The sequence below is a fragment of the Salmo salar genome, chromosome ssa24 (assembly GCF_905237065.1).
Source record: "Salmo salar chromosome ssa24, Ssal_v3.1, whole genome shotgun sequence".
Taxonomy (NCBI): domain Eukaryota; kingdom Metazoa; phylum Chordata; class Actinopteri; order Salmoniformes; family Salmonidae; genus Salmo; species Salmo salar.
Genome location: NC_059465.1, coordinates 21,794,334 through 21,938,512, shown reverse-complemented (window position 1 = coordinate 21,938,512; position 144,179 = coordinate 21,794,334). Strand labels below are relative to the sequence as shown.

General features: G+C 42.6%; 1 protein-coding gene across 11 annotated transcripts; it reads right to left on the bottom strand.

Annotated features, from left to right (window-relative positions):
- Nucleotides 1–33,074: 33,074 nt before the first annotated feature.
- Nucleotides 33,075–123,430, bottom strand: pbx3b (pre-B-cell leukemia homeobox 3b). 11 transcript variants are annotated; one of them, XM_014171865.2, is made up of 11 exons: nucleotides 122,243–123,428; nucleotides 121,445–121,524; nucleotides 56,873–57,114; nucleotides 55,230–55,420; nucleotides 53,741–53,876; nucleotides 52,607–52,636; nucleotides 43,558–43,723; nucleotides 42,879–42,956; nucleotides 42,319–42,431; nucleotides 40,746–40,835; nucleotides 33,075–35,244 (listed from the first exon to the last, which is right to left on the bottom strand). In XM_014171865.2, the coding sequence occupies exons 1-11, from the start codon at nucleotides 122,434–122,436 to the stop codon at nucleotides 35,152–35,154; spliced, it is 1,413 nt and encodes a 470-aa protein (XP_014027340.1). In that variant the 5' UTR covers nucleotides 122,437–123,428; the 3' UTR covers nucleotides 33,075–35,151. The 11 variants fall into 11 exon arrangements, with proteins under 11 accessions (XP_014027340.1, XP_014027341.1, XP_014027342.1 ...); XM_014171866.2 differs by having other exon boundaries at nucleotides 121,445–121,518; nucleotides 122,243–123,404; XM_014171867.2 differs by lacking the exon at nucleotides 52,607–52,636 and having other exon boundaries at nucleotides 122,243–123,430.
- Between the last annotated feature and the right edge of the window lie 20,749 nt (nucleotides 123,431–144,179).

The window sequence follows — 144,179 nt, the reverse complement described above, 5'->3', positions numbered from 1 at the left end:
TGAAGTTTGTTTGGTGCTTTATCCGGGTAGCCGGAAAGTAGAGCATTGCAGTAGTCCAGCCTAGAAGTAACAAAAGCATGGATTAATTTTTCTGCGTCATTTTTGGACAGAAAGTTTCTGATTTTTGCAATGTTACGTAGATGGAAAAAAGCTGTCCTTGAAACAGTCTTGATATGTTCTTCAAAAGAGAGATCAGGGTCCAGAGTAACGCCGAGGTCCTTCACAGTTTTATTTGAGACGACTGTACAACCATCCAGATTAATTGTCAGATTCAACAGAAGATCTCTTTGTTTCTTGGGACCTAGAACAAGCATCTCTGTTTTGTCCGAGTTTAAAAGTAGAAAGTTTGCAGCCATCCACTTCTTTATGTCTGAAACACAGGCTTCTAGCGAGGGCAATTTTGGGGCTTCACCATGTTTCATTGAAATGTACAGCTGTGTGTCGTCCGCATAGCAGTGAAATTTAACATTATGTTTTCGAATGACATCCCCAAGAGGTAAAATATATAGTGAAAACAATAGTGGTCCTAAAACGGAACCTTGAGGAACACCGAAATTTACAAATGATTTGTCAGAGGACAAACCATTCACAGAGACAAACTGATATCTTTCCGACAGATAAGATCTAAACCAGGCCAGAACTTGTCCATGTAGACCAATTTGGGTTTCCAATCTCTCCAAAAGAATGTGGTGATCGATGGTATCAAAAGCGGCACTAAGATCTAGGAGCACGAGGACAGATGCAGAGCCTCGGTCTGACGTCATTAAAAGGTCATTTACCACCTTCACAAGTGCAGTCTCAGTGCTATGATGGGGTCTAAAACCAGACTGAAGCGTTTCGTATACATTGTTTGTCTTCAGGAAGGCAGTGAGTTGCTGTGCAACAGCTTTTTCAAAAATTTTGAGAGGAATGGAAGATTCGATATAGGCCGATAGTTTTTTATAATTTCTGGATCAAGATTCGGCTTTTTCAAGAGAGGCTTTATTACTGCCACTTTTAGTGAGCTTGGTACACATCCGGTGGATAGAGAGCTGTTTATTATGTTCAACATAGGAGGGCCAAGCACAGGAAGCAGCTCTTTCAGTAGTTTCGTTGGAATAGGGTCCAGTATGCAGCTTGAGGGTTTGGAGGCCATGATTATTTTCATCATTGTGTCAAGAGATATAGTACTAAAACACTTTAGTATCTCCCTTGATCCTAGGTCCTGGCAGAGTTGTGTAGACTCAGGACAATGGAGCTTTGGAGGAATACCCAGATTTAAAGAGGAGTCTGTAATTTGCTTTCTAATGATCATGATCTTTTCCTCAAAGAAGTTCATAAATGTATTACTGCTGAAGTGAAAGCCATCCTCCATTTGCAAAGGCTGCTTTTTAGTTAGCTTTGCGACAGTATCAAAAAGAAATTTCGGATTGTTCTTATTTTCCTCAATTAAGTTGGAAAAATAGGATGATCGAGCAGCAGTGAGTGCTCTTCGATACTGCACGGTACTGTCTTTCCAAGCTAGTTGGAAGACTATAAATTAGTCACCATAGTCCCTGTGCCCAAGAACACAAAGGCAACCTGCCTAAATGACTACAGACCCGTAGCACTCACATCCATAGCCATGAAGTGCTTTGAAAGGTTGGTAATGGCTCACATCAACACCATTATCCCAGAAACCCTAGACCCACTCCAATTTGCATACCACACAAACAGATCCACAGATGATGCTATCTCTATTGCACTCCACACTGCTCTTTCCCACCTGGACTAAAGGAACACTTATGTGAGAATGCTATTCATTGACTACAGCTCAGTGTTCAACACCATAGTACCCTCAAAGTTCATCACTAAGCTAAGGATCCTGGGACTAAACACCTCCCTCTGCAACTGGATCCTGGACTTCCTGACGGGCCGCCCCCTGGTGGTGAGGGTAGGTAGCAACACATCTGCCACGCTAATCCTCAACACTGGAGCACCATAGGGGTGCATGCTCATTCCCGTCTTGAACTCCCTGTTCACCCAAGACTGCATGGCCAGGCACGACTCCAACACCATCATTAAGTTTGCAGACGACACAACAGTGGTAGGCCTGATCACCGACAACGACGAGACAGCCTATAGGGAGGAGGTCAGAGACCTGGACGGGTGGTGCCAGAATAACAACCTATCCCTCAATGTAACCAAGACTAAGGAGATGATTGTGGACTACAGGGAAAGGAGGACCGAGCATGCCCCCATTCCAATCGACAGGGCTGTAGTGGAGCAGGTTGAGAGGTTCAAGTTCCTTGGCGTCCATTTCACCAACAAACTAACATGGTCCAAGCACACCAAGACAGTCGTGAAGAGGGCACGACAAAATCTATTCCCCCTCAGGAAACGAAAAAGATTTGGCATGGGTCCTGAGATCCTCAAAAGGTTCTACAGCTGCAACATCGAGAGCATCCTGATCACTGCCTGGTACGGCAATTGCTCGGCCTCTCAGGGCCGAATCTTTACTCTGTATATATCAATGATGTCGCTCTTGCTGCTGGTGATTCTCTGATCCACCTCTACACAGATGACACCAATCTGTATACATCGGGCCCTTCTTTGGACACTGTGTTAAACAGTGTTTGACATGCTTCTAAGTACGGTAAAGGAACATTTTTTATTTTTTTGTCTCGAAATGCGCTCGCGCGTTACCCTTTGGATAGTGACCACAAAACGGAGGTATCTGGACATAACTATGGATTATTTGGAACAAAAACAACATTTGTTGTTGAAGTAGCAGTCCTGGGAGTGCATTCTGACAAAGATCAGCAAAGGTAATACCATTTTTCTAATTGTAATTCTGAGTTTAGTGAGCCCCGAACTTGGCGGGTGTCAAAATAGCTAGCCGTGATGGCTGAGATATGTACTCAGAATATTGCAAAATGTGCTTTCGCCGAAAAGCTATTTTAAAATCTGACATAGCGATTGCATAAAGGAGTTCTGTATCTATAATTCTTAAAATAATTGTTATGTATTTTGTCAATGTTTATGATGAGTAATTTAGTAAATTCACCGGAAGTTTTGGGTGGGAATGCATGTTCTGAACATCACATGCTAATGTAAAAAGCTGTTTTTGGATATAAATATGAACTTGATTGAAGAAAACATGCATGTATTGTATAACATAATGTCCTAGGAGTGTCATCTGATGAAGATCATCAAAGGTTAGTGCTTCATTTAGCTGTGTTTTGGGTTTTTGTGACATATATGCTTGCCTGGAAAATGGCTGTGTGTCACGATCGTCGTAGTAATTGGACCAAGGCGCAGCGGGTCGAGTGCTCATCATAACTTTATTTGTGAACACTTAATAAACAAAACAAGAAATGAACTAACAGTCTTGCAGGCTAAATACAGCAGTGCATAGAACAACCTCCCACAATACCCATAACAAACATACTCCTAAATATAGGACCTTCAATCAGAGGCAACGATAACCAGCTGCCTCCAATTGAAGGCCCCAATCCCAATTACCTAAACATAGATCTAAATACCCTAGAACAGACATAGATCTATACAACATAGAACTAAACCAAAATCCCCGGAATACATAAATCAAACGCCCCTCTACATAAACACACACTCAAAACCATATAAAACAAATACCCCCTGCCACGTCCTGACCAAACTATAATAACAAATAACCCCTTTACTGGTCAGGACGTGACACTGTGTGATTGTTTTTGGCTATGTACTCTCCTAACATAATCTAATGTTTTGCTTTCGCTGTAAAGCCTTTTTGAAATCGGACAATGTGGTTAGATTAACGAGTCTTGTCTTTAAAATGGTGTAAAATAGTCGTATGTTTGAAAAATTGAAATTATTGCATTTTTGAGTTTTTTGTATTTCGCGCCACGTTCTTCCATTGGATATTGGCGAGGCGTTCCGCTAGCGGAACCCCTAGATGTAAGAAGTTAACAAACCTCCAAACTAGCGTCAATGCCATACAACACTCCTTCCGTGGACTCCAACTGCTTTTAAATGCTAGTAAAACTAAATGCATGCTCTTCAACCGACTGCTACCCACACCCACCCGCCCGACTAGCATCACTACTCTGGACGGTTCTGACCGAGAGTATGTGGACATCTACAAATACCTTGGTGTCTGGTTAGACTGTAAACTTTCCTTCCAGACTCACATTAAACATCTCCAATCCAAAATTAAATCTAGAATTGGCTTCCTATTTCGCAACAAAGTCTCCTTCACTCATGCTGCCAAACATACCCTCGTAAAACGGATTATCCTACCGATCCTTGACTTCGGCGATGTAATTTACAAAATAGCCCCCAACACTCTACTCAGCAAACTGGATGCAGTCTATCACAATGCCATCCGTTTTGTCACCAAAGTCCCATATACTACCCACCACTGCGACATTTATGCTCTCGTTGGCTGGCCCTCTCTACATATTCGTCGCCAAACCCACTGGCTCCAGGTCATCTATAAGTCTTTGCTAGGTAAAGCCCCACCTTATGTCAGCTCACTGGTCACCATAGCAACACCCACCCGAGGCACGCACTCCAGCAGGTATACTTCACTGGTCATCCATCCCCAAAGCCAACACTTCCTTTGGCCGCCTTTCCTTCCAGTTCTCTGCTGCCAATGACTGGAACGAATTGCAAAAATCACTGAAGCTGGATTCTTATATCTCCCTCTCTAACTGTAAGCATCAGCTGTCAGAGCAGCTTACCAATCACTGTACCTGTACACAGCTAATCTGTAAATAGCACACCCAACTACCTCGTCCCCATATTGTTATTTATCCTCTTGCTCTTTTGCACCCCAGTATCTCCACTTGCACATCATCATCTGCACATCTATCACTCCAGTGTTAACGCTAAATGTATCATTATTTCACCTCTATGGCCTATTTATTGCCTTACCTCCCTACTCTTCTACATTTGCACACACTGTACATAGATTTTTCTATTGTCTTATTGACTGTACGTTTGTTTATGTGTAATTCTCTGTTGTTTTTGTCGCACTGCTTTCATTTATGTTGGCCAGGTCGCAGTTGTAAATGAGAACTTGTTCTCAACTGGCCTACCTGGTTAAATAAAGGTGAAATAAAATAAAAAGTTTTAACATGGACTAAGAAAATGTTTCCATGCTTTCTGACTGTTTTTGTTTGTGTTGGTTCCAAGGCAGTCAGGCCCCTATCAAACAATCATGCAGAGCAGAGGAAGTAAAAAAAGACCTGGAAAAACAGACTTGGATTCAATGACAAACCTGCTTTAAAAAATAGTATATTTTGATCTCAATTCAGGCATAACAACAATATGTAAGGTAAGTCTCACTTGCTGGCCTAAAATAAACCTAAGCATCTTTTGGACTCCTGTACTCCAGAACTTTGTTTATAGAGAGGCCTTTTTTTCAGCATCAGTTTTGTCGTATGATTTTCATTTGGAGGAAGCTATGCTGCATAACAAACAGCGCCTTAAGGTACCACTCTCTGGTTAAACAACCACAGGCTATTTCCCCCTTGCTGTATTACATTGAACATTCTGTGTAGAATAACAATACACTCGTAAAAATATGTATTTCACAAAAGTTTGATCCCTCCCAACAAATGTTTTTATAAAAGGCTAGATATGACAGATAAAAGGCCATTACATTTATTGTTAACACTATAATACTGCATAGTTATATCCTATACACAGGTACAGATGTTATGTAGCGATGTGTCATTTTATACTGCCACAGTAAAACTGATGCCTCTTAATGATATCACTTATAATTCATACTTGCGGAGTACCGTTACAAATAGGACAATACCTATACTTAAATGGTGCCCCGTGTGAGGACGATTTCCTACAACTATGTCAAGTTAACATGTATGTAAAGTTTACATGTCAATTATTAGATGAGATGTGCTAACAAGAGGTAATATCATATTCACCTATGCATTATAACACATGAGCAAAGGAACAAGTAGATAATGTAATTTATCACACCTGCATTTGAGTCATTGTTTTGGTTGCTAAAACTTCACAATTGCCTTCAAATGAGCAGGAGAATCAACATTCTCTGTAACAGAACAAAGCATGGCTCACAGCTGTAATATAAATGGGGGAAATTATTGTCACAGCCCATGTTTCTCTCTGCTTTAACATAGTTACATGACTGTACTAGGACATTTATGGACTGCTTGATCCAGTGGTGGTACATTAAAACAAAATCTAGCAAACTGGTTTGAACAACCTTCGCGAAGGAGTCTCACTGCATACTATGCAATAAATAACATATTATGAACACTGAAGCGTTGTTATAGTTTATTTTCCTTTTCTGATTTAATCTATTTTCCTCAATTTTTTTCTTGAGTACCTTCTTCCTGCTTGTGAAAATGAGGTTTGTATTGATGAGCTGGGCCCAATATTGATTTCCCATCATTCCTGGTGTGGACATTTTCTTGTCTATTATACTACAGTCGCAGCATATTCCCCTAGCAGCCGTAAAGTGGATATATGGACAACCTGACCTTGGCAATATGGAGATAATGAAATATCCTTAATGACCCTTCCTGAAAGATTTTACAGGCCCGACTATAGACTGCCAACCCATGTACAATAATAGTTAGTGGTGGGGGATTTTAAAGGCCTACCTAAATATATAGCTTGCTAAACGTATTGGTGGAACTGTTAACTCTTCTATTTGGCAAAAGTAATGTAACCATTAAGGACAGATGGGTACATATTAGGCGCTAAAACATGAAACATGACCAGTGAGTGAAGTTTATTTTGAAGGATACTGTTAGATGTGGAATATGCAGGGAGAGTATTGGAAGAGTTACCTCTTGGCTTGCACTGGTTAGCATTGGTAACCACAACCTTTGTTTAGTGGTGCTTTTGTGTAACTTTAATTCAATGAATACCTAAGAAAATGTTTTACTAAGAGGAAAAATATGAACACTGATGTTAATGACCTAACCCACAATCATATAAATATACCCCAGTGGCATACTAGTTTTGGTTTAGACCTAAGCTGAGCATTCAGCATGCAGGTGAATACTGTAGATCATTATTCACTCTACTATCTGACAGGCATTTCAGCGATAGGTAGTGATAGAAGATAATCATCCACAGAGCTGAGCAACAATGAACTCCACTATCTTGAGGAGAGCACTTCAAACATGTTTCACATCAAACACAAAAGCAGCCATCTCCTTTGATGTCATTGTCAAATAATGAGTTTTGCTCCATCACATTTAAACTCTACCTCTCCCACTGGGAGAAGAGGTACATCTGACATGTAGGTAAGAGATGTGCTAGAAACAGATTTTGAACATGAAAAGAGCAGCTGTGTTGTCTGATGCAGCCCTCCATCCAGAGGCAATCATACTAATAATGTACATCACTTCTAACATAGTCACCATAGGATAATATGAGCCTAACTATCATTATACATTATACATTTAATAGCTGTTGATGAAAGTGCTAATGTAATATGTAACACAAGAGTTGTGTTACATATTTGTAAAATTACTGTTATACTTGTATTCATTGAGTTTGAACCCCTTTAAGAGTCGACTTCTGATTGAAATAAGGTCCTAACCACAAGTGGTACGGCTTTTCTGGGCCTAACTTGAGGAGGTGGTTGCAGAGGCAGGTGGCTGAGCATGGCTGGTTTAGATGAAATCTTGCCATAGACACGGCTGGTACGTAATGACTATAATCACAGCAGATAAGCAACTGGTGCAAAGGAAAGAGGGAGGGTATGAGGGGTGAGGGAGATAAAAAGAGAAAGAGTAATTGAATCTTTTGGACTCATATGTATGACATCTGTGGGGTTTCTGGGAGATGAATTTCATTGAATGACATTTAGATTACAGAGGCGCCCCTGCTCACACCACTGTCAATACCCCTCTCTCCACAATAGAGGTTCTGATACTCAGCAACACCATTCTCAGAATAAAGCCTGTAAGTGTCACGGCTGTCTAGGACCAGTGGAGATGTGGAATCAGGAGCAGGAGACAGAGGGCCGGAGAAACTGTGTTTTAATAATATTCGTAACACGCAATAGCCGTAGGGCACCAGGCGTGTGGCGAAGTCTGCCAGGGGAAAAACACCTTCCCAAAATAAGCGCACTGGAAACAAAAAGCGCACGGGGCGCAGCCCGGCAATAATAATCGACAATAACAATTTACAATCACAACTGTCCTGAGTGGACAATAAACAATCCCGCACGAGAACCCCAACTGAAAATACACACTAAATAACCCCCCACTAATGACAAACACAAAACAGGTGCGAGATAGACAGATAGACAGACAAAACCAAAAGACACAGAAACAACGATCGGTGGCAGCTAATAGGCCGGCGACGACGACCGCCGAGCGCCGCCCGACCGAGGAGGGGCGCCACCTTCGTTAGATACTGTGACAGTACCCCTCCCCTGACGCGCGGCTCCTGACAACCGCGCGCCGACGCCGGCCTCGGGGACGGCCCGGAGGGCGAGGCGCCGGCCGATCCGGACGGGGACGGTGGAATTCTTGTAGCATAGGTGGATCTAGAATGTCCGCCGCCGGAACCCAGCACCTCTCCTCCGGACCGTACCCCTCCCAGTCCACGAGGTACTGCAGGCCCCCGACCCGACGTCGGGAGTCCAGGATGGCTCGGACTGTGTACGCCGGGGCCCCCCCGATGTCCAGGGGGGGCGGGGGGACCTCCAGCACCTCATCGTCCTGCAGTGGACCAGCTACCACCGGCCTGAGGAGAGACACATGAAACGAGGGGTTAATACAGTAATATGAAGGGAGTTGTAACCTGTAACACACCTCGTTTATCCTCCTCAGGACTTTGAACGGCCCCACAAACCGCGGACCCAGCTTCCGGCAGGGCAGGCGGAGAGGCAGGTTCCGGGTCGAGAGCCAGACTCTGTCCCCCGGATTATACACGGGGGGCGTCACTGCGGTGGCGGTCAGCGCTCTCCTTGTGACGTTCACCAGCCCTCCTTAGGCACTCCTGGACACCATTCCAGGTCTCCTGAGAGCGCTTCACCCATGCCTCCACCGCAGGAGCCTCCGTCTGGCTCTGTTGCCATGGCACCAGGACCGGCTGATACCCCAATACCACCTGGAAGGGTGATAGGTTGGTAGAGGAGTGGCGCTGAGAGTTCTGGGCCATCTCGGCCCATGGCACGAACTGCGCCCACTCCCCTGGCCGGTCCCGGCAATACGACCGCAGGAACCTGCCCACATCCTGGTTAATGCGCTCCACCTGCCCATTACTCTCGGGGTGGAACCCCGAGGTCAAGCTGACCGAGACCCCCAGCCTCTCCATAAACGATCTCCACACCCTGGACGTGAACTGGGGACCCCGATCAGATACGATGTCCTCGGGCACCCCATAGTGCCGGAAGACATGGGTGAACAGGGCCTCCGCGGTTTGCAGGGCCGTAGGAAGACCGGGCAAAGGGAGCAGACGGCAGGACTTAGAGAACCTGTCCACAACAACCAGGATCGCCGTATTCCCCTGGGACGGCGGGAGATCCGTGAGGAAATCCACCGAGAGGTGAGACCAAGGCCGCTGTGGAACGGGGAGGGGCTGTAATTTCCCTCGAGGCAGGTGCCTAGGAGCCTTGCACTGAGCGCATACCGAACAGGAAGAGACATAACGCCGAACATCCTCAGCCAAGGTGGGCCACCAGTACCTTCCCTTCAGGCCCCGCACTGTCCGTTCCACCCCAGGATGACCCGAGGAGGGTAGAGCGTGGGACCATCGGATCAGGGGATCGCGAACACCAAGCGGAACGTATTTCAGGCCCACGGGACATTGAGGAGGAGTGGGTTCTGACTGACCCGCCCGCTCGATGTCCGCATCCACCTCCCATACCACCGGTGCCACCAGACAGGAGGCGGGGAGTATGGGAGTGGGATCGATGGTCCGCTCCTCGGTGTCGTAGAGACGCGACAGTGCGTCAGCCTTCCGGTTCCGGGAATCTGGAATGTACGAGAGGGTAAAGTGAAACCTCGTAAAAAACATGGCCCACCTTGCCTGACGGGGATTAAGCCTCCTCGCTGCCCGAATATACTCCAGGTTACGGTGGTCGGTCCAGATGAGAAAAGGGTGACGTGCCCCCTCAAGCCAATGTCTCCACACCGTCAAAGCCCTGACCACGGCTAACAGCTCCCGGTCCCCCACATCATAGTTGCGCTCCGCCGGGCTCAGCTTCTTAGAAAAGAAGGCACATGGGCGGAGCTTCGGAGGAACGCCCAAGCGCTGCGATAGCACAGCTCCTACCCCAGCCTCGGACGCGTCCACCTCCACTATGAATGGCAAGGAGGGGTCCGGATGCGCCAGGACAGGTGCATTGGTAAACAGAACCTTCAGACGATGGAAGGCTCTGTCCGCCTCTGCTGACCATCGTAGCCGCACCGGCCCCCCCTTCATCAGTGAGGTAATGGGAGCCGCCACCTGGCCAAAACCCCGGATAAACCTCCGATAATAATTAGCGAACCCCAAGAACCGCTGCACCTCCTTCACAGTGGTTGGGGTTGGCCAATTACGCACAGCCGTCACGCGGTCACACTCCACCTCTACCCCCGAGGTGGAAATGCAATATCCTAGAAATGAGATGGCTCGTTTGAAGAACTCGCATTTCTCAGCCTTGACGTATAGGTTATGCTCCAGCAGCCGCCCAAGCACTTTACGCACGAGGGACACATGCTCGGCGCGTGTGGCGGAGCAAATCAGGATGTCATCAATGTACACCACCACACCCTGCCCGAGCATGTCCCGAAGGACCTCGTCCACAAAGGATTGGAAGACAGCGGGAGCGTTCTTTAACCCATACGGCATGACGAGGTACTCATAATGGCCCGATATGGTACTAAATGCGGTTTTCCACTCGTCTCCATCTCGGATACGCACCAGGTTATATGCGCTCCTGAGATCTAATTTCGTGAAGAAGCGCGCCCCGTGAAATGACTCCACTGCCGTAGCAATGAGAGGTAGCGGGTAACTGAAACCCACTGTGATAGCATTTAGACCTCTATAGTCAATGCACGGGCGCAGACCTCCCTCCTTCTTCTTCACAAAAAAAAACTCGAGGAGACGGGGGACTTAGATGGCCGAATGTATCCCTGTCTCAAGGACTCAGTGACGTATGTATCCATAGCCACTGTCTCCTCCTGAGACAGAGGATACACGTGACTCCTAGGAAGAACCGCGTCGGCCTGGAGGTTTATCGCACAATCCCCTCGTCGATGGGGGGGGTAATAGAGTCGCCTTCGTCTTACTGAAGGCGATAGCCAAATCGGCATACTCTGAGGGAATGTGCACGGTAGAGACTTGGTCTGGACTCTCCACCGTAGTCGCACCGATGGAAACTCCTATGCACCTACCTGAGCACTCCCTCGACCACCCCGTAAGAGCCCTCTGTCTCCACGAAATCTGCGGGTTGTGCGTGGCTAGCCAGGGGATTCCCAGTACCACCGGAAACGCTGGGGAGTCAATGAGGAACAGGCTGATACGCTCCTCATGACCCCCCCACGTCTGCATAACCAGTGGCACTGTGACCTCCCCTACTTGGCCTGACCCTAGCGGTCGACTATCTAGGGCGTGCACAGGGAAGGGGTGGTCCAGCTGAACCAGGGGAATCCCTAGCCTCTTCGCTAACCCACGGTCCATAAAACTCCCAGCTGCACCTGAATCGACTAGTGCCTTATACTGGAAGTGAGGGGAAAATCAGGAAAACAAACAGAGGTGTACATGTGGTCGACAGGGGGCTCTGGGTGTGGCTGGTGCGGACTCACCTGGGGGTTCGAAGTAGTGCTCTGCCTGCCCTCCGAACTCCCGGGGGGACCACTCCAGCACCGGTCCACAGTGTGTCCTCTGCGTCCACATCGGGTGCAGGAGAGACCCCCCCCTCCGGTCCTCCTCGACGCAGTCCCCCCTATCTCCATGGGCTGTGGAGCGGGGGGACTGGGAGGCGGAACGAACAGGCCCCGACTGGAACGTCCCCGGGAAGCCAGCAGGTTGTCCAGTCTAATGGACAAATCCACCAGTTGGTCTAGGGTGGAGGCGTTGTCCCTACAGGCCAGCTCCCGGCGGACGTCCTCGCGAAGGCTACACCTATAGTGGTCTATCAAGGCCCGCTCGTTCCACCCCGAACCAGCGGCGAGAGTCCGGAATTCTAGGGCGAAATCCTGAGCGCTCCTCGTCTCCTGTCTCAAGTGGAATAGCCGCTCACCCGCCGCCCTGCCCTCCGGGGGATGATCGAAAACCGCCCGGAAGCGGCGGGTGAACTCAGGGTAGTCGCCCCGAGCCGAGTCTGGGCCATCCCAGACCGCATTGGCCCATTCCAGGGCTCGACCCGTGAGACAGGAGACGAGGACACTCACCCTCTCTTCGTCGGAAGGGGGGCGGACGGTCGCCAGGTATAGTTCCAATTGGAGCAAGAACCCCTTGCACCCAGCGGCCGTCCCATCGAACTCCCGGGGAGGAGTAATCCGGATACCACCGGCGACCGCTTCAGGGGGTGTGTGTAGGGGCGCAGGGTGAGGGACCGGAGCTGGTCCAGCTGGGGAAGCACCTCTCTCCCAGTTCTCCAACCGGGCCAACACCTGGTCCATGGCCGAGCCTAGGCGGTGGAGGAGGCTGGCGTGTTGAGAGACCTGCTCAGCCATGGACGGCGCTTCTGCTCCTGCTGACTCCATATTAGGTGCGGGATTCTGTCACGGCTGTCTAGGACCAGTGGAGATGTGGAATCAGGAGCAGGAGACAGAGGGCCGGAGCAACTGTGTTTTAATAATATTCGTAACACGCAATAGCCGTAGGGCACCAGGCGCGTGGCGAAGTCTGCCAGGGGAAAAACACCTTCCCAAAATAAGCGCACTGGAAACAAAAAGCGCACGGGGCGCAGCCCGGCAATAATAATCGACAATAACAATTTACAATCACAACTGTCCTGAGTGGACAATAAACAATCCCGCACGAGAACCCCAACTGAAAATACACACTAAATAACCCCCCACTAATGACAAACACAAAACAGGTGCGAGATAGACAGATAGACAGACAAAACCAAAAGACACAGAAACAACGATCGGTGGCAGCTAATAGGCCGGCGACGACGACCGCCGAGCGCCGCCCGACCGAGGAGTGGCGCCACCTTCGTTAGATACTGTGACAGTAAGCATTATATATGGACATGATCAGGATTTAGGATGAATGAGAAGAACGTACATTACAGTGGAATCTATGTTTTTTTATCTATTTCAAATCCATTGCACTCACATTGAAGGTTGTTTAGCAAAGCATGGTGTATTTGATCGTTAAAAACATTAAACGCTAATGTAGTATGCAATTCTGTATTACATCAGCTGTACAGTGGGTTTATGGGCAATTTGAAGCACAGTGTAGAGGCCAACACGTGCATTTGGTAGAGAATGCCATCTTCATAATCATAATAATGATCATAATCATCATCATGATTGTCTTCGTCATCTTCACCATCATCATAATCATCATTTAACTATTCTCCTCAATGTAAGACACAACAACTTAGTCCTTCGCGCCTTCCCTGTTTCCTGGTGTTGACATAAAACAGGATATTCACTAATATTAGAGAGATCACATGTTGCACTGCTGACATATTTCAAATGTATCTCAGATTAATGATATATCATGGTAAGGGATCTACAAAAACCATTAGTAAGCCTGACACTTTGACGTCAGATTTTTAAAAATCCCCAAGTAATCTTTTTGATTTATGAAAATGTGTCCAGGTTCATCGAGAGTGATTTCAGATTTATCACATCCTGGTTAGAATTATTAATGATTTTCAATTTGTAAATCTGATGCTGCCATGTTCTGAAGTGCTCCACAGAATCACCAAAGGCTGATATCAGGGTCTCGAGCTTGTTCCTGGAACCATGATTACTTTATCAAAATATCGCTACCTACAGTATGAGTTACATTTCACTTATTTTCCTCTCTTGCACTCTCCACCCGTTCATTTCTTTCTCGTCACTTATAAGTGTTAAACACATTTTTCAAAAAGTGCCTCAAAACACCACAGCCACAATTTATTTCATTGCTCGGATAATATTTTCAGGTAAATTAAACATGCCTTTTATATTACCGCTGACTACATTAAGTTATTTGACCTTCATTGCCTCAATAAGATTTTACACCACTAATTTGCAGTGGGAGAGAAGCCACAAAGCTTGCATAAAAGTGAGAATGACAGATCAAATATTAGACAATTATGAGTTACCTTTCTGTTTATGCCTCAAATGTATTGTTATTACCATGTACGATTAAGATAAACAAACAAGCCAAGTTAAGTTCCTGACACATGCACTTTTCCACACATACCAAACTTTGAAGTGTAACATGCGGACACCTGTACAATGCAATCTTTGTAACAATGCTGATGAGCAGCAAAGCTAGATCATCACTTTTGAGATGGTGGACAATGTCTTAGTGTTGAAGTTTACTAGATTTTGAAGGCTATGACATGTCAACACATTCACACATCCCTTTCACTCTCGCATTCTCATGGCAGCAACTCAGAGCTGTACTCACTTGTTATGAAGGCTCTGTGGCATTCTGTTCACAATATGCCCATGACAGACATGAATAAGAATGGCACTTTGCGAGTTGGCAGTATTACAACACAAACATGTATTGTTGTGACACCTCTGCTGAAATGTGCTGTTTCAAAAGAGTCATTTGTAGCTAACGGAGGCCAAGATTGCTCTTACCTGTCACAATGTCCATTTTAAGGCCCTTTTGGTTTGCTTTATTACGCAATAATTTTTGCTGCATGTTATCTGTATAGTCACCAGAGGAGGCTGGTAGGAGGAGCTATAAGAGCATAGGCTCAAACATGTGGTTTCCATATGCTTGATGTGTTTGATACCGTTCCATTTATTCCCTTCCAGCCATTACAGTAAGCTCCCATAGCTCATCCGATCAATTTAAGATGAAGTCGTCAACGCCGTTATAGTCAAGGCTGTTACTTTATTTGGCACTTAATAGATGGGAATTGTTTTTATTATTAAGTTGAACATAATTTTTTTAACAAGTTACACTACTCAAAAGGCACCTAATTGTTGAAACGACCCTACTATAACCTTGATGTAAATAGTGAATAATACATAAACGGTGCCCCATGTGAAGAGAATCCACTACACTTTGCTGTCTGACTTTTTCTTGTTCCTCTGTTGCCGGAATTTGCCAGTTGGTAAGTCAGTGTGATACAGTGTTTATTGCTTTTAGTAAAGAGCCTAGGGGAGTTTGTGTGTCCTAGTGGTTGGTGATTAACAAACATGGAGGGGTGGAGGGAAACAACTGCGGGCAGGGGCGGACTGGGACCATAAATCGTCCCTGGCATTTCTAACACACAACCCATTTTTTGTCGAGGCCCTCATTTTGTTAATTGAAGCCCTATTTTTTTGCCAGATAATGATCAATTCGCAAATAAAATAATTTAGACAGGCCCCTGGTAGCCTAGTGGTTAGAGTGTTGGGCCAGTAACTGGAAGGTTGCTGGATCAAATCCCCAACCTGACAAGGTAAAAAGCTGTCATTCTACCCCTGAGCAAGGCAGTTAACCCACTGTTCCTGGGCACTGAAGACATGGATGTCAATTAAGGCAGCCCTGCACACCTCTCTGATTCAGAGAAGAAGACACATTTCAGTTGACACATTTCAGTTGAAAGCATTCAGTTATACAACTATGTATCTCCCTTCACTAAGCTAAAATTGACCAGCACATCTGGCATTTGCCCAAAAGCCAGATGGCCAGTCTGACTGTGGGAGTTTACACAGGCAGCCCAATTCTGATCTTTTTTTCACTAATTGGTCTTTTTACCAATCTTTTTTGGAGCTGATTGGTCAAAATACCAACTAGTGAAAAAAATATCATAATTGGGCTGCCTGTCTAAATGCAGCCTTAATGATGGCCTATCTCCCTCTCTAAATGACAACCCCATCTAAGACACGACATTTACTTCTCTATAAGATACTATTGCTGGACACACTCAGAGATGCCCTTGCCTCTGGCATGAAGTGCAAACTTGTCACACCCTGATCTGTTTCACCTGTCTTGTGCTTGTCTCCACACCCCACCAGGTGTCTCCCATTTCCCCCATTATCCCCTGTGTACTTATACCTGCGTTTTCTGTTGGTCTTGTCAAGTCTTAACAGCATGTTCTCCTGTTTTCCAGTATTTCTGTTTTCTGTTTTCTAGTGCTCCAGGTTCTGACCATTCTGCCTGCCCTGACCCTGAGCCTGCCTGCCGTTCTGTCCCTGTTTGACGCTGTCTTGGATTACTGACCTCTGCCTGCCCTGACCCTGAGCCTGCCTGCCGTTCTGTCCCTCATTGACGCTGTCTTGGATTACCGACCTCTGCCTGCTTTGGACCTGTCATTTGCCTGCCCCGTTTTGTAATAAACACCTGAGATTCGAACTGTCTGACTCCTGTGTTTGCATCTGGGTCTTATGCTAGTATGAACTGGCCATAGCTGACCCGGCAGACTTGGACCAGCTCTACAACGCTGTCTCCTCCCAAGGTGCCACCATTGGAAGACACAAGGAGTTACTTCAAAATCTTATGGAAGGATTTCAGACCTTGGTAGAATGCCATGACTGCACTTTCAATACATTGCTGGAGCAATTCCGCAGATTGTCTATTAGGCAGCCAGCCACAACAGTAACCTCCCAGCCTCTCATTAACCCCGCTGTCAGCAATGTGTCTACCCAGCCCACCCCAGCTTCCCGAGAACCCCGCTTACCTCCTCCGGGGCACTACGCTGGAGATTCAGGAACCTGTCAGGCTTTTCTCTCCCAGTGCTCCCTCTTCTTTTCCCTTGGACTGCTCGAAGATCGCGTACCTTAAAATGCTGGAATCCGGGTGAGTTCTCGCCTGGGCTACGGCGATGTGGAAGCAACAATCCACTGTGTGCTTCATTCTGGAGGAGTTCATGGTGGAGGTAAAAAAAGCTACTCTTACTACGTCAACACTCCCATAGTGTGGCAGACTATGCGGTTGATTTCCGGACGTTGGCCGCCGAGAGTGCCTGGAACCCAGAATCCCTGTTTGACACGTTCCTTAATGGATTATTGGAGGATGTTAAAGAGAGCTCGCAGCCCGGGAGCACCCCATGGATCTCAACTCTCTCATTGCCTTGACCATACGAATCGATGGGCAGCTACGGGAACGTAGGAAGGAGAGGAGGTCTGTTCCCAGTCACACTTGCTCGGCCAAGGATCCCACCTCGCCTCCGAGGAATCCCGGAAGTCCCCAGCGTCTACATTGCCAGAGAGAATCCGAAGTTACCCGAGTTCCCCCGCGAATCACTGAAGTCTGCCGACTCGCCTACTCCGGAGCCTATGCAACTTGGCAGAGCTAGATTGTCTCCTGCCGAACGTTTACGCAGACTGAACACCTAGAGCTGTCTTTATTGCGGTTCTACCAGTCATTTCATTTCTCCGGTCCATTAAAAGACCAGGCTAATCAGTAGGTACAAATACACTGGTGGGTATATTGCAAATTTCCAATCTCCCAGTATTTGTACCCTTCTCCATGCCATCCTGCTATGGGGTAACCAGTCAAGATCTCTCCGGGTACTCATTGACTCTGGGGCCGTCGAGAGTTTTATGGACACTACCCTGGTGTCAGAGCTGGGAATCCCTACTCAACCCCTCTCCATTCCCATAGACTTCAGAGCACTTGATGGGCGCTCTATTGGCAGAGTAATCCACAATATGGTTCCTATCAACCTGCGAGTGTCAGGTAACCACAGTGAGTCCATGCAAATTCTGGTCATCGAATCTCCTCAGGTACCCGTGGTTTTGGGTTTTTCACGGCTCCAGAGGCACAATCCCCTTATCGACTGGACTGTTAGTTCTATCAAGGGTTGGAGCCCGTTCTGCCACGCTCATTGCCTGAAGTCGGTGCAGCCCGCCCCGGGACATCTTCCTACGGGTTTGGGAAAAGCCTCGTACCTCTCCGCCGTTCTCGCAGAGTACCAGGACCTCTGGGAGGTTTTCAACAAGGCCCATGACACAACATTCCCCCCTGGCCCTACGACTGTCACGCCCTGACCTTAGAGAGAGCCGCTTTAGAGAGCCGCTTTATTTCTCTATTTGGTTAGGTCAGGGTGTGTTGTGGGGTGGGCATTCTATGTTATCTATTTCTTTGTTTTGGCCGAGTAGGGTTCCCAATCAGAGGCAGCTGTCTATCGTTGTCTCTGATTGGGAATCATACTTAGGCAGCCTTTTCCCACCTGTGTTTGTGGGTAGTTGTTTTCTCTTTTGTTATTCTGTACCTGACAGAATGCTTTGGTTTTTCCCTTACGTTATTTTGTTTGAGTGTTTTTTGATAATACAAATTATGAACACTTACCACGCTGCGCTTTGGTCCACTCCTTCTGACGAAACCCGTTACAATGACTGCATTATCGACCTACTCCCGGGCACTACGCCACCTCAGGAGCAGCTTTATTCCCTGTCGGGTCTGGAGACCAAGTCTTTGGAAAGGTACATTGAGGACTCCCTGGCTGCAGGGATAATCCGACTAACTGGATTATTGTCCCGGACTCTTCCCATTTCCCGGTCCTGGAATGGGCTCCTTCCTCCAGACTTGCCTGCCATCCTGGCTCCCGTCGGACCCTGGCCTTTGTACGACAATGTTTTTGGTGGACCACCATGGTTCCTGATGTCTCCACGTTAGTCGCTACCTGCACTGTGTGTGTTCAGAATAAGACCCAGCGGCAAGCTCCAGCTGGCCTCCTTCAACCACTCCCTGTTCCTCACCGCACTAGGTCCCATATATCCCTGGACTTCGTCACTGGTTTCCCTCCATCAGATGGCAACACCACTATCCTTATGGTGGTGGATTTCCAAAGCCGGCCATTTCATTCCCCTTCCAAAGTTACCCTCAGCCAAGGAGACGGCCCAGCTCATGGTGCAATAGGTCTTCCGGATCCATGGACTTCCGGTGGACACAGTCTCCGATCGTGGTCCTCAGTTGGCTCGTCGGCCAGCCTGTCCTCCGGTTTTCACCCCCAGTCCAACAGCCAGTCAGAGCGAGCCAATCAGGACCTGGAGACAGCTCTTCGTTGCTTCTTCTCTGCCAACCCCACCAACTGGAGCCAGCAACTCGTGTGGATGGAATACGCCCGCAACACCCTTCCCTTCTCGGCTACTAGTCTCTCGCCTTTCGAGTGTTCCATGGGATATCAGCCCCCGCTCTTCCCTGAGCTAGAGGAAGAGGCCAACATACCCTCCGCCCAGATGTCCGTGCTCCGCTGTCGCCGTACCTGGAAGAGAGCCCGGTCCGCTCTTCTCAAGACCACCTCCAGGTATCGGAGACAGGCGGACCTCCACCGGACCCTTGCTCCCTGCTATCGTCTCGGGCAGAGGGTATGGCTGTCCACTCGGGATCTGCCCCTCCGGGTGGAGAGAGGCCGATCTCCATCTTTCCCCATCTCTAAGATTCTTAGCCCCTCTGCTGTTCATCTTCTGTTGCCCCGCACCCTCCGTATACATCCCACTTTTCATGTGTCTAGGATCAAACCTCTGTATCACAGCCCTTTGTCTCCTGAGAATCGAAATGTCTGCATCTGGGTCTTATCCTGAGTCATGTTAAACTGATCAGAGGACCAATTTGTGTTTATAAATTCAACAGTTCAGTCTTCTGAAAACGTACTAATAATGAATGTGTGATATCATTAATCAATGCAGGATATCACCTTCACTCCATTAACCTGAATAAATAGTGTGTTTATTTCAGCTACAATGCATTAATTGTAAAAAAAAAGGTTTAATATTACCAGATTTTAATTGTGAAGGTCTTACTATAATAATAATATAATATATATGTTATTTGGATAGCTCTAGCGTCACTCTGTCCCTGTACCAGCTCCCTCTGTGGTGGGGATGGAGAAGGACTTGTATTCCCCACCCTCTCATCCCATTTCCATTCATTGTGCTTGCCTGGGGACATAAGGCCACGAACCCTCCAGAGCAGTCGGCTCTTTCTGTTAATGAGGGTCTGGTGCTACGACAAATGCTGTCGTCCATATTGCTCAGCTTCTCTGTGTTAGATTTTAAGGTGATTTAGGCAATCTGAAGAGAGATGGGGTTGAAGAGAGATGGGGTGTCTGATCATTACCTTTATTGCAAAAAGAAAATTCCTCGCTTACACAGCTAATACACTGAAAATACGTGAACATTCCTTTGTGTGTGTGTTTTATGGGTTTGAAGTTGCACACTAAATACAGATAAGCTGAACAATCCCATTTTCAAACAACATCCTGACTCTCTCATTCAGACATGCTGGTTATTTTCTCATAAGAAATCAATAGGAGGATGGAGAGTGAACAGAGATGCGTAGATGTGAAAAGCAGCTGCTCTGAGAGGACACAGAGACAGGCTGATTTCTCTAGGGGGAGAGAGAGGAAAAGCGAAAATGTGTTCCATACCCCTAGCTAGACACCGTTTGGAAATGGAGTTGGAATGCAAAACCCTCCATTGCCCCAGCTCCTCTCTGAGCTGTGAATTCTCATTGGTTAAAAACCTGTCTGTGCTAATTTGGTTTGAGTCTGTATGGTTTGAGTCTGCCTCAGTCTGTATGCCTACCTCCCTCTTTGGTCATGTTTCCCACAGGGACTGCAAAGGTCAAGGGTGACAGACAGTACTACTAGTGGGATTGTATATTTAATTCATAGCTGTAGGTGCTAATTAGAGAACTGTCCTGGAGGCGTTTTGAGGTTGAAAAAGTCAAGCGAAGGATCAGTGTGTGAGTAACCATCCACCCACTTCCAACCAGCCCCTGCTGCCCTGACATACTGTGACAAAGAGAGCTGTAAACGAACAGGCTGCCCCTCGCTATAGACTTGAAAACAGCAGTCTCTGACAACCAAACAAATTAAGGATGGCTTATGATGAAGTATTGTGGTCTGAGAGGGTAGACTGCAAGTGCCAGGACTTCATTTGTGTCAGACTAGCAATGATGGTAATGAATTCCTGTGGTTGGGCCGGACACTGTGCCAGGTTTGGTATTCATGCCATGAAGATACGAGACACAGATTCTGGACAGGCCATGCTGTCATTTCAAGGTGCATCACTCCCTAAATGTATTCTCCTCATATCCATACATGTGGATGAGACCTTCGATTTTAAGTCCAGACCAATTTTTGCACACAACAAACAATAGCATTTGAACCACAACTTAAAACCACAAAGTGCAAATTCATTTGATTCTTCATGTAGTAAAGCGCCTCAGACGTCTAAAAGGCTGTGGGCCTGAGTATTTTATAGATTCTGTAAATATCCTTTTATTGAGAATGTCGATGAGGAGATCTGGTTACCGATCCTGGGCTTAATTGCGCCCAGAGAGTTCTGTCTGAGGACTTTTTAGACCTCCAACTACTTCACATTTTCTTCATTTGTGTGGCGACGACCTTCCTCTAGTCAAGACTGAAATCAGGCTGGTGTCATTTCATGTCGACCGGTCTCCTGAGAGTCATGCATCAGTGATTCTCTAACCTACTGACTGTATTTACTCCATTTTGAATTCACATTGTTCCCCAGTAAAGAAATATACGTTCATATCAAGACAATGAGCCAAATATTTTTGGGTGTTTTGAAAATAAAAATCATATTAATTTTTAAACGATTAGATGCCTTTTAGTCATTTTCTTATTCTGTAACTGAACAGTAGTATCTTCACTCCTGTATTTGACTCATTTCTTCTGTACTTTTGTATAAAATAAATACAAATAAACATGGTTGAGGGAGCTGAGGACAGAAAGAGCTGTTTCTCTTAAGTGTACTTTTGCTAATTGTATTACATCAAGGAAAAAGAGGAACTGCAGCCAGCATAAAAAATGGAAATAATAAAAACAATAATAGCGCTCAACTGAGCCGCCTGCCATTAGCAAGATGAATTAGTTGGGTCCATAGTAGTGACAACAGCTACAGAGGGAAAATGATCCTGGTGCCTTGAAGACCTGAGATCCCAGACACCACCAGGAAGCAGACAAAGGGCCAGGCAGACCGTTGAGACCAAGTGGACAAACACACACATGCACGCACACACAGAAACATAGTTGGCACAGAAAAGAAAAGTGCCTACAGGCAATGAAAAATCTGAGAAATTGAATACAATAGAAAATTATATATTTATTTTTGCAATAATACTTGCAGGAACTTCCAGTATTACTTTTCATACACCATATGAAAAGTGCTCACTTTGGTACTTTGACAAATGAAACAATGAACACAAAGAAAAAAAGCATACTATACCGAATAAAAATATAAATGCAACATGCAACAATTAGTTACTGTTCATATAAGGAAATGCGGCCGTGCATTATCGTGTTGAAACAAATTACATGACAAATTACGGACAAATTACATGACAATGGGCCTCGGGATCTCGTTAACAGTATCTCCGTGCATTCAAATTTCCATCGATAAAATACAATTGAGTTCGTTGTCTGCAGCTTATGCCTGCCCATACCATAATCCCACTGAGACCATGGGGCACTCTGTTCACAACGTGGACATCATCAAACCGCTCACCCATACAACACCATACACGTGGTTCTCGGTTTTGAGGCTGGTTGGACGTACTGCCAAATTGCAGTTGTGAGGCAGGTTGGACGTACTGCCAAATTCTGAGAAATTCTCTGGCAAATGCTCTGGTGGACATTCCCGCAGTCAAATCAAATCAAATCAAAGTTTATTTGTCACATGTGCCAAATACAACAGGTGTAGACCTTACAGTGAAATACATACTAAAAAGGCTCTAACCAATAGTGCGAAAAAAAGGTGTGTGTGTGTGTATGTATGTGTGTGTGTGTGTGTGTGTGTGTGTGTGTGTGTGTGTGTGTGTGTGTGTGTGTGTGTGTGTGTGTGTGTGTGTGTGTGTGTGTGTGTGTGTGTGCGCACACAATGCAAATAGTCCAGGTAACCATTTGGTTACCTGTTCAGGAGTCTTATGGCTTGGGGGTAAAAACTGTTGAGAAGCCTTTTTGTCCTAGACTTGGCAGTCCAGTACCACTTGCCATGAGGTAGTAGAGAGAACAGTCTATGACTAGGGTGGCTGGGGTCTTTGACAATATTTAGGGCCTTCCTCTGACACCGCCTGGTGTAGAGGTCCTGGATGGCAGGCTGCTTTGCCCCAGTGATGTACTGGGCTGTACGCACTACCCTCTGAAGTGTCTTGCGGTCGGAGGCCAAGCAATTGCCGTACCAGGCAGTGATGCAACCAGACAGGATGTTCTCGATGTTGCAGCTATAGAACCTTTTGAGGATCTCAGGACCCATGCCAAATCTTTTTAGTTTCCTGAGGTGGAATAGGCTTTGTCGTGCCCTCTTCACGACTGTCTTGGTGTGTTTGGACCATTCTAGTTTGTTGTTGATGTGTACACCAAGGAACTTGAAGCTCTCAACCTGCTCCACTACAGCCCCGTCGATGAGAATAGCGGCGTGCTCGGTCCTCCTTTTCCTGTAGTCCACAATCATCTCCTTAGTCTTGGTTACGTTGAGGGATAGCTTGTTATTCTGGCACCACCCGTCCAGGTCTCTGACCTCCTCCCTATAGGCTGTCTCGTCGTTGTCGGTGATCAGGCCTACCACTGTTGTGTCGTCTGCAAACTTAATGATGGTGTTGGAGTCGTGCCTGGCCATGCAGTCATGGGTGAACAGGGACGACAGGAGGGGACTGAGCACGCAACCCTGGGGAGCTACAGTGTTGAGGATCAGCATGGCAGATGTGTTGCTACCTACCCTCACCACCTGGGGGCTGCCCGTCAGGAAGTCCAGGATCCAGTTGCAGAGGGAGGTGTTTAGTCCCAGGTTCCTTAGCTTAGTGATGAGCTTTGAGGGTACTATGGTGTTGAACGCTGAGCTGTAGTCAATTAATAGCATTCTCACATAGGTGTTTATTTTGTCCAGGTGGGAAAGGGCAGTGTGGAGTGCAATAGAGATTGCATCATCTGTGGATCTGTTTGGGTGGTATGCAAATTACCAACCTTTCAAAGCATTTCATGGCTACGGACGTGAGTGCTACGGGTCTGTAGTCATTTAGGCAGGTTGCCTTTGTGTTCTTGGGCACACGGACTATGGTGGTCTGCTTGAAACATGTTGGTATTACAGACTCAATCAGGGACATGTTGAAAATGTCAGTGAAGACCCCTGCCAGTTGGTCAGCACATGCCCGGAGCACACGTCCTGGTAATCCATCTGGCCTTGTGTATGTTGACCTGTTTAAAGGTCTTACTCACGTCAGCTACGGAAAGCATGATCACATAGTCTTCTGGAACAGCTGCTGTTCTCATGCATGCCTCAGTGTTGCTTGCCTCGAAGCGAGCTTAGAAGTGATTTAGCTCGTCTGGTAGGCTCGTGTCACTGGGCAGCTCGCGTCTGTGCTTCCCTTTGTAGTCTGTAATAGTTTGCAAGCCCTGCCACATCCGACGAGCGTCGGAGCCGGTGTAGTATGATTCAATTTTAGCACTGTATTGATGCTTTGCCTGTTTGATGGTTCGTCGCAGGGCATAATGGGATTTCTTGTAAACTACCGGGTTAGATTCCCGCACCTTGAAAGCGGAAGCTCTTCCCTTTAGTTCAGTGCGAATGTTGCCTATAATCCATGGCTTCTGTTTGGGGTATGTACATACAGTCACTATGGGGACGACGTCTTCGATGCACTAATTGATAAAGACAGTGACTGATGTGGTGTATTCCTCAATGTCATCGGAAGAATCCCGGAATATGTTCCAGTATGTGATAGCAAAACAGTCCTGTAGTTTAGCATCTGCTTCATCTGACCACATTTTTATAGACCGAGTCACTGTAGCTTCCTGCTTAATTTTAGCTTGTAAGCAGGAATCAGGAGGATAGAGTTGTGGTCGGATTTACCAAATGGAGGGCGAAGGAGAGCTTTGTACGTGTCTCTGTGTGTGGAGTACAGGTGATCTAGAATTGTTTTCTCTCTGGTTGCACATTTAACATGTTGATAGAGATTTGGTAGAACTGATTTAAGTTTCCCTGCATTAAAGTCTCCAGCCACTAGGAGCGCCACCTCTGGGTGAGTGGTTTCCTGTTTGATTATTACCTTATACAGCTGACTGTGTGCGGTCTTAGTGCCAGCATCTGTTTGTGATGGTAAATAAACAGCTGTATAAGTATAACTCTCTAGGCAAGTAGTGTGGCCTGCAATTTATCACAATATACTCTACTTTAGGCGAGCAAAATCTTCATCCTTAGATTTCGTGCACCAGCTGTTGTTTACAAATATGCACAGACCGCCCCCTGTTGTCTTGCTGTTCTATCCTGCCGGTGCACCGTATATCCAGCTAGCTGAATATCCATGTCATCCTTCAGCCACGATTCCGTGAAACATAGGATATTACAGTTTTTGATATCCCGTTGGTAGGATATTCATGATCGTACCTCGTCTAATTTATTGTCCAATGATTGCACGTTGGCGAGTAATATTGACGGTAACGGCAGCTTTCTTACTCGCCTTCTGCGGGTCCTGACGAGGCATCCGGCTCTTCGTCCTCTGTACCTGCGTCGCTTCCTCTTGCGAATAACTGGGATATCGGCCCTGCCGGGTGTTTGGAGGATATCATGTGAGTCTTGCTTGTTGTTGAAAAAATCTTTGTCTAATCCGAGGTGAGTGATCGCTGTCCTGATATCCAGAAGCTCTTTTCTGCCGTAAGACACGATTGCAGAAACATTATGTACAAAATAAGTTACAAATAACGCGTAAACAAACACATAATAGCACAATTGGTTGGGCGCCCGTAAAACTGCTGCAATTTCTTCCACCGCCATTTTAGCATGCCAATTGCACGCTCCCTCAAACCATGAGAAATCTGTGGTATTGTGTTGTGTGACAAAACTGCACATTTTAGAGTGGCTTTTTGTTGTCCCAATCACAAGGTGCATCTGTATAATGATTATGCTGCTCTTGGTATGCCACACCTGTCAGGTGGAGGGCTTATCTTGGCAAAGAAGGAATGCTTACTAACAAGGATGTAAACAAATTTGTGCACAAAATTTGAGAGAAACAATATTTTTTTGCATTTGAAAAAAAATATCTGAATTTCACATTAACACGTTTGTTTGTCATGATAGTATGAATGGTCAGTATCTATGCTCGTCATTTTTAGTGCCAGCGGTGCTGGGATGAGTGATTACATGTGAAGTATGACATCATGCCAGTGGTCACTGGTCTCCTAACAACCTCCTCAGGGTTCACAACACAACCTCCTTCTGTCTGGTCCTGGGTCTCCCCTTATCCACCCCACCCTGGCCAGCACAACGCTTGGCTAGCTTCTACGCTCATTGTCAAAGTTGATACTGTGGATCTGCCTTTGTGATAGCATAACATCTTTCCTGCTACCTCATACTATTGGGAATAATGTATGTATTTAGGCACCTGAGCTTTACCCGGTCAGGTCACAAAAAACTCCTGGACTTCAAGGCTGGGGTCAAATCGAATTGAAGGCATCAATTCAGGAAGTAAACTCAGGAAGTAAATAACAATTCAGAATTTGAAAAAACACCATCAATTGTTTTTGACTCCTGAATAAACTGAGGAGTAGAAGGTATTTATTGATAAAAAAAATACAAAATCACTTCCTAAATTAATTTCTGGAATTCAGGGCTCATCTGTAAAAGAGACCTTGGTCTAGGGTATCAATCCTTGATAAAATAAAGGGTAAATAAAATAAAAATATGTATTCTCACAAGTCCTGTGCCATGGTTATCCTTCCTAGAGAGAGCTACTGTATAGCCTTTATGGTGGTCACTAAAGGTGTTGTTGTCACACAAACATTGCCTCTAGCCATCGCCACTAGCCACAGCCTCATATTTGTATTTCTTCTGCTATGAATCATAGGTGGCCCAAAGCTGTCTTGATAAATAGCTACTCCAGGCAAGTATGGAGTATGCTCTCTGACACTATAGGTCACATAACCTTGTTGTCGGGACTAAGACTAATGCAATGTGAAGTGTCAAGTTATTATACTGAAACTAGACTGAGGAATCTGAGCTAGTCTGGTGATAGAAAATAGGTGAAACAAGGCAAGGTGAATGCAGAAAGGTCACAGAACAAAGAGATAGTGAGGAGCAAATGAGAGCGTACGGTCGGGGAAGTATTACACATTAACGGTGGCCTGTTGGAGTTAAGGGGCAATGGGGGTACTTGCTAGTTGATATGAATAATAATTGGCTGCACAGAACAATTGAACACATGACTTGGTAGCACACAATGTTTGTAAGGAACTTGTTTGTTTATTTCAAGACTAAATAATGCAATAATAATTCAACTCACTGTGTCTCCTGAGCAAATTCCTCAGCACCTGTCAGAGATTGCGGTATGGTGCCTATTGAGAGAGATGCTATATGAAAACATGATATTATAACAAAGCCAAGTAAACTCAAAGTAATTGTCTACAGATGGTGAAAACAAGCTGCAGCTGTTAATACTGTGTGAAACATGAGATATAAAATATGAATGTAGCAGCAAGGGATTGAGAACACACAGCACCAGACCCAAAGCTAATGACTTCCCATTACAGAATATAACCTACTGATCTGACTGTGCTCTAGGTACATAGAGCATTTAAAGAGAACAGTCTATGACCTGCTCGTAATGGTGGTGGCGGGGGGGGGGAGAAAGAGAGAGAGAGAGAGAAAGAGAGAATGTGCCTTTTTCCCTCTTCTATTTTTGGGACTTGATGTCAGTGTACTTTACCAGCACAAAGGCATCCCATGCTTGCTGACATGCCTCTGCTGAGAGGTAAAGAGAACATCTGTCTCCTGTCACAAGCCTTCACAGGTCTGCCATTACCCAACAAGGTAAGATAAGCCACCATCAATTTCGGGAGGAGGCTACTTGAAACCTTGTTGCAATCCTCATATAACAGCATATGTTGTACTAGCTCTAGGAGGAAAAGATGGTTGTAATGTGTTCAGTGGGCTTTGAAATGGAATTGAGAATGAACATCATAGATGCAAGGATAGGTGGGATCAAATGTTAATTAACTGAACTGTTTAAAGCTCAAAGGCCACTCAGGACTCATCTCTTTATAGAAATCAGCACTCCAGATCTACTCAGTATAGCGAGTCCATACCCCATTATGCTCACACTCAATAAATCAAACTAGTCTATAGCTTGTGCGCTATGTATGACAAAACAAGTTCTGACAAAGTAAGAGGAGTGTATTATAATAAAACCATATCCACTGAAGGCAAGCTGCAGTTTTGTGTAATGAGTGTTGACTACATCCAGACTGGCTACATTTGCTCCATAAATATTAACTGCTTTTCAAATAATATTATGACAATTCTTTCAAAAGTCTTTACCTACTAGTAAGGGTGGTGGGTAAGCCTACTGTAGATTATTTGGTGACATATGGCAATTTTAAACAACAGAATAAGCCTACACAATGCTAACATACTCAACCTAGGTAATTTACATATACACAAAACCAAACAAAAAACAGCAATACTTTTTCATCTTCATTGCTATTTTCCTGCAATGGAGATGTCTGTGCACATTGTTAATAAAATGTGTGGTGTAAAAGCAATGCATTTGTCTATACATCACCCACCAAGCAGGGAGAGGCAGGCCCTGTGTTGTAATGGGAGTGTGGTACTTCAATGAAATATTAAAGGATCCTAATGAAAAATAGGAAGATTGCCTTTCTCTGCACACTTTCAAATGTGTTTATTAATTTATGTTTTAAATTATACCAATTTCATTTGGTGAGTAGAGCCAGGCATACAAGAGCAGTTTACATTTGAACGTATACACATTGTCCCCTATTGAAATGTAACATGGGTCTTTGAACAACATACTAGCAGCAATAAATCAAAAAGAGTAGAACATTGCATTTCACATTTACATTTAACAGAATATCAACTCTACCTTGATAAAATAAATGATATCTTTCTTTAATTTAATAGGCACCATCTCAGATCTTGCCGATTTCTAATATAATTCAGGATTTCCATATTTAATGATGCATGATTTTCATTGTACATTTTCATTGGAAAATGTTGTCTTTAATGAACCTTAAAGAAAACTCTAGTAGGCATTTCTGTGACAAATATTATTTCTAAAGGTGTTTTGGTCATTTTGATTATTTTAACACAAAAGCCCAATGAATAATATTTGAACAATAAAGACAGGCTTAAATGTGTGTTATTTATTTATATTACATACCACATAGGGTTCCTACGGTATGTGCAGTACTCGTTCAGAGTTTTGTAACATTACTATTGAGCTATATAATATCAATACAACAGTAGCAAATTATCTATTTTCACGCTTGGGTCATACTGCCTGATGTACAGTGCAGGTGTGGCTACAGTAGCTAGCTTGTCAGGTGCTAGCCTAAATTAAATAATGCCATATGTTTTACATTTGTGGTATTTAATCCATCCATTACTGCTGAAACTGAGATTTCATAATAAATTGATTTCTTGGTGTACAAGAATGAGAGCTAGCTCTCATTCACCAAAGAGGGCTCCCTCTTTGGTTCTCAGTTGAAGCATTGATGACGGCGCGGAACTGTGTACAACAGTCCCGGCGCTCGTGATACGGTTTTGGAAACCTTTGGACTTTACTTTCATATAATCGAGAAAGAATTTTCATGAAACAAAAGGTAGAATTACTACCCCCCCCGGCCACAATTCCATGTTACCGCTTGTTTACGGAAGAGAGAGGCAACCACCTGTTCTAATTAGCAATCTAGCGTCTCCAAACACCTGTGTATAAGAGAAGAAGGACACGAGAAAACTGTTGTAAGTGAGAAATACTGTTGACTACAACTGTGTAAAAACCATGTACAGTAAGTGTAAATTTGCCATTTGTAAAATTATTTTGATGTGAAATTAAAGTAAAGGGCTATGTTTCTAGAACCGTGTCGCAATTGAGTATTTGGCTGTTTTGGCTGCCAGAGCCAGTTTACAGTGAGGGAAAAAAGTATTTGATCCCCAAGTGATTTTGTACGTTTGCCCACTGAAAAAGAAATGATCAGTCTATAATTTTAATGGTAGGTTTATTTGAACAGTGAGAGACAGAATAACAACAAAAAAATCCTGAAAAACGCATGTCAAAAATGTTAGAAATTGATTTGCATTTTAATGAGGGAAATAAGTATTTGACCCCTCTGCAAAACATGACTTAGTACTTGGTGGCAAAACCCTTGTTGGCAATCACAGAGGTCAGACGTTTCTTGTAGTTGGCCACCAGGTTTGCACACATCTCAGGAGGGATTTTGTCCCACTCCTCTTTGCAGATCTTCTCCAAGTCATTAAGGTTTCGAGGCTGACGTTTGGCAACTCGAACCTTCAGGCCACTCCAGGACCTTAATGTGCTTCTTCTTGAGCCACTCCTTTGTTGCCTTGGCCGTGTGTTTTGGGTCATTTTCATGCTGGAATACCCATCCACGACCCATTTTCAATGCCCTGGCTGAGGGAAGGAGGTTCTCACCCAAGACTTGACGGTACATGGCCCCGTCCATCGTCCCTTTGATGCGGTGAAGTTGTCCTGTCCCCTTAGCAGAAAAACACCCCCAAAGCATAATGTTTCCACCTCCATGTTTGACAGTGGGGATGGTGTTCTTGGGGTCATAGGCAGCATTCCTCCTCCCCCAAACACGGTGAGTTGAGTTGATGCCAAAGAGCTCCATTTTGGTCTCATCTGACCACAACACTTTCACCCAGTTGTCCTCTGAATCATTCAGATGTTCATTGGCAAACTTCAGACGGGAATGTATATGTGCTTTCTTGAGCAAGGGAACCTTGCGGGCACTGCAGGATTTCAGTCCTTCACGGCGTAGTGTTGTTTTCTTGGTGACTATGGTCCCAGCTGCCTTGAGATCATTGACAAGATCCTCCCGTGTAGTTCTGGGCTGATTCCTCACCGTTCTCATGATCATTGCAACTCCACGAGGTGAGATCTTGCATGGAGCCCCAGGCCGAGGGAGATCGACAGTTCTTTTGTGTTTCTTCCATTTGCGAATAATCGCACCAACTGTTGTCACCTTCTTACCAAGCTGCTTGGCGATGGTCTTGTAGCCCATTCCAGCCTTGTGTAGGTCTACAATCTTGTCCCTGACATCCTTGGAGAGCTCTTTGGTCTTGGCCATGGTGGAGAGTTTGGAATCTGATTGATTGATTGCTTCTGTGGACAGGTGTCTTTTATACAGGTAACAAACTGAGATTAGGAGCACTAAGAGTGTGCTCCTAATCTCAGCTCGTTACCTGTATAAAATACACCTGGGAGCCTGAAATCTTTCTGATTGAGAGGGGGTCAAATACTTATTTCCCTCATTAAAATGCAAATCAATTTCTAACATTTTTGACATCCGTTTTTCAGGATTTTTTTGTTGTTATTCTGTCTCTCACTGTTCAAATAAACCTACCATTAAAATTATAGACTGATAATTTCTTTGTCAGTGGGCAAACGTACAAAATCAGCAGGGGATCAAATACTTTTTTCCCTCACTGTACCTCTGAACATAACATGTAAATCCTTGGGCGTTAAAGGAGTAGCATACACTCCTTAACAGCACATCTTGGATTAGCTCTTAGCTAGTGTTACTAAAATGGAACACATTGCTTCCGGGGTTCATACTATAAACACAGCCCTTACATAGCTGCATGCTTCCCTTTTCAGTCACAGTGAATGCATGGTTCATTTTCAAGGAGTCTGCTATGAAAATAGGAATACATGAGTGTCAATTGCCATTTTATATTGGTAACCAAGGACCCATTGAGACAGCCTTTCTACCACAGACAGAAAGAATAACTGGAATTATAAGTGCCTGACATTTCAGTTAATTGCAGAAAGCATGCTGGCTAAGCAGTAACCTCAGAACCAGGTTCAATGAAGTTTTCACCTTCCAGCCACAGTTTCAAATGAGAGCAAAGGGCACTTAAACAGTCCTATGAAATAAGAGGTGTACTGTATGATATTGGGTAGCAGTCTTCTGAGACAAGTTCCTGTAGGAAAACCACATTGGGTCAATGGATTTTGTACACTCAATTCTGTCTCTGATCATCAATTTTCTGATTTTCTATTAGACAGGTGATTGTGTCTATTTATTCACTCTAATCTTCACACTAATCTTCATAATTGGCAGGCTCTACAATACCCAACTCATTGCATCTAAATGCATTTCCATGCAGACCTTCATGAAAAGCTTACTTCATTGTCCAATGGTTTACATAATAATAATCCAGGATTTGGGATAATCCCAGATCTCCAAACAGCCTAATTACTTGAGGTAATTAATTTAGTTGCATTTGTCAGAGGGCTCAGGCAACAATTAGCACTATTAATATGATCTTGTCACATGTCACCCTACCACATGTAACGGCTAGCTGTTCGGCGTATTTCTATCAAAGCAAATGCCTGAAATGGGCCCTGAAGTCTTTGACGCAGGCCTGGCCCTGTGGATAAACCATGCTTTCTTTCAGGGAAAGGCTGAATTCACTCAGAAATCCTACCATGGTCTAGTGTGATATTTCAGCATAGTAATTCTTCGTGAGATAATTTTTATAAAGATGAATTCCGTTAAAAATGATTGGTTGGTTGATATTTATTTAGTGCCACAATAGAATGAAATACCTAGATTGGTCATCCTTTATGGTCTAATGAGCCATATACAGACACGTAATTACTTTTCACTGTACTCGTTTATGTAATGCATTCTGGTCATGACAAAGTCAAAGAAACTGAAATGATCTACACTAAGAGTACAAAACATTAAGAAAACCAGATTTTTCCATGACATACACTTACCAGGTGAATCCAGGTGAACACTATGATCCCTTACTGATGTCACTTGTTAAATCCACCTCAATCAGTGTAGATGATGAGACAGAATAAAGAAGGATTTTTAAGCCTTGAGACAACTGACACTGGATTGTGTACAGTATGTGTGCCATTCAGAGGGTGGGGGTGAGGGGGGTGCAACAATATTAGGAAGGTGTTCCTAATGTTTGTTATACTCAGTGTACATGGGGAAGGACTGTAGTAGTAATGTATAAATGTACAAACGAATAATAATAAGAGGAATATCCGTCTTGAAAGCAAAAAGTTTATTCATGTTTGAAATTACACATAACTACCACAAGGAAGACTTTTCAGTCCAGGGTGTAGTCTGGTTAGAAAGAAACACTAAACATTTGTAATACATTAGAATCACTGCCACAAATCATTTGTCATGACTTTATCTGTTTCAGAAACACATACAATACAAAAAAGACAAAGAAAGTTTGAACCCTGTCAAACAGAGCTTGAAATGTACATTTCAGAATACTGAAACCTCTATGCATTACAGTTTTAATAATGTTTTTTTTGTGTGAATTAGTAACAAGATGAGAAACATTCAAAATGTTCTTCAGTATTTACAACAGTTTTACTGTTTGGTGTTAATTTATGACCAACATTCTCCCAACCCTCCCTCAAAATCCACCAACCAACAATTTTGCACCTCTACCTCTTATTTTTTCACTATTCTTAGTATTAATATTATTGTTAACATCTTCAATGTTCTTGTTTTTGTGTTTTTTACAGTTGCAACAAAGCAACTTTGTTTTCTTAAAAGATTAAAATATACATTAGATTACATGAAAAACAAAGAGTTAATTACAAGATATAATCAAAACAACTAAATAAAAATGTTAAATAAAAAGACAAAAACGATGGTCGTGATATTGTTTAGAGGTAGTAAGTGAGCACTCTAAGCTATAGAAATGTTGAAAATCTATTGGTTTCTATGATTTTGAATGAGGTAATAAAGCTGTGTATTGATTTCGTGGGATGTATAAATACTCTTAAGCTATATTATATACAACATATTTTGTGTGACTGGTATCTTGTCACATGCCAAAAGGAAGTGCTATAACTGGTTGGATTTACGGTTAGACACATGACTATTTCAACCCATAGCAAAAACAAAAACATATTTAAATATCACATGACTTTCATGCTTTTCTATGTTTGACAATCACTCCAGTCTTTTATGCTTTTTTGTTGATAACTGTCAAATATGTTGCAAGTTTGTAAAATACAGAGTTATCCCATTAGCATTGTCAATGAACTTCTACTGTCAATTACTTCTAACGCATTTCAAACTGGTGGTTGTAAAGCAAAACTAATATTGAAAGTAACTCTCCCAAGCTGCCATAGAGTTTACAATGGGAGCTTTATTTAGTTTTCTGTACAACATTACAGACAAACATCACTCCTGGCATTCAGTGATAGAACCGCTACGTTGTTAGTCAATATACGGAAAGAGACCAAGAAACAAGGTAATTGATTGATCAACAAACAAAAAAATTGATAGGAAATATATACAGTACCAGTCAAAAGTTTGGACACAACACAACTGATTGGCTCAAACGCATTAAGAAGGAAATAAATTCCACAAATCAAGGTACACCTGTTAATTGAAATGCATTCCATGAAGCTGGTTGAGAGAATGCCAAGAGTGGGTAAAGCTGTCATCAAGGCAAAGGGTGGCTACTCTGAAGAATCTCAAATTTAAAATATATATTTGTTTTTATGCTTTTTTGTTACTACATGATTCCATATGTGTTATTTCATAGTTTTCATGTCTTCACTATTATTCTACAATGTAGAAAATAGTCAAAATGAAGAAAAACCCTGGAATGAGTGGGTGTGTCCAAACATTTGACTTGTACTGTATATATATTGCATTTCAAAACCAAAACGTTTTAGAATACCTATGACAACACATAATGTCATACACTCAGCACTGGGAATAATTTCAGCTTGGGAAAGATCATTTCTTAAATCAATTGTCAATTGAAATGAATGTTGCACAATAAAGATCTGGGTTTTGTTTGATTTGTACAGTACGTGCTTACCCCTTCAAATGACAAACATAACTATAGCAATGGTGAATTATAATCATGAGACTGATGAAGTTTGAGTGATGACTTCACTGAACTACCAAGAAAACATCAGGTGTCCATATTGTAGAAAGTCATTGCGAGGGGAGTTGAGGACTCTGGTAGATGCAGCAGACAATTAGTTCTGAAAAAAAAGTTTTGTTTATCCTCTCTGGTTGGTCAGTCAGTGAAAGTTCAGGCTTTACAGCTTGGGGATCAGATGCATCGATAACAGAGATCAATTTGAGGTATCAGAGTGCACACTTCCAGGTCCTTCTGTTGGGGAGATTACAGCAGATGGAGTAGTTGTATCGTGCCATCCCCCATTAGCCTAGGAAGGAAGCAGAAGAGAAGGGATCACAATTAAACACTTAGTAATATAATATCTCACTACAAATGAAGAAGTCCATGTTAACAACCTAATGCTTTTGTAAGGAGCCTCTATTTGTAATCAAGACCAGTTATTATTCCCCAAAAGACATTTTCATGTGAGGGAGAATAAGATATCTCTGTACAATAAAATATATTTAGTAGAATACAGATAACCAAAACATAAGGTATAATAGTCATTCTCATTGTGTACACAGTATGTGTGTGTACGTATGCTCATTTACTAATTCATTAATAAAAATAGGCTGGGCGATATGGCTTAAAAATCATAGCTACATTTTTACACACTTGGGCGATTCACGATATATATGGGCAATTTTCTAAATAAGCTTTGTTGTACAATTAAAGGTCAATACACTGCATTTTAAACAGTCAGCAGTAAACTAATGAATTCTTGGCTTGTGAAATTATACCTACAATAGGCTAAATATAAGCCTTGCAAAACCAAAAGAGGCAGTAATAATTGTATTATTTCATCAAAATAGTTCAACCTGGGATTTGTTTTTGCAATAATCAGTGATCTGGCTTTCAAGTCTGTTTATGAAAATGCTCTTGTATTACTCGTGTTACATATTTTTTATTATTATTATTTTAAACATAGTTTGGAATTCCTCGTAAGCAAGCACTTCACGGTAAAGTCAACACCAGTTGTATTCGGTGCATGTGACAAATACAATTTCATTTGATTTTGATTTGACTAACTTCTTGCAGCAGGCATGATAGAAAATGAACACAGGTCTCATAAACAATCAGTCAAGCACAAGCCTACATTTCAGTGAGTAGCCAGATAATCTTAATATTTAAAGTTTAGCAAAATTGTATCTATTTGCTAGTTAACAAGGTTGAATTGTTATGAACACACCTTTCTGTCCATCTCCAACTGTTTGAACAGCATGCTAGCCTGTCCACTTTGTTCAGATGTTGAGGTCAAGTGGCCTACCTTATTTCTCAGAATGAGAACGAGTTGCCAATTCTTTATATAATTGTGTTTTATGTTTATTGCATATTTATAAAACACAAACTAGACAGCTAGTATAACTGCTGCTAGCGGGACAAACTGAGCATACATTTTCCACAATCATGTTAATTGATACTCCTGTTTTAGTAACGTCTGCTCTGCGCACAATTTGAGGAGTTGAGACACAAAAAGTGTATCGTTAGAAAGGTTAACTTCTCTATTACAGTAAAATGTCTCAGTGTGTTTCTGTGTCCATATGACTGATTCTGTTGGACCAAACCTCAAATGCAAATGGCGAGTTGAAACCGCTTGTCAGAGAGGAAGAAGTGCTCTCTCATCTTTGTTGTTGTGAGTGGCAGGGGGAGGGGCTTGGTATGTGTGTTTAAACAGAGAAGAAGAGGCGAAGCAAGAGGTTTCACTCTCACTCAAATCTGTCCAAAATAAGCCCAATGTGTTTCTATGTGTTTATTTTGGACCTAAGCTTGTCACCTGCCTTCCCGCCTTTGGCACAACAACTCCCATTGTTAGGGCGGAGACATGAGCATCTCGTCATTAGATATAGATCTCAGATGTAAATGGGAAGGTGCACACAGCACAGAGGAGCAAAAGACACAAGACCAAAAATACATCATGAGAACAAGCGGAAATAAACGTTCATAAAAATAAATGTTTTAAATTATTATTGCCATACAGGTATTTGGAATATTGCGCAAAAAGATACATTAGAATTCATTGACTTAATTTGATATCTCCCATCCATAGTCTCCTTTGATATAGTATAACTGCCAAGCAAATGGGCATTCTCTGCGTTATATTAGCATTAGCAATGAGACTCCTTGAAACAAATTGGCCTCATGTCTCAGCCAATGGGAGCGAACTCTGAAATCAATGTCCCATCAGATTTCAGCAGCTTGTTGCTACATATTCTTCTGTCAGTCAGGAAGAGGGAAGGCTGGGGCTGGGTGAGGTGGAAGTGAGTGGAAGTGACAGGGCAGGCCCTTTCCAAGAGATCCAGTCTGAGCCAGCCTTACTTGGCTTGGCTCGCGGCAGGGACTAGCCTTTGTCTGGATCACCTCTGTCACATCAACAAAACAAAAGGTTAGCATATGCTCATTTACCTATGATGCACTTCATTATCAAAACAATTTGTCTGCATTACCGTAAACTGGGAGCTCTAGTACTCATGTGGCTTATTGGTGGAATTAGTATTTTGATGATTTAGATCGCCTGGAATAGGTCAATACATAGCTATATCTGGTCTGCTTTGTCACAATGTCGGTACTGCATTGAAATAAGAGTGTTGCTGGATGAGAAGGCCTCTCCATCTCTTGAAATTAATTATCTAAAGCATGTTTTTTTGTTGCCTGGATATTTCTCTTTTCGCAGGTGCCCTTATTGGATGTGTTGACTTGTCATTTATGTTGGATTTCAGAGCATATTCTCATGTGGTGATTAAGTGAGCTCTGGCTTAAACAGTGAAGGAAAGTGAGAAACCTTGTGGGAGAGTGTGAAACACTTCAGTTGAGCCTGCTAGAGGTTGACACTTCTTCTAAAGGCCTGCAGGCTAAAGGGTGCTCAACAAAACCAAAATGACAGCAAGCTCTGTCTGAGAACATAATGACGGCCTGTGTTATAGTTTAGCAAGAGAGTGCTTGCTTACATTGTAAACACCACAAGAAAACGGTGTGCTCATTTAATGTTCTTCCAAATACAGTTGAAGTCGGAAGTTTACATACACCTTAGCCAAATACATTTAAACTCTGTTTTTCACAATTCCTGACATTTAATCATAAAATGCCCTGTCCTAGGTCAGTTAGGATCACCACTTCATTTTAAGAATATGAAATGTCAGAAAAATAGCAGAGAGAATGATTCATTTCAGCTTTTATTTCTTTCATCACATTCCCAGTGGGTCAAAAGTTTACATACACTCAATTAGTATTTGGTAGCATTGCCTTGAAATTGTTTAACTTGGGTCAAACGTTTCGGGTAGCCTTCCATAAGCTTCCCACAATAAGTTGGGTGAATTTTGGCCCATTCCTCCTGACAGGGCTGGTGTAACTGAGTCAGGTTTGTAGGCCTCCTTGCTCGCACAAGCTTTTTCAGTTCTGCCCACAAATTTTCTATGGGATTGAAGTCAGGGCTTTGTGATGGCCAATCCAATACCTTGACTTTGTTGTCCTTAAGCCATTTTGCCACAACTTTGGAAGTATGCTTGGGGTCATTGTCCATTTGGAAGACCCATTTGCAACCAAGCTTTAACTTCCTGACTGATGTCTTGAGATGTTGCTTCAATATATCCACATAATTTTCCTGCCTCATGATGCCATCTATTTTGTGAAGTGCACCAGTCCCTCCTGCAGCAAAGCACCCCCACAACATGATGCTGCCACCCCCGTGCTTCACGGTTGGGATGGTGTTCTTCGGCTTGCAAGCCTCCCCCTTTTTCCTCCAAACATAATGATGGTCATTATGGCCAAACAGTTCTATTTTTGTTTCATCAGACCAGAGGACATTTCTCCAAAAAGTATGATCTTTGTCCCCATGTGCAGTTGCAAACCATAGTCTGTTTTTTTTATGGCGGTTTTGAAGCAGTGGCTCCTTCCTTGCTGTCGATATAGGACTCGTTTTACTGTGGCTATAGATACTTTTGTACCTGTTTCCTCCAGCATCTTCACAGGGTCCTTTGCTGTTGTTCTGGGATTGATTTGCACTTTTCACACCAAAGTATGTTCAACTCTAGGAGACAGAACGCGTCTCCTTCCTGAGCGGTATGACGGCTGCGTGGTCCCATGGTGTTTATACTTGCGTACTATTGTTTGTACAGATGAACGTGGTACCATCAGGCGTTTGGAAATTGCTCCCAAGGATGAACCAGACTTGTGGAGGTCTACAATTTTTTTTCTGAGGTATTGACTGATTTCTTTTGATTTTCCCATGATGTCAAGCAAAGAGGCACTGAGTTTGAAGGTAGGCCTTGAAATACATCCACAGGTACACCTCCAATTGACTCTAATTATGTCAATTAGCCTATAAGAAGCTTCTAAAGCCATGACATAATTTTCTGGAATTTTCCAAGCTCTTTAAAGGCACAGTCAACTTAGTGTATGTAAACTTCTGACCCACTGGAATTGTGATACAGTGAATTATAAGTGAAATAATCTGTCTGTAAACAATTATTGGAAAAATTAAAAGTAGATGTCCTAACCAACTTGCCAAAACTATAGTTTGTTAACAAGATATTTGTGGAGTGGTTGAAAAACAAATTTTAATGACTCCAACGTAAGTGTATCTAAACTTCTGACTTCAACTGCATGTATCCAACTTTTATACAATGAATTGGGACTGGAGTGATTTTCAAGTTTGAAGAAAACAATTATAATCGAAACGATTGACCAAGGTTCATAATGTCGAAAGTATTCGGATTATCTCTTTGTATTACTGAAAATGTCTAACTTTTATATGATTATTTTAGACTGTACATATAAGCTCATGATATTCAAATGCCTCTCAATAACAATAGCTGTCATGATGGGAAGCTGAAGATAACTGAGCCTTCACTGTCCCAACCATGGCAACATAAAGACAACAAATGGTAATATTTTCTCTCTGATATTGCTAAGGGAAATATGTCAGTAGCCATTTCTCATCCTCCCTCTGCTTCTCTTTTCTTGCTCTCTCTCATCAAATAAATTAATCTTTACTCTGATGGCTTCAGATTATGCACTGTATTACAAAAAAGCACCATATCAGGCCTCATCAAGGAAGATGGAATTCACGTCTGTAAAAGGCTGCAGGCGATCTCACTTTCATATTTTATCATGATGATAAGGATATGGCAATGTCTCTGAAGCATTTAAAAAAAGCTAAATCAAACATAGATACACAACTAAAAGCCTACTCATTTCATTTTGGTTTCAGTCACATAAGATATTATAAGATGTTTATAAAAGCAAAAACAGGGGGATTTTATTACACCTGCACTATGATCTATGTGTGCTTTATTAAACTATGCTTTTATCCTCCTGCAATGAAAATGTGTCAACATACCTACAATCTCTAATCTCCTATGTCACATGTTCGCTTCATCCTTTAAGAAGCTCAATCATTTGCTATGGCAGTGCGGAATGGAGTTTCTCACTTCCCTGGCTCACTGAGCTCAGATTAGCCATCTATTCTTACTATGTTCCTGACAGCCTAGATTTCCATAAAACCTTTTCTAGTAACATTCAAAACTTTGTTCTGAGAAAAGGAAATGTATAACGGGTCAAGAAAGAAAATAAATGAGTGCAATTAATTTGCCTAAGCTTTCACTTTTATCACACAGTGGGAAGCAAGGCAAGGTGAACTGTATCCGAGCTTACTACTAACATACTGTGACTAATGTTTACAGTAGAATGGATCCAGTTTGGACAAGGTCTGTTCAAGGTATAACCACTGTCTCCAGAATGGTACCTAGAGGAAGAGGAAGCAGAGACACTTACATTCAAGCCGTGTGGACTGTACATAGTGTTCCCCCCTAGAGCTTCACTGTATCCTGCCGTCTGACTGATAACATGGCGCAGGGTATCCACCTGATGGGAGAGAGAGGGTGGGCATGGCTGTCAACTCACTATGGCATGGGGTTTTACATTAACACACATGCTCAATGCCATGTTTCAAAACATACAAAACTTACTCCATGTGGGAAGGGACTATGAGACACAGACAACACGTAAACCAGACTATTCTCTCCATGATGTTATGATTGGTGTGTGCACTTTATGAAACCATGGCAGCTGGAAGATGGGTTGGGGGTGCTGTTGTTGGGAGGGGGGGTACCCTCAGCACCCCTACTTCCTGCGACTATGTCCAAAACCATTAATCTCTAGTTCTAATGGGGGCATCTGACATGTTTATGGATATGTTTCTCTTTGCCAGAAGATACTGACCCTACCGTTACACTTGTTTACACTGAGCTGCATTGGGGTCGGAACACAATCATGGTTACATTAAGACACCATGGAGCCGGCGCAAGATACTGGTCGGAAAACGTACCTCAATGCAGGGATGGGATATTCCACTGTACTAAAAATGTTACCTTTAGCCACACTGCTCCATATAGAAGATTGGAATACAACCAGTTTTCCCGGAAACCTGCCCATTTTGTTCTCATGCTAGCTAGCATTAGCCACATTTTGGAATAGCAGTGTCAGCCAATCCGCTCCTTTGTTGTTCAACGTCACATGCCATTCAATAATGGCTGATGTGGCTAATGCTAGCTAGCATGAGAACAAAAAGGGCAGGTTTCCGGGAAAACTGGTTGTATTCCAATCTTCTATATGGAGCAGTGTGGATAAAGGTAACATTTTTAGTACAGTGGAATATCCCATCCCTGCATTGAGGTACATTTTCCAACCCATATCTCACGACGGCTCCATGGTGTCTTAATGTAACCATGATTGTGTTTCGACCCCAGTGCAGTTCAGTGTAAACAAGTGTAACGGTAGGGTCAGTATCTTCTGGCAATGTTTCCCTATGTCTGTCTCTAAACCTGAAGAAATAACATAATGGATGACAACAACAACAACAAAATGCAACACAACCAAAATGAGACAAAGACAGGAAAGAATACAAGACAGGACTGTAGGAGGAATACAATACCATAAAACCCAACACCAACCCAAGAGCTCAAGTCAAAGCCAAATGCATTCACAAAATGGGAATCTTCAATCGAGTCAGTTACAGAGATTAAATAAATACATTTTCTGGAGTCTTTTAGAAATAATTGTTGATAGCAATGGGGTGGGATATTTTTAAGGTAGGCCAGAATATTCCATCCAAAGCAAATTACAGTCAGTAAACACTGTCAATGTTCTCAAAATAGACAATGGAGCCCACATTGTCACTTTTACAGTAGAGACTGTGACACTGTGGGAATCTGAGCTGGCCCAATGTGGGAAGCATGTCTTAGTTACTGTACTTCAAGACTGCACTGTGGATGGCTCAGCACACAGGCAAAACTGGGACGGCTCTGTGCATTTGCACATAAGACCTGTCCCTGTTTGTGGCTCCTACCTGTGACTGCACATTGGCTCCGACTTGTGCCCCTTGGTAAGAATCCCCATTCAGAGACTGCATGCTCAAGAACATGTCCCCAGAGTTTGGGAGGTTAAAAGAACCTGAAGAACCTGGAAAGGGAAGATGTAAGTAGCTGAATAACTATATAGAGGGCTACGAGGAAAGAGTACATACTAACTAAACACAAGCACACAAGCACACAGAGAGACACAAACACAAACACACTCTACTGTACATACACAACACTCAATACTACACTCGGTTACTAGATTCCCAAAAAGCAAGCAACTACAAAAGGAAGGGAAGCAAGGAAACACATGATAAAGGAGAGGATAGTGATCATGTCATAATTCTGAGGAGGGTATTCAGATTGTCCACAAAAAAGGAGGCAAAACTAATTCAATAAAAATCACATGAAACAAACAGTGATCCAACATGTGGCTGATCGCTTTAAGCTCCCAATTTGTTCCACATCCCTAACTTCCTATCTACTGTTAGTGGGGAAATATCATATACCAATGACAAGGACAATAAGAAGCTTATGAAAAGAGCAGTACCAGTAAACATGTTGGTTAAAAGAGTGTTTTTGCTCTCTGCAGAGTCCAGCTGAAATTCTTCATCTTTCATCTGGAATCCTGGGTGCAAGAAAAAGGGGACCACTTCAAATAGCTATCGCTTACCAGATCACAACCCTTTGTGAGGTCAGCCAAGTCCAAAATCACAGTCATTCTCCTGGACTATACATTCTGTTGGATGTCTTTGTTCTGTCATTTGTGAGTCCCATTATTCATTAACAATTGTGTGCATTGCTGTTGTTATTTCACATTGGTGTAACCTATACAGTCTACTCTAACTGCTCCCAGCTATTATTTTAAATCTCTCTTAGAATAAAATGCACTACCATACAGTGGAGCTACAGTTTGACAAATTAGAGGGGGGGCTGAGGAAAAGTCAAGGGAAAACAAAACCTCAGTGACATCATTTTGAATTGTCTTTTTGTCAGATATACATCTGTTCTCGGTTCACAAACCAAGAATGCACTCTTTATGCATGAGTTTGCCTGTCTTATTTGGCATCAACTGTATCAGACAGGAGACTCTGTGATCCCAAGGCTGGGAGCAGTGCCTGTCACTCCTGCCTGTGTGAATGGTGCGTGAGTGGGGGTTAAGCATGGGGGGCTGGGGACTGAGGGCTGGGGGTGGATGGCAGAGTTAGGGCCTGCACAGGGGTGCCTACCGGAGTTGGGTGTGGTAGGGGAGTTGGTCTGGCTGTTCTGCACTGCGGCGGCCACTGCATGCGCTGCTGTTACTGCAGTCTTAGCAGCGTACAGGTTAGCTTCTTCCTGGAACTTGCCTATGTTCTTCTTGTACCGGATTCTCTTGTTGCCGAACCAGTTGGATACCTGGGGGAGAGAGCAGAGGGAGAGCAGAGGTGTCAGACGTCAAGCAGCCAAGGCACTGTGCACTGAGCAGTGTGATTGTTTCAAGATGTCACGTTTGGGTCCATCAAGTACTCAATTCCCAGCCCCTGCAATAATGTCCACTGGGTATGCAGGCTAATTAAGCAATAATCAGGAATCACTTGTGCGTTATCATAGAAAGGAGCATGACATGCTCTCTGTTTGTCTCTTGACAAAACCAACACACAAGGGGCTGCTTCCCTCCCAAAACACACACTGAACATTTCTCAGATTGTAAATAAGTTCAGACATTTTATGTGTAGACTTATTTGCAACTGCACTGGTGGTAGAACTTGCTTAACAGATACACAGATGAATATTAATGAAGATGATTTCTTAGTCCACCAGTGCAGAGCATCAAACCCATGTCTGGCCACTGCACATTCAGTCAGCCAGGCTGCATAATACAGGACGCAGGCATTGTGGTGCTATGGTGAGGTCAACGAGTAACAACACAACACAACGATCATGAGGAACTTTTGTGTCCATATGAAACACAATCTCAGGGCAAAATGTTTGCTGTGTCTCTATTAATTGAAACTCTATCATCACAGTTTAGCTATCACTTTAACAATAATAAATGCCAACATTAAAAACTGTAAAAAGTGTAGCTTCTATAATTAAAAAGTGCAGTTTCTATATTTCTATTTCTAAATGCTTATATTTGTATTATATCATATCTAATTCTAATCTAATACTACAGTATTACAGCACAGTGACAGAAATAAATCCTTCCAACCTCATGGTAGAAATAAAGAAAGAAAAAAAGGAAAATAAATAAATAAATAAATGTCCCAGGTTGTGAGGGCTGGCTCTGCAATAAGAGTGGAATAATAAAGAGATTAGGGTTGTGTTTTAATAGGCCTATAAATTAGAGTGGCCTGTCGCCGTGCTATGGCTCCCCTCAGCTCCTGCAGCCTGCTGCCGGACCAGCCAAAGAGCAGCTGCCCCTAATGAAGCTTTATTTAATTTCCACCCCTGCGCTTACATTTTAATATCTCCAGCAACCCGCCAATGCTGCAGCATGCGCAAACCAACTGGATTTGCATGACATCAGATCGTTTCTGTCCTGCGTGTCTCTGTGCTTCTAAATCTTTAATATCTAGGCAATTAAAATGAATGACCATTCAGGCGATGCCACTGTTGGCAGGGTTTCCTTGACATCAATTGTTTAATGTGTTTACCTAGAGGTTAAACTAACAAGCAAGGTTTAATTGGAAGCAATGAAAGCCCTAGCCATCATCCTTTTTACTTAACCTGCTTACAGTGGATGTTAAGGGCAGTGAGGATGCAGGCAGTCTCAACCTTTGAGCCAGATCACCAACACCACTGCAGAGCATAAAAACCTCTCTCTGAGTGGTATCATTATTGGGATATTACTGTATATATATATATTTACAGTAACATCCCAATAATGATACCACTCAGAGAGAGGTTTTTATGCACTTTTATGCATTTATATTTAGGTTTTTATGTATGTGTATGTGTGTTATATATATATATATATATATATATATATTACTGTATATATTTAACAGGAAATACAAATACATTACCATGCTTTGAGAAATCACTTTAAGACAAATACAATGGCATTGTTATATTTCACAAAATGCAGAACTATAATGCATTTAATATCAGTAATGATTCTGAGGTACAGTACTTGGGCTAACATTTAAGAGAGCTAAAACAAAGCATAGGTAAAAAGAAGCCTCCAGACAGCTCTCTAAAGCCTCTGGCCTGTTTCATCTAATAGTAATGGCTGAGCTGAGCTGCCTGTCTGTCTGTCTATGTGTGTGTGTGTGCTGCTGGGTAATGGCTGTAGCTACCTTTAATCGATTCTTTATGAAATCACATGGAGGACCGAGACCGTACCTGTCTGCTTCAATGGCATCTATGGGCCTCACAGCGCATCATAAAGAAGTCACTTATCAGCAGCGCTGTTTTAACACAAGGGCCACAACATAATGAAAACTACCTAGCCACACCACAGCCAGACACTTTTATGAATGCCATCTACATGGCATTATAGTGCATAATAAACACAACGATAATGACAATGAGCTTGGATTAGCAATATATGAGAGGCCTTTGAAAAATGGTTATAATGTTAATCACCATGGTGACTATCACTGGTTTTGGTTTTGCTATAGTTCTAGTGGGGCTATAGTTCTAGTGAGGCTATAGTTCTAGTGGGGCTATAGTTCTAGTGGGGCTATAGTTCTAGTGAGGCTGTAGTTCTACTGGGGCTGTAGTTCTACTGGGGTTATAGTTCTACTGGGGCTATAGTTCTAGTGGGGCTATAGTTCTAGTGGGGCTATAGTTCTAGTGGGGCTATAGTTCTAGTGGGGCTGTAGTTCTACTGGGGTTATAGTTCTAGTGGGGCTATAGTTCTAGTGGGGCTGTAGTTCTAGTGGGGCTATAGTTCTACTGGGGTTATAGTTCTACTGGGGTTATAGTTCTAGTGAGGCTATAGTTCTAGTGAGGCTATAGTTCTAGTGGGGTTATAGTTCTACTGGGGCTATAGTTCTAGTGAGGCTATAGTTCTAGTGGGGCTATAGTTCTAGTGGGGCTATAGTTCTAGTGAGGCTATAGTTCTAGTGGGGCTATAGTTCTAGTGGGGCTATAGTTCTAGTGAGGCTATAGTTCTACTGGGGCTGTAGTTCTACTGGGGTTATAGTTCTACTGGGGCTATAGTTCTAGTGGGGCTATAGTTCTAGTGGGGCTATAGTTCTAGTGGGGCTATAGTTCTAGTGGGGCTGTAGTTCTAGTGGGGCTATAGTTCTACTGGGGTTATAGTTCTACTGGGGTTATAGTTCTAGTGAGGCTATAGTTCTAGTGAGGCTATAGTTCTAGTGGGGTTATAGTTCTACTGGGGCTATAGTTCTAGTGAGGCTATAGTTCTAGTGGGGCTATAGTTCTAGTGGGGTTATAGTTCTAGTGGGGTTATAGTTCTAGTGGGGCTATAGTTCTACTGGGGCTATAGTTCTACTGGGGCTGTAGTTCTACTGGGGTTATAGTTCTACTGGGGTTATAGTTCTAGTGGGGCTATAGTTCTAGTGAGGCTATAGTTCTAGTGGGGCTGTAGTTCTAGTGGGGCTATAGTTCTAGTGGGGTTATAGTTCTACTGGGGCTATAGTTCTAGTGAGGCTATAGTTCTAGTGAGGCTATAGTTCTACTGGGGCTATAGTTCTAGTGAGGCTATAGTTCTAGTGAGGCTATAGTTCTAGTGGGGCTATAGTTCTAGTGGGGTTATAGTTCTACTGGGGTTATAGTTCTACTGGGGCTATAGTTCTAGTGGGGCTATAGTTCTAGTGGGGCTATAGTTCTACTGGGGCTGTAGTTCTACTGGGGTTATAGTTCTACTGGGGTTATAGTTCTACTGGGGTTATAGTTCTAGTGGGGCTATAGTTCTAGTGGGGCTGTAGTTCTAGTGAGGCTATAGTTCTAGTGGGGCTATAGTTCTAGTGGGGCTGTAGTTCTAGTGGGGCTATAGTTCTAATGGGGCTATAGTTCTAGTGGGGCTATAGTTCTAGTGGGGCTGTAGTTCTACTGGGGCTATAGTTCTAGTGGGGCTATAGTTCTAGTGGGGCTATAGTTCTACTGGGGCTGTAGTTCTACTGGGGTTATAGTTCTACTGGGGTTATAGTTCTACTGGGGTTATAGTTCTACTGGGGTTGTAGGTCTACTGGGGCTGTAGTTCTACTGGGGTTATAGTTCTACTGGGGCTGTAGTTCTACTGGGGCTGTAGTTCTACTGGGGTTATAGTTCTACTGGGGTTATAGTTCTACTGGGGTTATAGTTCTAGTGGGGTTATAGTTCTACTGGGGCTATAGATCTACTGGGGTTGTAGTTATACTGGGGCTGTAGTTTCTAGTGGGGCTATAGTTCTACTGGGGTTATAGTTCTAGTGAGGCTGTAGTTCTACTGGGGTTATAGTTCTAGTGGGGCTGTAGTTCTACTGGGGTTATAGTTCTAGTGAGGCTGTAGTTCTACTGGGGTTATAGTTCTACTGGGGCTGTAGATCTACTGGGGTTATAGTTCTACTGGGGTTATAGTTCTACTGGGGTTATGGTTCTAGTGGGGCTGTAGTTCTACTGGGGTTATAGTTCTAGTGGGGCTGTAGTTCTACTGGGGTTATAGTTCTAGTGGGGCTGTAGTTCTACTGGGGTTATAGTTCTACTGGGGCTACAGTTATACTGGGGTTATAGTTCTACTGGGGTTATAGTTCTACTGGAAACAGTAGTTCTCAAATATATTTGCTTCTGATTATTGATAGAAATAATGAACTCTCCAGTATTCAACATTGTGTTACATGAATGCTTGAAATAGAAAAGTATTACAATCAATTCAAAAACAGAATTGCTTTCGACAGATCATACGATGGGGAAATTCTATTGAATATATCAGTTTGTGAAGACCTGGTCAGTGTTATTCTACATTGCTCAAAAAAATAAAGGGAACACTAAAATAACACATCCTAGATCTGAATGAATGAAATATTCTTATTAAATACTTTTTTCTTTACATAGTTGAATGTGCTGACAACAAAATCACACAAAAATAATCAATGGAAATCCATTGTCACACTCAAAATTAAAGTGGAAAACCACACTACAGGCTGATCCAACTTTGATGTAATGTCCTTAAAACAAGTCAAAATGAGGCTCAGTAGTGTGTGTGGCCTCCGCGTGCCTGTATGACCTCCCTACAACGCCTGGGCATGCTCCTGATAAGGTGGCGGATGGTCTCCTGAGGGATCTCCTCCCAGACCTGGACTAAAGCATCTGCCAACTCCTGGACAGTCTGTGGTGCAACGTGGCGTTGGTGGATGGAGTGAGACATGATGTCCCAGATGTGCTCAATTGGATTCAGGTCTGGGGAACGGGCGGGCCAGTCCATAGCATCAATGCCTTCCTCTTGCAGGAACTGCTGACACACTCCAGCCACATGAGGTCTAGCATTGTCTTGCATTAGGAGGAACACAGGGCCAACCGCACCAGCATATGGTGTCACAAGGGGTCTGAGGATCTCATCTCGGTACTTAATGGCAGTCAGGCTTCCTCTGGCGAGCACATGGAGGGCTGTGCGGCCCCCCAAAGAAATGCCACCCCACACCATGACTGACCCACCGCCAAACCGGTCATGCTGGAGGATGTTGCAGGCTGCAGAACGTTCTCCACGGCATCTCCAGACTCTGTCACGTCTGCCACATGTGCTCAGTGTGAACCTGCTTTCATCTGTGAAGAGCACAGGGCGCCAGTGGCGAATTTGCCAATCTTGGTGTTCTCTGGCAAATGCCAAACGTCCTGCACAGTGTTGGGCTGTAAGCACAACCCCCACCTGTGGACGTCGGCCCCTCATACCACCCTCATGGAGTCTGTTTCTGACCGTTTGAGCAGACACATGCACATTTGTGGCCTGCTGGAGGTCATTTTGCAGGGCTCTGGCAGTGCTCCCCCTGCTCCTCCTTGCACAAAGGCGGAGGTAGCGGTCCTGCTGCTGGGTTGTTGCCCTCCTACGGCCTCCTCCACGTCTCCTGATGTACTGGCCTGTCTCCTGATAGCGCCTCCATGCTCTGGACACTACGCTGACAGACGCAGCAAACCTTCTTGCCACAGCTCGCATTGATGTGCCATCCTGGATGAGCTGCACTACCTGAGCCACTTGTGTGGGTTGTAGACTCCGTCTCATGCTACCACTAGAGTGAAAGCACCGCCAGCATTCAAAAGTGACCAAAACATCAGCCAGGAAGCATAGGAACTGAGAAGTGGTCTGTGGTCACCACCTGCAGAACCACTCCTTTATTTGGGGTGTCTTGCTAATTGCCTATGATTTCCACCTGTTGTCTATTCCATTTGCACAACAGCATGTGAAATTTATTGTCAATCAGTGTTGCTTCCTAAGTGGACAGTTTGATTTCACAGAAGTGTGATTGACTTGGAGTTACATTGTGTTGTTTAAGTGTTCCCTTTATTTTTTTGAGCAGTATATTATTCAGGACAAGTTGTTATGACTGTGTTTAACCACTGGTGTTGTTAGATTACACAGCCTCAGCAGTGTTAGCATCCTCTACCCTGGGTATTAAGGGGCCACTTCCCCTGGTCACACACATTTTTCTCCTGCCCACTCAACTCTGGCTTTGGTGATTCACAGTTGAGCTAAACATTGTGTAAATGCAGGCACCGTAAGGTAGGGACCACAACCCAATCCACAGAACTAATTCCCTTTTATCTTGTGGCAGACTGTGCATTCAATTGACTTCCCTGTGTAGTGGGAGCCAAGTTGAAAGACTGAATTACCTGACCTCAGCAGCTGCATCAAAAGGAGCGATTGTATAATGGTCATGCAGACTCCTTGCAAGAACACGACACCGAGTTTGTTCTCAGTGACCCACTAGAGAGGGCATGTAAGAGTAGTTAATAATTCACTAACATTTCTACCCCACTCCGGGTCAATACACTGCTCTTGTCATTGAAAGGGAATAGATGATCTTTCCAAGATCTCAATACCACTGGATTTATAAGGTCTTCTTCGGGAGACTCTTTAACGAAACCTCAAACATGGGTCTTAATTATACAGACAAAGGGGTTTCAGTGGCCATCCTGCTGCTAATATTATCAATAATAGAACAGAGAACATGAATACTTAACACCTTAACCCAAGGCATCCCTCGCCTAAATATATAATGACCTGAAATATTGATATGTGTGAAGACTGTGAGCTCTGAAATGGGTAAACACAGATTGTGGTGCTGAATCGGCCCTGTTTTCTGAGCTCTCTCTCTTTTGTCCGTTTAGAGGGCTGCTTGTCCCTGTCTGTGCTCTGGGAGCAGAGTGCCCCCTCACAGCAGCACTGTCTGGAGATTATATCAATTATGGCCCCTGGCACATCCATAAACACGGACAGAAACCACTGCCGTCCAATCCCACACCTTTATTGTCACACATGCATACTGACAGAGTGAAATAATACAGTAAGACTGTATCCTGAATGTAGAGGGCCATCGCTTCATGAAGTGAGGTAATATCTTGAACAACAGAATTACAGATGTAGGATCTTAACTTTAACACTCTTTTGGTGCTGAGGATTTTCCTGCACAGCAGGAAATGCAAACTTGTAGTGTATTCAAGGTTTAAAAATGCTTCTAAAGTTTGTAATATCCACTTTAAAATGTCAGACTCGATTTTCCCTAAGGAAAGATTTATCAACCACTACAAAAAATGTCCATGAATTATAATACAAATAATAATTCACATTTCTTGATGATGCAGGATTATTTTCCTGCTGTAGCAAACTGGCTCAAATTATACTGAACAAAAATACAAACGGAACACGTACTATCAAGATGCATCTGTATAATGATCATGCTGTTTAATCAGCTTCTTGATATGCCACACCTGTCAGGTGGATGGATTATCTTGACAAAGTAGAAATGCTCACTAACAGGGATGTAAACACATTTGAGCACAACATTTTTGAGCAATAACCTTTTTGTGAGTATGGAACATTTCTGGGATCTATTATTTCAGCTCATGAAACATGGGACCAACACTTTACATGTTGCATTTATAGTTTTGTTCAGTATATGCTCATGCAATGAAACACACACTCAGTTCCCTCTAGTCAGAGAACAATATTGGCATTGTGTAATGTCCACCTAAACCTACTTAGTCAATCCATAAATCAAAGCAGTAGATTCCACCTAGACATCTGTGATAACCATCAGACTGATATCTAATGCTTATTGATTCCCATATTTATACTACAGTCACTGTAGTGTATATGAAAGAAAGTTCTATAATGAAGTATACAAAGGTACTGTAATACTGTACATAATGCCTTCCTTAGTGAACAAACCTCACCATTGAGTTTGAGAGTATCTGGAAATACCCAAACACGCCATTACTGCCCATTCTCTGGAGTAACTCTTCTGACTTCACCAGGCTCTCCTATGCTTGGGTAAGACAACAAACTCAGAGAGGACTTGACATAGTCTAACTCACTAAGACTGAGCCAAAGCACTACAAAGTAGTCAATAGGAGTGGCTGCAGTGGACTAGGCTTGTCAAGGAGAACCCTGCTAATGGGGCTTGAGATGAGTTCAAGTGAATTCTTAAAAGGCCTCTTATTTCTGGACTGATTTGTCCTCCTGGGAACTCCTACAGTGCCCTGTTAAGTCAAGCACTCAGAACAGAGAATTGTTCCACTTGTGAGGGTCAATGCCCACTCCTTCAACTAACATGAACCACACTGGCAGAAAGCAGAACATTAGACATACACTGCATGTTCCAAAACCAAGAGGGACATAACTAGCAGATGATCTACAACTAACAAAAAAATGCATACTGTGTAGAAAACAAATGATTTGTGTTATAGAAATAACAAAAAAGTAAAATGATATGACATGAGACATCAAAACCAAAAATATAATGTGGTGGTATGGTTGTTGTCTTTAAATGGTATTTAGCAATCATAAATAATGATCAAAAGTGTGCTGAAAATACAATGAAAATGTTGTATGATACCTAGTCTTGGCGTACGATCTGCTCACCCAATATTGTGTGATATTCAACAGCAAAATAACAGACATTCTATGTATCACAGTGGAACTTGCTTGGTGCCAAACGTACAGTAAAGCTGTAAGCATGGTACGCCTACATTAAAATAGCATCAGACTGATTTTGAATGCCAGGATATCAGTCCATTTGTGTGAGGAAGGGGATCTGTGTGCAGTGGTAGACTGTGAAGGTGCACATACAGAAACCAAGAAAATATACAAAAGAATGAAAACAACAACAGTGGATCAGGAGAAGTCATGACATACCTGTGATACTGTGATGGTGCTTCCCACCCCCTGAAGGCAAAAAAGAATGGGCTTTTACAGTATCTGACTCTGCATGACTACACTCAATATACCCCTCCACACCCCCTCCCCACAGACAAGAGAGAACATTGCAAATCAGTGTTTATTGTATAGGTAATTCTCAAATTGGAACAACCATGGATTAACATCTGAACTAGAATACACAAATCTAAATGAGCCAACTTTTAACAATAGTAGCAGAACAGAGTGAAGGAGGATAACAATGCTGAATTGGTTTGGGTGTGGGGATTGGGTGTGAGAGATTATATTGCCTTCAGGTTAACCCATCTATTAGGCTAAAGGTAAAGTGGGAAAGTCACATAAATTGTTTGTAAAAACAAAATGTTTATTGGGTGAAGCAGTGTCGTCTGCATGTACAAGCCTAAGCCTGAGCACTGTGACTTCACATGTACCTTAAACATCATATGGATTAACTGGATAACCTATACAGGTTGACATCCAGCCACCTGGACTGGTCGAGCAGACAGAGAGAATGACAAAGAAAATGGCAGGAGACCCAGAGTGGACATCTACGGAGGACTAACAGGCCCAGAAAGGACATCTATGGAGGACTAACAGGCCCAGAGAGGACAACTATGGAGGACTAACAGGCCCAGAGAGGACATCTATGGAGGACTAACAGGCCCAGAGTGTACATATGTGAAGGACTAACAGGCCCAGAGTGGACATATATGGAGGACTAACAGGTCCAGAGTGTACATATATGAAGAACTAACAGGCCCAGAGTGGACATATATGGAGGACTAACAGGCCCAGAGTGGAAATGTATGGAGGAATAACAGGCCCAGAGTGGACATATATGGAGGGCTTACCCACTGTAGGCCTCTGATTGCAGCCAATATTAGGACACTGACCTCCCCTCCCCGTGGCCACTGCTGTGATAGGCCGAACCTGCCCTAGCTGAGGTGTCATTAGGCTCAATGTCAAGGTAAGATAAGGACATTGTTCTCTGATAGTGTGGCCTAGCCGTCCTTCCAGAATGGTCTTGAGTTGCAGCCAGGGGCCTCGTATACTGCCTTTTCTCCCCTGAATACCCACCAGCCACTGCGTCTGAGATAAGGAAGCTGCACCCACCTGGGATACTGTAATGCTGCACTTTTTGGCCAACTCCTCTTTGGCTTCTTCACTGGGATATGGGTTGCTGAGGTGCGAGTAGAAATACTCGTTCAAGATTTCCGTCGCCTGCTTGCTGAAGTTTCTCCTTTTCCGCCTGAATAGTGAACAAAATGAGAGAAAGGCCAAGGAAGCTCATTAGCAAAACCAGCATTAACTCATCCATTTGGATCGAACAAATAGCACAATCAATCTCACACATAAATGGTGAAAATAATGAGGAATGGGGGTCTCAGGAGCGGAATATTGTGTCCTCCTTTCACCACCATCCTCATCAACACACACCAAGCCATCCTCCAATCGCTAAACCCACAAACACACACAACACACACAGAAACACAGAAACACATACATAGCTTCATTTGGTCTGTTGGTCTCTGATCTCCAGGCCAAGCATGTAATGTGTAGTGTTTAGCACAGCAGATGGGCAGGCTTGGTGACGGAGTGCTAGGCCCAGTTGCATCTCGGTACATTATAGAAATCAAGACATGCTCAGCTGAGCATTGTTCCTGGAATGCCATGGCCCCAGGGAACTTCAGTGGGAACAAATCCCCTCTAACTAGATCTGGGTCTCCTTTACCGCCCTAGGGCACTACTTATCATATTATTGAGTATTTGCTGCTTATTTTACCTTGTTTAATACACTTCACACAAGCAAATGGGCAGCAACTGTGCATCTGCTTGGTTTCTGCTTCCTCCCACTCTCCTTAGAGCTCCACTCCACAACAGGGAACTCCAGTGGGAACAAACCAACTGTAACTAGATCTGGGTCCCCTTCTTCCCCCCCAGGGAACTACTTATCATGTTATTTAGCATTTGCTGCTTATTTTGCCTTGTTTACTGCACTTCACACAAGCAATGGGCAGCAAATGCGCTTCTACTTGGTTTCTGCTTCCTCCCACTCTCCTTAGAGCTCCACTCCACAAACGGTTTGTGATTACAGTAATCCAGAACACCAGCTGATTACATATGACTTTGTTCCCACTTCATTTAATCTAAAATGCTTTCAGGTGATAGCGGATGATTATCTTGAAAGATGGCTATAACACATAACACGTGCGCTTTATGGCAAGATCATCTATGAATATTTGCAGTGTACTGTTTGGCGCTGTATGTTGTTGATTTGTTTTTCGCAGATATAGAAGTACATTTTCTAGGAAGTATTGTTATTACGATCATATGTCTCCATATAGTTCTGTCTCTGAGTGCCTTCCTACTGTATGCTCCAGGATAGAAACATTGGTTTTGTGGGTCTAGAAACATTGGTTTTGTGGGTCTAGAAACATTGGTTTTGTGGGTCTATGGGTCTAGAAACATTGGTTTTGTGGGTCTAGAAAACATTGATTTTGTGGGTCTAGAAAACAGTGATTTTGTGGGTCATGGTCTAAGAAAGGTTTTGGAACACAGAGACACACAGTAACACACATGCACGTCATATATACACACTGACCTGGCATCAAGGAATCTGGAGCGCAGGATCATGACGGCCTCACAGGTGCTCTGCTTGAGCTGCATCTGGATGGAGCTGAACTTGCGGTGGATGATGCCCACCATGCGTTCTATCTCTTTGGGAGAGATGGGTCGCGTGCGGGACTGCTCCCTCAGCAGGTTCATCACATGGGTGGTGAACTCGTTACACGCCTGCAGAGAAATCACAGAGCCCAACACAGCCCTGTTAGTACCCTCCTGGCTAGTATCCTTTGGTTAGGAACAACTTTCAGTAGCTGAATGTGTTTATGAGCCTTCTCCCTTAGTTAAAAGTATCTTCACTGATCGTGCTTTTGAAAAACACAGCCCAGTATTTATACGACTGCTGAGCACTTCAATTACTTAGTTGGTGAAGTCATCTATAAATGCAAATGCCGATTTGCAATTTGGCTTTGGCCCAGCACAGAGAGAATTTAAACAGCTTTTCGTTAAACCAGTAGTTCATACATGATTAATTAGAATAACTCATTTACGTAGTGCACACTTTAGCTCATTACTCTGAGTAAAATTCGTTAAGTATTTACATTTAGATAATTAAAACCTGGAAACACCCCTAAGAAAGATGTATTCACTCCAGGCAAAGTGTTGTGTGTCCTCTTCTCCCCTCCCTCCTCTCCTCTCCTCCCTCACTCCTCTCCTCTCAGAGTGCCGGGAGTAAATTAGTCTAATTCACCTCACTGCATTGCTGAGGCATCAGTGTTCCACCTTTCATTTTCTCTTCTCTATTGCTGAAGCTCAACATGGCACCTGAATGAGTTGATCATATTCTCATTTTACTGAGATGACTACATTACTTAGACTACACTACTTCCCAGACTTAGTTAACTTAGACTTAGACTACACTACTTCCCAGATTTAGTTGACTTAGACTACATAACTCCCCAGACTTAGTTAACCTAGTTACCTTAGACTTAGATGACACTACTCCCCAGACTTAGTTAGCTTACTTAGACTACACTACTCCCCAGACTTAGTTAACTTAGACTACACTGGGCCTCCCGAGTGGTCGGCCGCGACCGGGAAATCCATGGGTGCACAATTGGCCCAGCATCGTCCGGGTTAAGGGAGGGTTTGGCCAGCAGGGATGTTCTTGTACCATCGTGTTCTAGTTACTCCTGTGGCAGGCCGGGCGCAATGCACGCTGACACAGTCACCAGGTGTACGGTGTTTCCTCCAACACATTAGTGCGGCTGGCTTCCAGGTTAAGCGAGCATTGTGTCAAGAATCAGTGCGGCCTGGCTGGGTTGTGTTTCGGAGGACGCATGGCTCTTGACCTTCGCCTCTCCCGAGTCCGTACGGGAGTTGCAGCGATGGGACAAGACTGTAACTACCAATTGGATACCATGAAAAAGAGGTTAAAAAATGTCTAATAAATTAGAAAAAATGAAAAAAAACTTAGACACTACTTCCCAGACTTAGTTAACTTAGACTTTCGCTACACTACTCCAGAGACTTAGTTAACTTAGACTTAGTTAATGAACCACAAAATATGTACGTTTCCAATATTACAACAAATATTTTGTTCCTGGTTTTGTACTCTAATAATACGTCTATGAAGCTTAAAGGTGTGATGTGAAGGTGGTTAAAGGTGTGACTCACACCAACCTGTTCGTATTTCTCCAGCTCTGTGTGGTAGATCTGTCTGATCTGGGTGAGTTTGGCTCTGTAGTCGGAGTGTTCAATGGAGTTGTCTGAGGCCCCTCCCGAAGCTGCGGCTGCAGCGGCGGCAGCGGCGGATCCACCCCCTTTCTCTGGTCCTGACACACCCTCCGCCAGCAGCATGTTGTCCAGGCGCATGAGCTGGGGGTCGGGAGGGTCCTCCTCCTGGGCACCACGGATGCTGAGGCCTGAGAGACATCAGAGAGAGAGAGAGTGACAGTTAGACATGAGGACGTCCAGACCTCCAGATATGACACAGACACAAAGGAGTTTGATACTGTTCTGTTTTTGATAGGGCAGAACCTCCATGGTAACTGAATAATCATTTGTAATTTGTTTAGTGTTCATTCTATACCAGAGGGTGGGTTTGATGGTCTGACCAAGAACCACACCTAGACACACTCTTAAACTGACTCCTCCATGGCTGACTGGCTGATTTCCATGAGGGTAAAAAACATAGAACAGCCCAGATTATGCAGTGCCAGCCTCACAAGTATTGTCTTGTACAGTATCCTGAGCAGTGAGCAGCTAAAGCCAAAATGATTTTCTATAGGTACCTTTCCCTGGATGTCTGTCATATAGCCAAAGTGCAGTGCGGGTAATCCCCTGTGGGAATGGATTGGGTACCTCCTGTGTACGTGCTGTGTTCCTGTCGCCTAAAGCCCGGGCCTGCCTTATTTTATCTACACACTGCACTGCACACTGTGTGTACAGGGAGGCTTACATGACAGCAACATCCATAAACTGACAAATGCTCAACTGCGAGGTGGCACTTCTATTCTCCGAAAGGATGCTAAACAGAGGAATAAACCTCAAGCATGTGTCTGCCTTTTCTGCATGATGCAAAGCCTGAAATCACCACTGTCTGTTGGTTTTCTGTGATTAAAAACAGAGCCAGGGTTCTTCCACACTCTTAACGTTACCATATTTAGCATTATTCTACTTCATTTACAACTACTCATAGACAATATTTTCCCTTTTTCTCTTCTAATTGTGCACTTGATTACTGTGCAACTCTAAGATACCTCAGGGCTCGCACGCACAAACACACGCGCTCACGCATGCACATACACACACACAAACAAATCATTGAGTGCTGACTTTTGCTATTGTTATCGGGACCCGCTGTTTCTTTTTCTCTTTTCATTCTTTCCGATACATTTCAATCCTAATTAGGCATCAGTCAGCATAGGAGTACACCTGCATGCATAGAGAATGTTGTCATGACGGCTGCAATGAAAAAAAGACTGCAGCCGATCAGAATTACCAGCCAAATAAATCTGCATTATTCAGTCCAATAAATTAATAAAAAGGGCACCCAATCTGCAGTAAACACTGAGTGCCCACTTAGACGTTATGATTACCAGGGCTATCTCTATTCAGTAATCTGCCAGAGATGTAGGGATTTAACAGTTTCTTAAGGCTTCATTAAGATATGGTGAGCCCTTGAATTTTAAATAAGAAGATTAGTAATTCTATTGTGTGAGGCAGTAGCCTAGCAATCAGAGAGGGGCTCTACCAGGCACTGACTGTGTACCCAGCACACCCACTCTCTCTCTCTCGCTCTCTGAGACACACATACATAACCACATGTACACGACATTGAAACAGTGATACTATATGGATATTTAAAGTAACATACTGTCACCTCTCTCATCACATACCGCATTAACAATCCCCATCGACATTGGTGTGTGTCTCAGATGTGGAGATGCTACTGCAAGACTCACATTTGTGTCTATCTGTGGATCTATTGGCTGGATGTTTGTCTTGTAGTTGTAATGGTGTTAAGGTAGAGGATGCATGTGGCCATTTGTGTTGGAGACATTGATGCTGGAAGAGTTGTAGCATCAGGCATGCCAAGCCAAATCACCCATGTGAACAATATGCCATTACTCCACTAACTTTAACCCCATCACCATCATGTCTGTAAAGATGCTGAGCTATTAGTATAGTAGCTCTGGTGGTGGTAATATCTGCAGGTTGATTGAGCAAACTGGTTTGCTCAGTGTAGTACTTTTGCCGACCCTTTGCTGCAGACACAAGCTCAAGTCCGCATTTTCCTTTGTGCTGGAGGTGATAGTAAGTAGTTAGGCATGTTTTTCATGTCAGGTATATTAACTAGAACTCTGAAAGCAGCAGTTCACATTTCCACACCAAACCCATGTTGTCACTTTTACTCCACTCACTCTTTATCCAGGGGAAGCACAGCTGGGGGATTTACAGGGTTTCATTCAAACCAAATAATCACAGGCCATAAAGAGCTACTTGTCTCACCATATATTACAGTAAAGTTCCTTTGAGCAATAATGTGTGCATTCAGAGCACGGGCAAACAGAGCGAGACATTAGGAAGTGACGTGCAATCCTATTAGGAAGCTAACGTGTGGAGTGGCCATGACAATTTTATCATACATGTCCATTTCTATTTGGGAAATCAGCGGGATAAAAATGATTACTCCACTGGTCTGAGATTGTTCCGCCCCTCCAGCAGCCCACTAGCGTGTGTTTGTGCCAGAGCAGCTATCGAGGCCCATCCATAACAAACAGGTTTGGAAACACTTCCCCCCTCCACCTGCCTCAACATACAGCAGGGAGCAGCTCCCAGCCAAAAGACCAAGTGCTGTGATTTTCCATCTTCTACTGGATTTCTCTCTACTTGGATTTTTGTTTTTCTCTCATTGAAATCTGTGTTCATATTGTTTACCTAATTTCTACTCAAGGGTTGAAAGGAAGTCGACAATGTGATTAATACATTCATATCAGTGAGGTGTGGTTTTACTTATTATTTTTACATGTTTCAATGTCATATCTGATCCGATGAAATAACACAACTGACAGATGAAGACAAAGCAGGCCTTTCTCTCCCCTCCACTGTTTAGAATCATTTCCGGTTTAGTGCCATTGTCTCGTTTATCACCCCTGCTTGAAGTTCTGACAGTGATCTGAGCAATGCCTCTGGCCACTCTCCTTTCCTCCCACCTCTTTCCCCCTGTGCCTTCTTTTATTCCGGGGGCTTAGCTGACCTTTGGCCCAGCGTTTGTTTACTCTCATCACTGAAGTGTGAGCAGGAGAGTCATAAAAGCAGAGCCCTGCTGGGGTAATGTGAGCTGCTAAGGAGAGGAGCAGGATCAGGGGCTGGAGCAGGGTTATCCACCAGATCATACTGCAGTACTACACTGTCACAGAGAGAAGACCATAACACCTCAGTACATCACAAAGGAAAAGTGAGATATATTTTTATTTAGTGAGATGATTTTCCATTTTTCCATTACTTTGTTTGAATATTTGTTCCACAGATTTAATTATATACCTAATTATTTTCGCTCTACCGCATTTGGTTATATAGAGGGATAAAAACATGGAAAAATACAAACTGCACAATAGTGTGTTGCAAATTGATTGTGAACCATGTGCCTTGTTGTATTTGAAAGAACACATTGTATCTCTGTTACTTCCACCGCTTTCAAAATATCCTGTTCGATACACCTAACCCTGACCCCCTGCAGTTCCTTTCCTGCTCAATGCTCCAACCAAAAGGCCCAGCGCATATCCACACACTGTGCATCTAATTGCATTGATCCACAAAGGTCTCCTAAAGCTAACTAATCGAAACCAAATTTATTTTCTGTCAATATTTGCAAAGGTCATCTCTCTTAGAGCAGGATACAATCCCAAGCGATACAGAGACAGGCAGGCCGTGGCTCTCCTCTCAGCCTGCTGAACAGATCCCACTGAGGTGGCCCCTCTCTGGGTGAGTATTAGTGAGAATCCCTGAACCTTAACCCACCATGTGATTAGAACACAATGCCAAAGCAACACACAAGAGACAACAGAACACAAAGAACACTGTGTCACTACAGACTTGTTTCCATGTCTCTTTTGACTTAATATCATCTCGTTTTCAAAGCCTCCAGATTAGTGGCTCTCGCTTTAGAAGCAGAGAAATGCATCAAATTACCATTGGAAATCTTTTGTTCTGGCCAATAAAACATAAAGATTCTCTTTCATTGATGTCCTTAAAGTCTTTTTTAAGCTTGGCCTATATCCACATGGCACAGAGAATCTGGGAGAATGCCTTCGGGCTCTCTCAAGCATGTACAGTAATTAACACATTAATACACATTAGCTATTCCCAATGTTAATGGTAGGGTAATTACCATACCTGATACCACACTGAGGGAAAGCTAGCACGCATTAGCCACATTTTGTTTCACTTTCTTTCTTACCATAAAAAAGCTGAAAAGGATCCTGTCTAATTCAGGGGCTAAATCATTATATTTCCCCACAGACAGAAACGGTGAATTTGACAGTTCCCTACACATCTGTCAATGCGCGCTCACGCTTTCTCTTTCAAACTGCATCAATAGGAAAAGATACACACCTTACATTACTATTCCATCTCTATAAAAAGAGACTTCAAAGCATTTGAGTTCTTGTTGTATCCACTGTAAACCGCAGAGGGTTTGACTTTAGAGTTGAGGCAGGCAGAGATACTGTAGGGATGAACAAGTGAGCATGCAGATAGATTAAATACAGAGTAATAGAGGGCAGGGAAAGGACCCTAAACTGGGGAATCCCTGTCTAGCATGATGATGTATTTCCTCCCAGTGCGGTGATTGATAAGGCCCATTGACAGTGAAGTGTTACAGCCCCCTGGTACTGGGTCAAGACTTCTCTCATCATACGCCACCAGCACACTTTAAACGGACAGCACAGGGGGCGGGGAAGAAAACGTGACAAAAAGTGGCTCCGGTCAAAGAAGAAGATCCCTGTCAGTTCAGGTAGCCTTTGTCCTTCGATGATGATGCTCTCCTCTCCCAAAGACTTTGACAAGAGAATGGGGGGGGGGGTCGGGCCTCACCGAATCAGAGAGATGGGAGAGGGGATGGGTTAGGGGGTGGGAAAAGATAACCCAAACAAACATCTTGTAGACATTTTGCTGAACACACCAAAATGAATCACTGTCCCATTGTGGCATTGACATTTGTGGAAAGTGACACACGGCATGACAGACCACAGGGAGAGGATGGGAGACAACTGAGGGAGGGACACTGGGTAAACAAGGCCTACTGTCACTTGCTGTGTGTGTGTGTGTGTGTGTGTGTGTGTGTGTGTGTGTGTGTGTGTGTGTGTGTGTGTGTGTGTGTGTGTGTGTGTGTTTGTCCACTCTGGATGTTGCCCTCTCAGACTTTGAGTGGGCAGGTGGCCAAGTGGCGCAGTGATGGCTGACCAGGCCTGGCTGTGGCGGCCGCACGCAGCGGTCAGGGAGACTGGCCAAATGAGTGGACAGGACCTCCTCTACAGATCATCACACTGACTGACCCTACAGAACACATACAGCATGGGGCTCAAGCACAGGGCTGCACTAGCAGCCCAGAATCAGCACAAATCATTAACTGCCTGTTAAAGCATTTACCATCAATACTCACATAAACCTGGAATACAAATATACCTTAAAAAAAATGGTACCTTGATCTAATTATTTAGTAACAAAGAAAATTAGATTTACAGTAAAGTAGTATTATAGCATTTCAAGATAACTAACAGCATTTGCTGCTTTTTCCTCTCTTATTTCATTTCATATTTGATATACTTTTGGTTTTTAGCTACTAGCCTCAATTTACTGCAAATGTACCCTAATTCTTTATTCAGACCCCAAGCACATAATGCAAATGTGGCACTGAAAGCCAGTTATGAAATACCCAAAGGCAACTAATCTCTCCTCCCTTTGCAGCCTTCTCTGCAGCTCCCTAATTAGAAGATGGAGATTGCAAGAAACCAGGTCACACAGCAGGTCCTGTACACACAGACAACCAGGCACATATAGATACCACTTCATCTAAATATAATGTGTATGAAGCCATGAATACATTACTCTAAAGGCTAAGGGTGAAACAAATAATACTCCTTCTGTCATTAATCCCATGTTTTTACTGTATTCCTCTAAATAAATGGTTTCGGCTTGAGGCATTTGTGTGTGTGTGTGTGTGTGTGTGTGTGTGTGTGTGTGTGTGTGTGTGTGTGTGTGTGTGTGTGTGTGTGTGTGTATGAGTCCACGCATGCGTGCAAGCGTGTGTGTGTGTGTGTGTGTGTGTGTGGTGTGTGTTTGTGTGCATGAGTCCACGCATGCGTGCAAGTGGTGTGTGTGTGTGTGTGTGTGTGTGTGTGTGTGTACTCATGAACTCATGAACCATAAAGCAGCATTGGGAACATACAGCAGACCATGATCCAGTGCCAGACACAATATTCTTTGCAACGGCATTTCTACACGAGAGATGACAGTCCATCATTTAGATTTTGTTTCAGTGAATCCACGGGAGAGACTGCACTGCCTGAAAAAGAGGGGAGCTGTTTCCCTCTGAAGAGTGCATTTTATAGGGAAGAATGTGACTCGAAATTATAGATTAACATTCTCTTCCCAGACGAGCTAACATATATAGCCCCAATTGCAGGTGGAGGCAGAGGCTGTACCGTTGGAAATGGGTGTCTTTGACAGCCATCATACTGCAGAGCGGTGAGACATGTTGAGATGCTCACCAATGAGAACACATATACATTTGTTTTTTACAGTGTTTATAACCTAAGGTAAATAGTGGCTGTGATTTGGAGGGACAGAATGTTCAGCCAAAGTCTCATGTACCTGAAAAGGAGCATCACAGCTGCTGGCGTATTGTTGTGCCTGATGCTGCAGGTTGCTGTGGTCTGTACAGTGACAGTGAGGAGGAGCTAGTCAGATCAACGTACAGTGCCAACAACACCATGTGACAGATGCAGGACAGAGAGGATGGACATTAGAACAGAGACTACCAGGAAGGCTGCCAATCTACTCTTAATTACCTCCCCTTTTACTCAACGCATCACATCATATCCATCGCAAGAACTGTGACAGTACTAAAGTGGTATTGTGGTTTAATATAAACTATTATAATAGTGATTTACAATAAAATAACAATTTGAAATAATCATTTCAACAGCAAAATTGCTATCGGGAAAAACCCTTTGAAGTTTGTGTTGTGATGGTGCTACTCCTTGTTGTCTAATATCCAATGGACAAGGTAAAAAATATGATTTGTTTCTAATTATTCTCAGAGTGTATTTTACACACCATTTAATGAGTTCGTCTGGAGACATGGCCATGGGCTGTGACTTCCTTCCCCAGTTATCCATGATGAACTGTGCAGTCTCCACCACGTCACCCCCATCAAGTGAATCAAGTCCCTATCCCCACTCAATTCCCTACTAAGGGCTTCACCGGAGCAGAGAAGACGCACAACTGAAGCAGCACAATAGCTACCGTGCCATTTTGTCTCGACATACCGGGAGAGAGGGAGGTGGGGGGGACAGAGCGAGGGGCTCGCTCCCATAATTACAGTAATTAACAGTTGCAGATTTAATTGGAAGGGAAGGCATTAACGGGAGGAACATTGCAGCGGCGCGTGCAGAGGGAACCTTTGCGGCACGGGGCTTTTGTCTGGTACACACCTAATGGAGCCCTGGCTTGCTGGCTGGGCTGCGGTAGCGCTGCATCCCACTGCTGACACAACAAGCATTGGGTTCAGACGCCGGGGCTTGTCACGACTCAGACTGGAGGCAGATAATTAGGTGCCAGGTTAATGAGAGCATGGGCTCTTGATGGCATTTGGTTACTGTATGTGGGCAATTAATGATTTTGTTTTTGTGTTTTTTGTTGCGCACTTGTGTGGAAAATATAGCCCATTACTCACCTCGGCCTCTGAGTTGAATGTAGTGATGGAGTGGCAAAGGGCTGTAGCTATGAGCCTTTTTAAAATGGCTAACGTTGAATACCTCCAGACAACCTAGAATTTTATAACAGATGTGTGGAAACATACATTTAATCTCAATTTCCTTGAAGCAACCTGCTGACCTTTTCAGACTGTATTGCCCTATGTCACCGCTTTCTATGTACAAAATCCCTATAGACATCAAGCAGACCATGAGGTTCCAGGTCAAATACAGTATATTGCCATGCACACACAAGAACAAAGAAAACTGGGCACAAAGAAACCCCAAGTGTTAATATATGGTATCGACTTTCATAATGTGTTTGTGAAATCCAATACCCCTTTGAAAAGCACTGCTTTTACATTCCATAGGATTAATTGGCAATAAATCCACAGAGAGAACTTAAGACATCCTCTTTCTCATGCAAACGGCTCCACACCTTCTATTTTGGAGTGTGTTGTTGTCTTGCCTGTGGTGGCTAATTAGTGGTATTCAATAAATGGGCACCTATAAGCTTTGGTTAAGATGGCATCTGTGTGAAAGTTAGGCTCGGCCCTAATGTATGTGCTCTCTGTCACCGGCCGCATGGCAAATGACTCGACAAAACACAAGACAATGTCCAAGGACCAGTCAGACCTTCCCCCGTCAAGGGGCCAAAATATATTTCTCTCTCAACAGTATCCAGAGAATTGGCAATTGGAATGTGTGTTAGTGATGCTAAGGCATCCATGTTTGATATAAAGTGCATTCAGAAAGTATTCAGGCTCCTTGACTTTTACAACCTTATTCTAAAATGGATTTAATTGTTTTTTCCCCTCATCAATCTACACACAATACCCCATTATGACAAACCCAAAACAGGTTTTTAGATTTTTTTGCAAATGTATAATAATTAAAAAAACTGAAATATCACATTTAGATAAGTATTCCAAACCTTTACTCAGTACTTTGTTGAAGCACCTTTGGCAGTGATTACAGCCTTGAGTCTTCTTGGGTATGACACTACAAGCTTGGCACACCTGTATTTGGGAGTTTCTCCCATTGTTCTCTGCAGATCCTCTCAAGCTCTGTCAGGTTGGATGGGGAGCGTCGCTGCACAGCTATTTTCAGATCTCTCCAGAGATGTTCGATCAGGTTCAAGTCCGGGCTCTGGCTAGGCCACTCAAGGACATTCAGAGACTTGTCCCGGAGCCACTCCTGCATTGTCTTGGCTATGTGCTTAGGGTCGTTGTCCTGTTGGAAGGTGAACCTTTGCCCCAGTTTAAGGTCCTGAGCGCTATGGAGCAGGTTTTCATCAAGGATCTCTATGTGCTTTGCTCCATTCATCTTTCCCTCGATCCTGACTAGTCTCCCAGTCCCTGCCGCTAAAAAACATCCCCACAGCATGATGCTGCTACCACCGTGCTTCACTGTAGGGATGGTGCCATATTTCCTACAAATGTGATGCTTGGCATTCAGGCCAAAGAGTTCAGTCTTGGTTTTATCAGACCAGAGAATCTTGTTTCTCATGGTCTGAGAGTCTTTAGGTGCCTTTTGGCAAACTCTAAGCGGGCTGTCGTGCCTTGTACTGAGGAGTGGCTTCTGTCTGGCCACTCTACCATAAAGGCCTGATTGGTGGAGTGCTGTAGAGATGGTTGTCCTTCTGGAAGTTTCTCCCATCTCCACAGAGCAACTCTTGAGCTCTGTCAGAGTGACAATTGGGTTCTTCTTCCATTTAAAAATGATGGAGGCCACTGTGTTCTTTTGGAGGTTCAATGCTGCAGAAATGTTTTGGTAACCTTCTGCAGATCTGTGGCTCGACACAATCCTGTCTCTGAGCTCTACGGACATTTCCTTCAACCTTTGGCTTGGTTTTTGCTCTGGCATGCACTGTCAACTGTGGGACCTTATATAGTAAGGGGTGTGCCTTTCCAAATCATGTCCAATCAATTATATTTACCACAGGTGGACTCCAATCAAGTTGTACAAACATCTCAAGGATGATCAATAGAAACAGGATGCACCTGAGCTCAATTTTGAGTCTCATAGCAGAGTCTGAAAACTTATGTGAATAAGGTATTTCTGTTTTTATTTTTAATACACCCTTCCTGTCTCAGCCTCCAGTATTTATACTGCAATAGTTTATGTGTCGGGGGGCTAGGATCAGTCTGTTATATTTCTCCTGTCTTATCCGGTGTCCTGTGTGAATTTAAGTATGCAACCTCTAACTCTCTCTCTCTTTTCTCTCTTCTCTCGGAGGACCTGAGCCCTAGGACAATGCCTCAGGACTACCTGGCCTGATGACTCATTGCTGTCCCCAGTCCACCTGCTGTCCCCAGTCCACCCCAGTCCACCTGCAGCTGCTCCAGTTTCAACTGTTCTGTCTACCCTGACCTGTTCACCGGACATGCTACCTTGTCCCGGACCTGCTGTTTTCGACTCTCTCTCTCTACCGCACCTGCTGTCTCTAACTCTGAATGATCGGCTATGAAAAGCCAACTGACATTTACTCCTGAGGTGCTGACCTGTTGCACCCTCTACAACCACTGTGATTATTATTACTTGACCCTGCTGGTCATCTATGAACGTTTGAACATCTTGGCCATGTACTGTTATAATCTCCACCCGGCACAGCCAGAAGAGGACTGGCCACCCCTCATAGCCTGTTTCGTCTATAGGTTTCTTCCTAGGTTCCTGCCTTTCTAGGGAGTTCTTCCTAGCCACCGTGCTTCTACATATGCATTGCTTGCTGTTTGATGTTTTAGGCTGGGTTTCTGTATAGCACTTTGTGACATCGGCTGATGTAAAAAGGGCTTTATAAATACATCTGATTGATTGATTGATTATTTGATTGATTGATTGATTGATTGATGAGGAAAATGTTTTATTTCATAAATTTTAGAATGAGGCAGTAACATAACAAAATGTGGAAGAAGTAAAGGGGTCTGAATACTTTCCGAATGCACTGTATATCTGAAACTTGTCCCCTGAGGAGAACTCTGACGCTATCTACATGGATGTATGATCTCTGTGGTAACTTGTAACTGTACAGGGTAACTCTAAACCACTCTATGCAAAGGGATTTTAGTGTCTTTAGGAATTCTGCCTTATCTGGTCTCACTCCCCCACACAAGCCTTTATTTAGATGCTGTGACATCCTGTGGAGATTGACTGATTAGGTTACTGTAACTTAGTTTAGTTTGATTGGTCAATGGTGGTTGGTTTCGGTTTTAAAGAGTCACATATTCAGATGCTATAAATGGAATGAAATGCCTTTGTTCTGCCTCTTGCTCCTGTTATCCACTCCGCTGAAAGGTTGTATGAACATTTTTCTCTTGTAGGCCTGTAATGTTTTTTATGCTTTACTTTGTAACTCTGGGATCTTCATGCCTAGATAGATTGTGAATGCCTTGTGATGCTAGTATTGCCTTGTAACTTAAGCTTTATGGCTTGTATGTGATTCCATCCATTTTACAATGTAATTCAATATCTGCCTTTGATATAGACAATTCTTAGACCTTTCTCGACCTTCCAATTCCTGTAACTCAACTATAGTCTCTACATATTGCTAAATTATCTTTATGGAGTCAAATAATTCATTTAATAGGCATATAGTCTTATTACGGGTCACATGTGAGGTATATACAGTATAATATACACATATCAAATATTACCCCACTACAAAAGGTTTCAATATCCTCACAGCGGGAAATAAAAGGGGTTTATTCAGAAATAAAAAATCATGTAAATAATGTCTGAGGGTTTAGGCTGGGATAGGGATCATCACATCCACTGTGACTCTGGTGTTCATATTCATGATCATTTATTGCCCAACATACTGGACATGTTAGTTCTGCAGATTAGCCAGGGAGACATGATGTTTAGAGCTTTTCCAAATCTTTACTTCTATTACTCAGACGCATGTGCAAATAATATATATTCAACTACAATGTACAATCCTAAAAAAAAGAATGTAAAGAGCTTTAAATGTTTCCTTATTTGTGCATATTTAATGCATGGGCAAAATCATGGATTAAAATAAATATAAAATCATATAAAAAAAACTCTACTAACTACTATAGTAGTATAGAATATGTAGCTATGTAGCATTTATGTATGGGTAATGTGTAGCCTGTAACATACTGTACAGTGCATGGCGGTATGATAAAGTGCTTCTGAGAATATTTGCCGGGCTCCCATATACAGTGAGGGAAAAAAGTATTTGATCCCCTGCTGATTTTGTACGTTTGCCCACTGACAAAGAAATGATCAGTCTATAATTTTAATGGTAGGTTTATTTTAACAATGAGAGACAGAATAACAACAAAAAAATCCAGAAAAACGCATGTCAAAAATGTTATAAATTGATTTGCATTTTAATGAGGGAAATAAGTATTTGACCCCTCTGAAAACATGACTTAGTACTTGGTGGTAAAACCCTTGTTGGCAATCACAGAGGTCAGACGTTTCTTGTAGTTGGCCACCAGGTTTGCACACATCTCAGGAGGGATTTTGTCCCACTCCTCTATGCAGATCTTCTCCAAGTAATTAAGGTTTCGAGGCTGACGTTTGGCAACTTGAACCTTCAGCTCCCTCCACAGATTTTCTATGGGATTAAGGTCTGGAGACTGGCTAGGCCACTCCAGGACCTTAATGTGCTTCTTCTTGAGCCACTCCTTTGTTACCTTGGCCGTGTGTTTTGGGTCATTGTCATGCTGGAATACCTATCCACGACCCATTTTCAATGCCCTGGCTGAGGGAAGGAGGTTCTCACCCAAGATTTGATGGTACATGGCCCTGTCCATCGTCCCTTTGATGCAGTGAAGTTGTCCTGTCCCCTTAGCAGAAAAACACCCCCAAAGCACAATGTTTTCACCTCCGTGTTTGACGGCGGGGATGGTTTTCTTGGGGTCATAGGCAGCATTCCTCCTCCTCCAAACACGGCGAGTTGAGTTGATGCCAAAGAGCTTCATTTTGGTCTCATCTGACCACAACACTTTCACCCAGTTGTCCTCTGAATCATTCAGATGTTCAATGGCAAACTTCAGACGGGCATGTATATGTGCTTTCTTGAGCAGGGGGACCTTGCGGGCGCTGCAGGATTTCAGTCCTTCACGGCGTAGTGTGTTACCAATTGTTTTCTTGGTGACTATGGTTCAGCTGCCTTGAGATCATTGACAAGATCCTCCCGTGTAGTTATGGGCTGATTCCTCACCGTTCTCATGATCATTGCAACTCCACGAGGTGAGCTCTTGCATGGAGCCCCAGGCCGAGGGAGATTGACAGTTCTTTTGTGTTTCTTCCATTTGCAAATAATCGCACCAACTGTTGTCACCTTCTCACCAATCTGCTTGGCGATGGTCTTGTAGCCCATTCCAGCCTTGTGTAGGTCTACAATCTTGTCCCTGACATCCTTGGAGAGCTCTTTGGTCTTGGCCATGGTGGAAAGTTTGGAATCTGATTGATTGATTGCTTCTGTGGACAGGTGTCTTTTATACAGGTAACAAACTGAGATTAGGAGCGCTCCCTTTAAGAGTGTGCTCCTAATCTCAGCTCGTTACCTGTATAAAAGACACCTGGGAGCCAGAAATCTTTCTGATTGAGAGGGGGTCAAATACTTATTTCCCTCATTAACCTGTTGGGGCTAGGGGGCAGTATTTGCACGGCCGGATAAAAAACGTACCCGATTTAATCTGGTTACTACTCCTGCCCAGTAACTAGAATATGCATATAATTATTGACTTTGGATAGAAAACACCCTAAAGTTTCTAAAACTGTTTGAATGGTGTCTGTGAGTATAACAGAACTCATTTGGCAGGCCAAAACCTGAGAAGATTCCTTACAGGAAGTGGCCTGTCTGACCATTTCTTGCCCTCCTTAATCATCTCTAACAAATACAGGGGATCTCTGGCATGACGTGACACTTCCTACGGCTCCCATGGGCTCTCAGAAGGCGGGAAAAAGCTGAACGATGTAATTCCATCCCCAGGCTGAAACACATTAACGCGTTTGGCAAGTGCTCTATCAGAGGGCCATTAGACTGAGGCTCGTGCATGAGGGGATAGCATGCTTTTTCTTTCACTCTCTTTGTAATAAAAAACTATTTCCCGGTCGGAATATTATCGCTTTTTTACGAGAAAAATGGCATAAAAATTGATTTTTAACAGCGGTTGACATGCTTCGAAGTACAGTAATGGAATATTTAGATTTTTTTGTCACGAAATGCCCCATGCTCGTCACCCTTATTTACCCTTTCGGATAGTGTCTTGAACGCACTAACAAAACGCCGCTGTTTGGATATAACAATGGATTATTTGGGACCAAACCAACATTTGTTATTGAAGTAGAAGTCCTGGGAGTGCATTCTGACGAAGACAGCAAAGGTAATAACATTTTTCTTATAGTAAATCTGACTTTGGTGAGTGCTAAACTTGCTGGGTGTCTAAATAGCTAGCCCTGTGATGCCGGGCTATCTACTGAGAATATTGCAAAATGTGCTTTCACCGAATAGCTATTTTAAAATCGGACATAGCGAGTGCATAGAGGAGTTCTGTATCTATAATTCTTAAAATAATTGTTATGTTTTTTGTGAACGTTTATCGTGAGTAATTTAGTAAATTCACCGGCAGTGTTCGGTGGGAATGCTAGTCACATGCTAAGGTAAAAAGCTGGTTTTTGATATAAATATGAACTTGATTGAACAAAACATGCATGTATTGTATAACATAATGTCCTAGGGTTGTCATCTGATGAAGATCATCAAAGGTTAGTGCTGCATTTAGCTGTGGTTTGGGTTTATGTGACATTATATGCTTGCTTGAAAAATGGGTGTGTGATTATTTCTGGCTGGGTACTCTGCTGACATAATCTAATGTTTTGCTTTCGTTGTAAAGCCTTAGGTTTCTAAGAAGAGGCTATTCGCCACAATGTGTGGATGAAGCTCTTCATTTGGCATTGGGAAAAACACGAGATGAATTGTTACAAAAAAGACCAGCTAAAGCAAAAGAACACTCCGTTATGTTCACAACCACATATACTTTGAATTCGCGAAAAGTGGGAGGTGTGGTTAAGAAACATTGGCATATTTTATCATCGGACCCAGCTTTGCCGGCTGAATTTAAGAATCCACCACTCATTGTGTATAGGAGAGGTCGCAATTTACGCGATAAATTGGTTCATGCCAACTGCCAGCCACGAAATAAAATGGTAGCTATAAATGTAGAGGATGCGCACAGTGCAACAATATGATGAAGTGTGAATATTTCTGCCACCCACACACAGGAAAACGGTTTCAAATTTACGATATCATCACGTGCACCACCACCCATGTTATTTACATTATTAAATGTCCATGTGGGCTCTGCTATGTCGGTAAAACCTCCCGCTCTCTCAAACAGAGAATTAGTGAACATAAAAGTTCAATCAGGCGAAACGACAGGGATTATCCAGTCGCAGTACATTTTAATGACCGAAAGCATGACATTTCTACCTTTAGATTTTGTGGTATAGAGAAAGTCAAGATATCAGACAGGGGAGGTGATATTAATAATACTCTGAGCAAAAGAGAATGTTTTTGGATTTTCACACTCCAGACATTATTTCCTAAAGGACTTAATGATGAAATGACTATGTATGTTATGTTGTGAATTTAAAATATGTTCCTATTTAAGATTACTTAGTTTTTTCGTATGATGTACCCAATGATTAATGAAAACTTGCTATGTCCTCGTTGTGATTTTATGGACGTGTTCGGTGCGTCTTGTCTATACACTTTTGTAATATTTGTGAAATGCATATTGTTATGTTTGGTAGCACTTATTTATTTTTCCTTTGCCCCCAACTCCTTTCCATACGTGGAACGGATGTGGGTGGGGCTAGGTCTACATAGAGGTGCTGTTTTCAGAAAATTCACAAAAACTCTGACGAAGGCCGTTAGGCCGATACGTAAGCTTATTAAATATCAGTGATACTATCAAGAACAGTGTGCGGTTTCCTCTTTTTCCTTCATCCTGAATGTTGTAAAGCCTTTTTGAAATCGGACAGTGTGGTTAGATTAACGAGAGTCTTGTCTTTAAAATGGTGTAAGATAGTCATATGTTTGAAAAATTGAAGTTTTTGCATTTTTGAGGTATTTGAGGTTAAAATGCAAATCAATTTATAACATTTTTGACATGCGTTTTTCTGGATTTTTTTGTTGTTATTCTGTCTCTCACTGTTCAAATAAACCTACCATTAAAATTATAGACTGATCATTTCTTTGTCAGTGGGAAAATGTACAAAATCAGCAGGGGACCAAATACTTTTTTCCCTCACTGTATGTGTGAAGTGCGCATACCCGCTCTGGCCTGCGGACATGCCCTTGTATATGTGTGTGTAACTCAGCCAGGAATAATGTAAATGTCTAGAGAGTCTTAAGACTGAGCAGGCCCGTATAAAAGTGCCCTGTTTAAGGCTAGTAAAACAAGTCAATAAATACAGGAAGCCCGAGCTGTCTGCTGCAACTCTGCTGAACGAAAACAGGTGAAATGCTTAATTTCAACATGACACTACTGGATGACAGCAGCATTATGAGCCCTCATACATTCTGACTATCACTCGCCACTAGCTACACATACAGTACCAGTCAAAAGACACACCTACTCATTCAAGGGTTTTTCTTAATTTGTATTATTTTCTACATTATAGAATAATATTCAAGACATCAAAACTATGAAATAACACATATGGAATCATGTGGTAACCAAAAATGTGTTAAACAAATCAAAATATATTTTATATTTGAGATTCTTCAAAGTAGCCACCCTTTGCCTTGATGACAGCTTTGCACACTCTTGGCATTCTCTCAACCAGCTTCATGAGGTAGTCACCTGGAATGCATTTCAATTAACTTCTTAAAAGTTAATTTGTGGATTTATTTTCTTCTTAATGTGTTTGAGCCAATCAGTTGTGTTGTGACAAGGTAGGGATGGTATATAGAAGATAGCCCTATTTGGTTAAAGACCAAGTCCATATTATGGCAAGAACAGCTCAAATAAGCAAAGAGGAACGACAGCCCATCATTACTCTAAGACATGAAGGTCTCGCAATCCAGAAAATGTCAAGAACTTTGAACGTTTCTTCAAATGCAGTCGCAAAAACCATCAAGCGCTATGATGAAACTGGATCTCATGAGGACCGCCACAGGAAAGGTAGACCCAGAGTTAGCTCGGCTGTAGAGGATACGTTCATTAGAGTTAACTGCACCCAAGATTGCAGCCCAAATAAATGCTTCACAAAGTTCAAGTAACAGACACTTCTCAACATCAACTGTTCAGAGGAGACTGTGTGTATTAGGCCTTCATGATCAAATTGCTGCAAAGAAACCACTACTAAAGAAGACCAACAATAAGAAGAGACTTGCTTGGGCCAAGAAACACGAGCAATGGACATTAGACTGGTGGAAAACTGTCCTTTGGTCTGATGAGTCCAAATTTGAGATGTTTGGTTCCAACCACCGTGTCTTTGTGAGAAGCAGAGTAGGTGAATGGATGATTTCTGCATGTGTGGTTCCCACAGTGAAGCATGGAGGAGGAGGTGTGATGCTGTGGGGGTGCTTTGCTGGTGACACTGTCGGTGATTTATTTAGAATTCAAGGCACACTTAATCAGCATGGCTACCACAGCATTCTGCAGTGATACGCCATCCAATCTGGTTTGCGCTTAGTGGGACTATCATTTGTTTTTCAACAGGACAATGACCCAACACAGGGCTATTTGACCAATAAGGAGAGTGATGGAGTGCTGCATCTGATGACCTGGCCTCCACAATCACCTGACCTCAACCAAATTGAGATGGTTTGGGATGAGTTGGACTGCAGAGTGAAGGAAAAGCAAGCAACAAGTGCTCAGCATATGTGGGAACTCCTTCAAGACTGTTGGAAAATAATTCCAGGTGAAGTTTTTTGATTACTGCATGATTCCATATATGTTTTTTCATAGTTGATGTCTTCACTATTATTCTACAATGTAGAAAATAGTAAAAATAAAGAAAAACCCTTGAATGAATAGTTGTGTCAAAACTTTTGACTGGTACTGTATCTGTCAACAGTACACTAGCCTGCATCCTAGGAGTAAACAAAGCATCCACTTCCATAGAGTGGACTGTCAGTCCACAGCTGGTTGTGTTGGGCAGTGATGCTGCCTAGTTACTGACCCAGGACGTGAACTTTCTCTCCATCTCTCTCTCCCTACCCTTTTTCATTTATTCCCTCATAAGGCCCAGCAGCATGAGACAGTACAGGTAGGAAGGTATAGTTCCCTTCCCGTTTGCTCTCCAAATGGGAGGGGGATGACACAGACTCACCTAAATCGAAACACCATTACGAAGGCAAACACTACACTATAAAAACTGTTATTTGATTACAGGTGAGAACAAACCATGGCTTTCTATTTTTTACATTATGCCAACACTGCAGAAAAGCAAATATTCTTAGGTCTAGTCCATTTGGTGTTCTTTCCCTTGTCTCCATAGTTGCAAACCACACAGGATATGTTTACCAATGGGAAGAGTTCCGCTGCAAACAGGCTACAGGACTGTATGTTTCATATTTCTGACTTTATTTATGAATACACACAGGTCGTATATGACATTGAGGCCAACCTCAGTCCTTTAAAAACCCACCTGATATTCAATCGCTGTATGTGTTTACCAATTTCCATTTCTTTTGCAGGTTTTTAGGGGGGATTATGTATGAAGTATCATGGCTGCATGTACTGCACACGTCTGCACAACAATGCAACATCTATCTCTATGGAAATGTATGGAGTGGGAGATGCCATAAGACAAATCTACAGGAACAAATATTAGGTATTTTTTTCCCCTCAGACAATACCACCACCGGTACTATACACCAAATGTGGCAAGCCTACAATCCTGCGGTAAGCGATACAAATCCCCTGGACAAAATGAAATGTATTAAACATGTGGATTTCATAAATCTAGCCTCCCTCGCTTTGGGTCAGAGGTAGAGTCACTATAGAGCCCAGCATGCAGTTTCTCTGAGCTCTGTTACTCAAAGTCAGAAGTGCTCTGTCAGCTATTAAACTGAACACCAGCAAAAGCAGCAAGTGTATGACAATCAGGAGAAGCCTATAAATCATGCATCTCAGTCCAGGAGTTGTTGTCTTACAAACAGGGAACATTGACTTAGTAGGATGTTACAGGGTAACTATTATAGGTTCCAATGGTAGTGACTCTAGAGCAGTAGCTGTAACCTGCCCATTTTGCACTGGGAATGGCAGTAATGATGTTGTTTGCTCTTTTCTAGCTCCCATATTGATGGTTGATGAGAAATCGGAATAAAAACCATCTAATTCAGACCCAAAGACAAATAGTTCACCCGGAAATAGGAAGGAGATATTCCTCAAGGTCCAGCACCCGGCAGCATTGCTCTTCTTGTTCAAGATAGCTAGTATTAGTGTTGTCCCGGGTCCAAGCCGTATGCAGTGTTAAACACCCAACTGGGATCCTTTTAACCTTGAGCAGCATACCAAAGGTAGAGGCAGCCTGGGGCTATGGGGGGACTGAGTTCCACAACTCCCAGTGCCATGCTGCTCCACAGTGGGGGCCCAACATAGCCAGATTGGTAGAGAGGCCTTGTGGTAATAGGGCTGAACAGGGAGGAGGTGGGGGCTAGGTGGGAAGTGGGGGCACCAAACCCATTCATCTGGACCAGTGGTACTACATTCATTTGAATTGTTTCATTATTTATTGTCTGGCCATCTCACTAAGCAGGGATACAGGAGGAAATTGCAAACACATTCACCTTGGTAGAAACAGTGGTGCTATTTGAGCATCTGCTCCCAGTCTGTTCACAAGACATTTAGGGTAATTATTTCTCTAGCTTGATGGATAATCTGTGATCACTAAAGGATCAGAACGAGCTAAGAAAAGACAGACAGTAATTGTCATTGTTCTGTGACTCTCCCTGATAGTTGAATGACTTTTGAGTATCTCGTAAGTCAACTGTAAAACTTGTTTTAAGGAAACAAACACAGAAATCTTCAGATTCAGTCAGATCCTTGGCAACAAGCTCACACTAACAAATGCAAACTATTTCCTACTAAAAGCTCTTATTGGAGACATGGCATCTGCCATGTTGACTACAACTCGGATCGGAATACTTTAAAGACATTTTTGAAACAGACGCTGTCTATAAGGGGGGTTCATAACAAAAAGGGGCATAGTAAAAAATACCACAAATGTCACATCCGTGACTAGACTGCCATGTACATGCCATTACTAGCTAGCATGTTCTTTGCTAAAATTGCAAGCCAATAGCATTTGTGTCAAAGTAGGGAAAAGAAAGGAAACAATAAGGAATGTGTGGAAAAACTGTAGGTTAGGGCAGAAGTGCAGTGGGCTAATAGATGCCCAGTACAGTAGTCCTATGAACTCCATTACTTTGATTTCCTCCCTCCCTACCAGGCTGTCCTTAGAGCACACTGATATTCCTAGCACAGCCAGAGTGTATGACGGTAATTTGGAAGCCGACTGTACATGTGGGCAGAGTGAATATAATAAACTAGTCAGAGTTCAGGTGGGCCTTCGTGCTTCAGCAAACAAAGGAAATGAGGGGTGCTCAACAACAATGACAAAAATCATTAGAAGGGCTTACCAAGAAAAACTTCCAAAAGGACTAATTCAAGGCAGAAAGGAGTTGGAGCACTCAACAAAAAAAAGAAGAGATTGATTTATTTTAGCTCACTTTATTCCTTTGTACAGGATGTGAATAGGTGACTGACGTTTTGACGTCAAGCTGACATCTTCCTCAGAGTGACCTGACCATTGGGTATATGTTGTGTATTGGGTATATGTAATGAAACTGTTAGATATTACTTGTTAGATATTACTGCACTGTCGGAGCTAGAAACACAAGCATTTCGCTACACCCGAAATTAACATCTGCTAAACACGTGTATGTATGTGACCAATAAAATTTGATTTGAACATTGCACTTAGCTCCTATTTATAGCCTAGTGGCCCATTGAGACACAACAACGTAAGAAAATAATCATTATTATATGTTTCAAGGTAAATGGCAAATTGTAGCACAAAATAATACTAATAATAAGATAAATAATGTGTCTCGTTAATCAATAGGCCATGTCAAAATATACATAGATGATAGTTGGTTGTCTGTGAATCCGGAAACACAGCAACCCCAGAAATCTAAGCGACAACATTATAGAAACGAGGACAGTGAAAAATCATTGTTTAGCCCCTTAGGAGCCACAGTGTCTTATGAGTTTCTACCTCAAATTAGTTATTTAGGACGTTTTTCTTAGTAAGCTCTTCTCATAATAAATTTGTATTTGAACCAAGTAGATATTTTTTTCACTCAAGCTCATATTATTAGTTGTGCAAAAACAAATACAGTGCCTTCAGTATCCACACCCCTTGACTTTTTACACAAGTGGGATTAAAATCGATTGAATTGTCATTTTTTGTCAACGGTCTACATAAAATACTCTGTAATGTCAAAATGGATGAAAAATTCTAACATTTGTAAACAAAAAAATAACTAAAATGTAAAACGAATATACCGTAATTGATTAGATAAGTAATCAACCCCCAGTATCGAGTCAATACATTTTAGAATCACCTTAGGCAGCGATCACAGCTGTGAGTCTTTCTGGGTAAGTCTCTAAGAGCTTTACACACCAGGATTGTACAATATTTGCACACTATTATTTTTTTAATTCTTCAAGCTCTGTTTAGTTGGTTGTTGATCATTGCTAGACAGCCATTTTCAAGCCATAGATTTGCAAGCCAATTTAAGTCAAAACTGTGACTAGGCCACTTAGGAACATTCAATGTCGTCTTGGTAAGCAACTCCAGTGCATATTTGGCCTTGTGTTTTAGGTTATTGTCCTGCTGAAAGGTGAATTTGTCTCACACCATCTGTTGGAAAGCAGACTGAAAAAAGTTTTTCTCCAGGATTTTGCCTGTGCTTAGCTATATTTGGTTTATTTTTATCATAAAAAAAAAATCCCTTGCAGATGACAAGAATACCCATAACATGACGCAGCCACCACCATGCTTGAAAATATGAAGCATGGTGGTACTCATTGATGTCTTGTGTTGGATTTGCCCCAAACATAACGCTTTGTATTCAGGACATAACGTTCATTTATTTGCCACATTTTTTGCAGTTTTACTTTAGTGCCTTGTTGCAAACAGGATGCATGTTTTGGAATATTATTATTATGTACAGGCTTTCTTCTTTTCACTCTGTCAATTAGGTTAGTATTATGGAGTAACTACAATGTTGTTGATCCATCCTCAGTTTTCAACTATTACAGCCATTAAACTCTGTAACTGAAAGTCACTAAATTCATTATTGCCTCATGGTGAAATCCCTGAGCAGTTTCCTTCCTCTCCGGCAACTGATTAAGAAAGGACGCCTGTATCTTTTTAGTGACTGGGTGTATTGATACACCATCCAAAGTGTAATTAATAACTTTACCATACTCAAAGGGATATACAACGTCAGATTTTTTTATTTTTACCCATCTACTAATAGGTGCCCTTCTTTGCGAGGCATTGGAAAACCTCCCTGGTCTTTGTGGTTGAATCTGTGTTTGAAATTCTCCTTACAGATAATTGTATGTGTGGGGTACAGAGATGAGGTAGTCATTCAAAAATCATGTTAAACACTTATTGCACACACAGTCCATGCAATTTATTATGTGACTTGTTAAGCGCATTTTTACTCCTGAACTTACTTAGGCTTGCCCTAACTAAGAGGTTTAATACTTATTCACTCAAGACATTTCTGCTTTTCATTTTTTATTAATTTGTAAACATTTCGAAAAACATAATTCCACTGATATTATGGGGTATGATGACAAACAAATCGCAATGTAATCCATTTTAACTTCAGGCTGTAACACAACACAATTTGGAAAAAGTCAAGGGGTGTGAATACTTTCTGAAGGCACTATACAGCCCACACCCGTTGAATCATTCAATTCCTATTTCCAAGTATAATTTTAAAGGAAAATTGTGACAGCTGATGATTACTTCATCACAGAGTAATGACAGATTCAAAAGTTTTCTAATGAAATATTTAGGAGTACTGCAGGCAGTTGTGAATTTTCTAAGGAATAACACAGATTGGAGAAGAAACCTATATGCATATTTTATGCCATAGAGAACTAATCCATATTTTATGCCATAGAGAACTAATCCATATTTTATGCCATAGAGAACTAATCCATATTTTATGCCATAGGGAACGAATCCATATATTTTCCTCCAGGCCACCTACTTTGTAATAAAGGACTGGGAGTCTATAGATGTGCTAATGTCGCTGAGCAGAATTAATATGGGAGAGAAATTGCTTTCACACAATGATGTCAAAAGGAATATGTCACTGTATGATCATGTGGAATAAAGATAAGATTTTTTTCTCCATGAGTGAGTATTTTGTTAATGGGTTCATTATTCCCTTTAAGAATAAAGAAACCAGTCCTTTTTATGAACCTTGAATCAGCTTCTACTGAAAGTGGTTAAAAGCATTTTATTTTTCAACAGGGATATTCAGTTGAAAATGTAACAGCTTTCTTATAAATTTAACAAAGAGTAACTGACAAGTGACAGTTATGGTATGGCAATTTTTGCGAGATGAGTTTTTGTAGAAGTACAAAGCCTGGATGCAAGAGGGTTAAGTCTTTATATAGACAGCAGGGTGGTCCTATGTTACACAGCCAACATCATTGATTCTAGGAAACAATTCCTGATCAATACCCACATACAAGCCTCCTCCTAACAAAGACCTGCATGCAGACTTCATGTGCAGTATCATATCTCAAAAACAGATAGTTCTGGATAAATACAGTAAGACTCATTCCACAAGCATACTGCAATAGCACATACTGTACCCACTGTAACTCTCCACTGTAACTCTCCTGGGTGCTATTATTCAACAGTAGCACAATACTGTTTTCTTCTGACCTATGGTCATCTTTAGTTGTCATTTGTTTGTTTTGTCTTTCACAAGCTTTTCCTTTCAGTAACTGTTACTCAGACTCACTCTCATTTCCATACACACTTCCTCATGCAATAAGCATCATTGTCACAGTTCCTTCCCTTCCAAATGGCTCTGCCTCCACCATCTGCAGGCATTCCCAGAAACACTGCTTTGAATCTGCCATAATGATGCATGACTAACTACAGTTAAAGTGCTGCAGTCTGTTGGCAAAAAGCAGTCAAGCACTTTGCCAGTGTCACTACGGATATGTGAGACAGTTGAAGGTTGACGTTGAATAAAAGGCAGTGACAGGTGCTGTGTGTGTGTGTGATTGTGAGTTTATGTGTACACTGCATTTATGAGTGTGTATGTGTGTGTGTGTGTGTGTGTGTGTGTGTGTGTGTGTGTGTGTGTGTGTGTATGTGTGTGTGGACCATGGCCCAACAGCTTTGAGTGTGTTTTTCAGTGGCACATGAGATGAGGATGGACACACAGTAAAGAAGTGCTGCACTGGGGTATATTAAATCTGGGACATGGTTTAAAATTAGCACCTCTGCCAGGGAGTGTGGCCACAATGCTGCCAGTGCAGCTTGGTCACGCCACTGCCACTGGCTCAGTATAGCAGCTGGGCATCTCCCTCCACACAGGTGGCAGGACCCAGGCACCACTGGCACCGTCTCTTAGGCAACCACAACACCTCTGATGATGCTGGACTAGAGCTACTGCTCACACACTCCGGTGAAGGAAGTGCATTGTGTAAACACATGGTAATATAATTGAAACTCTATCACATTTATAACATAAGACATCTATTGGAGAAGGCAACATTACTCTACTGTTACTCTAATGCCAGTACAGAGTGCCCCATCACTTTCAGTAAGCCTGTGAAGAAAGTGCAGCTTTTCCAGTGCACTCCTCATTAATGCAGTTTATTTGGCTTCTTACGCTGGGCTGTGAGAGATGGTCTCTTTGGTGAGTCTATGGAGCAGCTGAGGCCTGCTCTGTTTGACAAAGCAATCAGAGGGCTGGAGGTTCACTCAGAGCAGGGATTCTCTTTCTCTCTCTCTCCATTGCCCTGCTTCTGCCACAAGATATTCAACTTACAGTCAATGAAAAGCAGACAAAGAAACACCCGTTCCCCTCTCTTTTGCCTGGGGTTTAGTGTCTACAGTAAATGCTGCATAGACTCACTCGCTCCTTTACCAATTGTAATGCCTCTGCTGCTTTCATGTAAATGATCTTGAATGCTATTTTTTAGGAATGCTTTTTAGTAGAAACGCTCATTCTGCCTCTTCATTCTGTCACAGACCCTTTCCCTATCCCTCTTTCTCCTTTCCTCTCTCTTTCCTCTCTGCCGCCACAGACTACATCATTGATGCAAATGCTGTCACCTGTGTCAGGAGTGGAGGTTCTTCTGGTTTACTTCTGTGCAACACTTTATCTAGGAATATTAACTAGAGAACGCAGTCTGGCGCCAGGGATGGAAAATCAGCTTGTCAGGGGTCTCATTCAAGCAGCCATTCAAGAGGCTCCTTCAGGATTGTTTCATCCAGGTGATTGAGAACAAAAAAAGTACTGAAGCAAATTCCAGCTTATGTTTAGGAGCCTCAGCCCACACATTACACTGGCCCACCCTAGCCTCTCCACCTTCAGAATACATCACTGTCTGATTGTCAAATAGTTCTCCAGGTTTCATCCTATTTAAGCTATATCCTTTTCACATCAGGCCCGCCTAACCATTAGGCACAGACAGCCTGCTTTTTGTGTGTGACACAGACCTGGAATTATGAATTGCTGCTTTCATGTGGGAGCAGTTGGGGCTTGATGGGAAGTCTCTCATGATTGGTGAACGACAGGGATGCAGTCAGAGACACAAACCGAGTTCCATCTCACAGAACAATGTTGGAGGAATATTGTATTCAAGCCTGTTTGTAAAGGGGTATGCATTATTTTCATTTATGCAATTACCAGTATTGAGATTCAGTATATTCTTATGTGTATGTAAAAAATGTAGCAGCTTAAAACTGGTTAGGAAAGATAGCTGAGAGCCAGACATTTGCAGTTCTCTAGTCTGCACATTGGGCTGCTCCCTCCGACCTTCAGCAGAGTGCCGTGCTGGTCTGCTCCTGCCTCCCCCTTTCTCTCTTTCTTTCTTTCTTTCTCTCTCTCTCTCTCTCGCCCTCTCTCTTTCTCTCCCTTGTCCTCTGTTTCTGACCCTGGCCTGTGCTACAGATTAAGTGACTTGATCCTGCAAACATCTGAGGAATTCAGTTGCACAAAGGGGTCAGAGCGAGGCCAGGGGATAGCCTTACAGATCCTGGTCCATTAGCAGATCAGCAGAGGTGTCATCTGCACGGCTCTACCGGCAGGGCAGGAAGTAGGCCTCTTACAGGCTACCATTCAACAACACTCATTATCATTACAACCATAACTTCAGCGTGCTCACACACATGATCACACAGATTGAAGAGGAAATGAATTAGATCCACACAATAGTTGTTTCTTCTGTAACACGTGTGTAGCTTTATCTGTTGTATTTAAGAAGCATACCTTTGGAGATAATACTTTAGTAATTGAAATGACATAGTTTTGAAAAGTGAACAATGAAATATTGCAATATTTTTCTTATTAAGAGTTCTTATTTTTCAACTGCACAACTCAAACTCACCAGGCTGCTAACTGGTTCTTTGCAGGTGCTTCTTGATATAAACACATAGAAATACCCTATATTTCTGGGTAATAACGTTCACAAAGAATATCTGGGCCTCCTAGAAAAACATTTCAACCATAATAAGCTTTCTCCATGAGAGGCTCAAACGCTTCAGAGAGATTCTTTGAAGCTCTCACTGTGTTGACTGTTCATTCATAGACGGCTCTTGGAAAGCCTGAGCACCATATCGCTGTAACCTCTCACTGTTACTGAATTCATATTTGATTGGCAATGTGAGTAAACACCACTGTAGATACAAGAATGCCCCTAGCCACACACACACACAAGCCCGCGGGCATGCACGCACGCACACACTCCCTCTTAAAGCAATAGACTCAACAAATTTGGTTATGCCTGTGCATACATGCCAATGTTGCCAAGATACTGTGTACAGACTAATTGTACCAAGCTAATTTTACATATATTGTGGTAAGCAATTTAGGTACGCTATTTAGCTTGCAGTTAAGGCCGCGAGGGCCATCTCTGATTCACAAAGCTTTTCTCAGGACCCCTGCATAGTCTGACCTGCTCAGGAGGAGATTTGGAAGCATTGCTCCTGTGCAGTTACCCTGTAGCTTACGGGCGACACGCTGTGAGTTTACGGCTAACACAGCCTAATTTATTTGATTTATAGAGAGAACCCTGGGCATGTTCTGTAGAACATGCTGACCTTGTCGTTCTGGGGGTAGGCTGGCTATCTCCCTAGGCTGCAGGAGGCTGTTGGTGCTAAGGTACTGCTACCCATCCTCCCTCTGGTCCATCACAACACAACAAAAAGGAGACAGGGTTTTTGTGTAACAGCAGAAAAGATGTCTGTTGTAGGGTTAGGCATAACTAGCCTTGTTGTATAGTAAGATAACATGTTGGTCTTAGCATTATATCAGATGACTAGGACATAATGGGGTATGTGTGGTTTTGAAAGAAGATAAATATTTCCTTATACATATGCTGAGTATAAGAGAACCTAAGCATACATTACATTAGTCTTAAAGGTGCTTTAAAATGATACCAATGAGCCTTAAGGAGAGAGGAGGATGTGTGGCTGTAAGTCAGGAGCAAGGAGAGCATCTCTTAGCGCCCTATACATCCTTATTATTTCAAATAGCATTTTTGAAGGCAGTCACTGACAGACACAGCCAAGTACTATGTGTTAATGTAATATCACAGTTGGATGCCTCCCCATGCCACTTAAACTCCCTATTAGTAAAACAGTCCTTCTATGCACAAAAAACGAGAGCAGTAACATTGTCTAGGTTACTTCAGGGAGTAGACATATAGGGAGTAGATAAGGGAGAAACAATGCACACTCAGTTTCGATTGTAACAAACATTATATGAAAAAACAAATGTACAATGCATGTAATAATACTGAGGTTGGTAAAACAGTTTGTAAAAATAATCACATTTACATATACACTAAAGTTCTAGCTTTATTCTTTACTAACTGAGATATTCATAAACCCAATTTTGGTCATAGGAGGAAGTTAAACAAATGAGCCAATGGAAAAATGGAGTGTAAAAAAGCTATGGTTCATCTAGTGGGACTGGCATATCAATTAGGATTCTGAAAAAGAGTGTAATTGGAAGCAACAGCAGAAAGAAGCGGAAATTCATCAAGGCAAGCACGGTAAAGCACAAATGGGTTCTGAACAAAACGTAGAGAGCCGCTCCTCCACTCCCCTACTCAGTCTTTGCCAATAATAAAATCACCTATTATCTCCAATGCTTACCAAACAATTAAATCAGCAACCAGAAACCGGTCTTGTTTAGTGGTTTCCTTCCCTGAACAGTCATTGGAGAGTTAATGGTTTTGCAGCAAATATTGGTGAATTATTTCAGAACCCTTGGTCCTTCAAGCCATCAACTGAAATTAAACTGGGTCTTAATAGCAAACTTGGCATTCAAGTTTTATAGCTCAGGTGCTCCACCAAGTTGTAAATTCAGTTTTTATAAAAAATAAGATAAAAGGGAGTAAATGAATCTAATGACTGTCTGATCCTGATTGGAGCAGCTCTCAGCATCTCTCCCTCCAAATAGGGCAATGTCATTTTGTAAAAACTGAAAATGTTATGTGGTGTTCCAGGGTGTTTTGTAGGTAGGTGGGTTTTATGGGGCGAGTGTGGTGGTAGACACACACACACACACACACACACACACACACACACACACACATAGACACACACAGCCAATGAACCCTTTACTTGTGCTTGCAGAGCAGGACTGGCTGCCCGGTGACAGAGGCCCACTGCCTAGGAGCATCTGTGTCTCCACACGCCCTGCCCCTGCTGCCAAACAGGCACACTGGTGAAAGCTCAATGTGCCACGGCTCCACTGTCACTAAATGGCACGTTCGCTCAGCCCCAGTCCTCCCTTTTCCAAGGCACAGGCTTCTCCAGCTGCAGCTTAATTTCCTGTGACTTGCCTAATTACTGTAATTAAGGATTAATTGCCATTAATTATTCACACATAAGCTCATCGCAAATCATGGGGTAAATGTCTTATGAAAGCTGCCATACAAGCAATGTATAAACACACTAGGATGCTCCAGGCTTCTGACTCGATCACTCAGCCCTCCAGCAAATATCCACGCCACACTTAAGAAAACAGTGATAACTCTCCCCAAAGTCAACAGCCTATCCAGGTAATGGAGGAATCAATCCAAATGCTTTATTTGTCTCTGTTTCAAATCATTTATTTCCAATGGTGCATCCAAACATCTAAAACATCCAACAGATATATGTTCCAGAAAGTGATACTTAAACACAACTGTAAACGTTGGTGTAACAACGTTTTGGTTAACTAGTGAGTCGTGGTCAGAGATGATGCATGATGGTACTAAACACAGGAAAGCTACGTCTGCAGAAAGCACAGACTAGAGAAACCAAGAGGAGAGAAATAAAGTCAATGTGTGAGAATAAACATGAGCATATGAAAGGGCTAATTTAGCTTCAAACTCTGCTTCTCATCCTCTCCCTCCAGGTCAACAGCATGAGGATGGTTTATTCACTGCTATCAAAAAAAGAGAGATGCATGAAACACTGGGAGAATTTACACCATTCTGTCATGTTCAAGGTTATTCCCTGAAAACTGGCAGAATTTATCTTTGTGCGGCACATGGGGAGAATTAAATCAGTTTCATTTTTTCCCGGAGGTTTCAGGGAGTCCGCTAGGAGAAAGAGATGGGGGTCATGCAGCAACAACCTCTCTCACTCTTTTACTGAGATGGCTTTTAGTCATGAGCTCCTCTTCAGTGGGGTGTCTGTTTGGCTTCGGTCAGAGCTACACAGACATAGACAAAGATTTACACCGGTCGGTGCGGAGCCTGAGATATCCCCATGCACTTTTAAAGCAATAGTTTTAAACGCTCGTGGTTCATAAAATCATAATAATGGCCATAATGTAAATCTGCTGAATATGAAATGTCTTCCAGGGGGTGGCATGCAAACAGTATTTAAAATCAGACACTTTTACTAGCACTTAAATCAGTCGTTCCAGTTTGGCCCAACTAGCTATGTGGCGAGCCTTCTGTGTGTTGAGAGAGAGAAATAAAGATAAACTCTCTAGTCCTTTACAGCAGCTCTGCACAACCTCACAGCAACCCGACAAACTCAGTCATAATATACAAGTCTGACAATTATTTTCAGATTCCTGGAGTGGTGTCTGGCAAAGATGCTGCTTCAGCAGTGACACGGCACTCCAAATCTGCTGTCCCAGGTAGTTTCTACATCAGGAGACCACCTCCTTTTGTTGTTGTTTTTTTCTGGGGGGACTCAGTCAGGGTCTCAACTTACTGTTGTGAGTTAGAATAGTAGAACACACAAGGTGAAATTTTGAAATTTGGTATTGCATCAGCAGTTTTTCTCTTGTTTTGTCAGTCACTGACAGTCACTCAATTAGCCTATGTCAGCTGAAATGTTTCAGATAGGTAAATTAGTCTAGCCAGCTATCTAATCATGGTCAATTTATCGACCGGGGGGCCCCCATTGATTTTGTTTGTCAGTCTCACTCAGATATCGTATTAAAAACTGCAAACATTTCTCCTCAACCTATCACAAAATATGTAGAATTGTAGGAAATTAGCTGTAAAACTGCACATTTTTCTCTCTCCCCATGGCAAAGTTTGTAGAATTCCAGGAAATTAACTCTAAAAATGTTTTGATCACAAGGTGGGGGGGACCACATTTCACTTATGGCCCCTAAAAGGTTAGGGCTATGTGGGTATGGACGTAGGTACGCAGTTCCGCGAGCCACTGCAGCCCCTCATGACATATTTTCTGTGAACCCCACCCCCATCAAAGTAGCCCATTCCTGTTTTACATAAACACTACTGGTACTACTGAATGAGCACTGGGTGGGGTGAGTGTGGGAGGGGTGGCAGAGGGGGCACTAATTGTTAGGCTGGTGCCGTCTGTGCCAGATTAATGCAGGGAACATTTTCATTTGGGTATATAAGTTTGTTTGTCTGATTTAAACATTTATGTTAATGGACCTTCTGGCAGCTCTTTAATGCTTTACACACTCTTGTAAACAACTCCTTAGCAGATCCATCATTTAGCCATCCTTTCCATGCTATCCTGCTAAACCCGGGTATTGTAGAGAAAAGAGAGCAGATAGAACAGCATTTGAGATTGAGAAACGTGGATAACAAGACTTCCTAACAGAGCTGCCTGGAGCAAACACTTGCAGAATTTCATAAGATCAGCATTATTGCAGCCAGTGTTTAATTTATAGAGCGGACCCAGGCCTGTTTCATGCGTTTACTAGATTAATGTACAGAGCCATACTTTTTTACTGCTGTGGTCTTTGATCAAGTTCAATTTATTGGGATTAACCTGCGGTTCAAGCTTGGTCTGTGAACCATTCAAAATCATTATAAGAACCCACTATTTTTTCCTCTCTATGATTAAGTCTGCAAAGCACAGTTATTATATAGAAACATAAACTGTCAGGTTGTCTGTCAAGCCACTATGAAAACCTCCCCATAAGGCTATTACTGTACATTTTGAACAAATAAAATAAATACAAGATAATTGTAATAAAAAGTGAATCTTTGTAGGTTGAATGCGTTACTTTACGTGACTAGGTGCTAATCCTTACACACGTAGACACGATCACCTAAAACAACACCTTAAAAAAAGTGTCTGGGGTAACTTGCTGTTAAAGCAGCAAAGGGATGTGCAGCCAGTGTGTCATCACCACTACACAGTATGTCAATGTGTGAGCTGCAGGAACCCCACAGCCTCTGTTTATAGCTAGCTATCTGTAGACCCCTCTGCCCCCTCACTCCTACCTCCTCACTCCTACCTCCACCCCACGCATGACACCTCCCAGCACGCACATGCATCACCGTCACTGCCTCTACTTAATTGATAGTTCCCTATTTATCGTCACCTTCCTTCTTTGTCAGCTGGCTAGGTTCTCCATGTCGCTTTGCATTTATGGACTCCCAACTGCCGTGATCTGGGTAATTAGAGTTTATGTGTTAATTGATGTAAATACAAAGATGGGAGTTGCAGCAGACGAACATTTCACATTGCCAGCTATAAATTGTGGCTCTGATAAGTGTGGGCTGTCTTTTTGGAGGGACAGCAGAAGTGTTAGCAAAGGAACAGAGTGAGATTTCTGTTGCAGATTTTAGATCTTCTCCTTCCAACTGCAGCAACAAACTTGATGATGTGATTGTCACAAAGTGTTTCTAACAATCCATACGTATGAACACATGGTGAGTGGTGTTTAATATCTACATCCTTCCCTGTAGCTCAGTTGGTAGAGCATGGTGTTTGCAACGCCAGGGTTGTGGGTTCGATTCCCACGGGGGCCAGCAAAAAAAAAAAAAAAATGTATGAAATGTATGCATTCACTACTGTAAGTCGCTCTGGATAAGAGCGTCTGCTAAATGACTAAAATGTAAATGTAAAATGTACATTACCTTCTTAATAAAATCATCATATATTGTAAATGTAATATAAGATTTTTAGTATTTCTGTACAAGAAAATGGACAATGATTAGCAGAGAAGCAAATAAAACAAATGAAAACAAGGGAAATGCAAACACCATAAAATGTTTGAAAGCTATCAATTAAATAAGAAAAAAATAAGAAAATAACATGATCAGACATAATATACAGCTCAATCACTTAACTTGGAGCTGATTACGAACATGCAGGTTGACCTTAATTGTCTTGAGTCTTGTCCTGGAGGCAGAACTGAGTGATTTCCCCTTAAAAATGGGCTATGTTATAAAAAAGAATGAAAACAAAACATTTGTTTTTTGGTCTTAATTTAAGGTTAGGGTTAGGCATTAGGGTTAGTAGTGTGGTTACGGTTAGGGTTACAGTTAGGTTTAAAATCAGATTTTATGACTTCGTGGCAGTGCTATCTAGTGACCACTGCAGAGCTCCCCCAGAACAAGATGAATGACAAAAAACACTAACCTGCTACAAAGGTGGCCCAAGTAATGTGGCCCATGCCTGTGCTTTTCACATGCAAAAACACAGATGAATGTTTCTTTTCACCCCCTTTTCATTCTCAACTTGGTTCATTTTAAACTCTGTGTTGTCAGCAGATGTTCTTCTAACGGAGACAAAGAAAATGAGAAGGGGCTGGATATATTCAGCATAGGAATGAGGCTCCTCTTACTGCCCCCTCTAAGGCACAGCCACAGCACCGCTCCAGCCACTGCACTACCTTTCAACTTGCAAATGACAGTGTCACCAAATGCTATCCTTCCATCAATCAAGTCGGGGGGGTCATGAATATACAAAAGGAAAAGCGGAGACTGGCTGCCTCCCGCCGCTCTACTTGGCCCAATTATACAGGCTCAGCTTTCTCCTCTGCGCCATCACTTTTTCTTGCAGTTTAAAGGGTACAGTCCTAGGCAGCCCTGGGCTTAATCAAGGTAGGTCATGCATACTGGCCCTCTCAAGTGGACTGCAAATGCAAGTTAAATGTGGACACCAAATGTCATATTTCATTTACATCATTAGTGCTAGGGGGCAAAGACAGGAGGGGACAGTTGTGCACCCCTTACCCAGACACATCCCATATACCACAGTCCTCCTCTTACACCAGAACCACACCAAAATCCTACACCTCCCACCGTCCCCTGTCTCTGAAGCCACCCCCTTTCTGCCCCTTTCTCTGGCCCAGCTGTCAGATCATAGTAGAGAATTAGCATTCTAACGGATGCACTGCAATCCAGGGATGAATTAGCGCACTGGGCTAACTAATGACCTCCCTACTGAAAGTGGAACTGATAGTCAATGGTACTGCTGATCAATACCCAATCCTCAGCTCTCCCTTTCTTAATCTTTTTGTTGATTTCCCAGCCTCATAAGACACAGTAGATGCATCTTCAATACAAAGATAAAATCCTTTGTTATCATGGGAGTCATAAGCAAGAAACAAGAGGGAGAGAAATTGAAGATGATCAGGGCTGTGTAATCAAGAAACCTATAGAAACTATTTGTGACTTGTTTCAGGAAACTAGCGTATGTCCCGCGTTTCACAGGAGAGGCATTGGAACGTAAAAATGTTTTTTTTTTTATCAAAATGCGTTTTTTGGAAGAAATGCCTTCTGGAATGTGAATTTTCATGTGCTTTAATAACAAACTTTTATTCCATCCGTAAATACGAATAAAATTGTTAAATTACAAGCCTAGTTGGTTTAGCCACATGAAAAAGTCAAGAACCTTCCCGCAAGCCATGATTGGCAGAGATAATGGATGGGTTGGACATGCCAGGAGATGAGTTTGAATTGGTCTGCCATGTAGCATGCTTCTGTCTGTAATGTGAGCTGCTCAGTATGTGTTGATGGTGTTTTCTACCACGCCATTTTTGAAAGATATCATGAAGAAATGCAAAAGTGTTGCTAAGGCTCTCTACTTTCTGGAGGACCGAGTTTTGAAATCAGTGGAATGCCCAGTGGAAGCAGAGTATGATAGCTAAGGAGATGGAGAAAATTAAAGTGTTTGACTGCAAAGAGAACACATGCTGTTGTATAAAACACCTGTCTCCGGATTATATCTTCAAACTAAGGGCAACCATGGCATCCGTGACAGAGAGGGAGAAGTTTTTATCCATGTAAACGGGTAACAGAGTTTAGCTAGCTACATTTTCAGATATTATATGTTTCTAATTTTGTCAGAATGTTGTTTTCATTGCAAGTTAAAGCGTACTGTTAGCTAACTAACTAACATTAGCTGGCTGGCTCGCTAGATAATGTTACATGTATGATCTGTGTAGTAATATTATTCGTATCTTGGAGCCATTTGCATTGCTGGTTATAACCTAATATTAGCAAGCTAGCTAACATTAAACCTACTTGGTTAGCTTTAGCCACATGTAGATTCATGCAGGGTAGTAACGTTATGAGTAGGGATTATGATTAATTGTTTAGCTAGCTACATGCCTAAACAAAAGACTCCATTATGCAAGTAACCAATTCACTCTACTGTAAGGATTTCACTGTACTTCTTCTGTATCCTGTGCATGTGACAAATAAACTTAGATTTTCTATGATATAGTGCGTGTTTACCAGAGATGGTAACACAAAGAACAACATGACCTGCACCAAAGTCAAATTAGGATATAACGCTAGGCCAACGAGACAGTGTCTAAGTTTTACAATTCTCCAGTAGAACGCCCTGCTTTTATTTCGTCATACTCACAACCGTAAGCTATATTTCTGTAATTAGCTCGCCATTAACTTGTAAATAATGATTGTGTTGTGAGTTTATTTTCCTGTAATAATGAATACAAATTAGATAGCATGGCTAATAGAGTACAAGACATCAATCACCGAATACAGCAAGAATTTATGTACTGCATTGACAAAGTTGTAGTCTGAGATGAGTAATTTATCATCTTATTAAAAGTGATGGCTCTAATTGCTTTGATTAGTGCAGCTCGGAAACAAAGGTTAAGGCCCTTTCTTTGGGCTCAGCCCAGAGTGGCTGATGTGCTACAGTATGTCGGAATTTGACACGTACATTTGTGCTTTACTGATGGAGGGGGAGTAGATGTTCCTCAGCGTCTGACATAGTAGGCAACGCTTTGTTCTGACATGACCATGACCACTCCCTGACCTTAGTCAGTTTGGCATTTCTTTGAGAAGTTTGCACTCCCTTTCTCAGATCACTCAGACAGACAATGCTATCGAGAAAAACATAAAAGCATATTTATACTGTTAAAGGAGGAGGATTACACCAGTATTTCTCCATCTTCACAACAGGCCGTCTTAAAAAAATCGAGATAGTGAGCGTCTGAAATATATTTGACAGGGTCTCTTTTGAATTAGCTTTGATCATCTTTTTGTATGTGTTAATGTGGCAGCAGCACCCTGGTAATTAACACACAGACAGAGTCCCACAGGAGAATGAGAAAGCACACAGTTAACGTGGGCCCACGGCTGAGAAAATAAATTACTTTAAATATGTAAGTGGACATTGGAATTACCCCTGCAAGAGCGGAGTGGGTTTGGGTAAACCAACAGTCTGTCTCCAGTAATTTATAGACAGCTATGATAAATACTATTTGTCCATGACAGTCACATGAAATAATAAACCTTGTCTTGCTATAAACATTACCAAATCCTGACACTATTGATTTATAATGCCTAACAGTGACATCAAACCAAACAACTGACAGAAACAATGCCAGGGCTTTAGGAGCAGTTTGTCAACTATTAATTCTGTCAAATGGGGTTTCGCTCTAAACTGGAAAAGCTTTTCTTGCAGTTGTCAATCCCTGTACTGAGAATGAGTGCAGTACGTCCGCGGGTAAGGGCCCAAGGCACTGCTTCGTTAGCCCTAATTACCCACAGTCCTGCCTTGGCAACCACAGGGCCAGCCTCTGTTAAAAATGCATGTTAATTATGCAAATTATTAATTTGGCTGGTGCTTGAGGATTTGTGTTTATGCCCGGATTACAGGTAATAACTGTATCAAGCTGCATTTTAAACCTGACCTATGACAAGTAATGCAATATTTTCCAATACATTACCTTCTCTTCTCTTCCAAGTCCATTCCCCATTACTACGAGCTGAATAAATGGCATACGCATTTTCCAACATAGTGGAAGGAAACATGGTATGAATACCCTCCTGAAATGCTATAGTAAGTACATTAGTTCTTAGGAATAAGTAGCTCATATTGTGTAATATTACCTATAATTTGTATAGTTTATCAAAAGCCAGATGTTTATTTCATGTGCACATGCATGCACACACAGGCATTCTAGAAGAGGTCCTATTTCATGGCTGTCCAGGATTAGCTGTCAGGCTAATTGCACACACCTGTGTCGGGGACCACACATGCCCTGTCACCACCTGCCATAGGGAGCAGGCTGAGTGCACGCTGTAATCCCCTCACTATCAAAGTCCTGCCACCCAGCCCCAACCCCAGCTCCAATTCTCAACGTCTATAATGGAGTCCTATGAAAGCAGACGTATGTCCCTCTTACTCCATACCCAACCTACAGGCCCACTCCAAAACTCTCAACATCAGTCCTGTGTCCCCTGATTCTGACTTTCCCAACTGCAGCTCAAGCTCTCCTGTGCCAGTATGCCAGTATGAAAACTAGTGCCCCGGCCGTCAATGTTGAGCAAGAATACAATAGGGCAAAGTTATATCCTATGTCATAGTGAGCATGGTTTTGACTACACTCTTAGAAAAAAAGGTGCTATCCAGAACCTAAAAGGGTTCTTCGGCTGTCCCCATAGGAGAGCACTTTGAAGAACACTTTTTGGTTTCCACAGAGATTTCTACATGGAACTCAAAAGGGTCCTACCTGAAACCAAAAAGGGTTCTCCTATGGGGACAGCCGAACAACCCTTTTGGAACCCTTTTTCTATGAGTGTAGCATACCTTAATCCTGGCAATGACTCACTCACACAGATCTTGCTGGAGCTTGCACGACCCTTGGGATGGGGTTTCCTGGTTGAGGTTAAAGCGTGATTTGGTGTGCAGACATTCATGCATGAGTGAGAAAGTGCTACACAATACCCAAGAGCTATGAAAAGAATATCCTCGACCAAAACCTTGACATTAGGGGATCTTCAGTGAGCCAGGACACCATAGCAAGACATTTAACCCAATCATTCAAAAACACATACATAATAACAGCCAGAAGCCATTATCTGATGTTAAATAAGAAAGCATTGTCAAATGTACAGATACTTAATGGCATTACTTCACAGCAATATGGGTTTCACGCATTCCTGACAAATCTATTAACCCGAGTTAGCTAGCTAACACAGAGGCCTATGCAAGGGAGGAAGCAGTACGACTAGCCCAAAGGAGAGTTGCAATGCTGTTGAGATTGCATACTGTAGATGAACACACTGAGAGTCACAGTGTGTGTACTGTTCCTTGGTTCAAGTGCCAGCTGGCCAGCAATAAGCAGCAGTTCCTCTAGTTGCTGCCAGCGCTGAAATGGTTAAGAGAGCATTAAGCCATTTTGCTCAATGGCCCTTGACCAATAAAGAAATACTGGATTGCATGTCCTGATTTATGCCCTGTGAACACATGCCTATGCATGCATACAAACACAAACAAACACTTTGCTCCAAAAGCCTTGTTATAACACACTACAATTGTTAGAAGTTCATAAGAAGGAAAACAAAGGACTGAAATGTTCAAATCAACCTTCCTAAGGACTTGTGTTAGATCACATTTGAATTAGGATTCTAACCATTCGCTCAATGGATTTAAATTATGGTTAGATTAGAGCCTAGTAGAAGCCTACTGTAAATCCTACTCTCCTTTAATGTTTGCCGCAATTCCTCTCAAATAGTCAATATTGATCAACGTGATTTCCCTGGGTACCCCAGGAGCCAGAGCAAGGCAGAGCGAGTGAGATACATTATTTAAGGGACATGGAGCCAAAACGTAGAGTAGTAGAGGGGATGTTTATGCAGACGATTTATACATCCCAACACTCCTGTCAACAAGACGACAGATGACAAGCATAATTGCCTCATACTATATGTGCTGTATGTGTTGTGAATATGCAACAGGCAACAGGGACTGTTGGCTACACTGGCTCTAGCTCAACATCTAATGGATGCGATAGGAAAAGCTATTATATTCTTCCTTCTAAACTGTGGAGAGGAATCTGCCATTATTTGCACTAGATCAAAGCATGTGATCCTGTTTTAGAAATCAATCATTGCAATTCTGTTTGAGTTGCCTGTTTTTCTTGTCTGAAAGAGAGTGGAGGGGCTTTAGCTGGTCAGGTATAGGGCATGCATCACTGCCTGGGAACCAGTGGGTTGTGATTTCATGTTGGTTTTTCATTATTAATTTGAGACACACAAGGTCATTGGGGCCTGATAGTCCTGGGAACTGGTTGTTATCTTAACACAGTTGTCAACCTGCATTGACTGATATGACACTGATTGATAACACAGGGCTGTGCAGCGCTTCTGGATAATCTTTGGTGATCTCTGAAATGTAAATGCCAGACATTTTGGTCTAAAAACAAAAACACAAAAGTAATTTTTTAATAGTGAAAACAAATGTTTATTCAGTCTGCTTGATGGCAAACTGCCAGAACTAAACATACAGTAATTCCCCCTTAAATATAGCTTAAACAGAAATGGAAAGGGAATATTGTCAAAACATCTGTCCACTTGGAAGAGAAAGCACGTCTATTGTTAGAAAAAAAAATCGAATCAGAAAATAAACATTGTAAAAACCTGTGAAATCTTGAACAAAAGGGTTGAATCCTGAGCAGCTGGCATGAAATGAACTATTCTGGAAAGGGAATGCCAGTTTCCGAGCGCCCCGAGCATCGATTTAGAGCCAAGGCAGTAAACAGCTTTTATCAGCAATAATGATGGCATAATCCCAGCTAAAGAGGAAAGTAGCATATGGCATCAGGCTTACAACTGCAATTCCATCTAAGTGTGTGTGTGTGTGTGTGTGTGTGTGTGTGTGTGTGTGTGTGTGTGTGTGTGTGGTGGTGGTGGTGGGGGGGGGTGTGTATCACAACGTCCACTTGAATGATATTCAGCCAATACTATTTTTTTAATTGCACAGGTTATCATCAACACTGTCAAGAGATGAACCTGACTAATGGGAATGTACAGGTACTGAGGATCTTTTTTTGTCCTGATTTGAATCTGGGATAATAAAACCCATAAAGATCATGTCAATATACATCACAAGAGCGTAATACTGCAACATAAGCGCTATAATGCACCATGGCACCATATGGTTAATAGAGTACAACTGGCACAAGTGGGGAAGTATCCATGTTACCCATCCTACCATGTAATACAACTTGTCACAATGTTTCAGTAAAATAAATACTTTGATAGATACAAATTATATAGAAAAGTATAAAACCTCAATATTGCAATGATGGCTGTTGCCTTGTGAGCCCCTGCACTGACAAGCTACAGTACTATATGTTTACGCAGAGCAAAAGCTGTCTCTTAACTTCCACTAAGCAGCCAATTAAGACGTATTATCAATCAGTCCTACTGCATTGCTGGGGCTTGCACAGAAGTAGAAATGCACTGTGCTGCAATATCTATATTTCTTGTTGTCACTTGAATAGTATCTCCCTTCATTAAACCTATCAAGTGTTCCCTTTGATCATGCAACTAAGAAGACAGATCTGTTCTTGGAACAGTGTGCGCCTGCCAAGTTGCTCTCAAGACCGGCTTCAACCTCCTCCATTGATTTTCCTCCAAGCTGCGACCATTCATTGTTTGTGACATTCTCCTGTCGCCTCTTTAACACCCTTCAACCAAATCAATTTCATATTTTTGTCAATGCTTTGCAAGAGGATGAGCCCAATGGAAAGGGACTTCACATGATTTAGCATTTCGATTTTCTGCAACAGTTTTATCTGCAGTTTTTACAAGACTTATAAAGCTGGCACTACGTGTTCATTTAAGGACATATAATAGAGAGGAGGAAAAATGTGCTGTCGTTTGCCACAAGCTACCCATAGTCCTCTAAACCACCTCTCTAAAGAAATGGTTAATGGAAAAAGGTGATTAAAAACATGTCAATTCTATGAGACACATTATTTGTGTATGTGGAACCGAAAAACAACTAATATTTTATTTAATAATTTAAAAAACAAATAGTCCTAGATTTGAACCAAAATGCTAATTAACAAACTAGCTGAAGGTAATAAATACTTGTATTATGACTAGAATGCACTTATGTTGTATGCTTTACATTGTAGGAATTGTTTTTCATCTTCAGTTTTTCTCCCTCATCTCAGCGTATGCCATATCGCTTTGTCCTCTATTCTAGTATTGATACCAGAGTCAAAATGACGACAATAATAACAAAACTGACCTTGACTTTCAGCATGAATTTTAAGAGTACTATTTGATAACAATATTAACTGCAGCCATAATGAGATGAATATTCCCTATTTAGCGTGGACAGCATTAGGACAAATTCCGAGGGGAGAGCTGCCTGCTCCAGATAAATGCTGGTCACTCTTAGTTGTCAAAGCTGATTTATTGCCTCCTAGCTATTCAATTTCACATTTTGTCCTCGTCATATCCCCGACTCATGATCATTCTGCGCTGACCCTTGTAGGGCAGGAAGGGAATATTGATAAAACAATTATCATTTGATTTTCCATTTCAATTACGGATTGGAGAAGGCAAAAAGAAAAAGATTGCAGCATTGATTTTTCCCCTACCTTACAACAGGAAAGAGCCTGGCTTTGATGGGATGCTTTGTTGACATGAGCTTTCTACATCTCCTTTTCTGTTGCAGTTGTAAAGGCTATACTTCATGGCCTGTTCACAAATTAGGTACAAAGGTTTCATAGGGACCAGTGATGGTCTTTTAAAATGCAACAGGGTGGCAATCATAAAGGTACAGAACGGTTACACGTTTACCATTTGAAAATCTCAAACAAAATCTATACCCAATTTCTGTCCTACTCTATAGGCAACGGGTTTGATGGCTACCTTCTCCACCAGCAGATTCTGCCTGCGATGGGATGAGCTGCTCTCCATGTTCACACCACTGCTGACCTGAGGTGAATCTGTGCCTGGTTCTCTGGAGGCCAGGGGCCCTAGAGGTCAGGGCACTTTGTCAGTGACACCATTCCCTCCTCTCCCCCATCCTGATTGTCTGCCAGTGAGTATTTGTCACTCAGAAATGACAACACAGCTGCATCATACTAGTATTCCCCATGGCACTGACACAATCCCTCCTCAACATGGGGCTGTGCTATGGTTGAGAGGCTACACTGTGAACAGACCAGACAAGAGAGCCTAATGTATTCCAATAAGAACTAAACAAATAAAGGCTGCTGCAGGCATTTGAGTGCAAATTATGAATGACTGAATCTTCTGTCATAGATAATGTAAATGTACAGTACCAGACAAACGTTTGGACACTTACTCATTAAAGGGTTTTTCTTTATATTTACTATTTTCTACATTGTAGAATAATAGTGAAGAGATCAAAACAATGAAATAACACATAAGGAATCATGTCGTAACCAAAAAAGTGTTAAACAAATCAAAATATATTTTATATTTTATATTCTTCAAAGTAGACACCCTTTCCTTGATGAGAGCATTGTACACTTTTGGCATTCTCTCAACCAGCTTCATGAGGAAGGCTTTTCCAACAGTCTTGAAGGAGTTCCCACATATGCTGAGCACTTATTGGCTGCTTTTGTTTCCCTCTGCGGTCCGGTGGGTTGAGGTCGGGTGATTGTGGAGGCCAGCTCATCTGATGCAGCATGCCATCACTCTTCTTCTTGGTCAAATAGCCCTTACACAGCCTGGAGGTGTGTTTTGAGTCCTTTTCCTGTTGAAAAACAAATGATAGTCCCACTAAGCGCAAACCAGATGGGATGGAGTATCACTGCAGAATGCTGTGGTAGCCATGCTGGTTAAGTGTGCCTTGAATTCTAAATAAATCCCAGACAGCGTCATCAGCAAAGCACCTCCACACCATCTCACCTCCTCCTCCATGCTTCACGGTGGGAACTGCACATGCGGAGATAATCTGTTCACCTACTTTGCGTCTCACAAAGACACGGCGGTTGGAACCGAAAATCTCAAATTTGGAGTCATCAGACCAAAGGACAGATTTCCACTGGTCTAATGTCCGTTGCTCGTGTTTCTTGGCCCAAGCAAGTCTCTCCTTCTTAGTGGTGACCTTTAAGAGTGATTTCTTTGCACAATTCAACCATGAAAGCCTGATTCACAGTCTCCTCTGAACAGTTGATGTTGAGATGTGTGTTACTCGAACTCCGTAAAGCACTTATTTGGGTTGCAATCTGAGGTGCAATTAATAGGCAATTTCTGAGGATGCTAACTCTAATGAACTTCTCTTCTGCAGCAAAGGTAACTGGGTCTTCCTTTCCTGTGGCAGTACTCATGAGAGCCAGTTTCATCATAGCGCTTGATGGTTATTGTGACTGCACTTGAAGAAACATTAAAAGTTCTTGAAATTTTCCGTATTGACTGACCTTCATCTGTACAAACAATAGTACGCAAGTATAAACACCATGGGACCACGCAGCCATCACACCGCTCAGGAAGGAGACGCGTTCTGTCTCCTAGAGATGAACATACTTTGATGCGAAAAGTGCAAATCCATCCCAGAACAACAGCAAAGGACCTTGTGAAGATGCATGAGGAAACAGGTACAAAAGTATCTATTTCCACAGTAAAACGAGTCCTATATCGACAGCAAGGAAGAAGCCACTGCTCAAAAACCGCCATAAAAAAGCCAGACTACGGTTTGCAACTGCACATGGGGACAAAGATCGTACTTTTTGGAGAAATGTCCTCTGGTCTGATGAAACAAGAATAGAACTGTTTGGCCATAATGACCATCGTTATGTTTGGAGGAAAAAGGGGGAGCTTGCAAGCCGGCGAGTTCATGTTGGGTACCCTCGTTCCAATACGTTATAAAAGAGAATGCATTCGTCCACCTTGAATATTATTCATGTTCTGGTTAAAAAAGGCACTAATGATTTATGCTATACAACGTTTGACATGTTTGAACGAACGTAAATATATTTTTTCCCCTCGTTCATGACGAGAAGTCCGGCTGGCTTAGATCATGTGCTAACAACACGGAGCTTTTTGGACATAAATGATGAGCTTTTTTGAACAAAACTACATTCGTTATGGACCTGGGATTCCTGGAAGTGACATCTGATGAAGAGAATCAAAGGTAATGGATTATTTACATAGTATTTTCGATTTTAGATCTCTCCAACATGGCCGTTTGTCTGTATAGCAAAGCGTATTTTTCTGGGCGCAGTGCTCAGATTATTGCAAAGTGTGATTTCCCAGTAAGGTTATTTTTAAATCTGGCAAGTTGATTGCGTTCAAGAGATGTAAATCTATAATTCTTTAAATGACAATATAATATTTTACCAATGTTTTCTAATTTTTATTATTTAATTTGTGGTGCTGACTTGACTGCCGGTTATTGGAGGGAAACGATTTCCTGAACATCAACGCCATAGTAAACCGCTGTTTTTGGATATAAATATGAACTTGATAGAACTAAAAATGCATTTATTGTCTAACATAATGTCCTAGGAGTGTCATCTGATGGAGATTGTTAAAGGTTAGTGCATCATTTTAGCTGGTTTTATGGTTTTGGTGACGCCTGTCTTTGAATTGACAAAACATTACACACAGCTATTGTCAATGTACTCTCCTAACATAATCTAACTTTATGCTTTCGCCGTAAAACCTTTTTGAAATCGGACAACGTGGTTAGATTAAGGAGATGTTTATCTTTCAAAGGGTGTAAGATAGTTGTATGTTTGAAAAATTTGAATTTTGACATTTATTTGGTTTCAAATTTGCCGCTCTTGAAATGCACCTGCTGTTGATAGGGTGCACCACGGGTGGCACGCTAGCGTCCCACATAGCCCCAAGAAGTTAAAGTCAATGCTACTGAATACTAATTGAGTGTATGTAAACTTCTGACCCACAAGGACTGTGATGAAAGAAATAAAAGCTTAAATAAATCACGCTCTCTACTAATATTCTGACATTTCACATTCTTAAAATAAAGTGGCGATCCTAACTGACCTAAGACAGGGAATTTTTACTCTGATTAAATGTCAGGAATTGTGAAAAACTGAGTTTAAATGTATTTGGCTAAGGTGTATGTAAACTTCCGACTTCAACTGTTAACTTCTGACTTCAACTGTATGTGTTATTTCATTGTTTCCATGTCTTCACTATTATTCTACAATGTAAAAAATGTAATAAATAAAAACCCTGGAATGATTCGGTGCGTCCAAACTTTTGACTGGTACCGTATATAAAATGTCATAAAATTCAACAGAAAAGCATGAAGTACATACAGAAGAAATGGGTGACACAGATATGAAATGCTGACTTTCATGAGCATTGAGCAAGCCATGTCAAATGAATTAATTACCATATAAAGTAAATAGATCACTCCGTAAATTATTTGGAACATTGGTAATGGGTTAAGACCTAATGGGAATCCTGGTAAAATAGCCTTCAGGGAGTCTGGGAAAATATGCCTCAGTGAAGTGGCCGGCTCCAGGCCAAAACTCTGTGTAGAGTGGAAGGGGAGGAGCGGAGCAGACTTCACAGAGATGGCAGGAGAGTGTGAGAGAAAAAAGGGGGACTGGAGAGAGAGAGAGAGAGAGAGAGAGAGAGAGAGAGAGAGAGAGAGAGAGAGAGAGAGAGAGAGAGAGAGAGAGAGAAAGAGAGAGAGAGAGAGAGAGAGAGAAAGAAAGAGAGAGAGAGAGTGTGGAAGAGAGTGAGGGCGAGAGACTGTTCTAAGAATCTTCACCCATGGATGATGTTAAGTTCCAGTGTTGAGCATAATCGTGTAAAAACGCTGAAGACTTGAAAGGTGATGATAATGCTATTGCTGGCCGGTGATCCAGCACGGTCACAGGCAGCAGCAGCAAGGCACCCAGTGCTCTACAACCTCCTATACTGCAGTTCGCTTCAGCGCACACAGTAGCTCCAGGGGAATTCACATGGCTGACCTTAAGGAAGTTTGGCTTTGATCAAAGTTTAGCGTTAGCATGATTGGGCTGCCTCCTGCAGATCCGGCCAGGGGATCAGGGGATGAAGCCTGGGCTAAGATCTGTTCCCAAAGCTCCAGTGCACCCTTCCAAAACAGGATTATGTTTGGCAATTAAGGTAATGAACTGGATAACGTAAGAGCGCATAATGATCCACTTTATCCCGATCCATTGCGGTGCCTCTCCTACTTCTTCCAACACGTTTACCACTCTATCACAACTGATACTAGGAGGGCTTGACATGTCTCTAACTAAGGACTTCCCTATCCTGTACTACACAGTATTCATCAAACTATGATCATCGGAATTGGTATTCTCACTTATGACACACAGAATTATATCACAAGTGCTGAAACACACACATTGTCCAGCGTGAGCATCTATAAAATAACACTTCCTTGTAGACTGTGTTCATCAGCAGGGGTGAAACACAGCAGCCCTTGTTCAGAGAGCGGCCAACAAGGAGAGGCCATGGAGAGAGCAGAGGGGCAGACAGAAGAGACAGACGAGAAAGAAAAGAAGACCTCCAGTAGGGAGAGAGGTAGTGCTTCCAGGGCATACGATGTGTGTGTGTGCATTAGTGTGAAAGATAGAGCCCTGTGTCCATCTGTGTCACTGCGAGTGCCCATGCTCTCGTTCCCCAATTCAACCTCCCACCTCGTCAATGCACAACTTGTCTGATCGCTCCCTTTTCATTTGAACACATTATCTAGCCCCAAATTTCACTTCAATCTCACCTCATCTCTCCATACTACATTAACCCCTGGCAATTGCCTTCCAAATGACCCCATTAGGCTGTAATTGCCTCAGCAGGCCTGCTCCCTCGCTTGTAATTCTGTGCAGCTCACCCACCAGACGTTACCCAGGCATTGTTTCATGTTCTGGCTCCCATCAGTGAGTTCAGCCGCTGACCCCCCTCCATCGGGGCCGGAGCCGCCGCTCTACTCACCGACCGCTAGCTAACAGTGGCACTGTCAGACGACTACTACTACCCCCACCACGCCACAGTGAGCTCACTCACACTGGAGGCGCCATGCAGTCACTTCCTCCTCAATGACCAGACTCACAGCCAATTTCACAACCTTGCAGACAATACAGGAGCCACTAATACAGGGCCAATGAATCTGAACTTCAACTTAGACTACCTCATACTCATTAACTATTTCATTATTATACTCCATTTATGATACCTGGCGATGGAAATATGCTATGGAAGTGTGATGTAATCTCTTTTCAAATCAAATCAAATTGTATTTGTCACATGCTTCGTAAACAACAGGTGTAGACAGCGAAATGCTTACTGATGGCCCCTCCCAACAATGCAGAGACAAAGAACATGGAGAAATAATAGAAAAATATAACAAAAGTAATAATAAATACACAATGAGTAACGATAACTTGGCAATGTACAAGGTGTACCAGTACCGAGTCAATGTGCAGGGTACAACGTTACATCTGTGCCTATATCAGCTATATGGAAGATGGAAATCAAGAAACAAAGCCCAGATATTCATGCGATGCGTTCAGTATTAAACATAGAAGGTGAATGGTGTGGTATTTGTGCATTAACAGCCAATGAGCTAACAATCCATTTTTGCCTTCAGTATTAATCAGGTTTGTGTTGGGAGAGAGTGCAGCCAGCAGTGACACCCGCCATGGCACCTCCCAACATCGCATCACCTTTCATGTTCCCACCAGGGAGCTTGTGTCAGGACTGCTCAACTTTTTTGACGAGGGCCTCCATGGGTAACTAACGTGCAAATGCAGATGGGTGGTGAAAGCGATCCTGACAGTGATGTATTGCAACTGGTTGCAGGTGTCAAAAAGAAGAGAGAGGCTTTGCCAGCCATTGGCTGTATATATGTAGTGTGTGTGTGTGTGTGTGTGTGTGTGTGTGTGTGTGTGTGTGTGTGTGTGTGTGTGTGTGTAGAGGGGGTTATGTTGGAGTAGGACTGATACCCTATTTACCATCCCCTCCCCTCTTAGCCACCATGTCCACACTGCCTCCCATAACTGGTTCATTACCCCATCACAGCCCTCCTCTCCTCCCATCACAAACCCCTCTCTCCTATGCTCTCTCTCTCTGTGGAAAGATACTGCACTGTTACCTGCTGTCTCACTATGCTTGTTAACAGCACTACTCAGCTAACAGCCTATTTCACCTCAATATCCATATATTTGCCTTTTGAATACTGAAAACAGAGAATGACAAATAAATACTTCAGGACTGTTGCAAAAAGCAATATAGCCTCACTGTAGAGGCTATACACCACAGGTGTCAAACTCAATCCACGGGGGGCCGAGTGTCTGCGGGTTTTCGCTCCTCCCTTGTACTTGATTGATGAATTAACATCACTAATTAGTTAGGAACTCCCCACACCTGGTTGTCTAGGGCTTTATTGAAAGGAAAAAACAAAATCCTGCAGACACTAGACCCTCCGTGGAATGAGTTTGACACCCCTGCTATACACTATAACATATTGTGGTGAAGTTCTACATAAGTATATTCAACCAATCCACCCAATACACTACACAGCACACACATTCATACAGTGTAAACACACAAACATTCACAAGTCGTTTATATCCATTTCATTGTTTCTGTTTTCTGTTTTCAAATAGCTCATTTAATTTCATTCGTTTCCTTAGCAAACTGTTCCCTCGGAATATCAAGGTGTTTTTTGTTGCAAAGCTCTAACTGATCCAGGGGGATTTGGTTCCAACAGCCTGTCTCTCCCTGGCCTTTCAACACAAAACTCTGTGCTCCAATCAAAATGAACCACCAGGGACCCCCCTCCCCTCCCCCCCGAGCTATGCCTGCTCCAACTGCTGTGATACCAGCCTCTCTGCCATTGATCGCAGAGTATCGCAAAGAGCATGCATGCTAGTATTAGCAGAGAACAAAGGCCTGTGCTGCCTTGTAAAACTACTGCACACGATAAGTGCATCTAAGTTCTCAAATGTTTATCTCTTCTCCAAAGAATAAAAGAAACAGATGACTATTAAAGAGGTTACCTATGTTTTCACACTAGTCACAACTAATCTTTTTACTGAAAAAATGTGTGAAATTTTTATGGTTTATAATTGACTTGTCATATATGATAATAATGTGTATATACAGTATGTAATACATATACAATGTTTTTGTGTGATGCCATTGTATGCACTGTAATTGCTTTTATTATGCACAATGTAATTTCAGGCACTGAATACATGAAATGAAATACAGTTTTATTGATCTATAAACTGACACAAATCAAGGAAATCTAATAAATTATAATTGGGATAAATCACAATTAACCCATGGCAAACTCAGTTACTGGTCCACCACTGACATAATGCTAATTACTTTTGAAAAACGGTGTAATTCTTCCTGGAAAAGTTTAAAAATAACTCTTCTATAAATACAGTATGTGCTCGTTTATTTAATCAAAGGCTAATTTACTTCTGACAGAGAGTAAATTCCACTATTTTCTGTGAGGCTCTTTAAAATTGCCATCATTTTTAATTAATTCTTAATTAAAATATATTACACCACAGCTTCTACCCATCTCTCTTGATATTCTAACATAATCAATTCAGAACCATTTACATATCATTAATTAAAAGCTTTCCTCTCTCATCCTTAAAATCTAATGAGGGCCTATTCCGCATGAACAACATATAAGGTAGAACATAACAATGCTGTGTAGGATGGATGTCAGATTCAACAATGTGTCCTCCATCTCTGGTTCTCTGGAGAGCTTTTTCTCGTTCTAAAGTTAACTAAAATGTTATAGCGTAAATTTAAAGCACTGGAGACCTATGAGTAAAACATCATAATGTTTATAAATCACTATCAGAATTGTCCAAAAAGTAAACCCATTGTTCCCAATTTTGCAATTCAAAGAAAGGGGAGATGAAACTAATTACATATATTTATAATGCAAAAAGAATTGACAGCTCAATATCAGTAGTCCGGCATTTTACTGTATAATGAATTGTGCAGTAAAAAAACTGCAGTGTATTCATTAGCCAGGCTTTAAAAACGCTGCCACATTTCACATATCTCTCCATCTTGAGCTCTCTCTTCAGGAAGAGTAATAATATGCCGAGGATCAGGCATATCCTGATTTTTATCGTCAGTCTCTCACAGGTGCTCCAGCATTACTTGTCACGACTGCATGTCTGGGTCTTCTGCACGTCAGATAAAAATTGCTGCACTTGGTGTTTCGGCAGCCTGACAGCAATTTATTTGAATGTTTTGTCACAATGGTCGGTGGTGCATTTTGTGATGGGCTGCCTGCACACTAGAATGGCAACAGCTCATACCATTCTGACACACACATGCCCGTGTGCACCACACACACACACACACACGTACACTGTAGTGCTCTCACAAGTCCTGTCAAATGAGCCAAATGGCCAGTGAGGAGGTGACACAGTTTTTAATGACTTATCCACAACCCACACTCCGATATGTCTTATATCCAACCATCAAAACCACAAAAATGACAGATTTGTGCAAAATAAATTGAGTCAAAGACACATTGACATGTTCTACCAATGTAAGGCTATGAGACAATAATCAACACAAGAATGTGTGTGTGTTATATAGCCTCAGTCATTGTTGAATAGTAGTATTGAGCAGCTCTAGCAGGTGAAGATCATCAGTCTCTCTGCACCGCTGGGTTGTACAAACACCTTTACCCTCATAAGTATAGGCCCATGCTCAATTACATGTCTGTAAAGTCATACCCATGAAGAGAATTATAAACAGAACATACTGCAGTCTCACCTTCACACACTCTTAACAACACATGCCCAAAGCAAGGTAGCTGGCACACACATGCCACACACACACAGACATATACAGCCAGCTTGAACATTGCTGTACAGCAATCTGAAACCACAAACTCAAGTCTCTAAGAGCAATAAACAGAGTAGGTTGAATGTAATTGGCATTTCGTTCCACTATGTGAACTGTTCTTGGCTTACAGCCTGGTCAAACACGGTGGCTTTATGTAAATAGAAAAGAATGATCATTTTCAAGAATTAGAAACAATATATGTGGAGATGAAGTTGTTGTGGCTAGTAAAAAACAAGAAAGGATGCATGTCATAAAACTATTATGTATTGGATTCACACCTAAATGAAATATTTAACTTACTTTACATTACAACTTGAAAGCCAAAGTAGTTTAACACAAGACTGTCACCAAATGTCAAGATCGTTGTTGACCTTGAAACTGACATGAATATGTTGTCTCTATTTTAGGATAGGTATTTATCTTTCACTTGCCAGAATAGCCCTGTGTCATAGGCTGGCTGTGCCTACAACTACATCATGGAAATCAAATGAATCTTATGATTATGGAATAAAAAATGAGCACACACAGGATAGTCAGTAAGTTAATGAAATCCTCTCAAAGACAGGAACTCTATTTTAACACTGTGATAATTAAAGTACTGCACAGTTGTAATTTACAGCCCTCGCTTAATTGCATAGGAAAAGTAAAATGGGAAAGGTCTATGAGGAGATTAAAATGGTGTGTGTGTGTGTGTGCAAGCGTGCATGCGTGTGTATTTCTGCTCTTGATGCCAGGCTGCAGCCTTAACAAGGGATTTCCATGCACCTAAACAACAAGATTATATATTTTAGCATCATGGAATCAATCAAAGATTAGGTAATGAAATATGTACTGTCCTATTTTTTTCTGCTACCAGGCCCTTTGACAAATCGAGTACAATCCAAAATCTCCATAAATCACTATTACAGACAAGTATATCATCACCACCGCATATATCTTCCCCAGCCTGACCCGTAGAGTAATGAGAAAAGGCCTAGACTATCTTGTCTGATTAATTAATTCAAAATGTCGGCTGTTATTCAAATGTGAGGCTGCTATTTGAATAAGACTTGACAGCAATGTCTGAAGAAATCATTTCTGGTTTGTGAGGCTGCTGCTGCATTACTGATGATGGCTTATGAAAATGTTAGAAGCAGGGAGTATTTTCTCCCTCTACGCCACTTCTCTCCCCCTCTCTCTCACCTCTTTAGTCATGATAGCTCGGAGAAGTATGTCATTACTTCAACCCGTTCACAATTAGGGCTCTTAGCACTTATTTCCACAGTCCTCAGTGTTTTTGCATTCCCTCCCACAGCCAGTCCAGATCTACAGGGCAGTGCTTTGGCTCCACAAGAGACATGCTGGCAGAGAGCGAGGGCATGGTTTTTACAACCGCAGCTCCCCCACTGCTGACAGCCACTGCTGCCAAAGTGACACACACTGTTTGGCTTTCCCACGTTCATACAGATCTTCATCTTGATCACACAACTAATCACAATTACTCCTCATTCGGATTTCCCAGCATCGCTCGCTTTAGCTCACCATACTAAATTATAGATGAGGTACACTACAAAATTATCACAGGTGTACAGCCAAGAATTGTAAAACACCTCACTCTATGGCATGGTTTTTCCCTAAGCCTTGTTTCTGATCTTTACTGAAGGTTTGGGGAAAGCGGCGGAGACAGATAGAGTGGGGGTGGGGAGGAGAGAGGATGGAGGAATCGGAGCCCGTGGGTCTACGTGCATGAGGCTGGTGCACACCACTCTATCGCTTCTCTCATCAAGCAAGGATTCTAATCAGGGCTCGGGAGATATAAGACGCTCAGTCATTAAATAAATTAACTCTGCCACTCCATGCTCTCCTTCAGCACCCGGGAGGCCAGGCCATGCTCGGCATACTTACAGACAGAGGCACCAAGCGCCCTCGAACCAAGCCTTCACACCGGGACCTGACAGGCTGGCTGACTTGCGCACACGCACCCACACACGCACACACCATGTTAGGGTTTATTTTTCATTATTTAGAGAAAGAGGGGAACCACGCCTTCTGTCCTAACACAGCTATGTTTACCCACGCATGGGAGGCCTCTCAATTTACATAATTATCTTCAAAGTCCAAAAGCAAATTGTGGACATTACAGTACAAAATACAGACTGACATGTGCAGCAACTTACTAAATAGAAAGGTAAAAGGGGATACCTAGTCAGTTGTACAACTGAATGCATTCAACTGAAATGTGTCTTCCGCATTTAACCCAACCCCTCTGAATCAGAGAGGTGCGGGGGGCTGCCTTAATCGACATCCACGTCTTCGGCGCCCGGGGAACAGTGGGTTAACTGCCTTGCTCAGGGGCAGAACGACATATTTTTCCCTTGTCAGCTCGGGGATTTGATCCAACAACCTTTTAGTTACTGTGCGATGGTTTAAATAGTCAACAAACCCCTGCAACTATGCTGATTCATTGACTTTATGAGATCTTGTTGATGTGGGCTTTGAGTCTTAGTACACTGCAGTACAAATCATCAACAGGAAACAACTGAAATGATGAATGGTGAGACAGTAACTGTTCAGATCACTGAGAACCAAAATAAAAGCTGACATTGTCTTCCTACACACCCATCTGAGAGCAGAGATAGACCCTTATGAGGCTTAGTGATTGACTATTTAAAACGTTGATGTTTCTGCTGCTTGCATAAACCCCTACCTTCCACAGTAGTACGAGGGGAAAAAAGGCTACCTAAATATGTATCAATCATTCTGAAAGAGCTAGTGTTTATTTGAGAAGCAGAAGTGAGAGAAATACTCTGTGTCAGCAAAATGTCTGTTGTCAAAACTTGCTCTTTGAATTTTCACTGCAATGTGCAGAGGCACATGTACTTAGATATCGGTTACAAGGTGCCTTTAAAATGTGTTGTTGTATGCCTATATGTACTGAAGTGTTCAGTACATATAGGCATACAACAACACATTTTAAATCATGGTTAAACAAAGACAACATTTCTGTATAGTGTAAGTGTAACCGATGTGAAATGGCTAGTTGGTTAGCGGTGGTGCGCGCTAATAGCGTTTCAATCGGTGACGTCACTCGCTCTGAGACTTGAAGTAGGGTTTCCCCTTGCGTTGCAAGGGCCGTGGCTTTTGTGGCGCGATGGGTAACGATGCTTCGTGGGTGTCAGTTGTTGATGTGTGCAAGGGTCCCTGGTTCGAGCCCAGGTTGGGGCGAAGAATGGGACGGAACCTACACTGTTACATAACGACCCTGGGTTTTTAAGCGCGGAAATCGACTTTTTATAACATTGAATTAGCCATTAAGAAGATCAAAACTTAAATATAAACTATCACGTCTATATTGTTTTTGCAAATGCTTGTGTGTAGGCTACATGGTTAAATTTTAGCCTACTGGTTAAATTTGTGTCTTTTCGCACGAATTAAGAAGCACATAAAATTTGTGTCTTTTCTCACGAATTAAGCCACACCAAAACGCACAAAAACGCACGAAATTTGCTGTAATGAATTATGTGCATATATGCACAAATTGATTGTGAGACTGAGTTGTTTAATTCCACTTCACTTAGAAATGAAATACCTGGGAAGGTGGACAAGACATTAGTGAAAGTAAGGCCTGAAAAGAAGGGTCTGGGGATCTGTATGGCAGACAGGATTAAATATTAATGTGTCTCCTGCTAGGACACAACAGATACTCATATCATGGCTACTGCACATCAGTTCATTGTGTTCACACATTGGGCCCTGAATCGTTCACTTTCAGAAAAGCCTCAATGTTGAAGATGTTAAAGGCCCAGTGCAGTCAAAAATGTGATTTCCTGTGTTTTATATATATTTCCACACTATGAGGTTGGAATGATACTGTCCAATTGTAAAAGTTTGATAATGGCATTTTAGTGTATGAGCTGTTTGAAAAGACCGCTTGAAATTTCAGCCTGTTTTGGTGGGATGGAGTTTTGGCAGTAAAAAAGTGAATAGACCAACAAGAAAGACAGTTCATACTCTTTGCAAATAACAGCTAGTTTTCTGTTTTTCCCTACCCACTCAGACCTATCAGCGACAGTACTAGCTACATTCTTGTTTGAGAAAATGTTCTTCGCCAAGAAGCAATTTTTTTAAACCATTTTAATTGAACACAATCACAGTAAGATACGCAATTGTTACCCAGAAATAATTTGAGATAAAAATGGCTGCATTGGACCTTTAAATAAAATTTATGTTGGTAATTTCAAAAACACAGATACTATGAAAAAGCACATTGTCATCATTCTTTTTTACAACATTGAATATATCTTGTTTTAGTTTTCTGTTCCTTTTCCAAGTGCACAGACATCATAAATAATTTTGATATATGGATATAGGTTGCCAACAAGTCATTTAACTTGTTTATAATATCTATAGACATATAGTAAAGATGTTAAGCGAATCTGATAATCAAATGAAACATACATTTGTGAATAACTGTTAGATTGTAAAATTAGTAATTATCTATATCAGTAGGTGCTTTTCCTTTCCTATGTACTTCCTAACAGCGATAACTCCAAGGAAGACTGAGTACTCCCACCAGCTTGCTACTGGACAGGATAGGTCCACTCCCAAATCAGGGGAGCGGACCCATCCTAAATTCATTAGGAGGGACCATCCAATCCCCCACCGCCTTCCTCTTGAGGAAAAACGGGAAAGAAAAACAGCAGTAATGTACTCTGGGTGACATCCACTTTCTAAAGAGAAGAGAAACCAGCCTCTTTCGCTTTTCAATCCCCATCAAAGTGGAGTAAGAGGAGGGACAGCGTTCCCCGACTAGCCGTCATTAATCATGACTTTCTGGGAGCAAGCGCGTATTAATTTCTGTCATCCCAAACATCATTGCATATTGTTATGGCACGGCTTAGTCCTCATTCACCACCAGACGTTACCCGCTTGTCCTGGCTGAGGGAAGACTATGACGGTGTGGCTATGTTCAGAGCAAGAGGCCTTTATCCCTGGGGCTCTGACACCAATTAAGCCATTTCACCAAGAGAGGAAAACAGGACCTGCCGTTTCACTTTAACATGAGCCATCACCTAGCCTTTGGCCACTTGCCATCTTTCCGTTGCTTCAGCCCACAAAAATGAACTTCAAGGAAGAAAAGGAAAGGTACATTTAGAGTAGTCTTATACATTCACCAACCCATAAGAAAATATGACGATAGAAGTGGAGGGGTTTTCAGTCCCTTGTATATTGTTTTAGGAGTAAAGATAGTAAATCTGAATCACTCAATAATATAAGGTTTCTCTGTGTTCAACACCAGGAGCCAATAAGTTGCCTTTAAAAACACAAATACGAGGCCATCAAGGAGTTTCAGTGAAATGATTGATGCTCTGTTCCATCTGACCTGGCAAATATTCGAAATGTTCTATTCTCATTCTAATGTTAAGTAAAAAAGACTATCAATTGATAAACAATCTCTGTCCCTAATAATAGTTAATAATGCAAGGTAGTACCATTTAGTGATGACTTCAAAACTGGCCATACAGATGCCTTCAGACATTTACATCTGCTTTTAAGTATTTAATGTTGCCTTTTGGCAGGCAGCAGAGTGGGGCTTGTCAGGGCAGGGGCAGAATAATGCAAGGTTTGGTATGAATTAAATATTAGAAATCTTAACACAGCAGCCCATAAGAATTATTTGCCTTATTAAAGCAGCAGAAGACGCTGATGAAATTTTCATTGCATTGCAGTCTTTTTCCCATTTCTGCCTTCAATATATCATTCTAATGTATGAACCGTGTGGAACAATGGCTTGTGGAACAATAGAAAAAGGGACTTAATTTCAGATGAACAAATAAGGAGAGAACTTTAGAAAACACCTTTTGTGAAAACAATACATGTGATAAGGGCAGAAATAGACAACAATAACACATTGTTCTGTTTTCTATAATAGCTACATAACGTTATTCAACATTGTATAGGGTGTGTGTGATAACATGGATAATGATTTGAAGCCTTGCAATGTTGAAATGTTAGAACTGTTCAAATAAAATCTGTAAATCTAATAATCTAGATGAAATTGAAAATGCCAACACTTCTCTGAATGATAAATGATCACCTGTAAGAGTTCCATTCACTATACCCTGTTACTGTATTACATGGATAATATGATATGTATCATCAAACCTCTAAAGATGAGTCAGTCAATCATAAAATAGATCAACACCAAAACAAATAACATCAAAATATATTTCCTGGAAACAGCAGAGGGGCCCCTCTTTACTAAAAAAACATTCTGCCATGTTGGTTGTCCACATTTAATGTGTATGGGGAGTAAATGAACATCAGGCATCTATTGCCCCATGAGAAAATATCTTCTCTGAAACACTGGAGCTAATGAAATGGGGACCTATAAATAGCAGTATCATTACCGAGAGAGGACTTGCTTTGTACCAGTCTCTCCATCTGACACTCTTTATACTAATAACGCTCTATGGTAATATTGTTCCACCATCTAATGATACTGTGTTAAAACATTAAGACCAGGATTGGACTCAGATAATGAAACTCTATAGGAAACATCCGGTAACCAAACCTTTGCTCTGTTTCTAGTTGTATCATTCTTATTACTGTGTAACAGTCTGCCCATTGCATTGGTCCAGTGTCTCTGTTACCTGACCTGATCTGTGATTAGCTCTTACTCAATCAATATCACTTATCGCTCCATAAGATACATTCAGACCATTCCTCAATGGGCTTGAACTGAATAGTACCTACACAAATCTAGCATACTAATGTATACTTATGAAAACGTCAATAAATAAACATAAAACTAATTGATTTAACAGAATTACTCGCTGTCAAATCTATATCAGACAGGAACCGTCCAACGAGGTGAGCATATTTTGCTGTAGTACATATGGGACATAAACACCATGGTGGTTGGATGGCTTTTCAAGCTTTTATGCTTTCTGACAAAATTATTGATGACAACACATCACAAATTGTACTTATGTCATATACATGTCAGGGGAAAAGCATAAAATATTGAAAACAGCTGTGGCTGGCTTAACATTCACTTCTTTGAATGAAAATGTAATGTTTCATACTGAGCACAATTTGGTTAACCTGCAAAGAATAGCTGACAAGTCAAAGGTGATATCGAATTCATCAGCCAGTCTCTTTCTGGTCTGAAGGGCCCACAACTCCGGTAATATATTAGAGGAGACGCCTTGCTAACAGATGCCAGGGCCCTGATGGAGAACAAGCTACCTCCATGTTCCAAAAATGTCTCCAACATGAACATAAAGCACCAGGTGGCCCACGGGGGAAACATTATGACATCTGACCTCTGGAGAGGAGGGCCTAGCTATATGCAACGATCACAGGGAAATAAATGTGTTCAAAAATAAATGATGATCAGCTCTACAGGGGTTGAACATCTTGAATTAACTAACACGACAGACAAACTTATTCCCATTGACAAAAATAAGTTTAGAAGCCAACTGAATTAATAAACTCCAATGAAATTCCAATAACAGAATTCTGTCTATGAGGTAATATTCTACATGTTCATATTCACTGTATTTTCTTGAATAACAAAGAATGGAGCAAACCGAACGATCTGAGGTAGAAGGTAATTAAATGAAACATGAGCTCATCTCCAGAGTTGGGGGTGTGGGTGCAGGGACCACATTTATTAAATGAGATTAGCAAATATAAGACAATGTCATTGATACCCAGACTGGGTCAATGTGGGAGGAGCCTTTCTTCCTGATGGATGAGGCTGAACAATACTGAGGAGGATCTGAGAGATTTATTCTAATTTTCTTTTCTATTATTCATCACGCTTCAGCAGCATGTTGGTTCAGGTGGGATACTCTGTTTGGTTAGCTGAGAGAGGGACCAGAACACTGAGGATAATGGAGTGCACAGAAAGCAAGCAAGGGCCATGCTGCTCCAAGCTTTACCGATGTCAAACGTTTCAATCAAGCCTTCCCTTTTGCATCCCAAGCAGCCTCTCCTGGCTGCCACCGCCTGAAGATAACTATTTCACCAACTTTGTCATGCCTAATTAACAACTACTCAGATGTACAAGAGAGAAATGTTGCAATTAACCTACTAAAATATTGTTGGAGGATGCACATTTGTATGCCAGTTGCCATAAAGACTAATTTGTATAATGTATGGGCAAAAATACAATTATGGGCTGCTGTTCGCACAGGAGCCCACAGAAAACGCTTCCAGCTATAGAAGAGGTAGCGAGAGAGGCAAGCATAAGATGGGGTCTGTGTGAGTACAGATGGAGGGTCATCACCACCAGCAGGTTATCGTACCAAAGCACCTCATTCAGATCAGAATTAGATTCAGGTGCTGCTACACTGTAGCAGTCGGGAAAACAAAATCCGACAAATACTGGGAGAATGTGAACATATGGCATTCCAGATTTCCCTCCCCATCTATACTGTTACGCACCCCACTTTTTCTATTTTCTCTCTTTATCATATGCTTTTTTTCTCTGCTGTTAGGAGAAAGCAGGGGATTTGGGAGCTGCTTAGATAACCTCCCCATCTTCCCAATCCCCTGCCCGCTGCAGAGGAAGCACAAGTAGCCCTGCCATTGAGACGGCCCGGAACCCAGCTGTGAGCGAGCCATTCTGCCGAGCGCTATCTAGTCACTGCAGCCGCATCACTGAGGCACTCTCGAACAAAAAGCATCCAAAGTCAATTGTCTGTCTGTTGAAAGGCTTTCTGTTCCACGGCATACATTGACTGTGGTATTTTGCACAAATCAACACTATAAAAAGCAAAGGGTAAAGAACAAGGCAGTCTTCACAAATATTGACTTTTGATCTTGGGCCATGGTAAGGATTGTAACATTGCTAACTTCATTGTTTTCTCAATTTAATATAACTATAATCATAATATTCATAATAATCATAATGGCATGTCAAATTAACAACAAACTAGATTTAGGGGTCTCATTAACTCTTTATCAGGGAGCCTTAAAATGAATGTTCCCTAAAGGTTTGACAAATGTTTACACCCTCAATCCTAACTATATTTACTCAAGGTAATGCTTTTAGTCAGCCTTGCAGGTGGTTAATTACAACCTCAATCTGAAATTAACTCAGCCAGTCCACTGTTCATAACTACAGCGTGCACATAGATGAACTAACAGACAAATACTGTGGCATGTTCAGCAGTGGCATCAGCAGTGTGAGGAGGCTAACATGTAGGCTAACCCTACCCCCCTAGTCAGATACTGTAACTAGTCTCTCTAATCCACTGCTCTACACACTGGATCTGGGCATTTATCAGCCTGAGCCTCCTGCAATCTCCTACCTCTCCAGACCAGACCTCCCATTTCTGAACTTGATGAGTCAAAGGTCATGAAAACAACAAGTCAATACACAGCCAGGAGGAGTGCAGTGCAGCTGAGAGAGCTGTGGAGAGGACTAAGCCTCTGTGCGCGCTGTGATTTAGCCTGTAATAGTTTTCTGTAATCTCTTTCTATTGATTAAACCTCACATCAAAGAGGAGTGCTTTTGCAGAACCTTTCCTTTTCCTGGTCAGAAATACCATATGGAGGTAATCTTTCACCTTTGTTATTCTTGCTGCTCCCGCTGCTGATGCGAGCCTCTCTTCCAGGGCAAGAGAGAGGAGAGGAGAGGAGAGAAAACAAACCCAGCACAGAGAAACTACTGCAAAACCCATCTGATTAGCACTGAGATCTCATGCCCGATGTACTGTATGTCTTCCTCAAGCTACAGTAAAAAAAATAAAAAAATCTGCAAACGTATCTTTTTAGAGTTTACTTTTCTTTATCTACCCCTGACATGCTGGGCACAATTCAGAAGAGGTGTGGACAAAAGGAATGTGTCGAAGAACAAACAAGTGTCATCATTTGCAGATTGCTGGTATCAAACATGACGAGTGAGAGAGAAAATAAACAATGGACAATAAAAAGGTAAAGAATTGTAGCAGTTTCAGCAATATCTCACATTCAGCTCATTGAAATGCAAAAACAAGAGAAAGTGAAAAGACAAACCCCTCCTGCTAAAAAACACTCAATTTACTGACAGGCAAATGACTTCATGCTGCCACTTAATCTAATTTCTTGCATAATGCCCCCTAATTAGCATATCAAAGTGAATTAATATTTCTAGGGCATTAGCGATGAGGAAATCTGCTTTGGGTCTACAATAAGAGTAAGAAGAGTGCCAAAAATCCTCTGAACACTACAAATACAAATAGTCTGTTTACCAGTCAAGTGCATCCCACTTTCTTTCCCAACCACACAACACAGGCTACTGAGCCCCCACCCCCACCCCCACCCCCCCCACCCCCACCCCCACCCCCACCCCCACCACGCACCAAGTTCCCTAGTGAGTTTCTGAGATTGTAGGTGGGTTAAAATGGCCTTCTTATTTATAACATACATATGAATGTAAAAAAACAGAATGCTCTGCACAGTATTGAAGCATATACTGTAAACATAAAGTAGTTACAGCCGTATTTGAATTGCTGCACTGCTGTCAAATTCATGGTTGGATATGGTTTTCCCCGGATGGGATCATTGGGTGGCTAAATGACATTGAGATTATGTGCCAGTGAACAGACATGAAAGGAGCAAACAATCCCTCTGTATGATGCCACGGGGGCATGTGAATGACCCACAGTGGGAGAGAAAAACTGTTTGGTTATGAAGGCCACCAGACCAGCTGAGCTCTGTCAATGGCTAAGAGGGGGAAGGCTGTGAATCCAAACCGCAGATTAACCACATACACACTCACAGATACACGCACAGACACACTCTCTCTCACACACAGAGATATATACACATACACACACACACACACACACACACAGACAGACACACACATCATCCATTACCTCTTCAAACAGATGTAAATCCAAGTATGTTTGCTGTCATTGTTTACATGGCTACAATACAAACACTTCAGGTTTGATTTAGCCTGTTTCTATTTACACCTGGTACAATGTGATCCAAGAATAATAATAAGTATTTTATATTTTCAAAGATTTCTCTCTCCTTACATGTACATTGTACTAATTGCATTTAATTGTATTATGAAACTACTGATACAGTTTTATTATGTATCTATTGATACAGTATAATCAAATAAAGCACTGATTACAATGAGATCAATAATGTCCATATGTCAAAAAACACACACACACATCTCAATTCCAAACTAAAACTGGATTTAAATTCTCAATAGTAAAAACAAAGACTTTACAGCTACTCCCATACTTCACACAGCACACATACTGATCAGAGGGACTGGGATAGAGAAAATCCAGCATTGCTACACACAGGCTTTTCCAAATTGAGTGCTCAAACAAAGTAGCACAGAAGTACAGTATATTGTTTACTGGTTTAGTTCTTGTGGAAAATGGCAATGAAACAAAGACCATCAAAGGGATTAAAGAAGATTACAACAACTGGAATAGTAAACAAGCTCATTTAAATAATTAGCATATTTAGAGACTCTATTTCTTATGCATAATTAATTCGATATTTAATGTAATATAAAATATAAAAATGTCAAAAGTAATCCAATATGTGCCCACGGAGATAAGTTCTACAGGTGGGGTTTAGATCTGAAAGCGTGTAGGGATACATGCATATCGTGTGTGTTGATACTAATGCATGGATTAATCTATGATGCACACTCATACAGTATAAAACATACAGTATACTCACAGTCGCTCACACATCATTACATAGAGCTAAAACATCCAGTGATCATGTTTCCCCTTTTTCTTACACAATCACTCTCTCACTTTCCCACTTTCTTCTCGACAGGCATAAAGAATACCTCAAGTAGGCTAGGCAGCCAAGAGGGCCCTTCTCCTGCCCCTGCGGACACCTCCTGTGGCCGAGAAGTTCATTAAGTTTTATGATCTCACCCAAGTCACTTCTGGTTATAAGCCACATAAAGGCCATGAATCTGACACCTCGTCACTATTTTAAAGCAGTAGCAAATTAATGTCATTAAAGGGGTTTCTGTATGATAGGCAACTTTCAACTGGGTTTAAGAGTTTACCGGTATTTGACAACTGTCATCCCTCTCTCTCTCACTCTTTTAAAGGATACCAAAATGCAAAACGTGGACATGACCAACATGTAGGGGAAAATGCCAAACACTTGCACCACTGTTGTAATCCTGTCTTTTGTAGTCATAAACGACTGGAACTTGACATAGTATGATTTACCATTGGTATCGAAGATCACTATTCACTAGCGAGAGTAAAGTGGACAGCTTATAATGCTTCTGCAACAGCTTGATATAGAATAAAACATTTCCATAACTTGAAATTATTTAAATGTTAAATGCATAAAATAAAGTCTTAAGGAAATAGTTAAATATTGTGGACAAAAATAAAGAGCCTCTGCCTTTTACACTGTATAAAGTATCCCCCAGAAAGTCAGCCACATACCCTTTAGCAATGAATCAACAGCCATATTATTAATATGTTTTCATATAGGCCGTCATTGTAACTAAGAATTTGTTCTTAACTGACTTGCCTAGTTAAATAAAGGTTACATTAAATATTACAAATATATACACTTGCAATACTGAAAATGTTAATTTTGTATATTGCATTGCAGTACAAACACATCTTTGTAATAGGTTTATATGTGAGAAGTTGACTAGCACTAACCTCCTTTTGGCTCGTCAACATTTTCAGAAGTATCCTATCCACAAAAAATACCTTCTCCAATAGCGTGGGCGTAAAATCATAGTATTTGGTGCCATATCCAAAAGTGATATATTTATTAGGACCATATGATATGCATCTGGCCTTGCAATGACTGGTCTAGGCTACCTACCCTAACAAAAGCGTATTCAAGATGCACACCATCACATCACTGACTGTAGCATGTGGTTCGTGTCTTCTTATGAGCAATCTCCTTTTGGCAAAACTCTCAGGCCCACTAGAAAGACTTTGGGCAAAAAACAGAAATGGAAATGTGCATTATAATAAAATAGTGTTCAATCGATGTATGGTGTTTGATTTGCTGTGATGTCAGGATTGCATGCCATTGCGACGCACAAGAACGATGCATAAGACAGGTTGCACAATTAGTATGCTAACCTTAGTAGCTTGTGGATTTATCATGGTTAGAATTTGAAAAAGGTTATCTTAAAGTAGCATTGTTCCACAATTGTTCACTCATGCACTAGCGCAGACTGGCATGCACAAACTCTCTCACACAGCCTATACACACAATAGTGTTGTTTGGGGGAAGCCTATTTCACTTTTTGAGTTTAACTCATCATCTTGTAGGCTACTAAGGATGACCAAACCAATTTCCTGTTCTAACAAATATACCAATCTTAAATCATGTCCTATTTTCTAACAATATATTAACCCTCATACAGTTACTCCTTCGTAGGCTACCCATTTGTATTAGGACATTAATATTAATGTGGGCAAGTGACTGGTTCTAAAATCTGTGTCCCCACATGCTGGGCAGATATTTGAATATTATGTTTTCTACTAGGCTACACAATGCTCTTATATATACTTTCCACAGTTTCATTGCACTTAGCTTGTCACGTTAGAAACGGCTGGCTCTATTGATCGTCTGAATGCTTTATGTGCGTTACAGAAGGCAACAATGGTTAGACTCGTGCCAATAATGCCAATAGTGATCCATCCTGTGGACAGCAAACCTCATTAAGCACGAGATTACGATCTAACTGACTAAATATAGGATTAATAATTACCATCACTGTTGGCTATACTTTCCATTTTAATAAAACACGAGATTCATGGCGCAGAAACGGCTCATATAATGCACATGGTGTGGTGTAGCCTAATAAGACCAAAGCCAGTGAATGTCCTTTATTTATGATAAGATATGGAGGAATGTTACGCACCTCATTGTCCATTCCATCCCTATGTAACCATCGGATAACAACCCTATATCAATTTTTACATGAGAGCACCGATACCTTTTCGCGGAGATCTGCAGATGCTTCTCAAAGGCTGTAACGTTAACCATAACCTGAATTTTCCCATTTAAAATGTCCTGACGGACGGGAGCTGATTCTGTCTCCCGCTTGATAACTTCGGATAAGGCTGCCTACGGGGAGAGTAAAGATGGCGGTGTGCAAATGCGTTGGGGATCAGCAATGTTGCCTATTGATACAGTCCTCCTGTTGTTAAATCTTCCACTTTAATGTGAAGTCTTACCTGTTTTCTCTTTGATCTCGCAGAGGACGCTGAAGAGTGCAGGTTTCATTCTGTGGCAGTTCAGTCCATGTTTCCTGTTTCAGTTTGAGACAAGAACCAACATTGAAATATAGTCACTATAACACCTCAGTTGTTAGAACTTTTAAGATAATGTGTCTTTGTTCTTTACAATAACTTCGAGGTCTTGCTCATTTTGCACATGTTGACATGCATCTCAAAGTTGTAGCATAAACAGTGATTTGTCAACACGAATGACGATGGATGCATTGTTTGTTGAAATGCTAACTATTTTGCAAGACTTCAAAGTTTGTTTAAAAAAAGTTTATTTGTAGAAAATTCACAATTTAAACTAAGAGTGTAAGCCTACATTCAAAATTGTTGCTATTGGTAAAGAATTTACCATGGAATTAAATTTGGACATTAGCCAACGTTATTTTTAAATATCAGGAGTTACTGTGAAACAGTACTTTACAAATACGCATCAATGTTTACAAGAGCCCCAACCTACCAATTCGCAACATTATATGTAAATGCAATGTAAAGCCTGCACTTTGCACATAAAAGTTTTTTTTGCCTCCACACAGCCAGAAGCAAGTTTCAAAACTATTAGAATTACTGGATGACAGGTGTTAACTTTTTAATCTACATTGGCCGCTGCAAATAATTTGGACCATGGGATTGCCATATGGATCAGCATTTTATAGCCAGCCTTTTATTACATGGATGTTAATGTTAATTAGCTATAGTGAGTAATGGTGAGTAAAGTGTTTTGTAAAGAAAACATATAAATGAACCAACTTTGCTTGCGCCTCGTCCAGACTTTGGTCAGTAATGGTCATTATTTGATGCAGAATGTCACCGATATCTTGTTTTCTCCCATCATCTATCCCATCGTGTCCATGTGGAGGCGGCAGTGCCATGCCTCCTTGTATCGAGTGGCCAGCCAAGCTGACACCGCCGAGAGCCTGCATGATCCGGGCTTGTTCGTCCATAGTCAGCCGAAACAGAATCAATGCACGAAGCCACAGAAATGGAAACTTGGCGTGAAAAACTCACATACAAAAAAAACAACTACAACGTGTGTTGCGTTAGAGAGCTGTATATTGGTGATATTGCGTTTACGCGTAGCCTATAAGAAAAAAATAATAGGCTAACGTTAGCTGAGTACCAGTAATGGTATCAATATCGCGTGTCCAAGTAATCACTTTCTTGCAATCTTCCTTCTTTATGCACGGTCCGAAGTGTGAGTATCTATAAATGTTTTTGTCCGAAAATGCATAAGCTATAATTGTTCAAAACTTATTTGTCAAAATGACAGCCGCTGTCCCTCGTATCCTGCAGGGGTCCTCTTGTCAAATCGTCTTTCTCTTTTGAGTTGACGACTTGTGTATGATTGCTCCTTGCTGATCTGTCATTTATTAGTCGTCTTCTTTTGATTATGTTTCCTCGTACAATTCCTCTTGAAAATGTTCAAATCCCCATTATTGTCAGCAGGAAACAAAATATCCAGTGAAAATTAAATATAAACATGTGAATGAAAATATTTTTAAAAAATATAACACTTAGGTAGTAAATTAGTAGGCCTACCTGCTACCTGTAAATGTATTGCAATTATTAAAAAAATGTTTTGCATTAGTGGAAAAATTATAGAAAAAATAACAGCGAGAAATTAATTAGGCTACACACTGTAAAGCGATGCGCAAAAATATCTGCCTGCTGAAATTTATGAGCGCGAGCCTCTGCCTCTGTGTGCTTTATGTTGTTTGATGGCAGAGGTAGTGAGCGATTGAAAGTGTGCCAATGCCACTCACTCAGTGCAAACGTGTCAGAACAAGAGCTGGAGAAAAAAAGACAACATCGAAATACAAATGCACGCTCCGCCCATCAGAGGAGGGGTCTATATTCTTGTCACTTCTCTGGAACCCCGAAAGCTAAAATTCAAGTGCATTGCTTGAGATGGTGATTATAATGACCAAATAACGGTGTAGTTCCACTTGTCTTATGCCTCACGAGTGCACGTGCACCAAAGTACTGTCATTCCACACATAATAAAAATGTGCATGTTACAAACAAAATAAAATGCATAGGCCTAATCAGATGTTTATATAGTTTAATACAGAACTGATAATGAACTGCACAGACGTTTTGCTTTTCATGGCTATGGTATAGTCATCTCTACCAAGCCGAGGCACATAGGGTAGGCAAGCAGTAAACATGTTTATAATATTGGAAATAAACCACTTCGACCAATCAATGCTGTGTTTGAATGCGACTGACGACCAGAGTGTCCTATTGCTGGCAGATGCATGGTCCTGAAAGCCCACCCATCATATCCTCTACCTTCACTGTGCTTGAACAAAAGGATAGAAACTTCTGATTGGTCGTTGCTATGGGTGACATGCATTGCACAGGCAGGCAGCACTGCTCAGCGCTCCCCTGCAGTTGCTATGGCAGCAGACAAGTTGTTGAGCTGGATGCAAGGCTACAACATTTAAGCGTCATATACCTACACACCATTCATATAAGACTGTTTCATTGAAATCATACAAACACCCCAGAATAGCAAGTGTGGGATGACTATATAATATACAGTGCATATGGAAAATATTCAGACCCCTTGACCTTTTCCACAGTTTGTTACCTTACAGCCTAATTCTAAAATGGAATACATACTTTTTTTCCTCATCAATCTACACACAATGCCCCATAATGACAAAGCGAAAACAGGTTTTTAGAAATTTTTGCAAATGTATAAATAAAATAAGTATTCAGACCCTTTGCTATGAGACTCCAAATTGAGCTCAGGTGCATACTATTTCCATTGATCAACTTTATTGGAGTCTACCTGTGGTAAATTCAATTGATTGGACATGATTTGGAAAGGCGCACAGCTGTCTACATACAGTGAGGGAAAAAAGTATTTGATCCCCTGCTGATTTTGTACGTTTGCCCACTGACAAAGAAATTATAATTTTAATGGTAGGTTTATTTGAACAGTGAGAGACAGAATAACAACAAAAAAATCCAGAAAAACGCATGTCAAAAATGTTATAAAATGATTTGCATTTTAATGAGGGAAATAAGTATTTGACCCCTCTGCAAAACATGACTTAGTACTTGGTGGCAAAACCCTTGTTGGCAATCACAGAGGTCAGACGTTTCTTGTAGTTGGCCACCAGGTTTGCACACATCTCAGGAGGGATTTTGTCCCACTCCTCTTTGCAGATCTTCTCCAAGTCATTAAGGTTTCGAGGCTGACGTTTGGCAACTCGAACCTTCAGCTCCCTCCACAGATTTTCTATGGGATTAAGGTCTGGAGACTGGCTAGGCCACTCCAGGACCTTAATGTGCTTCTTCTTGAGCCACTCCTTCGTTGCCTTGGCCGTGTGTTTTGGGTCATTGTCATGCTGGAATACCCATCCACGACCCATTTTCAATGCCCTGGCTGAGGGAAGGAGGTTCTCACCCAAGATTTGACGGTACATGGCCCCGTCCATCGTCCCTTTGATGCAGTGAAGTTGTCCTGTCCCCTTAGCAGAAAAACACCCCCAAAGCATAATGTTTCCACCTCCATGTTTGACGGTGGGGATGGTGTTCTTGGGGTCATAGGCAGCATTCCTCCTGCTCCAAACACGGCGAGTTGAGTTGATGCCAAAGAGCTTCATTTTGGTCTCATCTGACCACAACACTTTCACCCAGTTGTCCTCTGAATCATTCAGATGTTCATTGGCAAAACTTCAGACGGGCATGTATATGTGCTTTCTTGAGCAGGGGGACCTTGCGGGCGCTGCAGGATTTCAGTCCTTCACGGCGTAGTGTGTTACCAATTGTTTTCTTGGTGACTATGGTCCCAGCTGCTTTGAGATCATTGACAAGATCCTCCCGTGTAGTTCTGGGCTGATTCCTCACCGTTCTCATGATCATTCCAACTCCACAAGGTGAGATCTTGCATGGAGCCCCAGGCCGAGGGAGATTGACAGTTATTTTGTGTTTCTTCCATTTGCAAATAATCGCACCAACTGTTGTCACCTTCTCACCAAGCTGCTTGGCAATGGTCTTGTAGCCCATTCCAGCCTTGTGTAGGTCTACAATCTTGTCCCTGACATCCTTGGAGAGCTCTTTGGTCTTGGCCATGGTGGAGAGTTTGGAATCTGATTGATTGATTGCTTCTGTGGACAGGTGTCTTTTATACAGGTAACAAGCTGAGATTAGGAGCACTCCCTTTAAGAGTGTGCTCCTAATCTTAGCTCGTTACCTGTATAAAATACACCTGGGAGCCAGAAATCTTTCTGATTGAGAGGGGGTCAAATACTTATTTCCCTCATTAAAATGTAAATCAATTTATAACATTTTTGACATCCGGTTTTCTTGATATTTTTGTTGTTATTCTGTCTCTCACTGTTCAAATAAACCTACCATTAAAATTAATTATTAACATTTCTTTGTCAGTGGGCAAACGTACAAAATCAGCAGGGGATCAAATACTTTTTTCCCTCACTGTAAGGTCCCACAGTTGACAGTGCAGGTCAGAGCAAAAACCAAGCCATGAGGTCGAAAGAATTGTTCTTAGAGCTCCGAGACAAGATTGTGTCGAGGCACAATCAGCATTGAAGGTCCCCAATTAGAAAAAACATAAAAAATAACTTAAAAATCTATAAGTTCTGTACAGCCTTTTTGTGAGGGACATGGCTCGGGTTGGAATGTCTGCAGCATTGAAGGTCCCCAATAACTCAGTGGCCTATGTTCAACATTCTCTGGTCTGATGAAACCAAGAATGAACTCTTTGGCCTGAATGCCAAGCGTCAAGTCTGGAGGAAACTTGTCACCATCCCTACGGTGAAGCATGGTGGTGGCAGAATCATGGTGTGGGGATGTTTTTCAGCAGTAGGGACTGGGAGACTAGTCAGGATCGAGGGAAAGATGAACAGAGCAAAGTACAGAGTGATCATTGATGAAAACCTGTTCCAGACCGCTGGGACAAAGGGTCACCTTCCAACAGGACACCGACCCTAAGCACAAAGCCAAGAAAACGCAGGAGTGGCTTTGGGACAAGTCGTTGAATGTCCTTGAGAGGCCCAGCCCGAGCCCGGACTTGAACCCGATCGAACATCTCTGGAGAGACCTGAAAATAGCTCTGTAGCGACGCTCCCCATCCAACCTGACAGAGCTTTAGAGGATCTACAGATAAGAATGGGAGAAACTCCCCAAATACATGGTTGCCAAGCTTGTAGAGGTCTACACGGACAAGTTCTTGGTCTACACGGACAAGTTATGGCCTGGTTTAGATCTTAACTGTCAGAAAGATATCAGTTTGTCTCTGTGAATGGTTTGTCCTTTGACAAATCAACTGTACATTTCAGTGTTCCTCAAGGTTCTGTTTTAGGACCACTATTGTTTTCACTATATATTTTACCTCTTGGGGATGTCATTCGAAAACATAATGTTAAATTTCACTGCTATGCTGATGACACACAGCTGTACATTTCAATGAAACATGGTGAAGCCCCAAAATTGCCCTCGCTAGAAGCCTGTGTTTCAGACATAAGGAAGTGGATGGCTGAAAACGTTCTACTTTTAAACTCGGACAAAACAGAGATGCTTGTTCTAGGTCCCAAGAAACAAAGAGATCTTCTGTTAAATCTGACAATTAATCTTGATGGTTGTACAGTCGTCTCAAATAAAACTGTGAAGGACCTCGGCGTTACTTTGGACTCTGATCTCTCTTTTGAAGAACATATCAAGACTGTTTCAAGGACAGCTTTTTTCCATCTACGTAACATTGCAAAAATCAGAAACGTTCTGTCCAAAAATGATGCAGAAAAATGAATCCATGCTTTTGTTACTTCTAGGTTGGACTACTGCAATGCTCTACTTTCCGGCTACCCGGATAAAGCACTAAATAAACTTCAGTTAGTGCTAAATACGGCTGCTAGAATTCTGACTAGAACCAAAAAATGTGATCATATTACTCCAGTGCTAGCCTCCCTATACTGGCTTCCTGTTAAGGCAAGGGCTGATTTCAAGGTTTTACTGCTAACCTACAAAGCATTACATGGGCTTGCTCCTACCTATCTTTCCGGTTTGGTCCTGCCGTACATACCTACACGTACGCTACGGTCACAAGACGCAGGCCTCCTAATTGTCCCTAGAATTTCTAAGCAAACAGCTGGAGGCAGGGCTTTCTCCTATAGAGCTCCATTTTTATGTAATGGTCTGCCTACCCATGATAGAGATGCAGACTCGGCCTCAACCTTTAAGTCTTTACTGAAGACTCATCTCTTCAGTGGGTCCTATGATTGAGTGTAGTCTGGCCCAGGAGTGTGAAGGTGAATGGAAAGGCTCTGGAGCAACGAACCGCCCTTGCTGTCTCTGCCTGGCCGGTTCCCCTCTCTCCACTGGGATTCTCTGCCTCTAACCCTATTACAGGGGCTGAGTTACTGGCTTATTGGTGTTCTTCCATGCCATCCCTAGGAGGGGTGCGTCACTTGAGTGGGTTGAGTCACTGATGTGGTCTTCCTTTCTGGGTTGGCGCCCCCCCTTGGGTTGTGCCGTGGTGGAGATCTTTGTGGGCTATACTCGGCCTTGTCTCAGGATGGTAAGTTGGTGGATGAACATATCCCTCTAGTGGTGTGGGGGCTGTGCTTTGGCAAAGTGGGTGGGGTTATATCCTTCCTGTTTGGTCCTGTCCGGGGGTATCATCGGATGGGGCCACAGTGTCTCCTGACCCCTCCTGTCTCAGCCTCCAATATTTATGCTGCAGTAGTTTATGTGTCGGGGGGCTAGGGTCAGTCTGTTATATCTGGAGTATTTCTCCTGTCTTATCCGGTGTCCTGTGTGAATTTAAGTATGCTCTCTCTAATTCTCTCTTTCTCTCTTTCTTTCTCTCTCTCGGAGGACCTGAGCCCTAGGACCATGCCTCAGGACTACCTGACATGATGACTCCTTGCTGTCCCCAGTTCACCTGGCCATGCTGCTGCTCCAGTTTCAACTGTTCTGCCTGCGGCTATGGAACCCTGACCTGTTCACCGGACGTGCTACCTGTCCCAGACCTGCTGTTTTCAACTCTCTAGAGACAGCAGGAGCGGTAGAGATACTCTCAATGATCGGCTATGAAAAGCCAACTGACATTTACTCTTGAGGTGCTGACTTGTTGCACCCTCGACAACTACTGTGATTATTATTATTTGACCATGCTAGTCATTTATGAACATTTGAACATCTTGGCCATGTTCTATTATAATCTCCACCCGGCACAGCCACAAGAGTACTGGCCACCCCTCATAGCGTGGTTCCTCTCTAGGTTTCTTCCTAGGTTTTGGCCTTTCTAGGGAGTTTTTCCTAGCCACCGTGCTTCTACACCTGCATTGCTTGCTGTTTGGGGTTTTAGGCAGGGTTTCTGTACAGCACTTTGAGATATCAGCTGATGTAAGAAGGGCTATATAAATCAATTTGATTTGATTTGATTTAGAGTCAAAACTAAGAAGACTCGAGGCTGTAATCGCTACCAAAGGTGTTTCAACAATGTACTGAGTAAAGGGTAATCAGAGGGTTGATATAAATGCTATGCATGCCATTCTCTCTTGGCTAAGAGATGAGGAGAGACTAACTGCATCACTTCTTCTTTTTGTAAGAAACGTTAATGTGTCGAAAATCCCAAATTGTTTGCAGAGTCAACTTACACACAGCTCTGACACACACACTTATCCCACCAGACGTGCCACCAGGGGTCTTTTCACAGTCCCCAAATCCAGAACAAATTCAAGAAAGCGTACAGTATTATATAGAGCCCTTATTGCATGGAACTTCCTTCCATCTCATATTGCTCAAATAAACAGCAAACCTGGTTTCAAAAAACAGATAAGGCAACACCTCATGGCACAACACCTCTATTTGACCTAGATAGTTTGTGTATATGCATTGATATGTAGGCTACGTGCGCCTTTTAAAAAAATGTATGTAGTTCTGTCCTTGAGCTGTTCTTGTCTATTGATGTTCTGTATTATGTCATTCTGTATTATGTTTCATGTTTTGTGTGGACCCCAGGAAGAGTAGCTGCTGCTTTTGCAACAGCTAATGGGGATCCTAATAAAAAACCAATACCAATTCTTATGTAAATTTAATATTTCAGTATTTAATTTTTTATACATTTGCAAACATTTATAAAAACCTGTTTTTGCTTTGTCATTATGGGGTATTGAGTGTAGATTGATGAGGGAAAAAAACAATCTCATCCATTTTAGAATAAGGCTGTAATGTAACAAAAGTCAAGGGGTCTGAATATTTTACGAATGCTCTGTATGCCATTAGCAGACACTTTTATCCAAAGTGACTTACAGTCATGCATGCATAGATTTTACGTATGGGTGGTCCCGGGAATCGAACCCACTACCCTGGTGTTACAAGCCCCATTCTGAACTACAAAGGACCACACCCTACTTTGGTGTAAAATAGACAGAGAGCTCAACATGTTGGTGATAGTGAAGTTCACACAAACTCTGTCCTGGTGGCACCATACGAACCATCACATAACATGTTATATTATTTTAATTAATTGTAAAACTGAATTAAAGAGGCCATACAGAAACTTTGCCTCTGGAGGTGCTATTGAGCCAAACGTGGTCCCATAAATGGACAGATATTCGCCAGAAATTACCTCATTAGACAGAAAGGGGCTCATCCATGCCAATGAGCAAAAGCCCTGTTAGCCTAAAAGACAAGATTGTATGGTTTCATTAGTTAAGAAATGTATTTACTGTTTTGAGGTAAAACAGTAACTAAACTTAAAGCCTCTTTAATGAAAACTGAAGGGCACCACTCTTGACTCAAGAGCATTCCCAGAGACTTTCAAAACTCTTGAGATAACTGTTCTTGGATCAAACGACCATCATTGGACATGGACAAAAGTGGTTTTGTGTTGTTATCAGAATGGAACACCAATTATTTTTGCATCACTTCATTGAACACCGTGCAGCTACATTTATTTTGAAAGAAATCATGAAATACATTTAAGAGAGATTTGGTTCTAGACTCAATCAAGAACCTAAAAGGTCTGAGGGTTGAGATCGTGGCAAGCAGCTTCTACCAAGTCAAAAAGCAAATGAGATTCTCTTCTTTAGCGAACTGTGTGGTTCCGCTCTTTCTTATTCACTTGACCTTGAAGTATCAGCTCAACACACTCTTGAGTTTAGTGAATAGGGAGTCCCAGGACTACTGCATTTATCATTGAAATACTGAGCTGTCAAGTCAGACTGCATACCTGTCAAGGAGGGCTCAAAGGTACAGCTCGAGCTCCTCTCCTCTGTTGCAGTGCATGATTCTTCATTGCATTGCATAGCATGACTTTTCACCATTGTTCTCAGCCATATGTCAACATAATTCATTTTCGTACTATGACAGCCCCCTGCAAAAAGACACAGTAGCACTGTAAGTTCACCACACAGTTTACATAACCAGGAGCGCATTATTGTCTTAACCAGGAGCGCATTATTGTGATTTCAATTCTGAAACCATATTATTAATCTAAAATGAATAATTTCTTCTTCTTCTATTAATTTCCCTAATCATCTGCAGTAGGAAACCACTGCTTCAGAGGCATACAAAAAAAACAACCTTTTAATGCATTTGTAATTCCACTTCAGTTGGTTGAAAGCGGAGTTAGTCATAACTGAAAGTTCATTATACTGTATACCTGCTTTTGGTTGATCTGGATTCATTGAAACAAGCCCCACTTCTATAAAGAAAAGTTGAACATTTGAAATAAATTATTGCTGTTACAGCTACACCACTTGAGGCTAGGGCAAGAAATCTACGCATCACATTGCATAATTAAATATTCTGATGATCTATGATTTACCTTCTGTGGACTTTGTTGGGAATGGGCATGGTATAGTTGGAAAGGATGTGTGGTATAAAATGTTTAAGGACTTTAAATTACTGAGCCTAATTAACTCATCACTACTAATGAAATGAGGACTTTTAACACAGAGAATGCTAGTCTGTTTGAACTACACATGAGTGTGCATATACAACACTTCGTCATCTGTTCAAATTGATATTATGCTTCATCTGTTCAAATGTATATTATGCTTTTCAATGTGACATCTGAAAAGACCCACAGGTGCCATAGAAAGCAGTGACTGTGTTGACATATTTCATTTAGGCATCCTTCTGCAAAGCTGTAATTGCCTAATTAGCTTGTTAATTAGGAGATTAGCATGCACTGATATAATGGCTTGCTCTGTTGTGATGGGAGGATAACGTTTAAGTGAGGATGTTATGGGTGTATGATTTTAGAAGCCTGTTGTCTGCAAGGGGTCAGGGAATACTAAAGAGTTAAAAAAAAAAAGAAACATGACAATTCTGTAAATGCTGTTGAACACAAAACGACTGAATTCAACAACATTTCCAAATGAATTATGTCAAAATGATAGGAATTAACAATGTATAATTTGTTATTATGACTCAATCTTTTTAGATTCAAAAGGAAGTAGAACTACTGGTGATGTGTCCACCTCTGACCGACGGTCGTAAGGAGACTCTGAGGTGGATCCTGGTCTGAGTGGTGGCTCTGTGATGGAGGGAGATTTGAGTAAATGACCAAGCTGACGGTTCCAGAGAAATTACTAACCAAATTATGAACAGTATTTTCTTTGGTTTGTGTACGTTATTCATTTATTTCATGGTATTTATCCCACTGGAGAGCTAGGCCCAGACAATCAGAATAAGTTTTTCCCCACAAAAGGGCTTTATTACAAACAGAAATACTGCTCGGCAAAGGAGAAATGCTCATTAACAGGGATGTAAACAAATTTGTGCACAAAATTGTAGAAGAACATTTCTGGGATCTTTTAATTCAGCTCATGGAACATGGGACCAACACTTTACATGTTGTGTTGATACTTTTGTTCAGTATACATATAAAGTGGGCAAAGTAGTATGTAAACATTATTAAAGTGACCAGTGTTCAATGATTCTATGTAAATAGGGCAGCAGTCTCAAAGGTGCAGGGTTGAGTACCGGGTTGTAGCCTGCTAGTAACATTGGCTAAAGTTCAGGGCAGTGTACTGGGTGGAGCCTAGCTAGTGGTGACTGTTTAACAGTCTGATGGCCTGGTCATAGAAGCTGTTTATCAGTCTCTTGGTCCCAGCTTTGATGCACCTGTACTGTCTCCGCTTTCTAGAGGCCGTGGCTCGGGTGGCTGAAGAGGCACTGTTGCACCACGGTCTGTGATAACATACTACAGTGCCTTGCAGAAGTATTCATCCCCCTTAGCATTTTTCCTATTTTGTTGCATTACAACCTGTAATTTAAATTGATTTTTATTTGGATTTCATGTAATGGACATACACAAAATAGTCCAAATTGGTGAAGTGAAATTAAAATAATAACTTGTTGCAAAATTTAAAATATTTTTTTTTACGGAAAAGTGGTGCGTGCATATGTATTCACCCCCTTTGCTATGAAGCCACGAAATAAGATCTGGTGCAACCAATTACCTTCAGAAGTCCCACAATTAGTTAAATAAAGTCCACCTGTGTGCAATCTAAGTGTCACATGATCTGTCACATGATCTCAGTATATATACACCTGTTCTGAAAGGCTCCAGAGTCTGCAACACCACTAAGTAAGGGGCACCACCAAGAAAGCGGCACTATGAAGACCAAGGAGCTCTCCAAACAGGCCAGGGACAACGTTGTGGAGAAGTACAGATCAGGGTTGGGTTATAAAAAAATATCCGAAACTTTGAACATCCCACGGAGCACCATTAAATCCATTATTAAAAAATTGAATATGGCATCACAACAAACCTGCCAAGAGAGGGCCGCCCACCAAAACTCATGGACCAGGCAAGGAGGGCATTAATCAGAGAGGCAACAAAGAGACCAAAGATAACCCTGAAGGAGCTGCAAAGCTCCACAGTGGAGATTGGAGTATCTGTCCATAGAACTACTTTAAGCTGTACACGCCACAGAGCTGGGCTTTACGGAAGAGTGGTCAGAAAAAAGCCATTGCTTAAAGAAAAAAATAAGAAACATGTTTGGTGTTCGCCAAAAGGTATGTGGGAGACTCCCCAAACATATGGAAGAAGGTACTCTGGTCAGATGAGACTAAAATGGAGCTTTTTGGCCATCAAGGAAAATGCTATGTCTGGAGCAAACCCAACACTTCCCATCACCCCGAGAACATCATTCCCAGCATCATGCTGTGGGGATGTTTTTCATCGGCAGGGACTGGGAAACTGGTCAGAATTGAAGGAATGATGGATGGCGCTAAATACAGGGAAATTCTTGAGGGAAACCTGTTTCAGTCTTCCAGAGATTTGAGGCTGGGACGGAGGTTCACCTTCCAGCAGGACAATGACCCTAAGCATACTGCTAAAGCAAAACTCGAGTGGTTTAAGGGGAAACATTTAAATGTCTTGGAATGGCCTAGTCAAACCCAGACCTCAATCCAATTGAGAATCTGTGGTATGACTTAAAGAACTTGAAGGAGCTGGAGCAGTTTTGCCTTGAAGAATGGGCAAAAATCCCACTGGCTAGATGTGCAAAGCTTATAGAGATATACCCCAAGAGACTTGCAGCTGTAATTGCTGCAAATGGTGGCTCTACAAAGTTTTGACTTTGGGGGGTGAATAGTTATGCACGCTCAAGTTTTCCGTTTATTTGTCTTATTTCTTGTTTGAAAAAATATTTTGCATCTTCAAAGTGGTAGGCATGTTGTGTAAATCAAATGATACAAACCCCCCAAAAATCAATTTTAATTCCAGGTTGCAAGGCAACAAGATAGTATTCACCCCCCTTGGCATTTTTCCTTTCGCAAGCCGCTGTATGTGAAACATTTGAGTAAATTAGGGATAAAAAGAATATTGAAAGCAGGTGCTTTTTGGATTGGAAATGCTTAATGTGAGTCTGGAAGGAGAGTTTACAGTCTAACCAGACACCTAGGTATTTGTAGTTGTCCACATATTCTAAGTCAGAACCATCCAGAGTAGTGATGCTGGACGGGCAGGCAGGTGCGGGCAGCGATCGGTTGAATAGCATGCATTTAGTTTTACTTGCATTTAAGAGCAGTTGGAGGCCACGGAAGAAGAGTTGTATTGAAGCTTGTCTGGAGGTTAGTTAACACAGTGTCCAAAGAAGGGCCAGAGGTATACAGAATGGTGACGTCTGCATAGATGTGGATCAGAGAATCACCAGCAGCAAGAGCGACATCATTGATGTATACAGAGAAGAGAGTCGGCCCGAAAATTGAACACTGTGGCACCCCCATAGAGACTGCCAGAGGTCCGAACAACAGGCCCTCCGATTTGACACACTGAACTCTATCAGAGAAGTAGTTGGTGAACAAGGCGAGGCAATCATTTGAGAAACCAAGGCTGTTGATAGGCAATCATTTGCGAGGCAATCATTTGAGAAACCAAGGCTGCCGTTAAGAATGTGGTGATTGACAGAGTCGAAAGCTTTGGCCAGGTCGATGAATACGGCTGTACAGTAATGTCTCTTATCGATGGCGGTAATGATATCGTTTAGGACCTTGAGCGTGGCTGAGGTACACCCATGACCAGCTCGGAAACCAGATTGCATTGCGGAGAAGGTACGGTGGGATTCGAAATGGTCAGTAATCTGTTTGTTAACTTGGCTTTCGAAGACCGTAGAAAGGCAGGGTAGGATAGATATAGGTCTATAGCAGTTTGGGTCTAGAGTGTCTCCCCCTTTGAAAAGGGGGATGACCACGGCAGCTTTCCAATCTTTGGGAATCTCAGACGATACGAAAGAGAGGTTGAGCAGGCTAGTAATAGGGGTTGCAACAATTTCGGCAGATCATTTTAGAAAGAGAGGGTCCAGATTGTCAGGCCCGGCTGATTTGTAGGGGTCCAGATTTTGCAGCTCTTTCAGAACATCAGCTATCTGGATTTGGGTGAAGGAGAAATGGGGGAGGCTTTGGCGAGTTGCTGTGGGGGGTGTAGGGCTGTTGATCAGGGTAGTGGTAGCCAGGTGGAAAGCATGGCCAGCCGTAGAAAAATGCTTATTGAAATTCTCAATTATAGTGGATTTATCGGTGGTGACAGTGTTTCCTAGCCTCAGAGCAGTGAGCAGCTGGGAGGAGGTGCTCTTATTCTCCATGGACTTTACAGTGTCCCAGAACTTTTTTGAGTTTGTGCTACAGGATGAATATTTCTGTTGAAAAAGCTAGCCTTATCTTTCCTAACTGCCTGTGCATATTGGTTCCTATTGAGGTAGTATGTACAATTGAGTACAATTGAGGTAGTATGTACATGAATGTATAGTTAAAGTGACTATGCATATATGATAAACAGAGAGTAGCAGCAGTGTAAAAAGAGGGGTTGCGGACTGAAGGGGGGTTTCGGGGGGCACACAATGCAAATAGTCCGGGTAGCCATTTTATTACCTGTTCAGGAGTCTTATGGCTTGGGGGTAAAAACTGTTGACAAACCTTTTTGTCCTAGACTTGGCACTCCGGTACCGCTTGCCATGTGGTAGTAGAGAGAACAGTCTAAGACTGGGGTGGCTGGCATCTTTGACAATTTTTAGGGCCTCCCCCTGACACCGCCTGGTGTAGAGGTCCTGGATGGCAGGAAGCTTAGCCCCACTTAAGTACTGGGCCGTACGTACTACCCTCTGAAGTGCCTTGCGGTCAGAGGCCAAGCAATTGCCGTACCAGGCTGTGTTGCAACCAGTCAGGATGCTCTCGATGTTGCAGCTGTAGAACCTTTTGAGGGTCTCAGGACCCATGCCAAATCTTTTTAGTTTCCTGAGGGGGAATAGGCTTTGTCGTGCCCTCTTCACGACTGTCTTGGTGTGTTTGGACCATTCTAGTTTGTTGTTGATGTGGACACCAAGGAACTTGAAGCTCTCAACCTGCTCCAATACAGCCCCGTCGATGAGAATAGGGGCGTGCTCGGTCCTCCTTTTCCTGTAGTCCACAATCATCTCCTTAGTCTTGGTTACGTTGAGGGATAGCTTGTTATTCTGGCACCACCCGGCCAGGTCTCTGACCTCCTCCCTATAGGCTGTCTCGTCATTGTCGGTGATCAGGCCTACCACTGTTGTGGTCGTCTGCAAACTTAATGATGGTGTTGGAGTTGTGCCTGGCCATGCAGTTCGGGACACTTTATGTTGATGTTTCCTTAATTTTGGCAGTTATCTGTACATTTTTATGAAATTAAACATGCAATATGGGATTGTGTATTGAAATCCAAAATGAATCTATGTGTCATGTCCTGACCATAGAAAGCTGTTATTTTCTATGGTAGAGTAGGTCAGGGCGTGACAGTTTTTTTTTATAGTTTAGTTTTTCTATGTTGCGATGTTCTAGTTTTGTATTTCTATGTTGGGCTTTGTATAGGATGATCTCCAATTAGAGGCAGCTGGTCATCGTTGTCTCTAACTGGAGATCATACTTAAGTAGGTGATTTTCCCACCTGGGTTTGTGGGAGATTGATTTGGAGTACGTGTATGTTAACTCTTTGTCACGGTTTGTTGTTTTTGTTCAGTCAGTTTATTTTGTATGTATTGCATAGTTTTACAGTGAAAATAAAATGTAGAACGACACACACGCTGCACTTTGGTCCGCTCCCTCATACGACAACCGGGACAGAATCTCCCACCACCAAAGGACCAAGCAGCGTGGAATGGACCAGTGGACTTGGGAGGAGATACTGGACGGGAAAGGACCCTGGAGGCAGGCTGTGGAGCATCGCCGTCCTAAAGAGGAGATTGAGGCAGCGAAAGCGGAGCGGCGATATTACGAGGCACTATACCAACCACAAGGCAAGTGCGAGAGGCAGCCCCCCAAAAAATTTGGGGGGCACACGGGGAGATTGGCAGAGTCAGGGTGGAGACCTGAGCCAACTCCCCGTGCTTACCGTGGGGAGCGAGTGATGAAGCAAGCACCGTGTTATGCGGTGATGAGCACTGTGTCACCAGTGCACATTCACAGCCCGGTGCGATCTGTGCCCGCGCCCCACATTTGTCGAGCTAGGTTGAGCATTCAGCCAGGAAGGGTGGTGCCAGCTGAGCGCTCCTGGTCTCCAGTTCGCCTTCTCGGTCTAGGATATCCTGCGCCGGCTCTGCGCACTGTGTCACCAGTGCGTATTCACAGCCCAGTGTGTCCTGTGCCAGCGCCCCGCGTTTGCCGGGCGAAAGTAAGCATCCAGCCAGGACGGGTTGTGCCAGCTCTACACTCGAGACCTCCAGTGCGCCTCCACGGCCCAGTATATCCTGTGCCTGCCCCACGTACCCGGCCTCCAGTGAGTCTATCCAGCCTGGTACGCCCTGTGCCTGCTCCTTGCACTTGCCCTGAGGTGCGTGTCACCAGTCTGGCGCCACCTGTGCCAGCCCCACGCATCAGGCCTCCAGTGCACCTGCCCAGTCCGGGGTGTTCTGTTCAGGCTTCCCGCACTCGCCCTGAGGTGCGTGTTCCCAGTCTGGCGCCACCTGTGCCAGCCCCACGCATCAGGCCTCCAGTGTACATTCCCAGTCCAGAGCTTCCGGCAACAGTTCCCAGTCCAGAGCTTCCGGCGACAGTCCCCAGCTCGGAGCGTCCGGCGACAGTCCCCAGCCCGGAGCTTCCGGCGACAGTCCCCAGCCCGGAACCTCCTGAGACGTTCCGCAGCCCGGAACCTCCTGAGACGTTCCGCAGCCCGGAACCTCCTGAGACGTTCCGCAGCCCGGAACCTCCTGAGACGTTCCGCAGTCCAGAGTCTCCAGCGGCGGTCCGCAGTCCAGAACCTCCAGCGGCGGTATGCAGTCCAGAACCTCCAGTGATGATCCGCGGTCCGGGTCCTTAGGCGACGATCCAGGGTCCGGTGACACAAAAGCGGAGGGATCAGTGGGCGGAGCGGGAGTTACGCCCCGAACTGGAGCCGCCTCCTCTGCTGGAGGATCCGCGGGATGAGAAGGTTCTGCGTACTGCACCAGAGATGCCCAAAAATGTAAAACATCAAATTGTCAGGCTGTGTTGAAACAATTGACATTAGTCACCCTCCCTAACCCTCCCTTTTTTTGTTGGTTGGCTTATTCTTGTTGTTGTTTAGGTGTGTTCGGAGTCCGCACCTTTGGGGGGGGTACTGTCACGTACTGACCATAGAAAGTTGTTATTTTCCATGGTAGAGTAGGTCAGGGCGTGACAGGTTTTTTTTCTAGTTTAGTTTTTCTATGTTGTGATGTTCTAGTTTTGTATTTCTATGTTGGGCTTTGTATGGGATGATCTCCAATTAGAGGCAGCTGGTCATTGTTGTCTCTAATTGGAGATCATACTTAAGTAGGTGTTTTTCCCACCTGGGTTTGTGGGAGATTGATTTGGAGTACGTGTATGTTAACTCTTTGTCACGGTTTGTTGTTTTTGTTCAGTCAGTTTATTTTGTATGTATTGCATAGTTTTACAGTGAAAATAAAATGTAGAACGACACACACGCTGCACTTTGGTCCGCTCCCTCATACGACAACCGGGACAGAATCTCCCACCACCAAAGGACCAAGCAGCGTGGAATGGACCAGTGGACTTGGGAGGAGATACTGGACGGGAAAGGACCCTGGAGGCAGGCTGTGGAGTATCGCCGTCCTAAAGAGGAGATCGAGGCAGCGAAAGCGGAGCGGCGATATTACGAGGCACTATACCAACCACAAGGCAAGTGCGAGAGGCAGCCCCCCAAAAAATTCGGGGGGCACACGGGGAGATTGGCAGAGTCAGGGTGGAGACCTGAGCCAACTCCCCGTGCTTACCGTGGGGAGCGAGTGATGAAGCAAGCACCGTGTTATGCGGTGATGAGCACTGTGTCACCAGTGCACATTCACAGCCCGGTGCGATCTGTGCCCGCGCCCCACATTTGTCGAGCTAGGTTGAGCATTCAGCCAGGAAGGGTGGTGCCAGCTGAGCGCTCCTGGTCTCCAGTTCGCCTTCTCGGTCTAGGATATCCTGCGCCGGCTCTGCGCACTGTGTCACCAGTGCGTATTCACAGCCCAGTGTGTCCTGTGCCAGCGCCCCACGTTTGCCGGGCGAAAGTAAGCATCCAGCCAGGACGGGTTGTGCCAGCTCTACACTCGAGACCTCCAGTGCGCCTCCACGGCCCAGTATATCCTGTGCCTGCCCCACGTACCCGGCGTCCAGTGAGTCTATCCAGCCTGGTACGCCCTGTGCCTGCTCCTTGCACTTGCCCTGAGGTGCGTGTCACCAGTCTGGCGCCACCTGTGCCAGCCCCACGCATCAGGCCTCCAGTGCACCTGCCCAGTCCGGGGTGTTCTGTTCCTGCTTCCCGCACTCGCCCTGAGGTGCGTGTTCCCAGTCTGGCGCCACCTGTGCCAGCCCCACGCATCAGGCCTCCAGTGTACATTCCCAGTCCAGAGCTTCCGGCAACAGTTCCCAGTCCAGAGCTTCCGGCGACAGTCCCCAGCCCGGAGCGTCCGGCGACAGTCCCCAGCCCGGAGCTTCCGGCGACAGTCCCCAGCCCGGAACCTCCTGAGACGTTCCGCAGCCCGGAACCTCCTGAGACGTTCCGCAGCCCGGAACCTCCTGAGATGTTCCGCAGCCCGGAACCTCCTGAGACGTTCCGCAGTCCAGAGTCTCCAGCGGCGGTCCGCAGTCCAGAACCTCCAGCGGCGGTATGCAGTCCAGGACCTCCAGTGATGATCCGCGGTCCGGGTCCTTAGGCGACGATCCAGGGTCCGGTGACACAAAAGCGGAGGGATCAGTGGGCGGAGCGGGAGTTACGCCCCGAACTGGAGCCGCCTCCTCTGCTGGAGGATCCGCGGGATGAGAAGGTTCTGCGTACTGCACCAGAGATGCCCAAAAATGTAAAACATCAAATTGTCAGGCTGTGTTGAAACAATTGACATTAGTCACCCTCCCTAACCCTCCCTTTTTTTGTTGGTTGGCTTATTCTTGTTGTTGTTTAGGTGTGTTCGGAGTCCGCACCTTTGGGGGGGGGGGGGTACTGTCACGTACTGACCATAGAAAGTTGTTATTTTCTATGGTAGAGTAGGTCAGGGCGTGACAGGTTTTTTTGTTAGTTTAGTTTTTCTATGTTGTGATGTTCTAGTTTTGTATTTCTATGTTGGGCTTTGTATGGGATGATCTCCAATTAGAGGCAGCCGGTCATTGTTGTCTCTAATTGGAGATCATACTTAAGTAGGTGTTTTTCCCACCTGGGTTTGTGGGAGATTGATTTGGAGTATGTGTATGTTAACTCTTTGTCACGGTTTGTTGTTTTTGTTCAGTCAGTTTATTTTGTATGTATTGCATAGTTTTTCAGGGAAAATAAAATGTGGAACAACACACATACCCTGCACTTTGGTCCGCTCCCTCCTACGACAACCGTGACACTATGAAATGGTCTCATTCATGTAAAGGAGTAACCTGCAAAGAAAATATTCCATGTTGCCTACTTTAATGTTGATTATCTACAAGTCCATGTATGCTCTTTGCAAAGGTAGATAAATATGTTTAATATACTGCATCTGCCATTGTCTGTTGTTAACTCCCACTGTAGTCATTAACTCATTTCAAGTGCAATCTTAGTGTAGGAGGTAAATTAACAAGCCATTAAGAATGTTATAAATGCACAATTAGCATACCGACATTTATACGACATATTCATAAGACAGCAGTAATTTTTGAGAGGGAATTTGCAGACCCTTTTCTAACACCATCTAGTTTGCAGTCTGTTTGAAAAATAGGTCTCAAGATGTGCCCTGATTTAATGGGTCATTAGAAATGAGTAACCACCCAATAGATTTGGGTTTGAGCATGTGCATTTCACCCCTCACTTCTTTATCTTTGGTCATTCCTGCTTTGTAGACCATGGCTGTTTACACCGTTCCTCCGTAGACTCCTCTAAAGGCCATGATACTGTATATTGGAAACCACTCATTTTAAAATAAGATGAGGGCACTATGGGTTTTGTGATTTGACATGGTTGCTGGGTTTTATGACAGGTTTTACAATTGAAGCTTGAGAATTTGAAGCTTGAGAATTTGAACATTCAGTTTGAGGTGCATTGAACATTTTGCACAATTGTTTCAACACAGCCTGACAATTTGATGTTTTACATTTTTGGGCAAACTCTTGCGAATCGGTTACCATAACGCTAACCCTATCCCTGAACCTGACCCTTACCCTTACCTTAACCTACTGTAACCCTAAAACTAACGCTAAACAATACATGTACAATTTAAAATACTGGAAATCACAAAACTATGGTTTGAATGTCTTGTCCCTAACCCCAAGTTTCCTCTCACCCATAAAAACAGAGTTAGGAATGTAACTGTGAGAGGTATCCTGTGGGACTGTTTCTTTTGGAAGTCAAGACAGATGTGAGAGATCAGAAGCAGGCAATAAGCACGAGGGGAAGGTGAGAGGTACACAGCTATACTGCTCCCAATGATCAATCATACTCTACTTGTCCTCCCTAGACTCCAGCTGTTACACCGTCTCCACTGAAGGCACTGGTCTCTTTGCTTAAAATTATTACACAGACCATAAACCCTGAGAGTGAGGAGTCCATGTAGTCATCGCAGTAAGCTTTAAGATTGGCCAGTGGTGGGATGGACACAGGCAATATTTCCCGTCCAATACAGGATCAAGGTTTGACTAGAGGAACCATTTTAAGGTCTTTCCCTTTAATTGCCATTCGCTGACTGTTTACTGCAGTTTCATTGATTATCTTATGACTACATTGGACTCAGGCCTTTATTTCAAGGCTGCACTGGAAAGCAAATAAAAAATGTCTGGCATTGTAAAACCGATCATGAAATATTGGAGGAAATTGGATTGCACTGTTGATTAAGTAATTATGCATAGAATTAGCCTAACATGACAGTATTTTCCCATAAAACAATGCATTATAAATCAATGAGTAATCAATATTCCAGATATGATTCACAAGCAAGTTTTGTGAGATCATTGTTGTGTATTTATCATAGAAGAAGCTGTGAGAATGCTAACTTGCAATAATGATAATCGTGAGAAGGGTGTGAGTTCTAGTTATTCTGTCAAACGGTGGGTGTAGCTGGTGCATGGAAGTCAGGCGCAGGAGAGCAGAGATGAGTGGACAAAGCACTTTACTGAGGCAATTATTTGAACAGAACGCAACCGCGTCACAAAAACAAATGCCCAAAGAACAAGTGAGGCAGCACAAAGTGCAACAACCAAGTACAAAGTACCGGCTGCCACAAAGCACGGGTGTGAAACAAAACCCGACGCAAACCAGCCGGAAGTGTGCCAACCTGACAATAAACAATTTCACACACAGACATGGGGGGAACAGAGGGTTATATACACGACAAGTAATGAGGGAATGTAAACCCGGTATGTGGGAAAACAAGACAAAACAAATGGAAAATGAAAGGTGGATCGGCGATGGCTAGAAGACCGGTGACGTCGACCGCTGAACGCCGCCCGAACAAGGAGAGGAACTGACTTCGGCGGAAGTCGTGACATATTCAGTTGTTATAATTGTTTGGTATGTGTGTTAGGGTGACATGATAGGTTTTGATTAGGCCTAAAGTATCTTCCCGTCAAGAATAAAAGTTGTTTGCCTAGTCAGTGATGTGCTGTAGCCTATAATTATGTGAAACATTCTGATAACAGTGTATTATTCAATATACTCTGTTAACAGCTTGGAACGTAAACTTTGAATATCCATCATCTTATTCAAATATCATCAGACAGATATCTAAAAGATTAGAACATTTGGATGACTATGATAAATAAAGCAAATTGTGTTACCTGAATGATACACCCACAATTCATACCAAAAGTGTGAACACTCTCTCCGCAGCCGATGTGAGTAAGAACTTTAAACAGGTGAACATTCACAAGGATGCAGGGCCAGACGGATTACCAGGACGTGTACTCCGAGAATGCTCTGACCAACTAGCAAGTGTCTTCACTGACATTTTCAACCTCTCCCTGTCTGAGTCTGTAATACCAACATGTTTCAAGCAGACCACCATTGTTCCTGTGCCCAAGAACACTAAGGTAACCTGCCTAAATGACTACCGACCAGTAGCACTCACGTCTATAGCCATGAAGTGCTTTGAAAGACTGGTCATGGCTCACATCAACACCACTTTCGCAGAAACCCTAGACCCACTCCAATTTGCATACCGCCCTAACAGATCCACAGATGATGCAATCTCTATTGCACTCCACGCTACCCTTTCCCACCTGGACAAAAGGAACACCTCCCTCTGCAACTGGATCCTGGACTTCCTGATGGGCCGCCCCCAGGTGGTAAGGGTAGGTAACAACATGTGATGTGACGCAAGGACAATAACCTCTCCCTCAACGTGATCAAGACAAAGGAGATGATTGTGGACTACAGAAAAAGGAGGACCGAGCATGCCCCCATTCTCATCAACGGGGCTATACTGGAATAGGTTGAGAGCTTCAAGTTCCTTGGTGTCCACATCACCAACAAACTGGTCCAAGCACACCAAGACAGTCGTGAAGAGGGCACGACAAAATATATTCCCCCTCAGGAGACTGAAAAGATTTGGCATGGGTCCTCAGATCCTCAAAAGGATCTACAGCTGCACCATTGAGAGCATCCTGACTGATGGGATCACTGCCTCTTTTACGCTGCTGCTACTCTTTGTTATTATCTATGCATAGTCACTTTAATAACTCTACCTACATGTACATATTACCTCAACTAACCGGTGCCCCCGCACATTTACTCTGTTACCGGTACCCCCTGTATATAGCCTTGCTATTG

Bases quoted from the DNA above. Each gene is read 5' to 3' on its own strand.
- pbx3b (XM_014171865.2), bottom strand. From the start codon at position 122,436: ATGGACGAACAAGCCCGGATCATGCAGGCTCTCGGCGGTGTCAGCTTG. The intron at 42,957-43,557 runs GTAGGCACCCCT...TCTTGCACCCAG, and splicing joins CCCTACCACACCCAACTCCG to GATTCCAGATGAAAGATGAA. The intron at 35,245-40,745 runs GTAAGTGTCTCT...CTTCCTTCCTAG, and splicing joins ACAGTCCACACGGCTTGAAT to GCTAATGGGGGATGGCACGA.